The sequence below is a fragment of the Megalobrama amblycephala genome, linkage group LG2 (assembly GCF_018812025.1).
Source record: "Megalobrama amblycephala isolate DHTTF-2021 linkage group LG2, ASM1881202v1, whole genome shotgun sequence".
Classification (NCBI taxonomy): domain Eukaryota; kingdom Metazoa; phylum Chordata; class Actinopteri; order Cypriniformes; family Xenocyprididae; genus Megalobrama; species Megalobrama amblycephala.
Window position 1 is genome coordinate 29,420,071 of NC_063045.1, and position 144,179 is coordinate 29,564,249.

Consider the following 144,179-nt stretch of genomic DNA (forward strand, 5'->3'; position numbering starts at 1 on the left):
TTGGTGATCTGCAGAGTCTATCTGTGAAAACTAACTGCCTTGAATTCGGCCCTAATGATAGTAAAGTGGACCTTAGGTTGAAAAAATGCTATGTGCCAAAAGTACTGTTAGCTCTGCCGCTTGCAGAAAACAAGCAGGCACCCCATCCACTCTGTCCCGTAAGGGCATTAAGAGTGTATATTGAGCGCTCTGGCCAGTTTTGGCAATCAGAGCAGCTGTTTATTAGCTATGGAAACATAAATAATAAGCTTTAGCTCTTTATTTCAATCATGTGCATTTTATTGTCATTGTGTAAATAAAGTTAGAATTAATAAAGTTTTAATAACAATAAAGTATCTGAGCTTATGAGCTTAAAGATGTTTGACCCCCTAGAGCAGTGGTCTCAAACTCAATTCCTGGAGGGCTACAGCTCTGCACAGTTTAGCTCTAACCAACTCCAACTCACACCTGCTTGGAAGTTTCTAGTAATCCTGAAGACCTTGATTAGCTGGATCAGGTGTATTTGATAAGGGTTGTAGCAAAACTGTGCAGAGCTGTGGCCCTCTAGGAATTGAGTTTGAAACCATTGCCCTAGAGGGTCAAATCTGTGGAAGTTTTTATCTCACAATTAAGAGAATGAAAAGATGGAATTACAAGATATAAAATCACAATTGCAATAAAAAAGAAAGAACTGCTAGTTTATAAAATAATTCCCAATTCTTATTTTTATTTTTTTTTTAGAATTGTGAGATAAACTCGCAATTGCAAGAAAATGTCAGAATTGTGAGATAAAAAGTCAGTTACCAGTTAAAAAAAAAAAAAATCATACAAATCTTTCATACCTCAGCTTGAAAATGTTGTTTTATTACTATGATCAGCAGCTGGAGTGCCCTTGATTGCCACCAGAGGGCACTTCACACCAGACTATTACCAGAGATTGTATATTATAGGGAGTTGAGAGGGTATGTATCTCTTACCATTGGAGAAAGCATAACGGATAACTTAAAGGATTAGTTCACTTTCTAATTAAAATTTCCTGATAATTTACTCACCCCCATGTCATCCAAGATGTTCATGTCTTTCTTTCTACAGGCGAAAAGAAATTAAGGTTTTTGATGAAAACATTCCAGGATTTTTCTCCATATAGTGGACTTCAATGAAGCCCAAACAGTTGAAGGTCAAAATTACAGTTTACAGCGATCCCCGACGAGAAATAAGGGTCTCATCTAGAGAAACCATCCTCCAAACGGTTGAAGATCAAAATTACAGTTTCAGTGCAACTTCAAAGTGTCCTACACGATCCCAGACGAGAAATAAAGGTCTTATCTAGAGAAACCATCACTCATTTTCCTAATGAATAAATAAATAAATTCATTAATAATATAAGTTCTAACAATAAATGATCATCTTGAACTAGCTCTCTTCTTCTTCTTCTTCTCTATTTGAATTCCAGCAGTGTAGACGCTGCTAAGTGTATTACTGCCCTCCACAGGTCAAAGTTTGAACTAATTGTTATATACTTGCACTAGAATATTGTATATGACAATTAGTTCAAACTTTGACCTGAGAAGAGAGCTAGTTCAAGATGAGCATTTATGGTTAAAACTCTATATAAAGCCTGGTTTTTCAGTCACTCTTCCATAAGTCTTGTATGCGTCTGTACTGCATTCCTGAGCATTCTCCCTTGTTTTATGTCTCTTGGTTTTTTGGATTCTCTGCTTGTTCCCCTGGATTTCTGTTTTTGCCTGCTCCTTGGGCTTGATCATTGTTTAGACTGTTTTCTTGTGTAAGACCTGTGCCTGGTTTTGGATTACGATTGAGGATTACCCTTCTAATAAATGCTGCATTTGAATCGTCAACATTTGTGTCTCGGAGCAGTTCCATGATAGTTAGGCCTACGTTGTATAGACATGCAATAAAATTCCAATAATTCATTAAATAGCATATTTGAATATTCCTCTTGATTGCGAAATGAGACAACTGTGAATTATTGTAATCCACAAATAAATGAATGACACTTTATTCAAAACTCCATAAACACATAAGAATGTTAGTTGTATTTTATTTAATCCTTCCCTTCTTTTTATTTTAGATAATCATTTAACCACAGAGTGCATAGAGACAAACAAACAGGAGCTGCTCAGATTAAATCCAGATCGCTGAGAGCAGTGTCTTTTGTGGTTGGGTTTGGCCGTGTAGACTCTGTAGCGTTTGGAGCAGCAATGCTGTCAAGGATGGGCTTGAACTCTTTCCAGGGTTTGGTAGGACAGTTCAGTGGTCTGGGTTTGGTCGCACTAATGCTCTCCTTGGATTCCTCTGAGGATTCTTTGGCTTTGGGAGGTGAACTAAATGGATTCATCGGCATGATCCTAAGAGGAGACCAGCCTGGTGGCCGTTTAAATCTTGTGGACGTCTGAAAAGTTGGGCATAAACGGGTTCATTGAAAATCGATCGCAACAATTTATGCTGTGAAAATGAACTGTATAATTGAATATAAATAATTTATATGTAAAATAATTGATGGGTGGCTCACCGTAATGACAAGTGTCTGACATTCAACATGCGCTTCTGGCACCTCATGTCTCCAAGGAGCCACATCCACAGTGGAGTTACACTGCAAAACCTCCTAAACAACAACTTTATGTGTGAGGCTACAAGTACACATTACAAGTACACTTTCTTTAAATATGTTTCTATACATAATCTGTTTCCGCCACAGAATAAGAAAAATACAAAAGGTAATGGCGACTTTTTATCTCACAATTCTGATTTTTTCTTGTGATTGCGAGTTTACATCTCACGGATCTGACTTATTTTATTATAAAAGATATAAACTCACAATTGCAAACTATAAAGCCCAATATTGAGGAAAAAAATGGCAGAACACAATTCAGAATTTTTCTTGCAATTGGGAGTTTTTAATTACTCAATTCTGAATAAAGTGTCAAAATTGTGAGATACAAACTCACAATTGCAAGAAAAAAGTTAGAATTGTAAGATAAAAAGTTGTAATTATCTTTTTTATTTATTTTAAATTCAGTGGTGAAAACAAGATTCCGTAACTATATTTGAATTGAGTACATTTTCACATATTTTTTACATTGATTTTTTTTTAGCAGTTCGTAATAACATACATTTATGAATATAAAAATTTTCAACATTCTGTCAGACAAAGAACATCTATAAGTGTTACTAAAGTGTATTGTGCCATCATTGTGACTAAATTAATAAATATTAATATACACTACCCACTACCCATAACAGATTTTTATTTAAAATAAATAAAAATCGAAGAAACTTGAAAAAAAGTATCACGGTTTCCACAAAAATACAAAAAGTGGTTTGAATCTTACGGTGTTCTTCTGCATTGGGTGACACTCCTCAGTAACGGCTTTGAACTCTGACCTGGTGCAGTTGCTCTTCTCAATCTCAAACTGCAATTTATACCTGAATCCAGCGACCACCTATACATAGAGAATAACAGCATTAATACCGCAGCCCAATTTGACAATAAAATAGTTCAAAGGATTAAATGAGGTGATTTAATGTTCATTTTTTATACATTTGGCAGATAGCTCTATCTAAAGCCACACATTGGTACTTTGTGTTGCTATACTCTTAGAAGAAAAGGTTTTAAGTTAGAAAGTTCCATATAGAACCTCAAAGGGTTCTTTCTGGCACTTCATATATAGAACCTTTTAGGGGTTCCCATCATGGGATCTGTCACGAATACAGCTCCTGAGGCTCTTCCTCCCGGCCGCCGGAGGGAGACGTCACCTGAGTTTTGAGCTGCTCCCATCTGGACTACATTACCCATAGGCCCTCATTCCTGGGACTGATTGCACACACACCTGCACTGCATCACATTCACACTATTTAAGACGCACACACGCACCCATACACCGTGAAGTCTTGATTTGCCTTGGTGATCATTTCTGAGCGTTTTCTTGTGGACTGTTATTCTGTTACCGTTTGGACTGCCTTGCCTTCGTGAACCTTTGCCACCAGCCTTGACCCTTGCCTGTTTCCTGGACTGTGTTTGCCTGCTGCGTGCCACGACCTCTGCCTGTAGTAAGACCCTGGATCCTTGCTGCCTGCCTCGAATTAAGCCTGTCCCTGTTTGCGCTACTGTCTTGCCCCTGTTTGTACTGTGTTTTCATAATAAAGATGCTACAAATGGATCCTCATGCTGTTGATTCATCACTACAGGATCATTTTATGGATTTAGTTTTAATTAATTTAGTTTTAATTTTTTTTGTTTTTTTTGACAAATTTATGAATTAAACAGCTCTTAAACATACTTTATCACTCAGGAAAAAACAAACAAACCGTTATACATAAGTATTATGCAATCATTTAGGCTAATGAAAAGGGTTGGGAAAAAAAAAAACTGAGTCAAGAACTTTTTTTTTTTTTTTTTTTTTTTTTTTCTTTTCTACCAGCTGAGCTACAGAATCAAGGAAATAAATAAATTACCTGTTTTGTTGCTGATTTCAAGTCCTTAAAGATGAAGAAATGCTCGTGATTGACCATGCCGTTGGCTTTTTTCAGAGAATGAATGAGTGGTTCTCTCAGTTCTTCTTGATATATATCAATCTTTTCAGGGCAGCCCAGACATGGGGCAACTTTAGAGGAAATAGACGGCTCAGCTGTCAGAGAAATATAGGAAAGAGAGCGTTAATGTACTACACCATCCAGAGAGATTGCAACTTAATTTTGAAAATATTGTTTAATTCATGGTGAAAAACACAGATCCACCAATAATACAGATCCACAAATCAGAGCAGCCTGTGTGTTACCATTGAAATAGAAATTGCATTTTCAAACTACTGATATAAAGTTTGTAAATGTTGAAATGTTTTATGTGAAGTCAACACATAGTTTCATAGTAGGCTATGGCTTTTTTTATCCAATTGCGTAATCCACAATGCATGGGAAGAGTACACAGTCTTGTACCTTTGTCTCCTGATATTATACTGATTAAATACTTTTTTGCTTTGAATCAGATGTTGTGACGTAGTCAGAGCTGGATGGTGTACTTTTTATTAAAGGCATCTTTAAAAAAACTTACTTTATGCTGTTTGATGTCGCAAACAGGTAATTGTTACCATATTATTTTATTATCGTAATCATAAATACACTGGTTTTTGTATCGCCTTTTTTATATATAAGTTTACGCCATTTTATCATTCTTCTAGTTATTTACCCATAGCGGCTAATGAATTGGATGTCTCACACATTCACAGGATTATTTATGCTTGAAAATTAAGGTGGATAGAGAACAGGAATGGGGAAAATAATTCCAGGACCAAAACTGTTGAAAAAGTGACGGTCACTGCTGCTATGTTGCAAGAGGACAGCAGATCATGTGATCCCAACATGTACAACCTTATGTGATAAACTGAACAGTCAAGTCAAATTTATCTATGCACTTTCACAGCAGCTTTACAGGAAATCATGATGTTAATATTTATAGCATCTTAATAACTTCATGCCTTATATACCGCATAACCTGATATTGCGGAGTTCAACATGTTCCTGGGTCAACATTTTTGTTGATCCTGGAACAACATTCAAATCAACCAATCAGATTTGACGGACAAGTTTACAGATTATGTCAAGTTTAGGCTTAAAATCATGAATTGGTGCTTCTACATCAGTGTTATTCATCTATCATTTCCCTCTGATTTTTGGGATAACTTATGGGTAAGGTTAGGTTTAGGGGTAGGAATAGGGTTGTGGCGACCAGGGCGGGGCGAGAGCCGAGAGGGAATGGAACGAGGCTGGTGGCGCGAGAGTTAATGAGCTCCACCTGGGAGGCGCACCGGCCTTGAGTCTCTCACGGAGGAGCTCCGGAAGCATAAAAGGAGAAGCGACGACAGTGAAGGACGAGAGAGGACCAGGCCTGGACTTTACATTATGTTTTATTATGTTTGTGTGTATGGTAAGAAGGAGACGGGAACTGGCGAACATTTAACAAACTTTAATATATAAATAAACCAAAAACCAAAGGAAAGTAATGCCAACCAATTGCCTAACCCTAACCCCACACAAACATAATAAAACATAACGTAAAGTCCAGGCCTGGTCCTCTCTCGTCCTTCACTGTCGTCGCTTCTCCTTTTATGCTTCCGGAGCTCCTCCGTGAGAGACTCAAGGCCGGTGTGCCTCCCAGTTGGAGCTCATTAACTCTTGCGCCACCGGCCTCGCACCGTTCCCTCACGGCTCTCGCCCCGCCCTGGTCGCCACAAGGGTTAAGACTAAATTTTCAGACTAGAATGTTGTTCCAGGACCAACAAAATATGTTGATCCAGGAACGCATCTAACTCCGCAATATCAGGACGTGCCTTATATACCACGTACACACTGTAAGTTTCAGGAGTGACAACCGCATTTAAGGGTGGGAGTGAATCCCGTAAATTATCGTTATATGTGTGTACGGAACACGACTCACTCTCGGAAATGTGATTATTGAAGGCTTGGAAACCATAGCAACGCATCTCTCATGTTTGTTATCCATTATTGTGACCAAAGTAATATTACAGTGACAAAACACGCTAACACTAATTATTTTCAGCAATTTAACTAAACACACTAACACAGTTGATGGAGGCGCCCTGTTTTGTTTGTTTGTACAGCCTGTTTCACGCAGGGGGCGCTCTTTCTGTGTTGCCATGGTCACTCATAAGTGTTTTGGGCTTGTTGTTTAAAGGGATAGTTCATCCAAAAATGAAAATTCTGTCATCATTTACTCACCCTCAAGTAGTTACAAACCTATTTGAATTTCATTGTTCTTCTGAACACAAAGGAAGATATTTAGAAGAATGTCAGTAACCAAACAGATCTCGCCCCCCATTGACTACCATAGTAATTATTTTTCCTACTATGGAGTCAATGGGGGGCGAGATCTGTTTGGTTACTGACATTCTTCCAAATATCTTCCTTTGTGTTCAGAAGAACAATGAAATTCAAACAGGTTTGTAACTACTTGAGGGTGAGTAAATGATGACAGAATTTTCATTTTTTGGGTGAACTATCCCTTTAAGCTCAGCTCATTAAGCGAGCGGGTTTATGGAGTTATTAAAGTGAGCAGACATAAATCGCGATATTTTGGTCTTATTTTCAGCATAAAGCATTTTGATTTATTTCGGTTTATTATGGGCTTATTCTTGTTTGCTGATTTTTCTAGCAAGGTCTGGCAACTCGAATGAGGCAATGCTCATGCTTTCCCTGTGATTCACCCATAGACTGTAAAAAAAGATATAGATAAAGATATAGATAAGCATACAGAAGTTGAAAAACGTCATTAACAACTAGTTGTTCAGTTCGGTTACGTACACACTGCATATGTCTTTAAATGAACTGAACTGAACTGACTTTAGCTGACCGAATTTAGCTGCAGTGTGTACATGGCATAGTCACTTTTAGCAGATTAAAGCTTGGTGATAATATAGTTCTCATTTTGCAATGATATAAACAAATAAAGAAGTTGATATTTGCTACAGTACTATATAGTATATATCGCCCAACACTAGTACACTGACTGTATCTACGCTAAACTCTATATAAAGACCTGGCAAATAAAACAGTTTACATTTTGCAACTATATAAACAATCACACAGCTGAGATTTTTACTATGTATTATAAATTGCTTAACGCAAGTATTCTGTATGTATGCAGGTGAAGTAGGTTGTACTACATAACTTTTAATATATCACCAGGCGAAAATGCAGTTTATGTTTTGTGACAATTTTTTGCTACATAATACATCTTTTGCTATATTTGCTATATAAGACATACTGCTTAATGTGTTTGTTTGTGCTGTATGTATCCTGGTAAGGTAGTTTTATAATTCTTATTAATTCAAGTGGTGATATTGAGGATTTTGAATTCTCTGACATGACTAGTCTTCATCTCATGCCCTACAAAGGCAAAACACAATAACAACACTGACGCTGGAATTGACCCTTCGCAAAGACCCGCCCCACTTAGTTACTGTTGCTTTGTCCGACAAGCAATGGCGCTGTCACACCACACAGAGTGAAAAATACATTGCAGAGCAAAGAGGACACTGACAACACGTCGACAGACAAGACAGAGCAGGTTACTTATGATATTAAACAATGTCCCAGCTTTCAAATTGTGTATTTTTTTAAGAAATTCGAACAATAAAAAGCGTTTTGTGGCTCTTTAATGTGTCGTGACAGATCGCTGTAGCGCCTCAGCTCAAGCGGCTTGTGAATCGATCATCTCTTCCTACTAGTTAATTTATAGCATCAAATAAACATGAATGAACATGAGAATAAATGTTGTTTCAAATGTGGAAAGACGTCAATACACACCATTTTTCAAATTGAAGTCCACCGAGGTTAATCTTCTAACTCCTGACCGCTTTGTCAGACAAAATGGTGGATTCGGCGTTATGATTGGTTAGATCTCTTGTCAATCAAACTCCTGGCGAAGGGTCAATTGACAAAAAGGGCTTCAAAGCCTTGAATTATTTATCTGTTTTTTTTTTGTCAATCTGAGCATAGTCGAGCCAATCTTCTCTGTCACAGGACATTTTATAGGAGCCTCGATTTTTAGTTGCAGTTTATGTCGTAGTTACAGAGTTTTGCTTTTTTTTTAAGGCAGAAAAATGCTATTGATTCCTTTTAATATGGAAAAATGACTATATGATGTAAAACACTAAAGTAAAAAAGGGATGAAACATGAGTTATTATTATAACATTCAGCTGGCAGCCATATTACAACATACCTAAACAGTAATCCAATAGTAACTCTTGACCTGCTTCTGTAAACAGGACTTTTGCTTGACAGATTCTGAGTACCTGAGGAACCACAAAATGTACATGTTACCCCAAGACAAGAATGGCAATTATTTCAGTAATAAGAAGCCATGCTGTAATGTGACTATGAATAAAGGCTGTTGTCAGGCAAGACGATTGTGATTGGTCAATAGTGGCATTGTGCAATCAATTCATTCCAAACTGTATAACTGATATATTTTAGATTTCCTGCATAGCTGTTTCTAAATGTGAGGGCTTATTTTTCATTTACGTGATTCATTTACATGATTACGTAGATAATCTAGATCTTACCTTATCCACTTGCTGCAGGTAGTCGCACTGATGCCAAAGCTTGTCTCCTCCTGCAGGACAATCTGTCTCTCTGCTTGTGAAGCGCACAAACAGAATGTCCCCCGATTCATTCTGAGACTGTGAAAATGACAGCATTGTACTAAAGGAAGTTGCTTAGATCTGCAAAATATTGTTCAGTGCAAACAGCAAAACTACATCCTACCTTTGTAGCCTCCAGGATTTCATAGAGAGCCAGTTGAGCACCTTCAGTTAATTTCTCGTTATGTTTGGAAAGAGTTACATTTACAACATCTTCCACGCGTTTATCGTCACACGGAATTCTGGTGTCGGTTTGTCCATGTCCCGTAGCACAGTAAAGCCAAGCTAAAACAAAAACCGTCAAGATCTTGTCCCGCATCATTGTGTCATGAACGTCTCTGGTCTTCTGGAAACCCAACAGTGGTGGAGTGAAAGGGTTCAGAAACTTTCCCACTGGACTCTATCCACCCCTGTAATGATTTACTCGCTGTTATATCTCTCAATTCTGTCTCTATCTCCAACTGTCCAAATATGGTGTGACGGTATTCACCAGCTGTAATGCAAATGTTTACTCATTTGAGACACTCTCGACAACACGCAGAATTCTCTGAATCACTAGTCCAAACCAATGATAAGAGACCTTCACAGAGACCTTTACATGATGGAGCACAATTTGACTTGATATCCCAGTTTTAACATTTCATTATAGTGGACAATCTGTTCCAAAAAAAATCAATCCATGTGCTCTGGATGCAAACATTGGCTGTCAAGCCAAAAGAAAGTTGTTTGTTTGCAAGTCGTCCAGTTTACTTACAAAGAGATTACTGATTATATGTAGCTTTTTGGATTAATTTTACATATTTATCTCAAGTATTCATATTATTGAGAGTTATACAAAATATTTTTTAAAAAGAATGACAGAAAAGTCCATAACAGAGACAAACACACAGCATACCAGTGTTAGAAATTTGTGTTAAGCAAATTGACAAAAGCAGCTGTGTGTATTTAAGGGAATACTTTGTCCCCTCTACCTTTGACCTGTGCTGTGTGTTTTCCTCTCATGTAATTAAAGAAATGATCTTGCATCAAATTCACTCTCTAAAGAGCTTATTTTTAAAAAACAGGTAAAAATGCTACATTTAACAAAAAAAAAAAAAAAACTGTTAACCTTACCATAAATATTAAATACTTATATTACATTACATTATGCATTACGCAGTCATATTTTAATAGGTATATTTTTTAGTTATGTGCTCATTAATACAGAAACATATCTCATAGTGTCTGCTATATAGTTGTTTCTGTACATTTAACATTTAATTTTAAAGTGTTCATCTTTTGCTCATTTTACTTAAAATGGCAGCCAAGCAGAAATCAGCACTCAGTGAGGAATACCAAGCAAAATTCCCACAAGTTGACCTTTTCAGAGGAATTGTCATTGTGTGAGATGTACAGCAGAGCTGCACGATGTATCGTTTTAGCATGCGATGTCAAGTACAGGGACCGTAGTTGATCCGTACGGGCCAGCTGGCCCACAGTTTGAAACGCATGCGATCACTTTTGTAGCTTTAACAAAGATTAATGGGTAACACTTTACAATAAGGTTCATTAGTTAAACATTAGTTAATATATTAACTAACATGAACTAACCATGAGCAATACATTTGTCACTGTATTTACGAATCTTCGTTAACGTTAATTAATGAAAATACAGTTGTTCATTGTTTGTTCATGTTAGTTCACAGTGCATTAACTAATGTTGACAAGATTTTAATAAAGTATTAGTAAATGTTGAAATTAACATTAACAAAGATTAATAAATGCTGTAGAAGCGCAATTCATTATTAGTTCATGTTAACTAATGTAGTTAACTAATGAAGCTTATTGTAAAGTGTTACCGATTAATGATATTTAATTTATACTGTAAAGACTATGTGGTGTCATTTTACATTTGAATATTCAATTTCTGTACCTATATACTTTTAAACTAAACTGAAAAACATAAAGCATTTGTATCTTTGTTCTGTTGTATTTAACTATGCCTTTTTTTCTATGCAGATTCACTCCCCTACAAAATCACCCCAATCATTCTAGAATGATTCGTTCTTTCCAAATAGAGCTATTCAAGTCATCTGGTGAAATTGTTTTCATATTGTAAAATATATTGCGGAAAAACAAAATACAAACCCGATTCCAAAAAAGTTGGGACACTGTACAAATTGTGAATAAAAAAGGAATGCAATAATTTACAAGTCTCATAAACTTATATTTTATTCACAATAGAATATAGATAACATATCAAATGTTGAAAGTGAGACATTTTGAAATGTCATGCCAAATATTGGCTAATTTTGGATTTCATGAGAGCTACACATTCCAAAAAAGTTGGGACAGGTAGCAATAAGAGGCCGGAAAAGTTAAATGTACATATAAGGAACAGCTGGAGGACCAATTTGCAACTTATTAGGTCAATTGGCAACATGATTGGGGATAAAAAGAGCCTCTCAGAGTGGCAGTGTCTCTCAGAAGTCAAGATGGGCAGAGGATCACCAATTCCCCCAATGCTGCAGCGAAAAATAGTGGATCAATATCAGAAAGGAGTTTCTCAGAGAAAAATTGCAAAGAGTTTGAAGTTATCATCATCTACAGTGCATAATATCATCCAAAGATTCAGAGAATCTGCACTACTGCACTGTAAAACCCAATAAGTTCAGAATACTCAAAACATTTGAGGAAACTTATTACCTCAAAACATTTAAGTAAACTAGTCTTCAGATCTTGGTTAAATGTTACATAGCAAATAACACATGCTATTATAACTATCAGAGAGACTGTCATAACATACTTGCATATATCTAATCAAACAACATATGTGGTCTTATATGTTTTGCAGCTCATCCTCAACCTAACCACAGGCTCTACTCTTCACCACAGTGGTAACCCTACAAAACTAACATAACAGAACCCCCCTGAATCCCAACATAACACAACATTAAACATTAACTTATATCTACATATGTTAATCTTGTGCAAAAACACACAAAATAACACTAAATTTCAAGTTATTTATATGGTCTGACGCAAAGCATGCTGGGAATTAGAAATATGCTGCAGTTCAACTCAATCATATTAAGTTCAGCTTACTACAATGAAATTTTGAGTTCATGCAACTTTTTCCTATTAAGTACAATGAACTTTCATTATTATTTGAGTGAAACAAACTCATTTAATTTAATTAATTTCACTGTTCGGTTTTACAGTGTGTAATGGAAATCACAACATGGGCTCAATAATACTTCCAGAAAACATTGTCGGTAAACACAATCCACCGTGCCATTCGTCGTTGCCGGCTAAAACTCTATAGGTCAAAAAAGAAGCCATATCTAAACATGATCCAGAAGTGCAGGCCTTTTCTCTGGGCCAAGGCTCATTTAAAATGGACTGTGGCAAAGTGGAAAACTGTTCAGTGGTCAGACGAATCAAAATTTGAAGTTCTTTTTGGAAAACTGGGACGCCATGTCATCCGGACTAAAGAGGACAAGGACAACCCAAGTTGTTATCAGCGCTCAGTTCAGAAGCCTGCATCTCTGATGGTATGGGGTTGCATGAGTGCATGTGGCACGGGGCAGCTTACACATCTGGAAAGGCACCATCAATGCTGAAAGGTATATCCAAGATCTAGAACAACATATGCTCCCATCCAGACGTCGTCTCTTTTAGGGAAGACCTTGCATTTTCCAACACGACAATGCCAGACCACATACTGCATCAATTACAACATCATGGCTACGTAGAAGAAGGATCCAGGTACTGAAATGGCCAGCCTGCAGTCCATATCTTTCACCCATAGAAAACATTTGGCTCATCATAAAGAGGAAGATGCGACAAAGAAGACCTAAGACAGTTGAGCAACTAGAAGCCTGTATTAGACAAGAATGGGACAACATTCCTATTCCTAAACTTGAGCAACTTGTCTCCTCAGTCCCCAGACGTTTGCAGACTGTTATAAAAAGAAGAGGGGATGACACACAGTGGTAAACATGGCCTTGTCCCAATTTTTTTGAGATGTGTTTATGCCATGAAATTTAAAATCAACTTATTTTTCCCTTAAAATGATACATTTTCTCAGTTTAAACATTTGATATGTCATCTATGTTGTATTCTGAATAAAATATTGAAATTTGAAACTTCCACATCATTGCATTCTGTTTTTATTCACAATTTGTACAGTGTCCCAACTGTTTTGGAATCGGGTTTGTAGTATTTTTTTTTCTTTTACTTTAAGCACCACAAAACATATCTTTTAATTCAGAAATTGAAAACATGTCCATCATAAAGGTGTATTCAAGACATTTTTTTAATTATTTGCATTTGTAATATATATTTTTAGTAATAATCTTGACCAAGTAGTTTTACATCATCCATCCATTATTTTAGTGATTATTGGTACAAGAAACACAAGAAAACTTGAACACAAAAAAGGCCAAAAAATGAGCAACCAACCAAAGTGGGAAGGGAAGTAAAAAAAGTGAACAGAGCAAAGTGTGAACAGACGTGTCTCAACGATCTGCTAATCGTTCACACGTTAGAAAATTCAAAAAAACACAAAACAGTTGTATCTCCTGTTTCCATAATGTGCTGTGTTTAAGAAATGTTCTTATTTTGTCTGAGTTTTTTAATTAGTTGCAGATAAACATGTTTGAATACAGTTAATAAAGTTGTTGTTAGTTGTGATGACGATGCTGTTGAAGATTTGAAGTGCTCTCATATATTCAACTTGTTTGAATGAAAAAGTTTTTGGTAATTAAAAGACAAACTCCATTTTTAATTGCCTTAATGAAATGTGAGTGGTGCTTGCTGTTACATTGAACCTTTTGAGGCATTAAATGCATTTTGCTCCAACAAAAAAAGCATGAGTAACATGACCTAAATTTTGGGTCAGACTCCAAAACTGGCATCAGGAGTGTCCAGACCAACTCTGCTACTACTTTTCAATCACAGTTGTCTATAGGGTGCCTAAGAATTACATTTTAAAATAAAACTACTACCAATATAGAGTTATTACTCATTTCATTACTTGGTTTACTAATTGTGGGCTTGGCTAAAATGCTTCCTGATGTCAGACAATTGCTGACAGCATTGAAGCATAAGGGTCCTCCTTCACAAACACGCATGCATTAGTTTAACACTGATTCCATAACAGCAACTGCTCCGCTACCCAAGAACCACTTTCACAGAATGACTCACACACGCTACCCCATCACTCTGTTTCTTATGCTGTCTTCTCTGCATTGGCTAGGTGAGTAGATTTGCCTTTTCATTTGAATCAGAAATGAATTATTCTACAAACTTCTGATTTACAATGAGAAACTTCAACTTTTAGAAAGCAAGTTGTAGCCTAATTGTTCAGAAAGCAGCACAAAGCAACACAGAGTTCATTTAAAAGCATAGCTGCTTCTGATGCCTCTATGTTGGTTAACACTTTTTCACAAAGTGGTGCTTTTTCAATCCCCCCGTTGCTTTGTGCATACAGGAAGTTCTCTAGCCTCAAACCCTCTTGGCCTTTCAATTTCAGTAGCTTCCAAAGATGAAGTTCTTGCTATCAACAGTAAAGATGCTCCCATTACTAATCTGTCCAAGAGACCCGTCCTTCAGCCCAAAGAAACTTTACCACTTCAGTCCACGTACACCATCAAGAACCAAGGAAAAGTGTGTGCGCGGAGCACTTTGGGAGTGGAGTTTGAGGTGACAGAGAACAAAGTAAGCTTGTTATTTTCTCAGCACTTTTACTTGACTTCTCAGCATATTGTAACAAGGGGTGAGAACTCACTTGGTTTACCACCAACATTGGCAACGGCTCACTGCACTGTCAGAAAAAAAGGTGCAAAAAGTGTTTTGGGTGCAACAGCTTTGCACTGGTCAGTTTCCTTTAGAGTATACCTTTGTACCTTCAGATATGAATATGCACCATTTGGAAGTAGATAAAGCAACAAGCTAATGGTACCTTGTAACACTGTGAGGTTGAGCGCTAATATTACAAAACAAATCAAGTCCGTCTGATATATTTTACATTGTCAGTTTTACGTCAGGAGAAATTTCTAGCCCAATAAGCCTATAAAATGAAAAACTTATTCCTTCAGTGAGTAATCCCTTGTGAAATACTGTGGTTGTTGTACTTCAAAACTTAAAAATACATTTTAAAAAATAATATTGATAAAATAAAAGGCAACTTAAGTCTACTTAAGAAGACACACTTTCATGACTATGTTTCTGAACACAGTACACTTAAAAGTTCACTTTGTAACAATGTTAAATTAAATTTTTTTATTTTACACTTGATTTGATGTGTTGACTAACATACTAAAGCACATATAAAGTACTGGATTATAACTGATTATATTATACAGCTGATTATAAATTTAACTGTAGTGTGTTCAATCAATATTATAAATTATATAATAGGTATATTATATATTACAAGTTAATATATATTAAATGTACTAAATTGCAACATCATTACAAATTACAAGATTTGTAACTTTCAATTGCATTTAATATAAATTTAAGCTATAATACATTTTAACTTTACTTTCAGTTCACGCAAGAATATTCGGTATACTTTACAATAAGGTTCATTAGTTAAACATTAGTTAATGTCTTAACCAACATGAACTAACCATGAGCAATACATTTACTGTATTTACTAATCTTCGTTAACGTTAGTTAATGAAAATACACTTGTTCATTGTTTGTTCATGTTAGTTCACAGTGCATTAACTAATGTTGACAAGATTTTAATAATGTATTAGTAAATGTTGAAATTAACATTAACAAAGATTAATAAATGCTGTAGAAGTGCAGTTCATTATTAGTTCATGTTAACTAATGTAGTTATCTAATGTTAACTAATGAACCTTACTGTAAAGTGTTACCGTATATTCTTTTAAAGTATGTTATTTGTGTAATAATTACTGATTTTAAAAGTGTGCTAAAGTGGACTTCTTTTTCATGAGATATTCCTTTTGAATGAACAGAATTTTGGGATATTATTAATCAACTTAAAATTAATATTAATTTTAAAATTTTTACTACTCAGGACAAGAGCTTGAAAATGGTCATTGCTTACATTTATTTAATTCAGCGGTATATAGTGTTTGTTCATGTGAAAGTTCAACATGAAAATCTAAACTGCCAGTTTTGGGGTCACTCCTCATAATCTCTTCTCTAGCATAGCCAGTGGGTCAAATTTCACTATTTTCAACCAATATATTTTTCATTATGTCCATGCATTCAGTAAACTCAAGAGGTACAATGTCAAAAACATAACTGCATGTGAATTCCAGTCAGTCAAACCAAATTTGGGTTTCTTGATCTTTAGATCCCAATGGTTTTGATATTGTTCATTTTGTAGGATTTTGATTTACAGCTTCCAGTAATCATATTGCTTAACTTGTATTCCAGAAGAAATATTATTTCAACATGAATCCCAGCTCAACACGAACCACAGGATTCTGTGGGAAACAGAAGACTGTATTCTCATTGGAATTTGATGGTGGAAATCTGCAGTTCACTTTCATCAAGGTATCTACAGTATTATCTGTATACATTTATGACACGTTTCTCTAGAGGTAAAATATGCATTTAAAATTAACGTCGTTCAACATTTCACCACAATTCCAGGAAGGTGATCTCTCCTATGTGAGGACTATCAGAGGTTTTCTGCAACCTGCTCCCACTTGTAAAAATTGCCAGAGTAAGTATAAATTACACTGATAAAACATCAGGAAGAATATGACCCTGTGATTTACTGTAAAGACCCATTTACATGACACTGTTTTCCAATAAAAATGGAAAACTTTTTATTAGGGCTGTCAATATATGAAATTTTAAGTTATAAATCATGCACTTAATGTGAAATTAAACATACACCATTTATCTTTATAACACATAAGAGTACGTTTACATGACAATGATGTACTAAAAACGGGAAAGTTTTTCCTTTGAATTTTCTGCATATAGACGACAACATAGTCAAAACGATACCTGTTCACAAGGATCAGTGAAAACAACTAAAAATGCTGTATTATTCATGCTAGGCCAGTAGTTGGCGATGTCAGTTTGTAAAAAAACAAAAAACAAACAAAAAAAAACCACTATGTGCCTATTGATGTTTTTAGGCCCCCAAAACACCTTTGTCATGTAAACGAATGGCCAAAACACATAAAAAGTTTTACGTTTTTAGTTGAAAATGGTGTTTGTGTAAACGACCCCATGAGTGAATAATTACGTTTTACCTTACAGAAACAAGATTTTTCGCATTATGGTAATAAGAATTTGGTAAAAATTGTGCTTAATTTTCATGAAAATGTTACATTGTAAATAAATAATTTAGGCCAAAATTGGCCTCAGTTCTTTCCTTTGATTTTGGGGTGAAATGTGACTCAGGTACGTTTTCGTCTGTTACCATAAGATTAATCAATGTTGTTTTAGGAGAACTTGTGTTTTTTCTTTTAGCCATTTTCTGATTACCACTTTATGATAACCACTATTCTGATTAGCAGCATTTTCCAAATTTAATCCACAGACAAAACCTATGTTGGAGTTATGGATCATGAAAAGCTCTTCAAAGCAAAAAATGGCCTAAGCTTCCAATGCAACTCTGAGACGAAACTGATATTGGCAGATTACTTCAGAGTTAAACTGGTCCCACTGCAGATTCAAGCCTTTGGCCTGGTTAGTGGAGAGTTTGGAAAAGGTAAATATATTTCACATGGTATAGACTGATTGTAGACTATAGAGATGCTACTTTTAACTAAAACAAACAAACAAATGATTAAAATGTGATCTGTTTTACTGTATTAACTTGTTTACCCAAGAACAACATGATTTATCCTGACTTAATTTCAGAGGTTGAGTGCTGGGAGGATTACAACAAACGGATGATCCCGATTATTCTGGGCGCCGTGGCTGTAGCCATTTGCCTTGTAGCAATTTTGACGTATGTGCTTGTCCGAGAGCGCCGTGGCCGAGGCTATGAACAACTCTGAGACTCCAGATATGTACTGTGGAGATGAATCAAGAGATTTCATTGCTTTACATTGTGTGGATATTACTTTACAATTTTAAATGATTTCAGTAAACTAAATAAAATACAAGTAATATGAAATACTGTTGTTAATGTGTTCATTGTAATGCAAAAGTAACTTTTTATGGACTAACATCATTCTGATGTCTGAAGATTTTGGGCCATGACAAATTGAGTATATTAATGGGGAAGTGCATGTGAATATAAAACGGTCTTTGTAAAATGCTTTTTAATTTGTTACTGATCAAATTAGTGTTAGATTGCTGAGACGGAATATAGTGCAGATGTTAAACCATGTTTGAAACAGTAATGTTGCTTAATTATGAAGCCCACACGGCAAAATAATTGACTGAATTACAGAATGTATACCAGTAGCTATTTTCAACAACCCTTGTTGAAAGTGATAAGATTCTGAAAACACAACATGTCCTTCTGTGTGTTCTGCCAACTTTGTATTTGGCTTTTTCATAGGTAAGACTTCAAGGCTTGTGTCTATAGAATATTTAATATACTTTACCCAAACGTAGCCTGATATTTCATAGATGTCGGGACGGATTTCGCGGGAAACAGCACACTGGTCCACGCGTGTCACATCATTTCCGTACACAAAGAAAAGTAGCTCCGGCTCTGGATCCAGAAGTCAAGGACTTGGGTAAAGTTGGTTTTATATTCGCACATTCAGACTTCTGATAAATTCAGACTTTCCAATAAATGTGCAATAAATTAATGTTTGCGAATTTTAAGCAGCGACATGATATTGACAACCAACGATTGTCAACTTACAACATTTTTCACAGTCGATCAAAATAGGCAAGTATTGTTTTAATGGCATATTTACTTGTGAATGTCCACTGAATGTCCAATGTAGTGTGATTAACAAGGCTATTGAATACGGATGTCCGAATGTGCGAATATAAAACCAACTTTACCCAAGTAAAACAAGGTAAAAAGTAAAACTTATAAGTTAATAATAATTATAAGTAATTACCGTCACATAGGCCTACACCCTGAACTGACTGTAGCCTATAAGTTTATTTTTAGTTTAGCCATTTTAATTCTACATTTCACATGCGAGGTATGTATTTTAGCCTAATGTATTTTTTTTTTTTATTATAGAAATAAATGTGTGACTATATATATATATATATATATATATATATATATATATATATATATATATATATATAATAAAGTGAAAAAATTATAAAATTATATATTATATTAGTGCTTTATTGTATAGTATAGAAAGTAATCAATGTTTATTTTATTTTACTTTAATTGTATTATATATAATATTGTGCAAAGTCTGTCACGCTCACTGGAGATTCATTAGGGCAAGCAAGTTCAGAGAGTAAGTTGCTATGGCTACACTTACATACCCTGAAAGTTACCTCAGGTTTTGGAACTGAAAGTTAAGGCTATCCGCTCACTGTCTTTGAGTAAACTTACCACGGTACGTCGCATAACCTGCATTACCCTCTGGTGTAATTCTTCTTGTCTTGATTCACTTCATATCCCATAATACCTACACACATACGTCAGTCCCCGCCTCCAGTCTCTCTTTTCTGATTGGCTGCTGGAAGTACGGTAAGATAAAGAGGACAAACTTAATGGGTTCGCTATTGCAGCGGCTACACGTAGTAGCACTTATATGATCGTTTTAATGACATTTCACACGTATTAGTTAAACAGAGTATAATTGTTTGGCAATAATCTATAAATGTTATGAGAATGGAGCTGTAAAATCCATGAAATATATTAAATTAATGCGCTATTTTAGGGCAGGAGTCGAGTAGTTAGTTACACTTGTATGCTAACGCAGTGATCATGGCTGCAATGTTTCTGAAAACTCATGTCATCAGAGCTTTAAACAAACGTCTGCTGTAAGTTACAAGCTACTTTATTATATAATTTAAAGAACAAATATAGGTGTTCATCAAAGTTGGCTGTGTAAATCGTTTCAGAGCTGCATCAGTCGATCTGTCAGAAATGACATTCAAACTTTAAGTAGCACATTTCTCTTTTATTTAAACTAATGCATTTGAACATTTGAGTTACATGGTAAAATACATCTTTCTATATTCTGATGTGAAGTCGTAACTTGGGGCAGAAAACGTGTCTTTGTTCATAAATGTGTATTTTGTGCAAGGTGACTGAAGATGAGCTCAGCATAGTGAACACTGAACAGTTATTTATATATGTGTGCGAAGTTTTGCTGTTATTAAGCATCTTTCAGTGATACAGTCAAACCAAAATTTATTCAGACATCTTGAACATTTCATTCATTAATACAGTTTATTTACTATAGTTTTAAAAAAAAATGTAATAAAATATGACAAGATCTCAAGAGTTAAACTGTGTCAGAAAAAACAAAAATCTTATGTCAGATAACACTTAAGCAAAACATGGTCAGGTCAAAGTGTAATAATTTTTGGTTTCAAATTTTTGTCAATTTTACTGGTAGTCCACTTTATGAAGAATTTTTGGGTATAATATGTCACAGTTTACTTTATTTTGCTATCTTCGCTTACATAAATGAACTATAGTGTCCGGCACCCACTAGTAAAAATATATCAAAAATGTCTGAATAATTTTTGGTGTGACTGTATACATGGTTTTACATTACACGGAGAGGTCACCTCTGCAGATGTGTTTGCCCTTGACAGCAGCGCACTGACTCCATTCAGACTATTTACTAAACAAATCCAAATCCAGTGCTGCCCTGTGCTCAGATCTCATGCTCTCTTGACTGTAGGGCACTGATCTGGACCAAAGGATCCATCAGACATGCCTCTGTGGGTAAGACCTCTCATGACTTTTCATGCTCTTTTTTTAGGGGGATGTTATTATTATTTACAGCAGTGCTTATAATGTGTTGTTTCTCGCTGTACAGGCAGGATTGAGAAAGTTCTCATTGCTAACAGAGGAGAGATAGCGTGTCGGGTGATGCGGACAGCGAAGAAGATGGGAGTTCGCTCTGTCGCCGTGTACAGCGATCCAGACAGACATTCCATGCATGTGGCCATGGTGAGGGAAACACATTGACTTGAATACACCTGTTCTGCGATAAATATATGTTTTTAGTTTCTGAATTAAAATGTATTTTCCTGGGGGTCTTAAATGCAAAAATGTAAAAAAGAAGCACACTTCAGCATACTTGTCGAATATGTCAGTGACATTGTTTTGTCTCAAGATGCACACCAGTAATGTGTTTTTCTAAGGCACATTTATAAAAGCTAAGGCCTAATCCTGGCTTTATCTAAGCCGTGTCTGTGAAACCAGGCCATATTGTCTTTGAAATATGGTTAAAGTGTACTGCTGAATGTACTGACAAGCATTTATGATGAACTATATTTCCATTGAAACTTGTATACACATTCAATACAATTAAGTGCACTTCTTTTTCACAAGGGGCTACAGTTGTTCTGATATCAAAATGAATTGAAAATGAAAAAAAAAAAAAAAAAAAAAAAAAAATGTTAAAAGAATAAGGTTTTCTTTTCAAGAATTTTATTAATAAGTTTGGCTTATTATTTAAATTTCATAATTATTATTATTTCTTAGAAAAATATGGTATTACTTTTTACATTAGGGTTACACCACATGATATTTTTTAGTTGAAACATTTACTGAAAATTGTATATTTTTTTTCAAACCCATATTGAACCAGTTTGACTACAAACGTTACATTTCTAAGAAATTCACAGACAGTAGTGGCCAAAAGTGATGTCCAGTCTAGGAAAATTGACATCTTCACCCTTTATTCAAATATTATTAAAAATTTGTCAAAGATTTTTTAGTCATATTGTGTATTTGTGCTTGGAGTCGATTGTTTTATTTGAAACATGAAACATACAAATTATGCCAACATCATTTTTGGCCAGACTGTCATACAAAGAAATGATGAACACATGCAAAAACAAGGGAGAACCAACAAAATGTTAATAACTGATTATGTTGTAGTCAATTGTAGTGTTTTGTTTTTCTAGGCATTTTTATTGCATAGTAAAATAAAAACTGTAGCTGTAGTTTTTACCTTTTTTTGCCAAATAATTTTTGTCAGACAAAGACCTTAACCAAGTTTAATGTTTTGTTCTTCCCTCATATTTAAAATATATCAAATATTTTCCTCATATTTTCATGGTTTAATCCAAATTGTAGGGTCATTGAAAAAGAATATTCCCTCTGGAGATAATTTTTTGCCACTGCTGTATATGTTATTTAAACAGTATTTTAAAAAGATTTTTCTTTTTTTTTCTTTGATTTTTTTATTTTATTTTTGAATATATTGTAAAATGTAATTTTTCCTATGATCAAAGCTGAATTTTCACCATCATTACTCCACATGATCCTTCAGAAATCATTCAAAACATTAAAAACTTAAAATTTCCCAAACTTTTGACTGGTACTGTATATTACATTGTCAGTTGTCACATTCTGTCTGTAACACTAGGCGGATGAGGCGTATCATATTGGACCGGCAGCGTCTCAGCAGAGTTACCTGTGCATGGACAAGATTCTGGATGTGGCCAAGAAATCCTCTGCACAGGTGTGCTAACGTAAATGTTTTTTTTTTGTTTTTTTTAATAAACAAGGGTCTGATTTTGTACTATATATATATATATATATATATATATATATATATATATATATATATATATATATATATATATATATATATATATATATATATATATACACACACAGTACAGTCCAAAAGTTTGGAACCACTAAGATTTTTAATGTTTTTAAAAGAAGTTTCGTCTGCTCACCAAGGCTACATTTATTTAATTAAAAATACAGTAAAAAACAGTAATATTGTGAAATATTATTACAATTTAAAATAACTGTGTACTAATTAAATATATTTTACAAAGTAATTTATTCCTGTGATGCAAAGCTGAATTTTCAGCATCGTTACTCCAGTCTTCAGTGTCACATGATCCTTCAGAAATCATTCTAATATGCTGATTTCAACATTTATGATTATTTTCAATGTTGAAAACAGTTGTGTACTTTTTTTTTCAGGATTCCTTGATGAATAGAAAGTTCAAAAGAACAGCATTTATCTGAAATACAAAGCTACTGTAGCATTATACACTACCGTTCAAAAGTTTGGGGTCAGTAAGAATTTTTTTTTTTTTTTTTTTTTAAAGAAATGAATACTTTTATTCAGCAAGGATGCATTAAATCAATCAAAAGTGGCAGTAAAGACATTTATAATGTTACAAAAGATTATATTTCAGATAAACACTGTTCTTTTGAACTTTCTATTCATCAAATAATCCTGAAAAAAAATATTGTACACAAATATTTTGTACAATTGTACACATTAAATGTTTCTTGAGCAGCAGATCAGCATATTAGAATGATTTCTGAAGGATCATGTGACACTGAAGACTGGAGTAATGATGCTGAAAATTCAGCTTTGCATCACAGGAATAAATTACTTTGTGAAATATATTCAAATAGAAAACAGTTATTTTAAATTGTAATAATATTTCACAATATTACTGTTTTTACTGTATTTTTAATTAAATAAATGTAGCCTTGGTGAGCAGACGAAACTTCTTTTAAAAACATTAAAAATCTTAGTGGTTCCAAACTTTTGGACTGTACTGTATATATATAATTTTATTTATTTATTTATTTTTGGGATAATCTCTCTTTTTTTTTATTGATGTTTTGGTAAGGCGGTCCATCCTGGATATGGTTTCCTGTCAGAAAATACAGAGTTTGCTGAACTGTGCAAACGAGAAGGCATCATCTTCATCGGCCCACCTTCATCAGCCATTCGGGACATGGGAATCAAAAGGTACAATTATCTTGATCATAAATCATAAGAACATTTGCAAAAACATGTTTTTTGTCTGTTTAATAACTGTAGAATAATACCCTAGAAAAGCTTAAGAAACCACACTTGTGAAAAATAAGTGCACTTAATTATATTGAATGTGTACTTGTAATGAACTTCAAATCTTAAGTATATATTTTTTAAAAACTGTATTTGCAGATAATATAATATTAATGAAATAAAGGCTAATTAAGTATACTTAAAGTACACATGAAATCAAAATTGACCTTATTTATTTTGTTAGCTCAAATTGCTAGTTTTGTGGTGAACAATTCATCCGTGCAAGTCAATCCACACAAAAAATGGTTTGGCTTCGTAATATTTAATCAAAATCTGGAAATGCTCCTCCCCTCTGCAACGGTGCCCCTTCTCTGATGACATCAGTTTGACGGGTTGGGTTGAAATCGCTTAAACCACTCCCCTGTAACCGTTAGTCTGCTATGAGCGAGAGATGGAGAGGAGGAGCGCTGAAGTAAAACTCTGCCCTCTATTCAATATTCCATTTCACTTGGAAATACGTCACACTGGAGAAAATCGTTTGCAGCTTCCAGTTCACGCGGACTTTAAAGAGAGTACACTTTCACGACTGTTTCCAAACATATTAAGTACACTTTTAAAAAGTGCAATCCAAAGAAATGTTTTAGTGTAAGTACATTTCAAATAATTTAATATTAATTTAAACTATAATACTTTTTAATTTAATTGCAATTAAGTGTCTGAAAACATAACGTTCTATTCACACTTTAGTATGTTCTTTTAAGGTATATTATTTTTATGAGTACTGTTTTTAAAAGTATGCTATAAATATAAGTGTACTTATATTTCACAAGGGCAATTCCCTAGTATCTGTTTGTTTTTTTTGTTTTTTGTTTTTTAACTTTCAGCCAATCTTTTCTAAACAACATTAAAGTGTCTTCCTTTCTTCTTTATGTTGCGAAAATACGTATTTGTTTGTTTTTGTTTTAGCACATCTAAATACATTATGTCAGCTGCCGGCGTGCCTATCATTGAGGGTTACCATGGAGAGGACCAATCAGATGAGAGACTTCAGAGTGAGGCAGCAAGAATTGGCTACCCTGTGATGATCAAAGCAGTTCGTGGTGGTGGCGGAAAGGTCAGTTGTGTTTTCGTGGAATGATTCTGTAATATTATGCTTATTAGAAATCACTCTGCTTTATTTGCATCGACTCGCACAGGGAATGCGAATCGCGCTCTCAGAAGCAGAATTCCACGAACAGCTGGAATCCGCTCGGAGAGAAGCGCGCAAGTCCTTCAATGACGACGTGATGCTGATAGAGAAGTTTGTGGAAAACCCCAGGTCTGGTTGGTTTATCAGGTTCAGTACGCACACATTGTTTATGTAGATGATGTGATACATGAGTGTTTGTGTTGTTGCATTAGACACGTGGAGGTGCAGGTATTTGGAGACCAGTACGGTGATGCGGTCTATCTGTTTGAGAGAGACTGTAGTGTACAGAGACGACACCAGAAGATCATAGAGGAAGCTCCAGGGGTAAAAGTGACAACGATTCACTCATTCAGCATCTTTTGCTTTGTGATGAAGTTTGCTCCTATATGGTTATGATTTGTGCTTGTGTTAATGAAACTGACCTGGCTTGATTTGTGTGTGTGACTACAGCCAGGCATCAGTCCTGAGGTCAGGCGGAAACTCGGAGAGGCCGCAGTGCGGGCAGCTAAAGCAGTCAACTATGTTGGAGCAGGTGATGATAATGCCATGTGACCTCTGTGATGTGTTTCAGATGATGACAGAATTGGTATGATGACAATATATACACAACCATTCAAAAGTTTGGGGTCAATTTTTTTTTTTTTTTTTTTTTTTTTTAAGAAATTCATATTTTTATTCAGCAAGTACGCATTAAATTGATCAAAAGTGACAATAAAGACATTTATAATATTACAAAAGATTCTATTTTAAATGCTGTTTTATATTGACCATTATATTCATCAAAATATCCTGAAAAAAATCATGGTTTCCACAAAAATATGACGCATCTCAACTGTTTTCAACATTGATAATAATCAGAAATGTTTCTTGAGCATCAAATCAGCATATTAGAATGATTTCTGAAGGATCATGTGACACTGCAGACTGGAGTAATGATGCTGAAAATTCAGCTTTGATCACAGGAATAAATTACAGTTTACAATATATTCACATAGAAAACAGCTATAATATTTCACAACATTATGGTTTTTACTGTATTTTTGATCAAATAAATGCAGCCTTGGTGAACATATATTAATTTTTTTTTTAAAAAGTCTTATTGACCCCAAATGGTAGTTTATATTGTCAAATACATACAGTTTTTATATTGCCTATATTGCCTAACATATAATTATTTAAAGAGGACCTATTATGTTTTTTTTTCCATGTTGAACTTTCTTTAGTATGTAATGTTGCTGTTTGAGCATGAAAAAGCTCTGCAAAGATACAAAGTCACTCCAAAGGGAGTTATTCACTATATCAGTGTGCACAGTTTCTGAACTCCCTGAAATGCTCTTGAGTTTTCTTCCAGGAACAAAACACGTCACAATATCCCTCATTTAAATAATTCCCACCCAAGGCATACACAATATAAAGGGGCGTGCCTGGTTGAGTTAGTTATGAGTTCAAACTCGCGGTTATGGTAAGGCACGGCACATTTTCCAAACACACTCGAAGCTCTTGATCAATCACAACTCGCTGGTCTAGCCGACCAATCAGACCACATTGTGCTTTTCAAAAGGAGTGGCTTCATAGAGACAGAAACTAAACAGTGTTACTGACAGACCGAGAGGAGAGGAGCTGCAACAATGTCAAATATGGGAAAAATAACATTCAAGCATGAAAACCTATTCTAGTTAAACCAAGACTTTGTAAAAAGGTATAATACGGCCTCTTTAAAGGAAATAAATCCGATCAACAACAAACAGCGGATGAGTCAATGATGGCAGAATTTTCATTTCTGACTGAACAGGAACCGTGGAATTCATCATGGACGCGCAGCACAATTTCTACTTCATGGAGATGAACACGCGTCTGCAGGTGGAACATCCTGTCTCAGAGATGATCACAGGAACAGACCTGGTGGAGTGGCAACTGCGTGTAAGTCATGAGCATGTGGACTTTACTAATTTAGTACTGCCCCTCAGAAGCTAATTACAGTTTTTCTCAGTCGCTTTGGTGCATTTCTCACATCACTATTTACATTTGCACAACAGTTAATGCAGTTCTCAAAACAATTAGTACAAACTGCAAAACCTAGTTGATAACCTGCAAAAGCGTGTCACTTGCTCAAAATGGATAGGTCATTCCTCAAAAGCAAGTATTCGTGTCAATGAAAGTGTCAGTGTCATCAAGATGAAAAGTCCTGACACCATTGTTTATGAACAAGATAGTCAAATGGCTTTGTCATGTTTTCATTATGACAGTTTACTCTGTCAATGTTTTCCAATGCAAAAAAGTCAGATCTTGGTGACACTACCTGAAAATGCTCAAGACAGCACTATATACTATTTGCACAGCCATTTGAAAAATACAGTAAAGTTACACATTACTGTATTTAGTGAGGTAACTGAGTACAAGACACTGAATATGTATGTTTCACATTTTTACTGCATATGCTCTTTGCAATTCTAATTTGTTCACAGCATTGTGCAAAAGAAAAAATACACCCTTATTTGCAACAAACATAAACTCCCTTTGGGTAGAGCTGTGCACAACTGTAAACAATATTGCAGTACATATGGCAAATCTTTACTGTAACACTACTGTACACTACAATACACTAAATGTGTGATGCAGTAAAGCTGTACGTCTAAATGTAAAATGTACAGTGACAAGTTCTTGTCCCACTGCAAGCTTCATGTATGACACGATGACAGTAGAGCAGTGGAGATTGTTTAGTGCTGAATTACTGTCCATTTATACACACCTGTTCTCCCAACGAAATGTTTGAATAATTGAATTTACAGTGGTTCTCCCAACATTTGGCTGCACCCTTCGACCAGCCTCAGCCATTGTGAGGCCGTGATTGACAACATGATCCACAATTGTAGCCCTGATTTCATCAGGGATCTGCCTATGTACTTGGCCTCTTCTTCCTTTTCCCCTGTTTTGTCCCCTTCCCCTTCTTCCCCGCACCCTTACCCCTCTTCCATGAGGCTGACCTTCCATTTCTGTGTCACAGTATTGTAGAAATGGTACACACTATGTCCTGCTTGGTTCGTATATGCTTGTAAAGTGGGGGTTTATGGGATTCAGCTCTGACAGTGATTGTAGAGAAGTGGCTTATCATTGGTTGCAACTAAAGCTTCACACACCCCTTCTCATCAGTGAAAGTTGAGATTCACTTGAGAAAAATTGTTCAATTTAGGAGACATTTTGAGGAAAAAAAGATTTTTAAAAAATGTGTAAAATTTGCTTGACAGATTTTGACAACTAGTTCAACATTTTTGTATGTAATGACTCAAGCAATGAAATGAGGACTATTAGTTTTATATGGAATGACTATTCAGCATTCACAAGTATAGTTAATTTTGACTGACATGACATAAGCAAATGATAATGTTATAAAACAGCAGAGAGTTGTATGAAAGCAATTGATGCATGTCCAAAAGCATTTGCAATTTGTTCGAAGGAATGAGAAACTGCTACTATGATGTGCACAAATGACTAAATGTTGTGGAGGTTGAACTAACTGTTGTGCAAATGTAAATAGTGATGTGAGAAATGCACCAAAGCGACTGAGAAAAACTGTAAGAAATTGACATAATACAATACAGTCATTTGCAGATTTGTCCACAAGGGGTCACAATGACACCTAATTTCTTTACATGTTTGTGACTGCAAAGAACTTTTCACTTAAAGGGTTAGTTCACCCAAAAATGAAAATTCTGTCATTTATTACTCACTCTCATGCCGTTCCACACCCGTAAGACCTTCGTTAATCTTCGGAACGCAAATTAAGATATTTTTGTTGAAATCCGATGGCTCCGTGAGGCCTTCATAGGGAGCAATGACATTTCCTCTCTCGAGATCCATAAAGGTACTAAAAACATATTTAAATCGGTTCATGTGAGTACAGTGGTTTAATATTAATATTATAAAGCGACGAGAATATTTTTGGTGCGCCAAAAAACCAAAATAACGACTTTAGTTATGGTCGATTTCAAAGCCCTGCTCAGGAAGCTTCGGAACATCATGAATCAGTGTGTCAAATCATGATTCAGATTGCGTGTCAAACCGCCAAACTGCTGAAATCAAATGATTTTGGCGCTCCGAACTGCTGATTCGACACGCTGATTCATTATGCTCCGAAGCTTCCTGAAGCATTGTTTTGAAATCGGCCATCACTATACAAGTCGTTATTTTGTTTTTTTGGCGCACCAAAAATATTCTCGTCACTTTATAATATTAATTTTGAACCACTGTACTCACATGAACTGATTTAAATATGTTTTTAGTACATTAATGGATCTTGAGAGAGGAAATGTCATTGCTGGCTATGGAGGCCTCACGGAGCCATTGGATTTCAACAAAAATATCTTAATTTGCGCTCTGAAGATTAACGAAGGTCTTATGGATGTGGAACGGCATGAGGGTGAGTAATAAATGACAGAATTTTCATTTTTGGTTGAACTAACCCTTTAATTCAGATTGAGGATTTTTGTCATGCTGTGTTTTTGTCCATTAGGTAGCAGCGGGGGAGAAGTTGCCCCTCACGCAGGAGCAGATTGTGTTGCGGGGTCATTCTTTTGAAGCCAGAATATATGCTGAAGACCCCAATAATAACTTCCTACCTGGAGCAGGGCCACTGCTACACCTGTCCACTCCGCAGGGTGATCAGTCTACACGGATAGAGACGGGGGTTCGAGAAGGTGCTTTACATTTCATTTAATCTCATATTACATAGAGTCACAGTCTAAGTGTATTCAAATGTTTTTTGCCTTTGTAGTTTAAAGGGTTAGTTCACCCAAAAATGAAAATTCTGTCATGAATTATTTTAGACTTTCGATCTATTCTGTACACAAATAAAAATGAAAACAGAGAGCTTTCGGTCCCTCCATAGACAACTACGTAACTGACACTTTGATGCTTCAAAAATAGATAAAGAGATTGTAAAACGAATCCACACATTGGCAATCTGTCTAGAGAGCGAACACAAGCGCCTCGTCTATAATAAACCCATTCAATATATCTGCATCGGATGCATTTTTGACATGATGTGCCACAACTGTTTAAGGCACATCAAAGTAAATGATACAAACCGGTACATTTGTCTTTCTGAACGGGTGTATATGATGTTGTATTGAAGCATCCATTGTAGCATGTAGCATCCCAATGCCCCGTTCGCTTTGACGTGTTCATGTCCTGTTTAATCTTTGGAGGTCTAAATGCCGTGAACTCTTCTGTAACTGAAGTGCAAGCCTGAAGCTGAATGTCTTTTCCCTCGTGAGGCATCAGTCATGGTCCCACAGCAGCTAAACACCCTCTGGCTCCGCCTGCTACAGTAGCCACGCCCCCAACTCTCAGCCTGCTACAGCAGTAGTACATAATCCAGAATTACACTCCTGGACAATGATGTGTTGCACTTGATTAATACTTAAGTTCTTAATAAATGCTTAAGTAAATGATAAGTGCTCATATTTATTCTTTAATAAAGTTATTTTTAGATAAAGATTATTCATGAATTAGTATTGGTTGGTAACTTCTGTATGTCTGTTCATAATGTCTAAGGTGATGAAGTGTCTGCCCATTATGACCCCATGATCGCTAAACTGGTGGTTTGGGGAGAAGATCGCTCAGCCGCTCTGAAAAGACTCAGATACTGTCTACGACAATACAACGTAAGCACACATTCTCATCCACAAGCACTGATATTTTAGTACCTTTAAGTATCTATTTTATTTCAAGTAACGAATATGTTATTTAAAGCCGCCCACACACTTAACGATTGAAAGGCCGATTATGAATGTAAATTGATACTTATGACTGATCGCGCTCAAACGTGTCCAGTCAGAGCCAGTTGCGTTTAGTCTGCGATTACAGTCGGTGTTCAAATTCCATGTGTGAGTATTTAAATCGGCTCCAGTCGAAGGAAACAGTCGGTATGAGTGTTCAGTTCAGTCTTAGAATGTTTCAGCTAATCGTTAGGTGTGTCCCCGGCTTAACGGTTTTGGTTAACCCTGTTCAAAATTTTCACCAATTTAACCAAAACCAAGGCATTTAAAAACAACAGTACTGCGCAACTTAATTCGATTTCCTTCACCATATCTATATATATCATATATATCACGTTCCCCATGTGCAAAGTGTTTTTCATGTGTTCCAAATTTTTTGGCATGTGAAAATCATGTAACTTTTTTTTCTATAAAAGTTTAACAAGTGTACATTTTACAGATTGTGGGTCTCAACACCAACATCGACTTCTTACTGAGTCTTTCGGGGCATCCAGAGTTCGAGGCAGGAAACGTTCACACCAGTTTCATCCCACAGCACTACGATCAGCTGTTCCCAGCAGTTCAGAGGCCGTCTGGTGAGGTGCTTTGTCAGGCCGCTCTGGGTCTGCTGCTCCAAGAAAAACAGCATACAGAGAAATACAGGAACCAGTCCAGTGGTGAGAATGCAAATTTAATTTGCGGTATTTAAGATCATGACAAACAATTTCAATCAAATGTGTCCACATTTTAACTGCTGGTATGAGATAAGGTGTTCATTAATGTTGTTGGTACAGTATGTGTGAAGCTTGTTTGAGATGTTAACCTAAGCTTCCTCTTGCAGACATGTATTCACCGTTTGCCTCCAGTAACGGGAGACGACTCAATGTCCTGCACTGCAGGAATTTGACACTGCAGCTAGGGGACAACAGTGAGTGTTCACGCTCTAATAAACACACACATAACAACTGCAGAGCCGCGATGCTTGTCTGAACCAGTGAACGTTTGATTCTGAATGATCACTTCAGGAGAAGAGTCACACCTTACAAACCTACAGGAACAGCATCCTTAAATATTCTGCATTATAGAGCTGCTCTTGTAGATTTTTATAGGATGAACACATTCAGTAATTAAGATAAAATCTGTGCTGGACATTTTCACACTCCAAATAATTATTGCTAAATTAATTATGTAATTATTATGTACATTTTCAAATCTGCATATTTTAATAATTAGTGCATCTTGTCAGTCATTACCGCAAGTTAATGCATATCTTTATATAATGCAGGGTTTATACTGCAAGATTATTTTGAGATTTTTTCTTTTAACTTTATAAAATTGCTTTTACATATCCAAGATTTATTCAGAGGTTTGGTTATATATATTCTGATTAATGTTACACATTTTGGAAAGGTGTGCAAGCTCAAGCTCTTGCAAGTTAATCATGATTGACAAAGTCTTCCGGCAATCCATATTTTCGCTCTTTCACAGTAGGGGGCGCTATTATGCATCTTCTGAAAGAGTACAGAATTTCCAGATCCACAAACAAGCAAAGTAGAAGAAACAAGTGACAGAAGCATTGCTTATGCATATGTTAAATTAGGTGATCAACAAACAATACAATACAGCATATAAATCAAACCTGCCAAACTTTACCAAATGAAAGGGTTGGAAATGTAATCAGTCTCCTGATTTAATTCTTCATAGAGCCACCTTTTCCTTGAATTACAACCATTAAAGTCCCTGTAAAGTCATTTTAAAGTATGTGTTCTGAGTTTGTCACACCGCAGAAAAATGTGTTATTAACCACCCAGCCAAATTTAAATGATTAAAAAAATCTGCAAGTAAATTAAATAAGTTATCAAAATCTCGAAAAAATAGGCAGCGCTCTCTGCTCTCAAACGCTGGGGGCGTGTCCGCTGTCGGCGCTGAAACCACTCCCACTCGCGAGAGCTGTCGTCTCAACTTACTTGTCTAATGAGTCAAACATACTGATGCATATAAAAAGAATCATTTTTAGAGGGTTGCAAATTTTAGTAGAGTTACTGTGGACTACCTACTAATTATAACATAAGCAAACTCAGCAACTTACACTCATTGGTGGGCACGAACTGCCGACTGTTGTCGAGTCGACAAATGACGGCGCCGCGAGACGGGAGGATGAAGGCCGGGGCGGGAGAGACTCTGTCCGGCCCCATATATCATCGGTTATCGGTGGGACGGTAGGAAGGCCGAGGCGGGGTCTGTTCAGTCACATTCACCAAAAACAGCGGATTATCTGTGAATCCCAGCTGTCTGATGAAAGTTTGTAAAATTATCCGGTGTAGAACGATCACTTTAGAATCCTTCATATCATCGTTTTAGGAAATTTAAATAAGGAGACCGAGCATATTGTATATTAAAACAACCATGTAATATGCATTTGCGTGACGAAGGCATTACTAGCTAAATGTGCAAAGGGCTGTATAACTGTAATGACACTCGAGATTGAGCGAGTGAACCGCTGTAGAGGCGGCGCCACGCTCGGTGCGTCATCGACAGTTATATAGTGTTAGGGGAGGGGCTATGCTCGGGGGTCCAAGTGCGTCATCAGACCCCCGTTTTAGCTCCGCCCAAAAAATCCTGAGCAGAGACTTGGTGAAAAACTGTTTAACGCTCTAACTTCACAATTAAGCATTACACAATTCACAGACTTTGTAATGTGTTTCAGCAATACATTTGTAACATTTATAAAGTGTTTAGAAAGAATTCTCAGAATTGACTTTACAGGGACTTTAATCTTTTTGGATGTGTCTGTTCTAGCTTTGCACACCTAGATTGGGGAATATTTGCCTATTCTTCCTTGCAGAATTGCTCAAGTTCAGTCAAATTCTGTGGTGAGCGGCAATGGACTGCTCTCTTCAAGTTCATCCACAGATTTTCTATCGAATTTAAGTCAGGGCTCTGACTTGGTCACTCAAGGACATTCACCTTCCTATCCTTCAGCCATTGCGTTGTTCATTTGGTGGTATGTTTAGGATCATTGTCTTGTTGGAAGCTGAATGACCTGCCCATCTTCAGCTGTTTAGCAAAGGAATGCAGGTTTTCCTCACGAATTTGGATGCACTTTTCCCTCCAATCCTGCCCAATTGCTCCGCTGAAGAGAAACACCCCCACAACTAGTGATGGGCAGATCGAGGCTTCGTGAAACACTGAAACAGTTGAAGCAAATGTGCCGTAATGATTCGAGGCTTCGAAACAATCTGACACCCGTCTCCACAGTGACCCCTAGTGGTCAGAACAGTGGAAATGCAACAAAACTCAGGCCAAACATGCATTAAAAATACCCTTTAACAAATGCATTGCAAAAGTTTTATTGAAAGTAAAATCAATCAAATGGAATTAACTAATCATCTAATAAGATTAAATATAGAGTGTCTGTATAATATGTGTTCCTTTATCAATTTTAAAGGCTTGTTTCTTTGTTCCATGGCTCAAGCTAAACAGGCCAATAGTAGATTAATAACTACCATTATTAATTTTAATTATTCTAATGTATAATTGAAATATCTACAAATGTATAAATCATCACTGATTCGAAACAAAAGATTCATGAAGCTTCGGAGCTTCATAAAGCAGTGTTTCGAAATCGGCCATCACTACCCACAACATGCTGTCTACACCATGCTTCAGTAGTTATGGTGTGTTTTGGGTGGTGTGCTGTGTTTGCCTTTCACCAAATATAGCGCTTGGAGTTCAGTCCAAAAAGGTCATTTTTGGTCACATCAGACCATAGCACCTTTTGCCAGATGCCATTAGAGTTTTATATAGTGCAAGCGAGACTGAGTGTGACACTTTTCCAGGAAATGCTTCTTTCTTTCAGCACAATGTTTGGTGAAAAGCAAACTCAGCACACCACCCAAAACACACCATACCTACTGTGAAGCATGGCGGTGGCCGCATTATGTTGTGGGGGTGTTTCTCTTCAGTGGGGGTGGATGTGTTTGAGTGGCCAAGTCAGAGCCCTGACCTAAATCCAACAGAAAATTCTGCAAGGAAGAATGGGCAAATATTTAACAATCTAGGTGTGCACAGCTAGTACAGACACATCCAAAAAGATTAATGGCTGTAATTAAAGCAAAATGTGGCTCTACAAAGTATTAAGCCAGGAGACTGACAGGAGGTTGGAAAAGATTACTTTTTCCAACCCTGTTTTTATTTTTTTTTATTATTTTCAGAACTGCTGCTTTTTCTTTCATTATTTTGATGTAAAGAAAAAAAATCCCAAAACAATTGAGCATGCTTTTTTTTTTTTTTGCAGTCGCATTTTTCTGACAATTATACACTTTTCCCCTAAACATTATTTTTTATTGTAATGCAAAGAAAAACATCCAATTTTGATTTCTGTAATATGTTACTGATGATTCTTAATATCGTGAAAAAATAGTAATGTTTATAAAATATTAGATTCAGTATAAAGGCACTACAATAAATATTACTGTAATATATAGTAACACATACTTCACAGTTTAAAACTTTTGTGTGCGTGTTGCAGTTTTATGAATGACAATAATTAAAACCTGGAGAGAAAATATGCATAATTGTCATAAAATAAATCCACAATGCAAAAAATACTAATTACTGATACTAAAGTCTTGCTTTTCTTTAAGAAAAATATAATTTCTTTAGCGGTGAAATATGACCTGGACATTTCCTTTGTTTCTGTCAGATTCACCTGGATGAGATTTTACTAATTTTACTATTTCTTTTGCAGAAGTGCCATTATCTGTGACATACAATCCAGATGGGACATACAGTATGGAGGTAAATTATGTTTTTAGACTGTGAAATGTTGGATGCACCAACATAGATCAAAAGTTTAGTGGGGTTGTTTGAGAGATTTTAGTCTCAGTCAGAACAATGACTGTCATGCACTAAATATAACTTTTCACAAAGGTCTCTGGGTCATTTTTGGTTGTTAGACTGGAGGTCAGGTGTTCCATGTATCAGGGGAGCTGCAGCTGGAGGGTGACGTGACCAACTTGTGGTGCTCTGTGAATGGAGTTCTGTCCCGACCCAAACTAGTCATTCTGGACAACACTGTACACATCTTTTCTATGGTGGGTTTCTTTCACCCTTTAAATTACACTTCAGCATTCATGTCAAGACTATTAAGCATCTTTTATATTTTGTTTTTGTTTTTTAGGAGGGAAGTGCTCAGGTGGATGTGCCTGTGCCCAAGTTCCTGGTTGGTGTTAGTGGCTCCAGTGCACAGGGTGGTGCTGTTGCACCCATGACGGGTACTATTGAAAAGGTATTTAAGGCAGCTGTGGTTTGTGTACTATACATCCTCTATAGTATGCCAGACTAGATTAGTGTCAGGAATCACAGAATACTGAAAATTTGTTAAAAGGGTCACATTTACAGATAAAATATGAAGACCTCCGAAACAAAATTAGAAACCTTTAAAATACACTCTAAAAACTAATTCGTGGTACCTTTAGTCATTACTTAAATATATATATTGTTGTGAAAACAAAAAAAAACAAAAAAACTCAAGTTCTGAAATGCTGTTAGACTTTTTACTTGTAATTGTTATTTTATTGAGCTTGGATGACACACAAATTATGTCTATTGATTCGATATACTATCATGACTTGTCATAGTTTAACATTTTCAGTTAATCAAAAATGTATTTAATTTTAAGTTATGTTAATGTAAAATACAATCTGATGACGTGTAAACGTGTTTCATTGTTTTGAGTTGTATTTACACTTCTTTTAATTTAGACGAACTTAAGTTAAGTGAAACTGGGCTGGGATTTATATTTCCCATCATGCTTTGCCCATGGCACTTGAAAGGGAGAGTAAATGCTAAAATTAAGTGTTATATAATGTTTTTTGCACAAGATTAATGTTAAGGGAGATTTAGCAGTAATTAGTGTTTTGTTATGCTAATTTAGAAGAGTTTCTGTTAATGCGGGTTTTTGGAGATTTACCATCATGGTGACAAGCGGTGCTTGGTAAGATCATGTTACTTAGAAATGTGTTTTATTGTGTCCAAAAAGCGTCTATACCTTACTTAAAACATTATGTTGGATCAACTTAAATAGTTGCATTCATGTTGACAATTATTAAGTTCATGTTACTTAGAAATGTGTTTTTATTGTGTCCAAAAAGCATCTTCACCTTACTTAAAACATTATGTTGGATCAACTTAAATAGTTGCATTCATGTTGACAATTATTAAGTTCATGTTACTTAGAAATGTGTTTTTATTGTGGCAAAAAAATGTCTTCACCTTACTTAAAACATTATGTTGGATCAACTCAAAATTTTGCTTTGAATTAATGTAATTCTCCCAATTGGCTTAACTTAAAAATTCTAGTGGAAAACGTTAACATTTTTTTTTTGTTGAACCAATGTTTTATTTTTTAGAGTGAAGCATAATAGGGGCACTTTAGTCTGTTTGGAAGCCAAACTGTAACTCCGTCTGGTTTCAGTCAGATGTCAGAGTGTTTGTGTGCCCGTTACTGCATGTGAAACTTACTTTTGCTTTGTTTGTAGGTGCTAGTCAAGGCTGGAGACTCGGTCCAGAAAGGAGATCCCTTAATGGTGATGATTGCCATGAAAATGGAGGTGAGGCCCCGTCACTTTCTCCTTCAGTGCGCTTTGTAGTCCATATTTACAACGGTCCTTCTCTTTCTTGGCAGCATACCATCCGTGCACCTAAAGCAGGTGTCATCAAGAGGGTGTTCTTCAAAGAGGGCTCACAGGCGAACCGTCACGCAGCTTTGGTAGAGATGGAGGAAGAGGAAGGAGCTGAGGCAGAGTAAACCTAGAGCAATGTCACAGACAGATGGCTGGAAATTCTGAACTTGGACAAGTTGCTGCTCACTAAAAGATCTTGAAGCACTACAAATTAGTTTGGATCTTTATGAGATTTAAAAAGCAAAATAGAAACTTTCTTGCTTATCTAAAAACACAGAGATCTTGTTACCTGTAGCTTTCTTAGTGTGGAATTCAGTCCCTAATAACTTAGTGTTTCTGTGGTTCCTTGGTTCTATTTTTTAATGGATGAAGAACAGCTTTTGGATGACTGCGGACTGGCTTACCATCTCCCTATAAACATACAAGTATTTGCATTTCAACAAAACCAATCCACTCATGTTGCTGCCAGTCCCTTACTTATCGAATATTATAGCACACTTGTGAAGCATTATTTAACACTGATGTTTGTCATTTGTGGTGAATAAGGTGCCTTGATGTTGGTTTGATTACTGAAGGAAATGTCTAGAATCTGTATCTCAGAACCTTTTTAACCTTCATCATTAAAGGTTTTGTTTTCTCTTCTTCACTCCTAATTAACTTAAAGGGGGCATATGATACTATTTTAAAAGTTTATTTGGTGTATTAAAATGGGTTAATGTGCTTTAATGTTCAAAAAACATTTTTCACATACTGTACGTTATTGCAGCTCCTGAATTCCTAGTCTGTCTGAAACTCACTGATTTCTGCAAAGCCTCAAGCGTGTTGGAAATGTAACACCCCCTTACCATAATTGCAAGCATCAGATTCAAAGGAGACTAAAGTTTTTGTAAACACAAACGGTTAATAATGTTTTACCATATCAGTTTGAGGCAGAGTCAGATTCTGAAAATGCGGATAATCAAGCAGATCGTGATATAAATCAACATAAATCCATCTCCGTACTTGATCACTTTGTGTGAAGATTGTAAGAACGACCAATATGTGTTACTCTTTAAGTTTTAGGGAAAAAAAAAATCCCATAACTGAAAAAACAAACTCTAAACAATTTTAGCCATGGACCACAATGCAAATCTCAGCATTTGAACAGCTAATAGCAGATACTTCAACAAATAATCAAACATGCTTATAGGTTCTGATTCAGATCGACAACTCTACAGTTCACTGAAGCCGTGCCTTCTTTCTTTGCTGATCCTTTGGGCAGGAATTATAATAATATTTCACATTGTGACTGTTGTGGCAAAAATCAACACTGACTCTTACTGCATAAGAGACAAACATGTCCAATTGTCTTTTGAAAGTTTTATTTCTTGCAAGGAAGGTCAGACAGTCAAAGGAAACACAAGTAGCTGCAGAGTGCTTCCCCTCACTTTTATATCTCTAAACCTCCAAGGCTGAAGCCTCTGTCCTTTTACCATATTAGGAACATGTTTACCACTTCAGTGTTTTTCCACTTGTCACCCTAAGTAGGCATACTTAAGCACTTCTGAGAAAAACAAAATCATTTAACCATAAACATATAAGTAAAATCTTATGGAAATTATACAGAAACGCAAAATTTTCCCCACATGACGTAGATGTTTAAGGAAGTAATATCTGGACTTTGATCAAGATGTTTTAGGCAGGTCTAGATCAGTTTCCTCTGTTAGAATAAATCGCTTTCAAGATCATTTGCGATGTATAAATTTCACATCTGTGAGAGAGGCGTATGCATATTTTTAGTGTGCACATTTGTTCTCTGAATCACATGTACGAACATTTGAGAAATGATCCTAAGATCATAATTATTCAGGATGTATTCATGTGTATTATTTTCATGATTCTATTAATGGGAGTAAAACTCACAATTGCAAGTTATAAAGTCAGAATTGCATGATATAAACTCAGTTACATCTTTAAAAAAAATAAAATAAAAAATTGTGAGATAAAAAGTAGCAATTACCTTTTTAATTTATTTTTATTTAGTGGTAGGAAGAGGACAAACTTCCATAGAGGACAAACTCAGATGACTCTTGCACTTTTTTCAGTTTTATCCATTTCTTATTAAAGATGCCCACAAAACTATTATCTCAAGCCCATTAAATAAGTCAGAACTGGTCTACTTCCAATTTATTGAATAGTCTTAGTGGTTAGGTGGACATTTTAATTCAAAGACTCTGATGCCCTAAGCAATACGGAACGACACTCTCGAGGCTATTAAAGGGTTAGTTCCCCCAAAAATGAAAATTCTGTCATTTATTACTCACCCTCATGCCGTTCCACACCCGTAAGACCTTCGTTCATCTTCGGAACACAAATTAAGATATTTTAGTTGAAATCCGATGGCTCCGTGAGGCCTCCATAGGGAGCAATGGACACTTCCTCTCTCAAGATCCATAAAGGTACTAAAAACATATTTAAATCGGTTCATGTGAGTACAGTGGTTCAATATTAATATTATAAAGCAATGAGAATATTTTTGGAGCGGCAAAAAAACAAAATAATGACTTATTTAGTGATGGCCGATTTCAAAACACTGCTTCAGGAAGCTTCAGAGCGTTATGAATCAGTGTGTTGAATCATGATCAGATCGCGTGTCAAACTGCCAACGGCTGAATCACGTTACTTTAGCACTCTGAACCGCAGATTCGACACACTGATTCATCTGTGCTCCGAAGCTTCCTGAAGCAGTGTTTTGAAATTGGCCATCACTAAAGTCGTTATTTCGTTTTTTTTGGCGCTCCAAAAATATTCTTGTCGCTTTATAATATTAATATTGACCCACTGTACTCATATGAACTGATTTAAATATGTTTTTAGTACATTAATGGATCTTGAGAGAGGAAGTGTCCATTGCTCCCTATGGAGGCCTCACGGAGCCATCAGATTTCAACTAAAATATCTTAATTTGTGTTCTGAAGATGAACGAAGGTCTTACAGGTGTGGAACGGCATGAGGGTAAGTAATAAATGACAGAATTTTCATGTTTGGGTGAACTAACCCTTTAAGGGAAGTCAGTTATTATAGTTCATAAAGTTATAAATATTTTTTAAATAGAGCCAGAATATTTTTGTAATATATCTCCGATTGTGTTCGTCTGAATGAAGATTCATATACACCAAGGATGGCTTGAGGGTGAGTAATTTTGGGGTAATTTTGATTTTTGGGTGAACTATCCCTTTAATAACTTAACAGCTTTAACTAAAAAATAAACAAGCTTAACAGAAATTATTCTGACAATAGTGTTTTCCAGCATAAAGATGAAAACATTAACGTGTTTAAAGCTTAAAGGGTTAGTTCACCCAAAAATCAAAATTCTCTCATTACTCACCATCACGAGTCGTTCCAAACTCGCAAGACTTTCGTTCTTCTTCAGAACACAAATGAAGATTTTTTCTGATTTAATCTGAGCTTTCTGCCCCTTTAGACAACTATGCAACTAACACTTTGAGTCAATTTTTTTTGAGTCAACTTGAAATGTGCTGTTTTTGAAATCATGCTTAGTGTTCGTTGCCCCTGTGTTATCAGTGGCGGAACATTCTCATTTGGCTCATGCAGTCTTCTCACAGACGAGAGCTTTCCTACTTTCCTACTCTCATACATTACCTTTGTAATTCATATATGAAAACCATGCATCTTGTAAATATAGATTATATAGATAGTTTAGTTTCACTGAAGAACGAATGTAAAACCTGCTGCTGTAATGGAACACAGGACGCTCTTCATCTTCATGACCACCAGATGGCAGTAAAATGAACCACGCAGACAAGCTTCCAGTAATTAACCAGATGTCAATATGTCTGTATTAAAAAGCCTCATTGCTTCATTTTGCAATACTTATGCTTTAGTTATATATTCACATACAGGAATAGTTTGAAAGTTGTCATCATTTACTTACAAAAAAGAGATGTTTATCAGACAGTGAGACAGCCAATGGGGATGGACACTGTTGAGATAGAAACACAATGGAAAAGTTGCGCAGTAAAATGGAAAAAATGCTTTCTTGGTTTTCTCATGTAAACATGTACTGCACAGACATGTTTGACCATTGCACTCGTGTACTGCATCTTATGCACGACACTAGTGCTGCTTTCGAAATCAAATACTTACAGTATACTTGTTAATACTAACGCCAATAGTAGAATGTCTGAAAAACAGTAGGCAGAAAAAGTCCCCGGATGACCTACTACTTCTGGCAGAGATTCAGAAGTGCACATTCAATGGACACTTTACTATCTCATGAGGCCACAGGAGTGGATTTATGAATGGCAGTGAAGCGAAGCAACTGATCCTGGTAGGTCACTTGAAAGTAACAGCAGCGGATGTAATACATCCGAATTTCATTCACACTACCCATATGCATACTATATAGAGCGTATTTTTTTAATGGTCACAAAGTAACTTAAATTTCTGATGTAGTACCTATTCAGACAGTACACGATTTCGGACGCGGTGGGTTTTAAAAATGCTAAGCTCAACTTTTTTTCTCAAGATCTTTTTTTTTCTTTCTTCATTCCAATGCCTGCATGGAAAAACATGTTTTGTCTGAAATTCTCTACTATACAGTATGCGAAAAACAGTATCCAGAGTAGTATGTCCGAATTCATAGTATGGATGCAGCGCGACACGACGTGACAAATACTCAACAATAAACTGATGCTCTGTTCTAATTTCGACATACTTCAAGAGCTCATGCTTCTTCTCCTTTATATATAAATGACATTATATAGCGCTTTTCTAAGAACACAAAGCGCTTTACATATGGAATAGGGAATCACCAGTGTGCAGCATCCACCTGGATGATGCGACAGCAGCCATATTGCAGCAGAACGCCCACCATACACCAGCTTATTGGTCGATAGGAGAGAGTGATGAAGCCAATCAGCATATGGGGATGATTAGGAGGCCATGATGGACAAAGGCCTGGACAAATTTGGACAAATGATGGAAAAATTTGGCCAGGGTGCCGGGGTTACACCCCTACTCTGTTACGAAGGACATCCTGGGATTTTTTTTTATGACCACAGAGAGTCAAAGGAGTGAAAGTTAAAATAAGGTACAACTTTTACAGTACAGTCCAAAAGTTTGGAACCACTAAGATTTTTAATGTTTTTAAAAGAAGTTTCGTCTGCTCACCAAGGCTACATTTATTTAATTAAAAATACAGTAAAAACAGTAATATTGTGAAATATTATTACAATTTAAAATAACTGTGTACTATTTAAATATATTTGACAAAGTAATTTATTCCTGTGATGTAAAGCTGAATTTTCAGCATCATTACTCCAGTCTTCAGTGTCACATGAACCTTCAGAAATCATTCTAATATGCTGATCTGCTGCTCAAGAAACATTTAATGTGTACAATTGTACAAAATATTTGTGTACAATATTTTTTTTCAGGATTATTTGATGAATAGAAAGTTCAAAAGAACAGTGTTTATCTGAAATCTAATCTTTTGTAACATTATAAATGTCTTTACTGACACTTTTGATTGATTTAATGCATCCTTGCTGAATAAAAGTATTCATTTCTTTAATTTCTTTTCAAAAAAATAAAAATAAAAATTCTTACTGACCCCAAACTTTTGAACAGTAGTGTATAATGCTACAGAAGCTTTGTATTTCAGATGAATGCTGTTCTTTTGAACTTTCTATTCATCAAGGAATCCTGAAAAAAAAAAAGTACACAACTGTTTTCAACATTGAAAATAATCATAAATGTTTATTGAGCAGCAAATCAGCATATTAGAATGATTTCTGAAGGATCATGTGACACTGAAGACTGGAGTAATGATGCTGAAAATTCAGCTTTGCATCACAGGAATAAATTACTTTGTCAAATATATTTAAATAGAAAACAGTTATTTTAAATTGTAATAATATTTCACAATATTACTGTTTTTTACTGTATTTTTAATTAAATAAATGTAGCCTTGGTGAGCAGATGAAACTTCTTTTAAAAACATTAAAAATCTTAGTGGTTCCAAACTTTTGGACTATACTGTGTATATATATATATATATATATATATATATATATATATATATATATATATATATAAAAAAGAAAAAAAAAAAGTGCTAGATTGACGTCTTTGATTGTTGTGCTTGTGTATTTTGCAGCATTTTGTACATGACAGGGCATACTAAAAATATGGCATTAATTTTAATGTGGCCCTGTTGGCATTTTTAAACACAAAAATGCATTCTGTGAATCACCATAATATTTACATAAATGACTCATTTCCTCTCCTCCACAACAACTTAAATCTCAGAGTTAGAATAAAAACCCCTTCATATTGCTTTTACATTTTCAAGAATTATTCAGTGCTTTAGTAATATTCAAATAAATCGGTGGTTTTGTTTAGGTCAGGGGTCAAGATTGTGCAAATTAATCATGATTAAGTGACTGAAGTTGTTAGTATCCTGTAAAAAATTGCTTTGATCAGATTTACAATTTACATGAATAAGAATGCATGCATGATCAATGTGGTTCTTAATAGACGGTTCACACAATCCTTCTTCTACATATCAAAACTGAAAGATCATTTCTTGAAATAGAAACGGTTCGCCTGCATTATATATGAGCACTAATGAGATTCCATTGATCACAGTGAAGGATTTCAGCATAACAATCCTTAAATAGATTTTCAATGGCAAGGCCTGGAGAGTGGATGGGTGAATCTCACAGAGAAATGTCAACCAGATTAGATGCAATATTAAATTTAACATTTCTTTTGCAGAAGTGGCAAATGGGACGCACAGTATGGAGGTGTTTTTAGATTCAAATCAAAATATAAAGCAGGGATGTTTGAGAGATTTTAGCGTTTCAGTCAGTTTAAGGATCATTATAAATGGGCACAAATCTTATTTGATCACTTGCAATTAAGTGTGGACAGTCTGCCTGAAATTTGCCTGCAGTCTGAACATAGCCAAAGTCATCAAGGTACTTTTTACCACCTGGTTTTTTTTTAAATACTATGTATTCAGACAAACTGTACTACTCTTCTGGTTTTACTCCTTCTCCTACTATATAGGGATGTATTTGATTTCGTACGCAGCACCAATTGTATGCAAGATCAGGATTAAACGTGACTGGCACGGACTAGCATGCTCGCTTTTGGCCTGAGAGTGGAAACATGGCTATTGAGTCCCAAATAATAGGTCATTGAAAATATGTCAGAAGTGCCTGGATGGAGTACTATTTCTTGTTGGTTTTCAAATGATGCATCACAAATGACTTCACATTAGGTATTATATTGTAAGGCAGTTGGCAATATGCAGCCCTCATATACATTTTATGCAAATTAATGACACATTTAATGACACAGTACTGTGTCCTCATATTGTTATACTCTGTCTTAAAACTCTTTGGAAAGTATTTACTATTACATATCAGATTAAGAATGATAAGATGGTTTAAACCTGCAAATTTATCAGAAAATACTGCTCATTACAATATTTTATGGAAGCGCTACCAATTATTTCTGAGTTCTGATATTTCAGATTCAAATTTCTTCTAGTTTTACAGTTTGGTTTGGGAAGTTTCCTCTTAAATGAAGGTTATAAACTATTATCTAAGAAAACATTTATTTTTCAGACTGGTCTCTCTGAGTATGTGCTGTCACCTGTAATGTTTAATCCCTGTGGGGTTTTTTTGGAACCATGATGTCATTGTTTGGTAGATAAAGACGGGTTTGTTGACCCCAATTTCCTGGATATCCACCATCTGAAAAGCTTGGTTGACTGATGACTGTGGACTTGTGTGCCATATCCTATTCAACATATTTGCAAGTATTTGCATTTCAATAAAACCAAACCACTGAAGTATATGGAGAAAACTATGATCACTTTATGCTTGGTGTACAAGTTTAAAGAGTAGTTTCAAACATTTGTGTTGCCAGAGCCCTACTTGAAAATAATTGTAAAAACTGCTTAGCACAGAGATGTCTCTTGAGTGTTGCACCCTCTTGCCACTGTTAATAGGGTTCACACTTACACTGAACAAAAAATGGTGTAGGATTTAATTTGAAACAATTTGCAGTCAGAAATTTCATAATTACAAAGAAACGGCAAGTAACATTGAAGTAAATTCAATTTTGAAGTAGAAAGACTGAAATTGCATTTGCTTGTAAAACATACTCCAGTAATCTTTAAAACTTCGAAAAATATTTGAGTGTAATCTGGCCAAATAGGTTGGCAAAATTTCTTCATTGTCTTATAAAATAAAATAAATTTTCACAAATCTAAACAATCTAAAAGTCTACTGCATTGTGAAATTGCACAAAAACTGTAATGTGGAATAATAACAAAACACTAGATTTTACAAATGTATTTATTCTGTAAATAGAACTTTCATAAACATCGGCAAATAATCATATTCACTGTAAGGAGAGTACAATTAGAAGAACATATGTTTACACAAAAAAAAGATAAAACCGCAACATGGATGATTGACATCACAGCTAGAACAGGTATGTCCAGTCTAGATTGAGTCTTATTGCTAATGTCTCTAAGTAACAAATGGCATACTGCATTGCTATATAATTCATGAAAACACATTATATAGCAACACAATTCAGCCGCTGGATTTCAACGCAAGATTTGAAACAGTTATGATCAGCGGTCAGGATGCGGGTTTGAACATTGATGTGTGAAGTGATATACAAATAAAAACTAAAGAGAAGTACCAAAATAGAGTAATTCACAATTCAAAACGTAACTGTACTCCATCATAAAATCTGATTCTCCAACTGCCACCCGGGTCACGGCACCAGATTTCAAACTGTCTCGCCCTTTGCAGCAAAAATAAAGAGAAATCCCAAGACTAGACTCCTCAAAAATGGAGCATTTTTATCGTCCAGTTCACTTAGGCCTCTGTTACAGGGTTATTGAGACAGAATGACCAAAGTGTAGCATGCAGTCTGATATCATAAACTTCAATATAGTTGATCTAAGCAAGTTTAAAACGGTTGTCTCAATGCTCCGGCTTTACAATAACCCACGGTGCATGTAGGATGAATATCAGACTATGCCCTCTTATACGATTAAATACACACACGCATACACACAAAACAAAATAATTAAACAGCTTTGACAAGTGGTTAGCAACAAAAGCAGAAAAACAAGGAACACAGCAACAATGATAAATGAACTGATGACAATAGTTAGAAATGACAATTTAGCATGTGCAAGACAGAGGAAACGAGAAATAATATGCAGGCACATGACTGATGGAGGTTAAAGTGATTGAGTTCAAGAACGATATGCGAGGTTTCCATCAAAAACTCCGCAACATTCATGCATCAAGATAATCTGTACAAACCAAGACAGTCTGGGTGTACAGGTAGGCATCTTAGGGTAGGAGGCTACAGGTTTGTGAGCTAGAGCTACACTGCGCTCACATTTAATACCTTGAAAATCAGGCAATTAAAAGAGGAAATTATGGCTTCAAACAGACCCCCTCATTTTCCTCAGGAAAGATGGTGGCCCTTTTTGTACAGTTCCATGGTTTACGAGCAGCGGAAACTTTCAAGTCAGACACATCCTTTGGTTTTTGGAGGAACTGCTGCGTATCCTTTGTTGCTGAACACATATGACATGACACTCTGATTAACAGAGCTTTTAAAGTGTGACATCTGTGAAAGTCTGGCTGGTGATTGGACAAGGGCAGGGGGAAGGGGTAAAGGGTAGGCCGGCATTTTCCTTTTTGGGCTGGTGCATTAGCAATGAGAGACCTCCATGGGTGAGAGCGTCAGGATGCTCCGGTCATTGGAGAAGAAGGTGTCAGAGTCGCTCCAAGATCTGGAAGTATCAAGGAAATTGCGAACAATGAGGGGGACAGTGTGGATAGTTTGGAATTACTTGATTTGTCTCACTTAAAAAACTAAAAGAAAATCCATCCTGTTAGATTAAAATGTCCAAAATGCTTGTAAGATTAGTTTCAAAATGATGGTTTAAAAATTATTAAAATTTACTTCAAATTGACACCTTGTGTAACTCAAACAATCACTGAGGAATATCTAACTTTAGCTCTTTATTTGTATCCTGTTAGGATCCATGATTAAGTTTACTGTCTTGCTATTGTGTAAATGAGTTATTAATTATTAGGTTGCAAGAGTATATTTCTAAATCTCTCTTTAAATTAACTCTTAGTGCATGAAGATCAGTATGCAGCAGACAAGAGTCACAGCCAATGGAGAAATGGATGAGGACATGTTAGTGCAGGATGGGTTAATGTGCATGGTTAATAAGACAATAAACAAATATAAACACAACATCCTTCCACAGCCTTGACATTTACATAGATTACATTCTTATGAAAGTATTAACCTTTTCCTAGGCATTATATGTAGGGTATGATACCTATATATGAAACAAAGATTATTTACAGCATATAAGTAAATATAGAAACTAATTCATAACATAAATCTATTGCTTGTAGAAAAATATGTGTATATAGGTTTACTATAAAATTTATATTATATTTGTAAATAGAGCGGAATTAAGCAGCCCTTGAGGATCGAAGCCGCTCCAAAGCTGTATTCCTCCAACGCCATACCTGCTACTCTTGAACACCAGAGGGCATTGTCTTTATCAAAAGGACTAATCCCCTTAAAGAACAGCCATATTATATAGGTCCATGCTATATAAGATCAAGAATACACCGATAGCTACAGTAATGCAATTATCTTTGGATTACATGTAAGAAAGTAGTAGAGGGCAAATTAAATGTACCATCTTCATATGTTGCAGATGAAGACAACCGTTTTAAGATCTTGAAGAGGTAAAAAGTTTAAATTAGAGTGTGTGTTTGCATTTATTTGATTAAATGTATATTCACGGTAAATGTGGCTTACTGACTTCATACAATAGTAAACAATCTCTTTCATTGTCTAAAGCAGTGGTTCTCAACTGGTTTGACCCAAGTGTCATACAAAATCATACAAAAACACATTGAACAAAGCTGCGCAAGGGTAAAGAAACATTGCTTGTTTTGGTGGATGAGGGCATGCTGGCGTCTGCCTACTCTTGCGTAACCAGACCTTCAGGCTGACGGCAGAAGGTCTGGGCTTTCACTGGCCAAGGAATGCCCAAGAGGCCGTCTGACTGACATGTAAAGCAGCCAATCAAAATTTGTTTTGTTCCGCTTCATGTTTAGGGGCTTGAAAATGCTTGAAATGACGCCAATGTCCCTTCAATAACAGAACGGTGTGTAAAACACTTGGATGTATTTTAAAGAGTCTATGCCACAAACTTTATATACTTCACACAATTTCAAAAATCCAGCATTTAGATCCTGATAAGTGCTCATTGTCACAGTTGTAAACACAACAGCTTGTTTTTTCCATAAGGGGGTTTGGCATCACAGCATCTTTCAACCAACCAGATGACAACTTCGAAACTCCTGTGTTTTCAATTTGTGTGCCATAATGCATCAGACGTCATGCCCACAGACCGTTGGCTGAACATCCGATGCATTATGGCACACAAATTTGAAAACACTTCAGGAGTTTCGAAGTCCTCATCTGATTGGTTGACAAAAAAGAAATGTGAAGTGTGTTTTAAAATTTATTTTTGCCATTTTTGCCTGTATTGTGACATGGCTGTATAGAGAATTGGCAGGAAGCAAAGTGGGAGACGAGATCAGTAAATGTCTATGAACCGGGACTCAAACTCAGATTGTCTGAAGCGCAATTAGTGCTACATGGAGTGCGGCTCACAAAGCCATAAACTCCAACGATATGGGAAATGTTTATTGTTCCTATTACAAATTTACACAACATATGACCCAGTTTTGGACACACCGTGACCAACCAGTTGAGAACCGCTGGTCTGAAGACAAAAGTAAGAAAAGCAGTACAGATCATTGATAAATGCAACAATGTATAATTGTTTAGATGCTTCATTTGAGATAGACAAGACGGAGATGGAAAAATAGGGTAAACGACAAAGCAGAGTAAACTGTCTAGGTAGAACACACACTCTGGCATTCACCGACCACTTAACACACTGGATATGAAATGCTGCCTCCATGCAGTTAGACAGACGGATTTGACTTCCGTAAGGCTTCAAGTTTAAAATAACAAAAGCAATTCAAGAATCCTCTTGGAGACTACAGTTACCAGTGTCTCACTCAATCATGATATGGTCCCTTGTTGATTTTGTCTTTGCAATAAATGAGCCGATCACAACAGCGGTAGCTGTTGACCGTGGCTACCATCGGCCAGTCAGAGCAGAGGTCTTCACTAGTACCCTGCTCTTCAGTGGCAGTGTTCTAGCAGTAAAACTGGAACAGGAATCTTAAATTTAGTGAGACCAGGTCTCCGTGTACTCATTTCACCACTGTGGAGTAGCTTCAGAAGCGCCCTGCTTCTCAAAGTGCGGATACAGACAGTCAAAACGGTTACACTGAAAGCTGAGGCTTAGGAGTGCATTACAGTCGCATGCCATCACAAACCCCTCCACGGAGAGGAACACACGCAAGGCAAAGACTAAGACGCAGAATAAAACACTTGAACAGGGATGCAACGTCTCAGAACACGTAATGACATGGATCAAGTCATATAGTCCAACATTCGACAAGCACATACTTGCATAAATTGGCGCTATAAACGTTTGCCTTGCTAATAACTGGGTGTGATGTCTGAGAACAAGGATGACGAGATGGCTTCAGCGATTATGGACTCGTATGAGGCACAAAATTTATGGTGAATCTTCAGCAGAGAACATTTATCTGCTACATAGAGAAGACACGAAAAGCGACACCAGCAAAGAAGGACGCACCTCGAAAGAAGGTAAAGACGATGAAAGACGAAGACAATGGCAGAGCAGACTCAAAGTTACTCCATGACAATTTTCTATGTCTTCATGTATACGTACGTACCTGGAGCCTCCCAGGTGACAAAGCTCTCTTGAACTTCTAGCTAAACTTTGTTACATTAAAGGCAAATGAATGCACCCGTTTCTGTCTTAAATTCTATACTGTAATCATTAGGGAATGCTTTGAGTGCGGTGGCAGCCCTCACTCGTCCAGTGCTGATGGCTCATCGTGCTCCAGCTTGTAGGAGATGTGCTTACAGCAGAGACTAGAGAGAGAGAGGTCGCACCTTGTGGCCCGAGCGGGGTCGCATCGGCCCATTATTCGCTCCACCAGCCGGCCCAGCCGTGAGCAGGCGTTTTGCCCCTCTGAGAAACAGCACATGGAGTCCACGCATCCGATGCCCTGGTAGGCCTCAATAAACTGGAAAAAGAAAGAGAGAGGTGAGCCAGAACACGAAAGAGATGAAAAGCATGAAACCAAACAGTTTCTAACAAATATATCATTTGCTCATTGACATCCATAATGGGTAATGACTAGATGTCTTAATTTTGTCATATTGGAGACTCTGTCTTACATTTTACAACAGCACTTTCACAAACAGGGCACAAAATTGGGCTTGAAACTTAAGGTGTTTAAAATGGGCATCACTCTTTATTTTGTAATTGCTTGTGGTGATTTTCTTCATTGTATGTCTTTTTGTATGCATTAAACAGCTTTGTCCATAGTCCAAAGTATACTTCAGTACGCAGCAGATGCATACTGAAGAACACGTAGCCATTCAAAGTATACTTCACTTGATAGCTTGTTGGTGCTTTTCCAGTAGTTTGTTGTTCTGTCTTTCATTTCTTTTTCGACAGTGATACAACAAAACAGCTTAGTGTTGCCACCTTGTGGTCAACTAATTAAGCACAAAAAAAAAAAAAAAGAAAAGAGCACAAGCTAGTATGCACGGTTAAGAAAATCAAGTTGAGCATGTACAATATGCGCATACTAAAATGATGACGAAATATGTCACTCGCATTTTATACATAACTTAGCTTATGTGCTGCACACATCCTGAAAAGTGAAGACAAAACATTTCGATCACCCCTTGGTGGCTGGCTGCATTATAGGTCATAATAGGTCCCGCAGTCTCCATGTAATTGAATGGGATGTAAGCCAAACTAAAAAAATCTAATTACACTTACAAATTTTTTTTGTCAAAGATGGTTTCTGACAATTTAGGTAGTTCTTATGTATGTTCAAGTGGCCGTTTTTCTAATAAGTTTGGTATTAGTTATTTATTTGATGCTATAAAAACAGAGTAACATCATGATTGATAGCTGTGCTTGTGATTGGAGTCTGTGGGAGTATGGGTGGGACCTTGATACCGCGGCTCCACATCTGGATCACTACTGTGCAGGCTTGATGCTACGTCAAGATGCCAACAGCCATTCGTAGGATATTTTGGCTTCATTCACAACTTCCATCTTTTTTGTTTTACAGTCTATGGTAAAAACTGAAGCACACCTTGGGTGTAAAATGATGCGACTGAGAAGCAATATATAGACCTCAATTACAGATAATGAAATTTGTTGTGGATTATTTTCATTATTTTCATTTCATTATTTATTATTTTCAGCTAAATAAAGCCAAAGTTTGGTTTGTAGTTTGTAGGGGTGTAACGATATGCTCAGGTCACGATACGATACGGATGTTCACGATACGATACGTATCACGATATTTTGAAGAAAATGAAACTGAAATTCAAATAACATTTATTTAAAAAACATTAACAAATTTCAATAATTTTCCTTGTTGTACATACAAGATCACATTTCAAGGTTTAATAAAAACCTTCTGTATTCAAATTAACAGCTGAATAGGTCTGTCACTGAAAAAAAAAGTGTTAAAATGAACATGAACTTAGAATTAAGAATCCTAAGGGACAGTTCACATATCGCGGCCGCACCACTTCTCCTCCTTTACAAAGCGCTTGCGCTCCCGTGGCATCGGTCGTTTCTATGCAACCATGAACTGCGCTCTCCAAGAGGATAAAATGGATAAAATGATTTCTAGCCCTTGCATTAGCTTTACTACTAGATATATTTATGGAGAAAACCACCCTGTACAGCTTTGATCAGCTGTTCGCTGAGATTTTGATGTTTTGTTACGGAAAGTGCATAGCTGATCGGTTGGTTCTTGTCACATGACCTGCGGTGCGCTTGCGGCATTCTGAAAAGTTGAGAATTATGAGCGCACCTGCCGCATGACTACATTTGAAATAACTGACTTGCATGCGGAAAAGACGCATTAAGTGAACGGCCCAGCGGAACTTCTTAAAGTAAAGCATCGCAAGCATCTATTGCTTTTCTGTGAGCACAGCTGTTGCTGTGGCACTGCGGTGAAAGAACGCCACGACTTTTCTCATGTGACCAAGCAAGAGACTGATGCGAGAAATGTTTAAACCTGCTTACAAGATTCTATGTGCAAGATTCGATGTGTGCACAAAACACTTACTGAACTAGAGAGCTGATTGAGACACACCCTTAATATGCGGTGACAACCCGGCTTCTCTCACTGCCACTTCCATGTTGCGGAGTAGGTCACGTCGGCAGCTCAACCAATAAGATTAGACTGCCGTCATATCGTAAAAGTATCAACATCACTCTGCGATACATATCATAACATTTTTGCATCGCGAAATATCGTACTGCGATATATCGTTCCACCCCTAGTAGTTTGTAGTCATAACCTTATATCAACCTTTTTAAATTTTTCGGTAAATATTAGTTTGATCATATTTCTTACACTAACTTTTTGTTTTTTGAACAATGAATCAAATGTCAGTTCAATACATTATGTCAGAGAACTTGAGTAGGTCAAGACCATTAAGATCTTTGCGTCTTGTGTAATATAATAGTTGGCATTTGTGGTTTTATTACTTTAAATGAAAAAAAGTAATGGTGCACCAATTTGTACACTATTTGAGGAAAGTTAAAATGTTGCATGTTAAAATAATATTATCAGGTGTTATGTTTAAATAACACCTGAACAGAACCTCAAATACAGGACATCTGGTCATCCCAATAATAGGAGGCATAGCTTGAAACACTGAACTCAAAACATAAATGCAGTGTATGGTTATACATATACATGAGAGGTCTGAAATGAAACAATGAATGACCAAAAAAAAAAAAAAAAAAAAGAATGATGCAGTCTCTTCAGAAACACAGACATCCTTGGCCTCTGCCCTGGACAGAAATTACAGTTCCATTTAACTCCTTTACTCAATACTCAATTACTGAAGACGACGCTAAAGACCTGCATGTTAAATTACAGCCTGAGCACTCCAACAAGTCTTTATTCAAATCAGATTCCCAATCAGATGCACTCAAAAACCATCCAAGGAGGAAAAAGAGTGTATGCAGCCAGAATTGAGGAAGTCAATTCTTTGATCTCTCTCAGGCAACCTGACTAGGCATTATGCAAATTACAAATATTAACATTAAATCCCTCTTGACCCTCTTTAGCATGCCTTGCAGAATTAGCAGTCTTGAGACAAATGTGTTTGTTGACTAATGCATAAACGAGAAGCTTAGGTATATGCGCACTTATTTCTAGACGAAATGTTTGATGATTGACCTAGCTAACAAATATTGTGAACTATAATGGCCGACAAGTAATCAACACATTCAGCCATGGCAGAAATACAGTCCATGTTTCCCTGATGTTTCTTGTTAGCCTGTGTTTGACCATATTCTGGGTTAAAGATTTAGCTATTACGACATCGACCTTGGCAGTTCTGCTAAAAGTCAATATTAGCAGGAAGTTGCTGAAAGATTAAATGCAGTGTGACTTTAACCGTGTCCTGTAATTGTAAATAACAAGCAGTTCTAATCAAAAGCAGAACCTGTCCAATAATAGCTGGAGGGTATGACTAACCACCAAATTAAAAACGACGCTGCTGTCATTTCATTTCAGCTACAAATAAATTATTTTAATAAATCACATTAATCTGTTGAGTATCTGAGGCAAGAGGCAAGAGAGTCATATGAAACTGTACAAGGGCTCACTTACTGTATCAAATGGTTGAGTTCTTGGTCTCAACCATAGCTTAATTGAACACTACATACCTAAATCGAGAAAACTACTTTCAAATAGTCAAATCAAACTGATGTGAAACTTCGGTTTGAAGTAGAAGCTCAAGGTTTGAAAATGCGAGTGAATCGCCAAATCTTTTACTGTGTGTACTGAATAGAGTAGTCACTTCTGAACTGTAAACCAAAAAAGTTGGTAAAATAATTTGTTTTGGTGACCAAAATAAAAGGGGACACTTAAATAAAGCTGCAACAACTAATCAATAAAATCAATAATGAAAATAAATCAACAATTTGATTATTGATTTATCACATCTGTGCATGGAAAACATTTCTAGTCACGGGACTTTAAAGGAGCGAGTGATGCATTTATATGGACAAAGCACATCTGGAAAACAGTGGAGGATACAGAATGAGCTGTTGTGGGAAAAGTGCACAACCAAAAGTTGAACATGAGAATGCTTTTTATTAAGTGCTTTCAATGAACATTATTGTAACTATGAATATTAGTTATTATTTTGCCCTGTACGTTGCTTTGACAGAAATGTTTGTCTCAATTTTTTAAAAATTAAATATACATTTTTTTTGTTCCTTCTGATTAATGAAAGAAATAATCAACATATTAAATGATTATCAAAATACTTGTTAAATCACAGCCCTAACAATGCATTAAAAACCAGTTTGGTAAACTGCATATGCATTTAATTAAGTAGTTAAGTTTTAAAAAATAAGTTTAATTGTCACTACCACAATTTTTCAGGAGTAAATTACTAAAAACTCTAGAGTGACAACCATATTTGCCTGCAGTGTATACATGGCCATAATATGATAAAAACATGCTATTATAATTATAAAGAAATGCATAAGCATTACTAACAACCATTAGTGAATCACACATAGCGGTCAGTAACTGTTCATTTATGATGGAAAAAACAGCAGCTCATTCAATCAAAGTTGATGAAAATACAAAAGAGTGATGGCTTTTTAAAAAATACTGACGTCATACTAATACAAAAGCAATATCACAATGAGAGAGGGGAAAAATAAAGATGATTATGAAGACATGCATACATAAGGCACTTGAGACGAAGATTAGATTAGTCCAGCTGAGACTCCAGCGAATGGATGGTAATGTAACGGTCAAAGATCTAAGACTCATGCCAGCGTTAAGTGCCACCCAGAGCAACCCTCGCTCCTGGTTACATCACAGGTAGAACTAGTGTCACGTGACAGGATGATTGGGTCATGGCGGTCCCATTCTGTACACACACAGACGTAGGCCTGAAAGGGGGTAGAGAACTACCTAGGGGAAGGGTGGGGCTGCACCAGAGGTGGAGGAAAAGCAGCGATCAGTGGCCGATTGTCCTCCCCTCTGCTCCCGATTTCAGCAGTGTCATATTCTGAGCTGACTGAAACCTTATCCTCTTCCATCTGGAAGAACAAAACAACGCGGTAAGTCTCCCAAATGGATGAAAACAGAAGAAAGGTGAACGAGCATGAAACAGCTTCAGGTCTACCGCAAGAAAACACTTCTTCTGAAGTTGAAGGCTCTGTTGCAAAACCTAGTGATCTGCTTATGCAGATAACATTTTAAGGCATCCGGGCACTCTAACGATTGGACGGCTGTTCCAAAAGAAACTTTTGACCAAATTTTAAGGCAGCATCCCATATTCCTTGCAAAGAAAGCAATCCAAGAATGCATTGTGTTGAATACGGTGAATGATATGGGAATAAATGACAAAATATACATCCAAAGCTATTCTGCTGTCTAGCAAACAAACCAACCCTAAATAACTGCTTCCCAGTCTCCTTTTTATGGATCATTTTATAATTTTGAAGTGCAGGTTTATGCAAAAATGGTTGAGTAGACATCGCCAGAATCAGTACTTCATCCATTGTGGACCATCATTTTTGCTTTGTTCCTAAATTACGAATTTCCACCCACAAAAATATTACTGCCAAACCAAGAGTCTTGCTATTGGTTGGTTGTTGCAAATTTATGAGTCGAAGTTTACCAAACTTGCACCTGACATGAAATTCACAAAGGGAAATCTATTCAAGTCCATCAGGTGATATTCTTGCAATGGTAAATGTGGCCACAACTTTATGTATTAGCAACATGCTAACATTACACTGTACTGAAAACAGGGTTTATGCAGGTTTCAGTAAGTCAAATTTAAGACCTTTTTAAGACATTTTAAGACCATAAAGATTGAAATTTAAGACCTACACGACGCATTACCAAAAAATATTCAAATCAAAGAAATTCTGAAAAAATCATTTTATTTCAATGAATTCAGTCATTGAAAAAGCATTAATTTAATTTACAGATAAAGCAATCACATTAGTAACCTTCCACACACATCAATGTGCCAAATGCCCAAAACCTTAGGCCCAAAATGAAAATAGGCTAAAACAAACTTGCCCTCAAATAGAATAGATTTCATCTCATATTTATTTACATTACAAAACAGCATATTAATAGCCTAATAAAGATTGAACAGGCTACTCCAACCCATGTAACAACCAATGTAGCGCACACACACACACACACACACACACACACACACACACTCACACCAGATAATCCATTTTACATAGATAGATACTTACCTCGGGATAATTAGAGTATCTATCTAACATGGATTATCTGATATATGTATGTGTGTGTGTGTGTGTGTGTGTGTGTGTGTGTCCCGCACTGTCCCATGAACTGTGAGCCCAGGTACCTCGACTTAACAATTCCATTGTTCCAGAACAATGGTCCTGGTGGTCTGATTTTGGCTTTCATTGAACGTTACGACATACGGCCCGGTAAGAGTACGAATCAATTCCCTCTTTATAAACTCCCCCAATCCAAATCTCGCCATAAGCGATCTTGTTGGGCCCGCAAGAGAACGGCTTCGCGATTACTGAATCAGGGAACATCACTTGGAAGAGATCGCTAATCTCACTGTTGCTATTAAATGAGTAACGTTAGTGTTTGTTTAGTCACCGTGTGTAGTATACAAATCACCTCGGCTTTTGATGTGTCAGTCGCTCCAAAAGTACCCCGAAGGTTGTTCGACGGAGCTGTGATGATATTGCGCTGGAGACCGGAGGAACCAGGCATTGAGGAGGACGACGGCAGTGGTGAGGCTAATTGGCCGAGTCCGCTGAAGGGATTTTGCGGCTAGCTTGTGTTTCTCCGCTCTGGCGTGTGACTCCAGCGCCTTTACACCGCTTCACACCCAGACTCTCTAACTGATTTTTTTTTTGTTTTTGCAAAGTTTGCAGTGAGCCTCGTACCTGGAGCTGGGTACCGCTTGTAACCAACAGCAGAAATCGCTGTGATCTAGCCATGTCTCGTTGAAAGTACACTTTCCCATTTTCCACACGTAGCCGAACTTTAACAAACTCTGAGGAGACGCAGACGTATTTCGCGGGCAGGTATTGCATTTATCACGGGATTTGTAGTTGTATCACCGCGTATACCAACACCAATATACACCAGAAAGAACTACGACTCGCTACTTTTTTGCTACTTTGTAATAACTTTCAGCAGGTAGCGTTTCTGGAAATGGGTAAAAAAATTTAAGACCTGACTAAATGAAATTTAAGACCTCGGATGAAAATCTGGCCGTTTTTAAGACTTTTTAAGGCCTTAAATTTAAAGTTCAGAATTTTAGACTTTTTAAGACTTTTTAAGACCCCGCGGAAACCCTGTGAAAAGAATTGTGAGCCTACTTGCTTTTGTACTCTACATGAGACTATGTTCTGGAATATGTTCCAGATCAGTTACTTTGAAGCTTCCATTTCAGTTACACTCTTATTGACATAGTTGAATAAAGTTTCCTTACTGGCATCTGGTTCCATGAAGAACGTTTAAGGGTAGGGACACACCAAACAGACACCAAAGAACTAGCACTGATAAAAGCCGACTGTGTTGTCGCCTCGTGTCGGGGCAAAAAAAACTGCACGTGAACACACCAAGAGAAATATGGCCGACTCGTGTTAATATTAAACATTCACCCAGGAACACTCAGGTACATGACGTAAAATTAGAACAGCCTTCTGTCTGTACCGCCATGACTTGTTTGCTCACTCTTTTGCCATTATTCTCGTGCTTTGACTTGTTCACTAAACTGAACAGCCAATCAAGAGTTCTCTCTCTCTCCTGACTACATGCTGAATCGGCCCAAAAAACCCCAGACGGCTTAAAAATGGTTTGACGTTGCCCTACGGCCGATCATCAGCTTGATGTGTCCTGGGATTAACATCTATGGAACTTTTCTATTCCACAAAAAGTTCTTTAGATTATTAAAATGTTCTTCACACTACGTTTTTTTTTTAGAAATGTTCACTGAAAGGCTCTTTGGAACCCAAAATAGTTCTATATAGCCATATCGCTGCTTCTATATTGCGTCGAAAAGCCACTTTTGGAACATTTGTTTTTAAGAGTGTAGGATGCTGCCTTAGAATGAAGTAGACAGGAAGACAGGTCACTAGGTTTTGAAACAAAGTGTGGGTTTAGAAACCCAACAACAGAAGTTGGTGGGTTTTGTCTGGTCAATTTTAAGGTCTGAAAAATGTTTGCTGAATTTCCACACCGTCAAATTCAGATTTAAAGTAAGCATTTTTATTGATGTCTTGCTGTAGCCGGACTGGAGATCATTTCTCTGCTCGTTGGTAGAGACAAAAAAAAATAAAAATAAAATAATCGTTTTGGGAGCATGCAGTCCAGGTAAACAATTTTTTTTTTTAGAGAAAAAGATTTCATAAGCTGGTGTACAAAGAGCAGTGAGCTCAAGCCCATGCTGCACGAGGAAACATCTCCAAACACGGCCACGTCTGGTTTAAATCTGACCTACATGCACTTTCAGGTACGGGTTATACATGCAGAGTGAAAGCACATCTGTGGTTTATTTCACTCTCCTCTCTCGGTTATCTTTGAGTGCTTGTTAGTTTTTCCACCGCATGCAGTGTGAGAGTGTCTCTCCTACTCTACCTAATCTTGCCCAGCTGATTCTTGGCTCTGGACAGAGGCTGAAGTGCGATGAAGTCATCACCTATAGCCACACGGTTGGTGTACATCTACAGAACACACAGAGGGTCAGTAAAGAGAAAGAAAAGTCACATGTGCAGTTATACACACTCAGACACTACAGGCCACTCACAACACACATTCAGAAATGACAAAGACAGGAAACAGGAAACAAGCAGCAGACGCAGAGACAATGCACTTCAAAACTATCAGGTGTCATCCGCAGGGCAGCATGTGCTGACGGTACAGAACCGTACTGCAGCAATAGATGCTCAACTTCAGTTACTGTCTCACTTAAATAAACATTTTACCCCCTTTGAAAAAAGGCAGAGGGCGAGACACAAGGAAAAATCTTTCTCCCACTTCTTTTTTTTGTCACCTTTCAGACTATCCTATCCAAATAAAGGCAAAAAATAAATTGTAAAAAATGCAGGACAATACAAAAATTGTGTCAAATTTTTGGGCTTCTCTCTCTGTCATTTGGCACAAATCTAACTATTTCCATATTAATGATGTAACATTCGGTTGCTATGTGCATTATTTATTTTGTTAACAAAGCTTTAAACTTCACTGAACTTTCATTTTCGTAAAACCTGTTTGAAATACAACTTCCAGTGGTACTCCGACGTTGCAGTGAGATGGTCGTCATGCTGACCAGCACAGTCCTATGCAAAACAGTAACCTAAAAACAACTAGGTATTAGGACTCACCCTGAACCTAAAATTTATGAGCTTACAGTTTCACTTACAGTCATAGTTTCATTACAAAAATGTTTATTTTTAACTTTTAACCTAATATATTAGCTAATCTGCACTGCTTGCTTGGTTTATATGAGTAGCAGTGTTTTGTTCAGCTTTTGGAGTGTTTGCCATTTGAAATTTCTCATACACAACAGTTAGAGAGTTTAGTGCCTTTAAGTCCCCAATATACTTCCCCAATAATAAGCAAAATCGCAGAATGAAGGGGTGTGCTCTCATCTCAAACAAAATCAAAATTGGTATGGACTAGGGATGTGCGCAACGGCTAATTTCATAAAGGTTTAAAGGGAAATTTTGCAACCGACTAGTCTAAACTTCTGGGCCCCCAAGACAGTCTGTATATACGATCTATTTGAAATAGACTACTTAATCTATGAACAGCCAAATCCCATACCGAATACCACTAAAAAGTATGTCAGACACATGCGATGTGCTTGCCTTGCATTATCACTGTATATTAAACTTAAGCATTCACTTAAGCAATGTTAGACATTTATTTAAATCAAATGAATCAATAGGCAATGCAGGACCAATTAAACCTACTAGTCTATTATAGACAGATTTCCCCGGTCAGCACGCTAAGGTATTGTTCTTCGTTACCATGGCAGCAACAACTTGCATGTTCGGGTTTGAGAAGAGAAAGAAAAGCTTGAAGTAAGCCCTCATAACCAGTAGTATAACAAGCCTATAAGCAACCTTAAAGGGATAGTTCACCCAAAAATGCAAATTTGATGTTTATCTGCTTATCCCCAGGGCATCCAAGATTTAGGTGACTTTGTTTCTTCAGTAGAACATAAATGATGATTTTTAACTGCAACCGCTGCCGTCTGTCAGTCAAATAATGGGAGTGAATGGGAACTTCTACTATAAGAGTAAATAAAACTTGCTTAGACAAATCCAAATTAAACCCTGCGGCTCGTGAGGACACATTGATGTCCTAAGACACAAAACGATCGGTTTGTGCGAGAAACCGAACGGTATTTATATCATTTTTTACCTCTAATACACCACTACGTCCAACTGCGTTCAGCACTCGGTTAGTGAGGTCTGATCACGCTAGGGCTGGGCGATATATCGCATGCGATTCTCACGCGCATTTCGTCAGTAAAGCCGGTTCCCTGATTACCGCTAAATCGCCATCACCTGCTTTCAAATGAAGCGCCATTTAACAGACATAGCCGTAGTTCACTGATAAGCCACGCAATATCACGTTCATATCGCAGATGAATCGCCTTCGATAATGAACGCGATATTTGCGTGGCTTATCAGTGAACTACGGCTCTGTCTGTTAAATGGCGCTTCATTTGAAAGCAGGTGATGGCGATTTAGCGGTAATCAGGGAACCGGCTTTACTGACGAAATGCGCGTGAGAATCGCATGCGATATATCGCCCAGCCCTAGATCACGCTCTGACAACGGCAGTGATGTCTCGCACTCATTGAAGTATATGCGTGAGACATCACTGCTGTTGTCAGAGCGCGATGAGACCTCACTAAACGAATGCTGAACACAGTTGGACATAGTGGTGTATTAGAGGTAAAAAAATTATATACTGTTCGGTTTCTCGCACAAACCGATCGTTTTGTGTCTTAGTACATCAATGTGTTGTCACGAGCCGCAGGGTTTAATTTGGACTTGTCTAAGCAAGTTTTATTTACTCTTATAGTAGAAGTTCCCATTCACTCCCATTATTTGACTGACAGACGGCAGCGGTTGCAGTTAAAAATCATCATTTGTGTTCTACTGAAGAAACAAAGTCACCTACATCTTGGATGCCCTGGGGATAAGCAGATAAACATCAAATTTTCACTTTTGGGTGAACTATCCCTTTAATTGTTATATGCTAGTTTGACATGACATCGAAGAAAACAGAAAAGTTGTGTCTAGGCTTTCAAAATACTCCCTCAACCTGCTTATCTTCTGAGTGAACATTTCTCTGAAGCCGCCGCGAGTACCACAGAGAAAACCAACGCATGCAAAATCTGAGGTAAAATTAAATGATTTTGTTTTCCACTCCAGATATACACTTTTCAAAATAATATAATAATTTTAAAATGTAACATTAACATGACAAATCATTAAATGTGCAAAAAAAAAAAAAAAAAAGTTATTTCAAGTCGACTAGCAGCAGCAGTATCGTTTAATCAACTAGTCAAATAGTCTTGCACATTCCTAGTATGGACTACTAAAATTTTTAGTATTGTGACAAACATAGTCTCAATCAAATGAGGAATTAGTATGTAACTTAAATGAGGAACTTTAACATTCTGTCAGTGAGGAAGTTTTTTTTTCCCCAAAATGTTTACAGAAAGTAAGCTTGACGTTATAATCTGCCATTATTTATTCTCATAATTCAAACAGACAAGATGCATTGCACTTCCAGAGTCCAGACATAAGTGTCCGCTGCAGAAGTTTTTTAATATTAAAAGGCTGGTGCTGTACTGATGCAGTATGTTACAGTATGTCTGAGTGAGTTTGTGAGTGAGCTCAAGTGAAGGTGGGCTGCTGGTGAGAATTCATGCGGTGACATGAGCCACATGCTTTACTACTTCATCAGTGTCAACTTAGAAAGCATAAATATAGCACAATTACATGCGTGACAATACTCTGATCTCTCACTCCATCTCAGAGTGTTTGAAATCTGACACTCACCTGAGATTTCTGCGTGCTGGTTGGGTGCAGGTGCCTGTAAAAGACTTTCTTGATGACATCAGGAAACAGGCACGTGATGACGATGATAATGATGGCAAACCAGGCCGAGCCGCTGGACAGCAGCTGAACAAAGACGAAGTACATGTCCTGTGTGTGAAGGAATGGCCTAACAGAGTGGAATAAAATCAATTAAACTCCAGTTAGTTGAAATCAAAGAGGGTTTGATGATACTAGTGCTGTCAAATATCCAACTAATAAGCAAATGGGCAATTGTTTCAGAGGCAGAGCCAAATATTGAGCACAACATCTTGACTAAAATCCAGAGTACATTGCTGCTGGTCATGTGGGACCGGATACAATGTCAGAGCAAACGGTTATCTCCAGCAAATCAGTGCAATTCAATAAATTCAGCTTAGAAGGGAAAACGACCAATTTAGACATTGTTCTTGAATTCCATTTTCTCACACAGGACAAAAAACAGGAAAAAAACAAAAACAAATTTTATGACACTTCTTTTAAGCAGCAACTTAAGTCGTTCTAGATTCCTGTGCAAGGATTTTAAAAAAATGTAGCAAATGTAAGATATAATATAAAATATATCAGCCAATATTTGACATTTTTTAAATGATCAGCACCAGTACTTTTCTGTTTGGCCAATGTTTTGTAAGCGCACAGCGCTTCAATTCTCCCTCTATAACAGACCCATAATGCCTATGGCCCTGTTTACACATGGTATTAAGATGCATTTTGGTCAACTGGATCACAAGTGGATGATGCTAAATACCGGTGTAAAAAGTTTTGAGCTTGTCCACTTTCGGCCACTTCCAGAGGTAGTCAAAAACGTATTCGACTGGATTGCTTTCATAGTTGAAATGCTCATGTGGTCAAACGTGTTTTAACAGCCACAAAAGCCTACTGACCTAATGCATACACATTATGAGAAGAGCGCTAGCCAGACAGGATTTAAATTTTGTCAGATGAAGATTCAAGTTTGGTTTTTAAATACAATGTTCTCTCACCATTCCTGATTTCTAAGACGTACTCACCGTGTTCGTCATGGTCTTGCGGCTCAGAGCAAAACGAAAGCTGATGCTCTCTGTATGTTTTCCGGTCACCTCTGGAGCATTCATATGTAAATTGCGCAAGCTTACTTTGTCCATTAGATTGAAAGATCTGAAAAACCCCATACATAAACCCACCCATAGTCCATCCCCTTGAAGAAATCAGGACAGAAGGGGTTGAAAGTGGACAAAAGAGATCACCAGGTGTAAACAGGTATGTCTCCCTCATCCATTTGTGATCCAAAACGCATCTTAATACCAGGTGTAAACAGGGCCAGAAATGACATTTTGGATATGATATAGGGAAAACATGATTTCTTAAAAGTTCATTGATTAACTTTTTCAAATGAAATTTTAAAGCACAAAATTACAAATAAATGCCACCATTTCATGAGAAGAAACCCATATGCAGTGTTCTGCTTGTTTTTCTGTAGACATTATGGGAAAACACTGGCAATACAGTACCAAATGATGCCGCCATAAAACAAGGAGAAGATGAAGTAGAAGGCGATGGAGCCCCATGTGACAAAGTGATTCATCCACGTCCAGAAATGTGTCTCTAAGGCCAGCTGTGAAGAGAACGGTGCAAATGAAGCTCACATGTCATTTACAAACCCATCTATGAGGCATTTACGCATGACTTACCTTCAGCGTTACCGTAATAACCATCACAGTGAATACTAAAGTGCCAAAAGTCCAGTTTCCGAACATCTGCAAGAAAGAAACACATTTTAAAGATAGTATCAAAAGATTATGCCACTGGGTTGTTAATGCTGTATGGTGCGACTCTACGAACTAAATATCTGGAACGTTTCGATTCCATCAAGGATGTCATAAACACTGCTCGATTGCTTTATATCAGAGGGAGATTCCAGCTTGTCGGAAGCCATTTGCTATCATGCAAAAGGCGAGTGAGGGAGCGCTTCCAAATCTTTTCGCAACTCACCCCCGTAATTGAGGATGGCAGTATATCAAAAGAATACAGATCAGAGCCACTCGTGCAGCGAGTGCTAAACCAAACCACAGAGACAGCTGGTCATTAGAAAGGACACATGCATCAACTGGAATTCAGTCAACTCTTACCAGTTGCCTGTTAGCTCGCAAAATCTGAGAGCATGCACAGCAGGAAAGAGAAAAAGATAAGCAGAAAAAGAGAGAGAATATGGATAAGTAGTAAAAGCCAACATCCACTGACACCTAACAGTATGGTACAAATGTGCCAGATAACGGTGTAATTAGTTTGAGGATTGATGCTTAGTGTCTGTAAGCTGGAGTTAATCAATAGTCACTAAGGCTAAGTAACGGTTATTATCGTCTAAGTGCATTCATTATCTTAAGCGCTTCTAGCTAAATATTTCAGATAGCATCTCGGAGATCTATATATAATGCTTTGTGGAGGATTTCAAAGACTTTCATGCTAGCAAAATGATAGTACTGCCACAAACACACATGAGCTTGAATGACAGAACAGGAGACGAGGCGGAGATACAGACGGAGAGATGCCGACCTGTCCGTTTCCCATTAGCGTGGTGTCTTCTCCCATCAGGATGTAGGACCCAAAGAAGAAGACGAAGGCGTGGCAGAAGCCCAAGAAGGTCCAATACAAAAAGGTTTTGAAGGACAGCTGGGAATTTTTACTGATGTCTCTGATGAAGGGAAAGAATATTACATGTATAGAATATTACATATTGATTTGTGGTGGTGGTGGAAAAAAAAAAAAAAAAAAAAAAAAAACAGGCTCAAATTACACTCAACATTCAATTAAAACCAACCCTATTTACTTCACAAAAAGAGCAGGTACATTTTCTAAGTGCTATTATTGCCAAATTTAAAGTAAAAACTTAGTTTTCGTTAATTGAAATAAAGAACAAACTGAAATAAAATGTAAGTTTAAATTGAACTAACTAAATATTACTATTGAACTACTAAATATTATTTTAGTATCATTGATTAACCTTTTTTGTTAATATTTTGAATTCAGTTTTATTTTTCATTTTAATTTAAGATTTGCTGTGTAATTGTTTTTTCATATATTTTTTAAAATAAGTATATAGTTTTTATTAAGTTTTAGATTTTAGTTATTTCAGTGCTTCAACTTAAAGGGGTCATGAAGTGGATTTTTTTTAAATTATTTTATAATGTTTCCTGAGGTGCACTTATAATGTTAGTATGATTTTTACATCATAAAATGTCATAATTTAAAAATAAAAGGCATTTTTCTGTCCTGATTTAGCCCTCTGGCTTGAACGCTCTGTTTGAAGGGGCATATGTCGTATGCAAATGTTTGTGCCCCTGTGATGTCACATGCCACCTCGGATTTAAACAAAGTATTTTTACAGCGTAATTATATAAATCCTTTTGGTAACACTTTAGTATAGGGAACACATATAAACTATAAACTACAACCTTTCCCTCAATAAACTCTTAATTTACTGCTCATTAATAGTTAGTAAGGTAGTTGTTAAGTTTAGGTATTGGGTAGGATTAAGAATGTAGAATAAGGTCATGCAGAATAAGGCATCAATATGTGCTTTATAAGTACTAATAAACAGCCAATATACTATTAATATGCACGCTAATAAGCAACTAGTTAAAAGACCCTAAAATAAAGTGTTACCATCCTTTTTTATTAGTGATACAAAGACCCCTTACGTGCCAAAAGATCAAGGAAAATTTGATTTCTCATGTCATGACCCCTTAAACTGAACGAAAATGTTGCCTATATGTGTGTGTGCATGTTAAAGATTTTGTAAACATATTGCATAGTTTAGAGTCAATTGTTTTATTTGTGATTATAACGCAATGAAATGCCAAATTGTGCAACATAATTTTTGTCCAGGCTGTCATACAAAGAAATCATGAACATGCAAAAACAATAGAGAACCAATGAAATATAATAACTGATTATGTTGTAGTTTCTCTATGCTTTTTTCTTTTTTTTTTTTTTTTGCATATTATAAAATAAAACCTGTAGCTTTAGTTTTTGCCTTTTTTAATAAAATAATTTTGTCAAATAAATACCTTAACCAAATTTTTTTTTTTCCCCCTCATATTTAAAATATTTAAAATATATATAATATATTTTCCTCATATTTTGATGGTTTATTCGGTTTATTTTAGGGTCATTGAAAACAAATATCTCCTCCGAACATCATTTTGGCCCACTACTGTAAACTGATCAAAGTCAGATTACAATTGACTAGAATATGACAATGAAATATTGACAAAAATTTCAAATCTATCGCTTGAGCAAAACTGTAACAATTAACACTGGAAGTGCCCTGAAAGCTTAGGTTTAATCTAATTGATTTTATATTTTTATGCACTTTACTTTAAAACCATTTTTGTTAAGAGCAATTTTTTTTTGTAATAAACAATACAAGACAGTGCTGTTTGGTTAAAATTTACTTATTGCACCATTTTATGGACTAATGATTTAAAAATCGAGTGTTCACTAATCGTTTCCCATAAATGAAAAAAAAAAAAAAAAAAAAAAAAAAGTGTTTTGGTATTATTTTTGGTAATATTTAAGCTAAAGAAACCTGATTAATTTTCTCAGTCCTACTGACAGCTCTAGTCTAGTGTCAGAGACATCTGTAATGTGTGCTGTTGAGTTCTGATGTTGTACCTGTAAAGTGCTGGTTTGCTCTGCAGAACATGTGGATGCACCAGCTGTTCAAACAGACTGTATACCAGTATGGGCAGAGAGGTGAAGCAAATATTATACAGCGTCAGATAAACGCTGTCATAAAGAGTCTGCGAGAACAAGAGAGCATGTCAGACATGATGTGTATTATAAAGAGGAACCATTCAAAGTATAATTTCACATTTTTAGAAAAAAACTGTGATTGGTGTTTGCCAATGCAAACCCTGTGCTAAGCTGTTGTGGGTGGATGCTAGGGTGTATCTACATGTCTGCATGTTCTGAGTTGTCTTTTAATGTTATGTATTTGACAGAGCAACATTTATTCATTAGAAAAAATTCACACACAACAAGAGTCACACAGAGAATCCACATGAGCAACTTGAACCTGTTGTGAAATCTGCATGGGAAAACTTTTCATCATCAAACAAAATTCACATTACCATGTATTCCTATTGAAATTACTGGATTTTGCTCACGAAAATTTGCTGAACAACAGCAAATGTGACTGCACCCTAAGTGATATTGTGTGCAGTTATTGATTTAATATGGTAACCTAGGTAGTTCCTAGGGAGCTGCTATGTGGTCTCTACGGTGTTCTGGGAGGATCCCAATTCTTTTATATTTTAGTCTCTACATATGGCATATGTCCTTTCTACAATGCAAATCCATGGGATTTTTTTTTCTCCGTTTAAATTGAGACTGCTTTAGACCTTTCTTAAGTAAAGTAGACCACAGTGCTTGCAACAACAACGTGTTGATTACCAAGGAATGCATGCTTTGAATAAAACCCTACTTATTAGCAGTAGTAACTAGCTATGATGCTTGCCTTAGTAAAGATGTAATCACATTTACTATTGTTCTGCACATTTTCCTAAGCGAAATCCAGTCATTTTAACAGAAAACTATACGATCTGGAATTTCGCAAGAGGGTGAAAGATTCCCCAACACAGGTTTCACAACGAGTGTAAATTGATCACATGGATTTGCAGTTTTCACCATCTGAAAGATTGAAAGTGACTTCTGTGTGAGCTGTGCTTCATACATAATTTGGCCACAAATGTGACCACAACTTAAGGAATGTACTACAATGATATATGACATAACATCAAGAGACACTTACTTGCTGTGAGAACAAACAGAAGAACTGGTATAAAAACTGGGGAGTGATAAAGCACACATTCTACAAGATAACAAAACAAAGAGCGTTATAAGAACACAAATCTCCAAAGAAACACAAAAGGCTATACCACTATGAGAAAACGTACCTTGTAGAAAAAGTATTGCACAAGGGTTGCTATTCTAACGTAGTAGAAATGGCCATGTACAAGCAGCAATTTGGCGAGGAATTTGAACCTCGCGATTGCATAGTCGCTGTTTCTTACGGCTTGTCTTCCTTCTTTGCCCATGATTCCTGTATAGAGTTTAATTCAGTTAGCTTGATTGAAATTCTTGTAATAACATCTGAATTGCAAGTGGTCAAGCCGCATCTTTGACTTCCTGTTCGGGCACCTACCAATACCAACGTGAGCCTCTTGGATCATGCTGACATCATTGGCTCCATCTCCGATGGCTAATGTAATGGGCTTCTCTGGGGAAGTCTTCAACAGTCTCACCACCTGACAAACACACAGGAGCCATTAACACCAGCGCTATGAAAACAACAGGGCAGTGTGGGGCAATTTAGCGTATTAGTGTGTGAGACCTCTGGCCTGAAACCTGAACAGACATACACAAGAAGGGGTAAGGTAACTCACCTTGGCTTTTTGGAGAGGTGCCATTCTGCAGCAGAGCACCGCCGAGCAGTTCTTACACACCTCCATGAAGAGTTTCTCATGTTCCCGCAGAGCCAGAGAAAGACTTGCCCCGTCTACCACTAACCCATGCTGGATCACATGATCCTCTTTGATCCTGTACAAACATAGGCACACCATCACATCCATCTTAAACACCCCAGCTAAACAATTCTCCATCAACAACACATTAGTCCTATTTTTTTTTCTAACTCTTAAAATGTTTACATTTTTACTTGCCCTGCCAAATTTTTCACTTGCCCAATCCTAAAAAGTAATTTATAAATAAATCAAATAGTATAATTTCCATTGTTTTTCAGAGTACAGTCCTTACTGTCGAGCCCTGTAGTCCTACATATTTAGTCCTTTTTTCCCACCAGCTCAAAATGGAAGGTGTTTTACTCTGAAATGGCATCACTATCATGTCAAGCATGAGTGAAATGACTAGGGCTGTCACTAATGATTATTTTAGTAATCAAGTAACCAGTCGATTATTTTGAATATTAATCGAGTAATCAGATCATTTTTTGTGGTAATAAAACTAGACCTAAGCAAACAATAGCCTTTAAAATTACTTAAAATACATATGTAGTTTGAGACACGGTCCACGCATGTAAATGATAACGGTTCATGTGGAGCAGCATTTACTGTGAACGGAGCCGCTCTAAGACGCATGTAACCTACAAGTAGGTAAATAATTAAAGAGCATATATATTAAACCTGCAGTGCATATAGTTATTTAATTGAATCGCAGCCTTTGTGAATTCACAATAGCACTATGCTACAATATGATTTTTAAATGGTTTTAATATATCGTGCAGCCTTAGAAAACTAATTATGCTGTTCATGAATTCTCGTCCCTGGAATGCGCCACTTCCGGTTTAGGGCTGGTTACTCGACAGGGGTAAACTGCAATCAAGGATTTTTTAAAAATGGAGTACTCAAATTTAATCGAGAAATCGTGACAGCCCTAGAAATGACACTCTGCATGAGAAAGGTACAAAAGAAACGCTTGGAAATCTCAAAGAAAGGGTAACGTTGATGTGTTCTACCTCCTGGCTAGTCTGCGGAGCTGCTCGGCACACTCGTTGTCTGTTTTTTGCTGCACGAGCTCCAGGATGTTCATTGTGCGGTGGAAATGACCACAGGAGAGGCTCACGCTAACCGCTGTCTCATGCTTGTCGCCTGTCAACACCCATACCTTGATCCCAGCCAATCGCAGAGCTTCAATCGTCTCCTGAACCTTGTCCTGCAGCCTAGATGCACACGCACACACACACAGAGAGAGCAGGTCAGAGCTTAACCAGGGGAAAAAAAATGACTAATAAATAAAAGTCATATGAGGGGTACACCAAATATTCCTCTTTCAGGCATCTGCTCAATTGCAATCGATCAATCTGTCTGTTTGTGTCTATATGTTGCTGTCAAACGATTACTCGCATCCAAAATAAAAGTTTGTGTTTACATAATGTGTGTACTGTGTATATTTATCTATATATAAATACACACACATACATCTATATATTTAATAAAAATATATTTGGCATAAGACATTTTTTATGTTACTTAATAGACTATTATAGAATGATTCTTTTAACATGGGGTTTCTTAAAAAGTCAATGAACATGTTTGACACCATATTTATAGAATAATTCTATAAGATAATTGCATTGTACAAAACACGACAAGCGCATGTCTGGGTCATGTTTCATGCCAAAAATATATACTTACATCTTTTGGACTGCCATTGCAATGTACACAAAACACCAAATTTAGGTTTAATCTAAATAAGTTCGAGTCTCAAAGAAGCCCACTTCCTTGTCAAGTTTAGTAATATGTTCCCTAGAACTCAATTAGAAAACATTTCCTAAATTCATTTTTTACCCTTCACTTTACACACTAATAAATTAAGTACAAATGTTGGCTCTACTCTGTTGGCTTTACTCTAGAGACAGCAGCAATATGCTGTAGAGGATGTCAAACACATAAGTGCATATGTAGTCATGGCTTGTTTTTTTCCCCGAGGCCTGATTAAATGTGCAGATTAACAAGCAGCTATTCACACTTGACACAAAGAAACAACTCACCCCTGTCAAAAGCAAAACTCAAACCAACTCAACAGTCATAATGTGTGAAAGTGCCTGGCTGATGACGTCTTTATCAGGTTTTCTTGTTGTCATTATTTTGAGCAGAGAATTTGCATGACCAACTGAACCCATGGCAAAATCTGTGTGGGGAAATCTTTCGAATTTTGATTCCTATTGAAAGTGGATTTTGCCCGCAAAAATTCACCAAACAATGCAACTGTGACCGTACATTCAGAATGTACAGAAAGGTGTTGGGGCAAAACTTGTTTATGATATCTGTCAGAAATACCTTATGGATATCAGAGCATTTTATAGGATATACAGTTATAAAGTCCATTTTGGATACATAAGAAAGAAATTATCTCACAGCTATAGCTGTAAATTATACAGGGAAAATGTTCAGAAAAATTGGCACTGTTGTATATACAAAAAGTAATACTATGCATTTTGCTAAGCAAAGATTCACACTACTGAATACTATAGCTCTATACAGTTCCTCTGTGATACAGTGAAGCTGTTCACATGACCTGTCAGACATATCTGAGGATGTCTGAAGATGCTCATTGAGTAGACATGGGAGGATGTTTATGTGCCTCTGTGGCGTAATAGTTTTAATGGCTTGTCAAAAGGCTCGGGAATTCACAACGACAGTCACTTCAGCACGATTTCAAACATGTTCCCGTGTCCCTGTATGCCTTTAACAGTTTGAATTGTGATGTTGTTCGCATTTGGACAGAGATTGATGGCTGGCCTTAAGTCCACAGAGAGCTGTGTGAGTCATTGCGACACGTCAAATTGCATTAACAGCAGCCACACACTGACTCACTGCTGACTTCTTGTTCTCGAGGCAGAAGGCCATCCAATAATCATGAGCGAGTAGCAGAAGGTGTAAACTCATCACACTGCTGTCACTATCAGTACTGATTGTTGACGATTAATTGTCACACAGAGTACATGGATTTTTATGCAGGCTACAATGCTCACTTTCAGCACTATCAAAATAAAAGTCCTGCTTCTGACACTTAAATGGGAAACAGGAAAACTTATCAGCTGATGCTGACAATTAAAAAAGAAAAAGAAAAAAAAAAAGCCAAATATTGGCTGATGTTGTTCAACCACTAACATTATAGTGTATCTACATCAGATGTGAAGTTGCGCCTTAACAGCTTAAAGCTGCCTACACTGAACTTGACAAATCCATTTATATTGTTGTCAGAAGCAGCACAAGCACATGGAGCATGTCAGAAATAGAACAGGTTATCTGAAGGGTTTATAAATTGAAATTTAAGGCTTTTTAGGACATTTAAGACCTACACAAATAAAATTAATACCATATTGGTGGGGTAACACAAGATCTATAGTAACATCCAAACCATAAAACTTTACAGTTTAAATAATACAGGTCTTGATAAAAACAAAGTTTTATAAAATGATCAACCTCACATTTTAGCATTTAAACATTTTTTTTTAAAGAAAAGGTATTAGTCAAAAGTATAAATGATTATATTGATATTCATTTATAATGTGATTTAATTTATCAACAGTAGATCAATAAGCAATCGTTTGGCATAATTGCATGGTATTCATTGAATACGAACTGCTCTGAAAGAGCGAGCCTGTAGAAAGCGCAACAGCGCCAGGTTTTTTACTTTGAAATATGCAGCGCTTAATTAAATCATCATCTTTTGAAGTTAGGATTAGTTAATAATCACATTAAGCCATATCGCGATTCCTGTTTTTCAGTTTCCGAATTTAAGACCTCATGAAATGACAAAGATTTTTATGGCCATAAATTAGATAAAACTGAATTTAAGACTTTTTTAAAACGTAAGAACCTGTTGGGACCCTGTAGAATGGAGCATCTGTTTACTGTAGGGGTTTCATCATTGCATCATGCTCATGCCAGGTTCAGACTACACAATATCAGCCCAATTTTGGCACGATTCATTTGACGTAGTGTGTTGTGATTGTAAACGACAATGGCCGTCAGGATGCAAGCACTGATCCTTCACATAGAGTTCCGTCACATTTGTGACGTTGACCAAAAGGAGTACAGAAGCTCTTCCATACACAGCTTTCAAACATGGCGAAACGAAAGAGAGACAATGAATTGAATTAGCATTAAAGCAAACACACCACTTTGGTAGCCATAGTTTTCTATATAGTACTATACTGACATCATCTGAAAATGTATAAGAACAGTTCAAACAGTTCCAAACTCAGTTCAACTGCAGCTGTCAAAGGAACCTTATCTGACCAGAATAAATTTACTTATGAGTATGCGACTTCAGTCTCCACCTCAACATCACATTAGCATTCTTGTGTGTTTGTGACTCACTTGTCCTCCACCCCAGTTGCTCCCAGCAGCTCCAGGTCTTTCTCAATGAAGTTGAAGACCTCAACTAGTCGTTCCTCTCTCTGTTGCAGAGCCGTCCTGGCTGCATGGAGCCGCCGGTCCACTTCCTGATACTCATCTGCACTGAAGTGTCTGCAGGCCACCACTAATGTCCGCAAACCCTTCTACAAAAGTGAGATAGGAAACCCAATATGAACATAATTTGGTGCGCTGGCACAAGTTTCACAAAAACTAATCCATTTTACTGATTTGTGTCCAAATGGAGGATAGAATCTGCTAAATTATACACAAAATAATGTAATACAAAAGTTGATGCAAAGGAGAACAGACAGTGAACTGCTGGCCAAGAAGTGGCTTGAAAGCCACAATCTTGAGATCCACATCCATAATTAAGTTAATGCTTTCAAGCACAGACATAGGGAGCATTCAGTGCATGGAGGAGCATTTCAATGTGGCTGTTGTGTCTAAAACATCCCATGAGTCTCAATACAATCCTATGAGACTGCCCAGTGTGTGTGTCAGTGTGTGTGCTACCATGTGACAGACACTAGTGATGTGGGTCTGAAGACACTCTCATGGGTTTAGGTTTCAGCACAGCTAATAATGAGGACACCAAACTAAACAATGATTAACTGCACCGCTCTCATCAACATAATTTAAATTAGAAAAGCTGAACTCAGGCCAGACCTCGAAACTCCAAATAAACTTTTAAATGTTGCGAAGAGAATGTGAGTGCTAGTGCATGCTAGTGAGAGGCTGCTAGGGTATTTTGAGATGATTGCTTTTGCGCTTCTAGGTAGTTGTTTTCAGCCCAAATCTCTATGATATTCTGGGGACGGAATCACTACACATTCTTATGATTGACATTTTTCTTAAAGGAACAGTATGTAAGTTTCATCGCTAGAGGGTGCTAATTCTAAACAATGACAAAGACGTAGTTTGATAAGCATGGAATCATGGGAGTTGTCGACTTCACCTCCACAGCCCATGGAAAGCAATTCAACGGGACTCAGAAATCATGCTCATGGATGAGCTAATGAGCACGTTTTATTAACGTTACTGTTGTATGAAGCCGGATGGGGCAGAGAGATGTAGGAGCGGACCAAGGCCGGTGAAGCGAATGCAAATGAGAGACAGATAACTACACGGCTAGGGCTGCCCCTAATCGTCGACTAACAGTCGACCTAAATTTTAGAAGTTGCCGGAAGAAAAAAAAATTATATACACAAAGTGACAAAGTCACGCAGTCTGTGTCGGACAGATCGTTAACAGCTGGTCTATGTGGTAATTACAGTACAACTTTACAGTGCGCTAACTGCATAACAGCTAATATATGGAGGTGTCGGTGCAATCACTTGCATTTAAAATACTGTCAGTTTTGGTAATACAGATAAGAGTAATACATCTTTTGAATCTGTGAAGAGTCTACTTTTATTTGTGCGCACTCACAATAACAACAAAACGTTGCGCTTTTGTAAAATGATGAAAGCAAACAGGGTGCGCTTTCTGCCATCTCTCTGTGAACTTGAGCGCAACCAAAAAAAGAAAAGAACCGAAACCCCATGAAAACTTGCCTCACAGACCTGAAAAATATCTCTATAGAAATCAAAATTTCTACTTTTAAATGAACCAATGGAAAACACATATTCTTCTCAGGTTATGTAATCTGTATGAAATGTGCATATAGGCACCTCTACTACTGCGGAGATGACGAGTCAGAACGACTACTAGTCGACCAGAAAAATCTTTAGTCAAGGGCAGTCTTATACGCGACACACTGGTCTCGAGTCCCATGGAGCTTTTATTATGCTTATATGCCACATTTGGCCACTGCCACTCCTTTTGTTTTGATTAAAGTTATGTTTAATGTTTGCCATTTCCTACCTTCTTCCCTGAACTTAAACTTTTTTAGTTATGTTTGACCACTTAAAAATCACATTATTTTATTTCATTGTAATGAAATAGCCACAAGTGCTGAATTACTAAAGGTTACTTTATTTGACAAATTAAAACTGGGAGGTAATGCAGCGCTGTTTTATTTGGCCAAAACAATCATACTGTTGTTATGATGTTATTCTGAGCATTTGCTTGGTGGCTAGAATATCATATCAATAAAAGCTGAATGACTTGTGTCATCCAGAATATATTGTATGGTGGAGAAAACGCTGTATTACTGTTACTACAAATAAAGTTCTTTCTGATTTTGCTATGTTGGCCACTTGGCAGAAAAGCATTGTCTCTGAGGCATGGTACAAGCATGTTACTCACAGTAAATAAAGAAAACAAGAGATTCAAACGATAAGACCTTGTGTATTGAGCTATAAAACAATGATACATTTTCTATCAAAGATGTATCCAATCAGTTGCTCACCTGTCCAATAAAACATAATATACTGAAGCAGAAAATCAAGGGTAACGCAGATCTGACGTCACTGACAGGCGACACAGTGTCACGGGCAGTTACACTGGTTAAAATAGCTGATTTCTCTGGATTTAAACATTGTTGGAAACGTTTGGTAAGTACATTAATTAAGGTATACAAGCCATTAAAAATTGTAACATTGTTCTAGTGGTTTTAGGATATTTTATTACAAAAATCTTACCTTTTCTGCCTTTAACTATTTATTTTCTGACTTAAGAATAAAGTTAAGAATATTTTGTATTGCCAAAAACATTTCTTAAGAATGTTCTTTTCTTTTTTTCTTGATGAAAAATTAAGAAGAATTTAATTTCCTGAAATTAATCTTAAAAACAAATCAACTCTAAAAGTTTAACAAATCAATCAATTGATAATCAACTTTTCTTAAACCCCCAAATGTAACTCCCATATTTTATGAATGTTACAAATATTAAGCATTACAACATAACACTAGCTACTAAATCTATGGAAGTAAAATAATGAAACAAACAAATAAAAAATGTTGAATTGCACCCATTTAAAAAACATTGTATATGTTGCTGTATATTTAAGCTGTGAAAGCTATAATATTTGACGGGCAATTTTCAATCCATTTTATTTTGCTTTACATATTCACTTCACAAACTCTGGTTTAAATTAGGTAAAAACAAAATTACTAAAACTTTATTTGATAAAGTTAATGATAAATGATAACAGGAAATATAAAAATAAAATCTAATTCAAAATATTAAAACTAATAAAAATATCAAAATAATAGTAGTATATCAATGATACTAAAATAACACTGTTCTAGAGAGTAGGGCTGGACTATTAATCGAAAAGTAATCGAAACCGAAATTCAGAACCTCTAACCGACGTAATTTTCCCATGTCGGTTATTTCGCTTTTTTTAATCATGTTAATACTTCCACCTTAAAAACATACTACTGCGTGTGTAGCCACGTGACTCTGCCCCGTCCAGTCAGTGGCATAAAAGCAACGGAGATGAACGCCGGTTGTGATGGCGCATGAGTTGTGAGCCTTGCATCTTTACTAAACTTTGTCAGTTATATTTGTTTTAAGGTTTGACAGTTTTGACATTCAAGCGATTTTAGATGATTGGATGTATACTATTTCGAGCTACCGTGCTCGCGCAGCTGCATTGTGGCACGAACACTCATACAAATAGTAGCTGCGCAAAACGTGAAGATTGCATGCACAGAGAGGAACGCAGAAACTAGTTGTCAGCGCTGTCCTGTGATTTATCACTAAAGTAGCTTAGAAACTCAACTTATTATAGCATACATTTTTCTACTTTTGAAGGAACTATTTACAACCCAGTTTCACAATTAATAGAGAGACGGTATGACTAATTCACACACGCAATCACTCATACTGGTACTGTACTCCTTTATCTTTATATGATTTATCTGATAGTGAGCTGTTATGTCAGATCACTCTTTCAATATGAAAAAATATCCCACCTTTAATAGTCAAGCATATTTACAGTACAAACCTTGTCAGTGAACTATGAGGGCAAAAAAAAAAAAAAGAAAAATCGTTCATTAACCGCAATCAAAGTAAAATGTTCAATTAATCGAGGTTTTGATTTTAGGCCATAATCGTCCAGCCCTACTAGAGAGAGTGCAAGAAAATGCAATTGAATGAAACAGACAGGCTCTTTAAAATAACTCCAGTCAAGCCAATCTCGATGAAAATAGTGTGCATACTTATGATTATGACCAATCTGCAGGCAGAACAAAAAGACGGTCTTTAGGAGTTTTTCACCAAGTTTACCAGCGAGTCTTCGGCAAGAAATTCCAAACAATCAGATCCCAAGGCCTGTCATTTTCTTCTAAAAATATCACAACGCCACAAGTCGCAAAATCTGTTGACGAGGACAAGCTGTACACTGAAGTTCAATACTTTAGGGTTAGACGTTTGTCCATTTCACCACTTAGTGACACTTTGCAAGCTCAACTAACTAGAATGAACTAGAAAGCAAGAATGAGAGCATGATCTAGAGCGCTCACCAGAGCAAACTCATCCACATGGACTCTGGTTTTATCGATCTCGCCGCTCTTGGTGTAGGGGAGGATGGCTGATTCAGCTCCTTTTGTAAATAGCACCTTTTCACCTAATGAGAGACGGCACATCATTAGGTAACTACGCTGTTCAATGATAAACAGCACATGAGTGTTCAGAGACACATGCCTGAGGGCGTCTGCAGTATCACGCTCATTCTCCTGCGGTCTGCGTCAAACTCGAGAACATGAAGGAGTTTGTACCTGCGTGCAGAATGACAGCTGTTAAAAAGGCAACTCCAAAATCTGTCAAGATATTCTAAACAACCTTAGAAATTTGGCTCCCACTTAGTGACCTAAAATAAATGGTATAGATAGACGTACTTCTCTGCTTTTCCAAATGTTTTAATCTTCATGTTTTCTCCATGGCTTCCTATGAATGTAACACCCATCCTGCAGTCAAAACATAATTTAAAGGAATAGTTCACCAAAAAAAAAAAAGAAAGAAAAAAAAAAAGAGAAAGAAAAAAAAAAAGTGATAAAATATTTCAACATTTAGGGTCAAAAGTATGGAAACAAAAGCAACAGTTGTGATCTCACCTCTTGGTGGCTTCCACTAGTGCTTTCTCATCAGGAGAGGAGGCATAATACTCCATCTGAGGCGAGAAGCCATTGGCATGTGAGAACGGGTCTCCCGGCCCATCTGTTTGATCATAACTGATCTGCACCGTGTGACACAGTGAGACGGCTTTCAGGAACAACTCCTCTTCCCTGTTCTAAAATAGGTACACACAGTTTGATTTAAAACATGACTGGTAGAAGAATGTGACCACTGCAATGTTTAACATTTATCATTAAAACACATTTTAGCTTAAAAAAAAATCTAAATAAAATATAATTTGCACAAGCAAACTAAGCCAATTAAGCCAATTTTTAGATGTTCTGCCATTTTAAATAATTATGCACACTTTTCTCCTTCTATAATAATTCTTATTATTGTAATACAAAAAAATTAGCCACACATTTTTGTTGCACCTATAGGAGGTGCTACAACTGAAAATCTTTAATTACATTGTAACTGTATGATCTGTGAAGTTGAAAATTGGTATGCATCTTTGATGGATATCCCAACATATCTTCTAATATGATCCAGCTACATTATAAAAAAAAAAAAACATGGCCACCAGCAGCCAATGAAATTTCAGCAGCTAATAAAGGCAAATCTGAATGGCCGTTTTTTCGTTAACAAAATTAACAATGATCCACAGGACCAGTTCTGTCGAAATTTGCTATTTTGTTCATCTTTGTTATTTTGTTCATCTTCCAATTGTGCTTGGACCCTGATAATTGTCACTTATGGCTATATTTATTACAATGTTCATTTTTACTATACTACAGTGAAAATTAAATGGAATGTCTTTAAAATGAGCTTATCTTAAATTAAAGGTGAAGTGTGAAATTTCTGCAGCACTATCCTCACAAACAAAATTGTAAAAATTAACATTACCAAACAAGGCACCGATCCGTCTGGTGAATCTTCTGTCATTCCTTCAGGCACAAGCTTCCCATTGATCTCCTGGTATTTGATACCGTTGATGGAACACTCCCTAAACTGCATCTCATTCTCAGTGAGGGTTCCCGTTTTGTCCGTGAAAACATATTCCACCTGCGGGCACAACATTAGCATAGTTTTACTCATCTTAGGCAGAATTATAGCTGGCCAAACAGTTAACAGTTTTCACACACAGACACACACACAAACCTGGCCCAGCTCTTCATTGAGGTCTGATGTGTTGACTTGAGCCTTCTGGTCACTCTCTTCATGGTACAGATCCAAGTCCCAACAAATGAAAAAAGAGCCCAGAAACTTCTGCAGCTCAACAGTCACATATAGCGAGATGGGGATTATGAAGTTGTACAAGACCAGGAAAGCCAGGAAGTCAGATATAAACTTCAAAATCTGTGAGGAGAAAATCACCACCAAACTTGATTAATACCTTCTAGTTTTGGGGCCATCAAAGAGCTGCCAAGTGTCACATATATTAAAGTGTGAATGTTCAATTTTAATATAAAATGTAATAATATAACCATCATAAGCTAACTGTAAATGCTTTATAGTGACCTGGCTGCTGTTTCTCTCTTGATCAGTCTTCTGATTGTAAAATGGCTCGTTCCACTTGTCCTCTGCCTGCCAAGCATACTTCAAAATCGTGCTGAGGATGGCTTCAAACAGCAGAATGCCCAAGTAGATGATGAGAAATGTATTCATGGATCTGCACAAAAGAGACAAGAGAGATGATGTAGTCATAATGGAGCATTAATGAACTGCTGAGGGAAATCAAAATAACGAAACATACTTCTCTACTGCAGACCGTTTCTGGGATTTGCACTTGTAGTTCAGAGCCATCTTGGACTCCATGCCCGTGTACACCGCCACACCTGCATGATACAATAATGCTAAATGCTAATAAAACGTACAAACACAAACTCTCCCTATCTTAACTCCTTTAAAATGTTTACCCACTCAATTGACAGTTCATAGAGTGGGACAGGTGGTTGAAAAGCTGTGACGAAAGCTGACTGTTTTCGCCTCTCATCAGCTGCGTCTCGGCCAAAAAGCTATGCTTGAACACACCAAAAGGACTAAAGACGACTGTGAACTAGCACGTGCGTTCTGCACCTTGTGCAAGTAAATATCTGTCTATATCAGCAGTTGTCAATACTCTATTTTTATCATTCAAAAAGGGAAACTGAAACTGGGATTACAGATATACAAACCATAAACAAAGCAGAGCTTGCTTACCATTTTAAATATGAATCACGCTGATTACTTTCTTCATTCCAGTTGGCTCACTTTATTATGAAAATATTTGTGCATTCGAATCTAGTAGAATCTAGAATCTAGTAAAATGATGTAAAATTATTATTCTTTGCTTGCTTTCATCACTTTCACTTTTATTCTTGTGCACTGACTCGTTCACTAAGCTGAACAGCCAATAAGAGTTCTCTCTCTCTCACTGACGACCCAATGGCTATTCTACATGCTGAATCGGCCCAAAAAACCCAGATGGCGTCTGACTAGAGCCAATGCTGCAGAACACACTAAAAAACTAAGACGACTTATGCTCAAAAATGGCCCGACATTGTCCGATTGCCGACAGTCGGCTCGGTATGTCCCAGCCTTAAGACGAATTCACAATGTCAGCAGAAAATAAATGCTTCAGAAATTTTGATGAAAGATTACAAACACATTTTTTTTGTGGTGTATCATGCAGTAATGATTCACAAACATATATTATTAGAGTAAATAAGGTTCATTTTAAATCCATGTTGACTATAAATGACCTAAGTTAGAAAAAACAAGGGTGTGAATGCTGTACCAAATATTTCTTTGGTGTTTTTTAATCTTGCTCCTCGAAGCAGAAGGTTCTCTGGTCCTAAAGGTCTGAAAAGAGTAACAAAATAAATAAATAAACCTAATACTTAAATCACAAACTATACAAATAATAAATATAAATTAAACTTTTAAAAAACAAATTAAATAAATATTTTTAATGTAATTATACTTTTTTTTTTTTTTTTACATTTAATACATTTACATTTTATAAACATTTAAATACATTTGTGTTTAGCCTGTTTATCTGATAAATGTTTTATCATTATTTATCTCAGATGTCTTACCTGACTATCTCCTCTCCTTGTTGGGTTACTGTTATTCTCCCGACAAACCTGATAAGTAAGAATGTGCTGTGTCATGACTTATAAAATCGAATGTGGATGAGTAGCACTGCAAAGATGTGTGTGATGAGGTTTTCAGTGGTTCTAATTCTGCAGTTTACCTGTATAAATCTGCTTCCGGCTGCTGACACTCCACCACTGCCTGCAGAGACTCCAGCCGCGACACAGACTGAGACACAGCCGTTTCTGGCACCGCATAGTGGGTCTGCACATCAGCAGAGAGAACAGATCCAGTATTAGAGTCTGATAGATAGCACTCCTTCCTTAACAGCACATAAATCAGGGCTTAAAAACGATTCTGCTCCACTCCGAGCAGAATCGGTATTTTAACGTTTCTGTTCCAGCGTTCCTTCTGTATTATAAACGTTCCGAAACCGGTTTGATTAGAAAAAATAACAGTTACCGTTATTTTTATTTTATTTATTTTTTTGTGTGTAGCCAACTTAGGCCTACAATTATCTATTATAACAAGATTCTGTCCAAATGTAAACCTATTAAATGAAAGGAAAAAAAAAAATATTTTTCAAGATATTTTAATGTTTGATGCATGGTTAAAAATACTGATGCTATTCCTGAGAGGAAAAAAAGTCGCATAGGCCTATACGTCGCATTTTGTTATTACATTACATTATTACATACATATCTTTGTTTATAATGTTTGTAAACATAAATTATGAACAAAACTGCCCTATATTATTTATACAACAAAACCTCTAAAATTAACAGTTGGACTATTCAGGCTATATAAACATCAAGCCAAAACAAATAAAGAAAAAACATATATCTTTTATTTTTTAATGCCATTCCAGCTTCTTTTCCAGCTTCTATATTCAAGGCGAGAAACAGGTTTATTTATTGGAAATAAAACTAAATAAGATGCAAAACAAATTAATTTAAAGTGAATCTGTAGCCTACCTTTCTCATTCGGCACGAATCCAACTGTTTTCATTTTTGAGACAAATGCTAAACTATTATTTATTATGATATGAGCTTTGTACTTCACTCGCATTATCGACGTAAAACATCATCCTTCATAACAGCACAGTAAGGCGGTGGTCACGGGTGGTAAACGGCAGAATGTATTACAGAATTGAATTGAGCAGTGTAACGTTTGGTTGATTGTATTTTATTTTAATATTTAACAGGCTGCGATATCAAGAAAGCAATGCAAGAATTTGTGTGCAGGCGCTTGAGGCGCCGGCGCGACCACTGGATTTGTTTTCCTTCTCTAAGACAGTAAACTGTATTCTGTAATTTATGGTCATACAGGTAAAAACAAGACATTCATACATTTACAAAAGACACAAATAACGTAAACAATCAGAATGTCTGTTTCCTTTCCGTGATCTTTGGAGTGCGCCACATATAACCACTTTCATTTTGTTAATCTGTAGACCTAATTATTTAAGTGAAATATTTTATATAGCCTAGGCCTAAATATTCCCTTTTATTTTATGTGTTAGGCCTATGTAGATAGGCCTAGTTTTCTCCGTTCACAAGAGCTGCAGATGCGTGATGTGATGTTGAAAATTGTACTATCCTGCAATTTTCACTGGTTTCAAAATGTACAACAAGCTGCATATTACTTGACATTCATTTTCACTTAAATGTACGCCTAATACTTGACGGTTGGTGACATATATCAACGGTATAACTAATGCCAGGGCATTGCCATTGTGACTTACCTAACCTATGATGACTTGACAGTTGGGCTGAGCACGGCAGCGTGGGCATTTCACACACTTTGGATGCATCAGGGTGACATTTGCATAGGGTGTACTATTTGAATTCGTGATTGGTTGACTGCCAAATCAAAATATTAAACCAAACGATAAAATAACGTTATTAACAGGTTAATGGCCATTTCAAATTAGCGTTTCTGTTCAGAACGATTAAATTTGATTTCGTTTTTCATTTCTGGTTACGTTCCGGTCAAAATTTCGGTCGTTTCTGGTTTTCGTTTTCGTTCCTTGAACCGGTTCAGAGCCCTGACATAAATTCTATTTTATAACAGTGCCACTGTATAACACTGCAGACACTTAAGACACATAAGTTACAATCATCTTAAGAATAATTTTATAATGATTTTACTTAACATGTTAAGTAAAATATAATGAATATGTAATATAGCGCATATATTTATCAAAATGCTCCTCTCTAGAGTAATTCTTTCTAGCCAAGTATCAATTTTTTAAGCACTGAATGACTTTCCTGAGGTAAATGTAACATTGCGTTGTTTACAAACTGTTTTATTGATGTCTTTCTGCACTTGAAACACTGGATGAGCGAGTACATGAGACATGATTCTGATGTTCATTCATGTTTATTTGGTGCTATAACTAGTAGTAACAAGAAAGAGATTATCAGTTCACGTGCCGCTTGAGCTGAAGAACTACAGCGATCTGTCACGCCACATTAAAGAGCAACAAAACAGTATTTATTGCTTGCATTTCAAGATAAAATAGATAGAATTTGAAAGCTGAGATGTTTCATATTAACAGTAACAAAGCTTACTGCATTTATTCGATGTCAGGTGCGTTACAATTAATGTTTAGTGTTCTGTTTGGTTTTATGTATAAACAGAAAATAGTATAGACAAAGATCTATCTTGAGATTTAAGAATCCATATCAGTATTGATTAAAATCAAGAACTTGATATTTTTCACACAGCTCACACTTTTAACCTGTAGTTGTTTATCCACGATGTTTGCATGAAACAGACACCGACACCATGTCCATAGGAGAAACGCTAATTAAACATCACTATTTTGGTCAATGATTTCAGCCCTCCAAAACCATTTTTGCCGAAACCGAAAAATTGCTGTTTGGGCAGAAAATGTCCAGTTCACCAAAATTTCAGTGTATTGCTAACTCACTGAGCTAACACAAAAACTGCTTTGTTTCGATATGGATATAGCTGAAAGTGACAGCAACTTGGGGTTCAGTAAGTGAGTTACATATTGATTCATTAACTGCTCTGAAGGATTCAGTGAGCAGAAAACAGACCTTCAGGTTAGTCTCTCCGTCCAGGCTGGCAGTGGTAATGTGGCACGTCCCCTCGGCCCGGTCTGATGATAAGAGAACCAGATCTGCAGGAAACGTCTCATCTTTGGCTACTCTCACAATATCACCTACCTACAAGAACACAGTGGATTTAAATATGAGGAATATCAACCAACATGACATCATTAAATGGATCCTAAACTCATTGTGTTTATTAACGCAACTGTAAGTATATGGAGTTTTTTTCTTTTTCTTTTTTTTTGTCTGTTGTTGATGGTCTGGCATAATTAGCAATGAGATTAGCAATGTTGTTGGCTGAAACTCACTCGGATATTCTTGGATCGGGTCTGGACCAGACTGCCGCTGCGCACAACAAATACGGGTGCTCCGTTCACTTCATTGTCAGCTTTGTGCCGCAGCCAATCTTCAAATCCCTGTATGTGTGAGCAGGATTATGAAAAAAGACAACTAAATAATTATCCTCCATTCATACTGGCACAACGCTGTCTAAACGTCATGATCTGTGAACATGAGCTGTCAAAGCACGACATTTGGAGTACGCTCATACGCTCACCTGTTTGATGGCAGTTACTGTGATGACAAAAAACAGGGGAAGTCCACTGGTTATAGGGGAAGTGGGTGTGTCTATCATTAACTGTAAAGGAGAAAGAGCATCTGGTTAGAAACAGGGCTGAACTTCAGTGTTATTTGCCATATACTGCAAACCCACTGCAGACATTTCCTTTGGTAGAACAAGGAAACATGTTTAAAGAAGAAAAATATACTTTCATTTTTAATATTAGAAGGTCTGTGTGATATATTAAACATTTATGCAATTTTTGTACTATTACTACATCGGCAAAATAAAACATTGATTATACTGCAATGACTCTGAAGGTGTGGCCACGTATATTGTTGATCTGTGAATTTTCACAGAAGAAATTCCAGTCATTTTAATAGGAATCCACACAATCAGAAATTTCACATTCATATGTTGATTTAGGGCTGGGCGATATATCGCATGCTATTCTCACGCGCATTTCTCCAAACCGGCTTTACTGACGAAATGCGCGTGAGAATCGCATGCGATATATCGCCCAGCCCTATGTTGATTTTGCAACAGGTTTAAGTTGGTCACATGGATTCGTCACATTGACCAACAGAAAGCTGTTTGGTTTGAAAGGGACATCTGTGTGAGCTGTGCTTCAAATATCACTACACTATTGACAATGGACATTTATTGCTCGTGAAATTTAGACTGAAATTTAGACTTCCTGCCCCTAATACTCGACGAGCTTAATAACTTAATAGTTGACTAGAAAAGGCTTGGTCGATGAAATTTTAATTGGTTTGCTGGTCGCAGAAAAAATTGTGTAATTATGCCTGGCAGGAAATCCAAAGTGTGGGATCACTGAGAGGGTAAAGGAGGACCCCAAAAAGATCATTCATTGACCTCAAACATGGCATATCATTTGAAACATGCAAGTAGTAGCCTAACGTTGGCCATATTACATCGCCAATCTAAGTATTTTTACTTTGTTTCTATACTTAAGTAAATTTTTCAAGTATCTGTACTTTACCAGAGTATTTTTATTTTGAGAAAATTTTACTTTTACTTCACTACATTCTAAAGCATAATATCATACCTTTTACTCCACTACTTTTCCTAAAAACATGCCGTTCCACGTTATTTTGAAATGAAGAAATCATCACATGCTCCAAGACGTGACAGTGCTGTCCAATTTGTGAACGAGCTGATTTTTTTTTTAATGAACCCGTTAAATCTGTTTGCAAATCACACCAAACGATTCATTCGCAATTTAGACTCATCTGATTGCAGCTGTTCTCGAGTCAACAACTCACTGATTCAATGATCCATTCAAAGCGAGTCTCCAGTTAACTGAAGTCTGACTAAAAATGAGCCTAGAACCAGGAGACCACGTGAAAAATAAGTTACAAATGCAGAATTTTAGGATTGATTATTGTTATAGTTGTCTTAAGGCGCGGGTATAGGCCTTATTTCATTTTCCGTGTCCTGCTCCATCTCGTGCACAGTTGAGCGTGTGAGCCTTTCAAAGTAGCCTATACTCCTTTGTCCTTGAGTGCGAAAAGAGTCTGTGCGCACTATATAGTGGACTGCTGTTTTCAAGATCAGAGACTGATTCAAATTTGATTCGACTATGTAAATCCATAGTCAGGGACACCCCTAATATTATACTACAATTTTAAGTCAAATAACACAATTTTAGAGCATAATATTATGTTATTTCAGGCGAGAGTGATTTCATGCTTATGGCTTTCAGTTGGGATGACACAGCGAGAATGATCAGTGCTTGTTGTCATATTGTACTTTAACATACAGTACGACCAGGGTGTTTGTAGTGAACATAATCTTTACTTACTGAACAACACCCAACACTGATGATGCTGAACTCGCAATTATATAATTTAATTATTTACACAACATGAGTGCCAAATCCACAAGCTAATTCACATTCACAAGAAAGCTCATATTTGCAAACAACAATTTAGTCAAACTAAGTCATATTCAAAAAATAAGATTAACAATTGCAGAATTCAGATGCACAAGTCATACCTGTGTAATTTGCTTTTGCAAATCATATCTAGTGAATATGAATTAGATTATGAGTGAATTGCTGTTTGCAAATAAAGTCAAACCAAAAATTATTCAGACATTTTTTTATATATTTTTACTAGTGGGTGCAGGACACTATACTTCATTTATGTAAGTGAGGATAGCAAAATAAAGTAAACTGACATATCATACCCAAAATTTCTTCATACAGTGGACTACTAGTAGAATTGATAAAAATTTGGAACCAAAAATTATTCAGACACTTTGACCTGACCATGTTTTGCTTAAGTGTTATCTGACATAATTAAGATTTTTAATTTTTTTCTGACACAGTTTAACTCTGAGATCCTGTCATATTTTATTACCTTTTTTAAACTATAGTGAATAAACTGTAATAATGAATGAAATGTTCAAGGTGTTTGAATAAATTTTGGTTTGACACATACATACAGGGCTTGACATTAACTTTTTTGCTCACCAGCCACTGTGGCTAGTGGTTTTCCAAAGTTACTAGCCACTGAGCATTTTCACTGGCCTCAATTTTGATGTTGGTAAATTACATTTTATATGATTAAAGTTGACTTTGTTATGCTTAAATTACTTTATTTTGAGTCATTTTACTTGATTTAGAAGATTTAAAACCCTTTCAAACTTTTAAATGCAGATTGACCACCCAAATCAAGACTACATTGTATATCAGCTGGTATGTACAGGTGGGCAAGAGGTGGATAATATGAGCATGGGCTAATATGAGAAATTGTGTAAGTTATTTGTGTTAGGCTATATAAAAGAACAAAGAAGCAAATTACAAAAACAACAGTAAATTAAAAATAATCTTTTTTCAGATTATTTAACATCTTTTGTTGTTTGATTAACATTAATGACAGACAGGTATTTAATTGGGCTGCTGAATGCATGGATGTAACTGACGCATATTCAGTTATTACCCACCTGTTTACGTCCACTAAGCCATAACCGACTGTATTCACGCGAGATACTCCACACGATGGACATTTAGATATCTGTGTGCACTGTTTAACTATTCAGGCGCGAGGAGAACTGATCGCGCGCGACAGAGCGCTTCTGTTGTGTCATTCAGCGCAATTCCGCCTATCCCTCATTCACTAACTGCACGTAGCCTAAATAACAAATTGTGTGATTGGATTGTAATTTTGTGCTACGACGATCTTCGACGATCATTTGGCTGTAAACTGAAATTATATTCAACCCGCCAAAGTGGCTAGTGGGAGTGGCTGTCTTACCCGCCACAGCTGAAATCTACCCGCATTTGGCGGGTTGGCGGGTGTTAATGTCAAGCCCTGCATACATATATATATATATATATATATATATATATATATACACACCTTTTTTTGTGAATGTGAATTAACTTATGCATTTGTGAATCATATTTGTTAATCACAGCAACTCCGAACTAAGCTTACCTGAACCAAGAAGATGATGAGAAAATAAAAATTGGCAATTCTTCTGAACTGCTCAAACAAATTCTTGGGGACAAAGTTCCATATGGTGTACTACAAAGAGAAAACAACAAGAGTTTGGATTTTACTGTCAAATTTTCAAGAGTAGGGAAACACATGCACAAATGAGGCAAATGACTGTAGATCGTTTCTATGCTGAAGGTCTTTTCACGCTTTCAGAAGAATCATGCTGTCTGCTCTTACCTTGGAGGAAATGATCCTGTTGTCTGCAAACCTCTGAGGAATATAATGGCCATGCTGTGGGAACTTGTTTGCTATGTAAACTGTGCGTGTGTCACTCTGATGGGGAGGGTCAAAGCCCTGAAAGAGATGAGGAGAGACAGGTCAGGCAGAGACACAGACAGACAGGCCAGAGAAATCAACAACTGCCTGTTAAAAATTTCACCTAGGGCTATAGATAATGTAATATCTGTTGGTGAAACAAGCGATATACTCTTACAGCTTATGGAAAAATACTAAGCTGAAGCTGAGAGCCTGATGGGCGTGCATAACACTCTGCCAAAGTCATTATTAATTCAGTTAGTGTGCAGCAAACAATTCATTATGGGAAGCACTTTCACAGCACATGAGAGTTAAATCACTTACTATTGAAGTCCTATTGCTTTCAGACTTTATTTTAGGTCTGCAGGCCAGACACACATATGTGACTCTCAGACTTGTTCTGTGTGTGGAAATCAGGGGCCAGATTCATAAAATCTTATTTTAAAGAAAGAACTTGAGAAGTTTCAGATAAATTCCTAAGAACTTCTAAAATCTTTTCTTAAGTTTTTTTTTTTTTTTTTTTTTTTAAAGAAAATAACAGGCTTTGGTATAATCTGATTGTATGGAGGTTCTTGTAAAAGATTCACTGATCAACTCAAAGCCCATCTTTTTTTAATTGCTTGTAGATTACCATAATAATCATAGTAAGCACAAGCAATATTTTTTAATTTCAAATAGTCCAACGAATGTAGGGCTGTGCCAGTCAACTTGATAACCGCCCAACCGCGGTAGTACGCCAATGAATGAGAGGTTACATGAGCCCATAGCCATTTGTCAGCTTTGTATTCTGTTTTACGATCTGGTCACCTGATTTTCCATGAATTTAACAGTAATCCATGAGTTATTCCACTGGACATAGAATCTCTTGTTTCTCTTCCCAAATCTTCACTCACGTCTCACCAGTTTACGCAGGGGATTACAAACGTTTATCCCTTTCGTTAACTTTTAATTACTACATTCACATCCTTTACTGTGGTAAAGTAGAAAAACACTGTAGGACAGATATCTTTTTACTTGCACATCAAATTCTATTTAACACAGTTTGTTCTTGTTAGTCTTGGTAAGGTGCGTCAAGTTTATTTATATATAACGCATTTCACACATGCCGGTGATTTTAATTTCAGGTTTTAGACACACGCTGCATATCCTGTCATTTAGATATTTTTAATATTATTTCTTTTTTTTGTCCATCCATTGAAAGTGTAGGCAATCAATAATTTCTTCTGAAGAGATCACTTTATATGATGACAACTTTTAAGCTTTTATTCATATATAAATGCTGATCAATTACCATTACAATTATCTCACACAAATATTTGCTAACTCAATGTATTTGTTTTTACAAAGGGCTAATTTTGTTGTAATAGCTTACACACAGCACAACGAAGCTTGATTTTCAAACAGTAAACTGAATTAAAAAAGACAAGTAAACAGTAATAAAATAAGAACAAAAACATTACCAAAAATAGGACAAATAAATACAATAGAATAAAGATACAAATGAAAAGTCTAGAAGTCTAACAGTAGTATTTAGGTAAGAAATTGAATAAAGAAACAAAGTAATTTTTTTCCATTGGATAATCTTCATTGTAAAAATTTAATAGAGATTAATCAATTAAAGTTAAACACGTTAATCAGTCAAGAGCATTAAGTGATTTTCTCTTTGACTTTTGTTGTTTGATTAACATTAACTGATTTATACCTGGTCGAAACTATGCCATAGCTATGTCGTAGGCTGTGCTGTTACTGCTGTAGCACGTCGTAGGCCGTGTGTAGGTCGCTGTTCCTTTAAGCCCTGACACACACATGAATCCAAAATATTGTTACACATGCGCTTTCCTGAACTGTTTACGACTGTGTTTACGTTAATACCGATATGGGCATTGTGACATTATTTGTGTGTATTTGACCATTAATAAGCTGCGAAAATGATTTTGGCACTCGTGTGCTATAGGTCAGAGGTGGCTTTATTATGCGAGTGCACTTCGGATGAGAGCGCGAAATCTGTGGGAAAGAGTAGAATTATGCACAATAATGCACCGAAATTTGGACCTGGTATACCGGTGGACCTCGAAATATTGTTATTTTTGACAACACTACTTTATACATCGCTACACTATTGACGAGACAACTGACCTATTTTTGCACATAAAATTTTACTGAAATTTTGCTTATATGACCTCACTTTTGAGAAAAAATGATGAGAACATTCTTAGGATTTTTTTGGGGGGTGGGGGGGAATTCAAAATATTTATTACTTTATTAAGTTAAAAAATTAAAAGAAGCAGTTCAGAATGAAGGAATGTTTAACAAATCTGGCCTCAGATTCCCTGAACTGTCGAATTTCCTCAGAAATAATAACATATAATGGCTTTGGTTTGTGCGATATTTGACGGCTCTTTGCATAGACACAAACTCTCAGTCCACCTGGCGCTTTATGCAAAACCTTCTCTGGTAGCATGCTGCATGTTCTCCTAAAGTCTGAACAGCTGGTGTCTGTACTGAGTGTCTTCTATTGAATCATGCCCAGAGAAGGCAGGGAAATCTCCACTTGTATGTTAGAATGCCACGTCATCCAACCCCATTGGCAACACATGCATTCAATTAAAGTCTGAATCTTTTGACTCATCCTTTGTGTGTTTCCATCCCATTTCCCCTCAACACTTTCCAAGAGTAAGATGCTGAAACTCATTCTGTGTGCCAACATGAACATCTTGAGCTCCTTTTTTCACAACTGTGCTGTGATTACCAATCCATGTTAACTGATTCATAGATTTGTTAGGAGAGTGAACTAATAATTTTTAAGATCACAATTAAAAAAAAAAAGAAAAAAAGTTTGAGGAAGGAAAACCAAATCCAAGTAAACCACCTTGCATAGCACATATTTTGTCGCAATGAAACAAAAATAACAAAGGTATATAACATTTTCTGATAGCATGAATTTTCATTTTGTTTCATTATGTCATGCCCATCTCAAGCAACTTTTTTGTGGTGAATCTTCAGTTTAATGGAGATTCCATTCAGTTGAATAACATTTTAATCAAATTTTTTTGTGTGTGTTTGTGTGTTGCATTGGCTGAGTTTACACTGGCAAAAAAAAATTCGACTGGAATTCCCAGCCACCACAAGGCGACACGTTTGCTCACTAAAAGGTAGCTTTTACTTTATGTTGTATTATGAAGCAGACGTGCCTGTATGGACTCACACTAAATATTAACAGCTTTATTATTGAGGTGGAAACTTTGTGTCTATCTATTTTTAGGCATGCGCACACACACACACATTCAGCAGCTGAATTTCAACCTCTGCCCGGTTAATTTAAAAGAAACCGCAGTGGGTTTTTTTTTTTTTTTTTTTTTAATAAACCAAAAGCTTCAATGGGTAGGCTACTCTCTCTCCCTCGCTTGCTCGCTCTCTTGTTATCATTATATTCGAATTCATTCAAATAAATGTAATCTTATCTGCTACTTTATTTCACTTCAGATTTCTAGATCTAACGACTGTAGATAAAATAAATGCAAATTTTCTAGTTTACATTCGTATATTCGTCTATATTCGTTCAGTCAGATTTTGCGCTGTTAACATACATTCTGGCAGGTAATCATGGCCACCCAAAATGAAATATATAAATAATTTTAAAAGCATGGCCATTCAAATCCCGAGGGCCTACCAGTCGCATCTAAAGTGAATGTAAACAGACTGGCCAAAAAATCGGATCTGTGCATTAAGACTTGCAGTGTAAATGCAGCCTTTTTTACCCCCAGAAACAATGTTTTGTATAAATTAGGGGATATTATAATTGACCCTTCGCTAAGCCACGCCCGAAAACCTTCACAAGCCAATCGTGGCTTAGCAACCGTTACTAGGCACGGGAGGTCTGTCAAGCTTTTGAGCGAGGGAAACATGCCAAAGTGTTGTGCGTATGGATTGTGTAAATCTGATACCCGGTATCCTAAAAGTTTGGACGGGGTGGTGGAATTTTTTCCCTTCCCGATACCTAAAACCCAAGAGGAGAAATGCCGGTGTTCTGAGAATTTGTGCTACCCTGTCAGATTTTGCTACCTCCCATTGAAACAGTAGACAGCAAAATCTGACAGCAAAAAATGCTAACGTTACCTATCAGATTGTGCTTCCAGCGTGATATTAACGTGGTTTATGGCTTTATTAACATCTACACCTACACCTACCCCAACCCTAAACCTACCCTTATAATAATGCAAGTACAGTAGTGGTAGCATGATATGATATAGCATTAATTGTTAGAACAAGTATAAATCGATAGCAAAAAAAAAATGCTACTAATCAGATTGTGCTTTATTAATGTCTACACCTACCCCACTATTAAACCTACCCTTACAATAATACAGTACAAATACAGTAATTTTGTGTTATTTATCATGACAACAATGATGTAATATTGATGTGCGCACATGCAGTAGGCCCGGGTAGGTCAGTAATCTGATGGGTAGGTTAGCTAGCTAGCTTACTCAGCACATCATTGCTTGGAAATAATGACGTGATTTTCACAAATTTCACCTAACCTGCTGTGGATGAACAAAGCTGTTCCTCAATTTGTGCGTTTCCCATTTGAATGGTCAGCGTATGAGGCAGCTGCTGCTTGAGCTGGGACCTATAGGCTTTAGCTTCAATTTTGATCAAATTATTTTCTAATCGGTTACATATTATGTTGTACATATTTCCCTTGAATGCATACTGCAGTCCCTTTTGTCTTGCTCTCTCAGATATTTCACCTGTTCACCAAAAATGGCTAATTATCTCCTTGGAAATGTCTGACACCGGTGCATAAATACTGTAATAGACTTGCCAGGCGCAAAAGCTTGACAGGCGTAGCAACAGTAACTAAAGAGGGCGGGGCTTAGCGAAGGGTCCATTGTTTGAAATAGGCATTTTGCATATAATTTCTTTGAGGTAAGGTGACATTCTGAATAAGCAGAAGCCTTCCATGTAGTGTTAATTTTGTGAAAACTATGATGAAAAATCTATATGTGAGTGATCTATGAGTGATCTATAAAACATTAACAATTTGGAGTCCCCATGAAATCAAAATGGAAGTTATTTGGTTTTTAGTATGAATGTTAGTCTTACTTTTATCTATAATCTAGTGTTCTCCAAAACAATGGGGGAAAAAAATCAATTAGAAGATAAAAGCATTCAAATCTTAGAGTGTACTCACACTAGGCACTCTGAACCGTGCCCAAGCGCATTTGACCCCCAAAGCTCGGTTCGTTTGACTAGTGTGATCGCTTCAAACTGTGCCCTGGTGCGGTTCATTTAACCGGCCCTGGCCCGCTTGGAAGAGGTGGCGGAAATGGCGGAAGGCGGACGTGAGGCTGAGGAGGAGTTTGTTGTTAAGTGAGGAGCTACCTCCACAATTTGGAACTGGTTTAGTTATAGGAAATCAGATGCGGAGCAAACTACCGTAATCACTATAAACAAATGTTCAATACAAGAGACGTAAGCTCTATGAGCAGTCATTGACGCCGTCATCACCCGGGTGTTGATAGCGCGCCAGAACATCTCACGTTGCTATCTGTGTTTAAATTAAACTTATTTAAACCTTGCCAATTTAAACATTCAACCGTAAGATGCAAAAGAGAATTTGCGCGCGCTGTGAGATTTGTGTGTACTCATCCGAAGCGCGTACACGGAGAGCTGCGTCACAGCTGTATTTTGTAAACTATCTGAAGACATAGTTGGGATCGTTACTTTTTGATACAGTGTTTGCACTATTTTAACAATTTGTTCCATGGGACAAGAGTGTTGAAAATTGAACTACCTAATTGGTAGTAGCATGTTCCACATATGTATTATATTTACATTCTAAGAGTGTGTTATTGACTATTTCACACTGAACTTCTTTACTTTATCAGGTTACTTTAACATGTTTGTTACTTTATCAGGATTTATTTGCAGTTATTCTCTGTTGTAATTTTGAAACACAACTGAAGACATGGTTGGTGATTGTTACTTTTGCTGTTTGCACTAATTTTGACACTGTTTGCACCATGAGAGTATAATACAGAATCTGTGTTTACATTTTAAACTTGTAATTGATTTTAATTTATTGTGTAATTGTTGTTGTGTGATGTTTTTCAGCACAGTCACTGGAACACAATTTAAACATAACATAATCTGCTATTTCACCAAAGAAAATAATTTATAATAAATAAAAAATAAATAAAATGTTTATATATATATATATATACATATACATACACACACACACACACACACACACTCATTGGTATCGTTATTGCAATAAATACCTGAAATTATCATGATAAATTTTAGACCATATCGCCCATCCCTAGTCACAAAGAAAAATAACTATAAAGATATCTATATTAGTGTCCACACCAGCAGGCAATATCATTCTGTTTATTCTAAGCGCATGCTGCGGTTTTCTCATCTGCCACTTTAAATGCTCGAGCTCTTTAAAGCAGAATGGATTCTGATTGGCTGTCAAAATTTTTATTGTTCAGCAGTTGGAAAAAATCGTTCTGAATGTGATTCCAGTGATATTGTTCCTCTGTGTCGTTATCATTATAGCTGTGGTGTGAACTCTGCTATTCTTTTACATTTATAATGAATTTTAGATCTTTATCATCATCGTTATAGTTATCGTCCTCAGTGTGAATGGGCCTCAAGTCTTCACTGACTTAAACTAGACTAAAATTCCCAAACTAAAACTTCTCAAAACAAAAACTGGATAGGTTGACTGAATGTGATAAAAACTAAAAAAGGACATTTGACACAGACTACATCAAAAATAGCTGACCAAATGAACATTACTTCTAAAGTGGTTGGGAAACTTCCAAAGGGCCTCAAAATGACTTAAATATATATAAAATAAAACAAAAGCATTAAAATAAGCTAAAACAACTTAACCCTCTACTGCACACATTTTGATAGCACATGATAAAAATTATGCCACATCATTTATTGGTTCATTTGGGAACATTTCATCAATAAAAACTTTTACTCCGTACGAAACTTCAAAAAGCAGTTCTTCTCTGCTGTGAAACAGAGGTGTATGTTACACTTTTTGCACATAACTTTGGGTGTTCCTGCGCACCCAGAATCCTTGCATCTTCCCTTCTTGTCACACATTATTTGCCAATGTGAGGTATTGCCAAGAAATACCCATAAAAAGTACCCCTTATCGCACAACGTTGCCCTGAGGTAATGAAAGAAAAACTGAATTTCTGAACATGCAAAATAAAAAATAAAAACTTCATAAAACCTGACAAAAGGCTTCTTTACACCTTCATACACACACATATTTTTTATGTACAGTTCATGTCATTTTAAATAAGATTACTAAAGCAAATAATCTTGCTTTCTCACACACACACAACCAGGAGGGATTGAGTTAGCCTAATAGCTAAATGTTTTTTTTTTTTTTCTTTTTTTTTTTTCCCCTCATACACGCTAATAATCCCCATTATAGAGATAATGAAGCACAGGCTGCAATAAACCAGCACAACAGCAGAACAAGGCAGCTAATCAAGTATATCAAGAGAACAGAGAACAAGTTCTTGGAAAGCAAGTGATTCCATATCTCTTCTCACAATCAATCCTTACACAGAAAAGCTTGTAAATATACACTGAGCTGACCAACGCAGACAGACAAATAAATCCGAGGCACAGCTGTGATGACTTCAGTTTGCTGCTCCACATCTAAATTTACAATTAATTCCAAGTTACTTAAAGACAGTTTGAGAGAGCGCTCATCTGCCCTGCGCATTGCGTAACAGTCTGTGACTTTCATTATGAAGAACGAGTCTGCCGCTCCAGTAAAGCACCTTTAATTAATCATTCATTTGGGAAGTGGCAGCAAATGAGATGAGCAGTCAGGAAGGCCATCGCAGACTCATCCTGCAATGACCTGTCTGGAACCTGAAAGCCGACGAGTACCTGCACATAAGCATTTCAGACACTTACAGCAGCTTGTTTTGTGAGAAACATTTTTTTCTTACTTGCACTAAGCACAAGCATATTTCAAACACGATTACAAATTTAGTTAGTATGTGTCTTAGGTTGTTCACAGTTGTAGTTTGGTTCTCTTGATTCTTTTGGTCTGGACCAAAAAAGAAAATTACACATTTAATCCTGGTTTGCTTAAAGGTCCCATGACATGCTACTTTTTGGATGCTTTTAAATAGGCCTAAGTGGTCCCCGGTACTGAAGTCTCTTTCCCGAAATTCAGCCTTGGTGCAGAATTTCAGCCACTATGAGTCAATCCAACAATGAGCTTTCCTCAGGACGTGCCGTTTCTGGGTCTGTAGCTTTAAATGCTAATGAGGAGGAGAGAGGCGGGGCAAGGTGGAGGGTGGGTGTGGCCTTAACCAGCTCACGGCCACGGGACCATGCGCTAATGTTGACAGTGGATGTATCGCAATGGCTCGCAGACACGCGGATCAGTTTGACCCAGAATCTGATCCGGATGGAGAAGCACTGGATGAAGAAGTTGCAACTCAGCGGCTACAGCAGGACGTCTCCGAATGGTTTAAAAACAGTTGTGTCTGTAGTTTAAAACATTGTGTCTGGATAGAGTAATTTAGTTGGTTTATGTTGCTCTGATTTGCTATCGTATATATATTATATAATTATCAGCTACAGACACTAACCAGCACAACTAAATTAGTCAGACCTCTGCCATTATTACAAATACCTTTTCGGATAGGTGCCATTGTGGAAAATGTGCTACTATGCTAACATAATTTATTTGTTTACATATTTTAATAAAGGCTTTCTGAAGCGAAGCGATGCGTGTGTGTAAAAAAAAATCCATATTTAAACAAGTTATGAAGTAAAATATCTAGCTTCTGCCAGACCACCTTCCATATTCAACAGTTTAAAACTCTTGCAGTTCAAAAAGCTAATGCTATGTCCTACACCTTCCCTATTCAACTTACGGAAAAAGTGTAACTGACGTGACGCCAGTTTACACTTTCTTCGTAACTTCAATACGGAAGGTGGTCTGGCAGAAGCTAGATATTTTACTTCCTAACTTGTTAAATATGGATTTTTTTTTTTTTCACAAACACGTCGCTTCGCTTCAGAAGGCCTTTTTTAACCCCATGGAGCCGTGTGGAGTTCACATTTTGATGGATGGATGTGGATGGAAGCACTTTCTTCAGCTCGTACTCGTGAACCCTGTTCACTGCCATTATAAAGCACGGATGCGTCAGGATATTTATTAATATTCCTCAGATTATGTTCATCAGAAAGAAGAAAGTCATATACACCTATGATGGCTTGAGAGTGAGTAAAGCTTGGGCTAAATTTCATTTCAAAGTGATCTAATCCTTTAAACACAAGTTCCATCTGCTCAAGTGTAAATATTAATGATTGCATCAATTTTGCCATACAAATTCGAGCCTGATTCAGAGCTTGTGAATGTCTACAAACAAGAGGATTGTGCAGAAACTTTTGCAAGCACAGATTTTACAGGATGTTTCAGAGTGGTAAGTTCCTAAGTATCAGTGAACAGTCTTACAAAGCGAGAGCCCTGTAGCTAAACACTACATCAACACTGTAATTTTAGCTAGCAGACTAGTGGAGTCAAACAGTTTTGCCCTTTGTTTGAATCATAACAACATAATAAATTAATAGAATTAATAGAAAACACAACAACAAATAATAAATACCCACAGGTCGTGATCCATAAACAACTGAATGTACCGAGAAAATGGGAACTGCTCCGTCTCTCACTAGAAGCTTTTGAGTATAGCCGGCACTGTATTATCTTAGGTTCTGGAAGCTGTCCTCCGTGAAATGTGCAGCACACAGATAAAATAATAAATTTTAACCACTGTTTTCTAAGTTCGTCCACCTTAGGAAGGCCAAACAAAATGGTTTTGGAACTGGGGTGGAAAAAACAACACGCTTTAAAAAGCAGGTATTCTCTAGCACAGCTCAAGGCCTCACTCCTTTTTTGCGTATTCCATGGGCGGGGATTATTTAAATGAGTGACATTGTGACTTCAAAAGATCCGGGAAAAGTGCATTGTAGTTCTCTTGAAAAGTGTTTTCTGTTAAAGAGAGTATCTCCCTTTGGAGTGGACTTTGAGCTTTGTAACCTTGCAGATATTTTTATGCTCAAACAGCAACTAACTAAGTTGAAAAAGCATAACAGGACCCCTTTAACACTGAACCTAATACAAAAAAAAAAGGGGGAAAAAAGCCTTGTCTTCATATATTTTGTGATGGAACTTACCGGACATCTAAAACAACGCTATGTGTTGGACTAAATGCACTCGTGCATACATATTAGGGCTGCACGATTAATTGCAATTAACCTAAAACCACGCATAAACTGATTTGGCTTATTTGGTTAATGAAATCACAAATGCTGCAATTATTTATGCGCAGCTTGTCAGTGAAACACGGCTCAATGATCAGTAGTAAATACTGCTCCATCTGAAAGCACTGCGGGTTTGAGTCGCTTATAACGTGCATTTAAAAAAAAGCAACACGCATCATCTTTCCAAACATGAGAAGCGTTTATGAACCTCTTATCCAACAAAAGACTAAATTTAATAGCATGTTTTTATTCCAAACTCACTTCATAACATCAGTTGAGCGTTTGAAAACATCCTTCTGAGATGATATGGTTTCTTAGACAGAATAAGGCACACAACATATTTCATAGTATTCTATACAGTGATAAAGGCTATGTTGATTAGCATTGAAATATAAATATACTTTATTATCATGAAAATAGCCAAGAAGGCTTGAAGAACTCAGAAAAACCATATATTGTCATAGTTGTGTGTTTATTAGTCATCATGTTTAATCAAAGATTTTCAATCTTCTGTTTATTCAGCTTTCAGATGGAGCAGCTTTTACTGCTGATCACACAGCTGCTCCAGGGTTCGGATGGCAGCATTCACACTTAGCAATTGTATCAGAGTTCGTTTTAATCAAACCAAACATGCCAAGTGTGATCACACCCTGAAGCAAACACATTCTTGGTCATTACAGTTTGGATATAAACACTGATGTCTACGGAAATGTATATTGCGTTATTCACCAGAGCTTGAATTTCAGCACAGAACTGTGGGTATTGTGCAAAATTTTACTCATTTTTGAAAACCCAATTGTTGAACTCTGTTTGTCCGTCATTAAAGGCAGGCGTACACGGTGCGAATTCTGATGGTCGGAAGATCGTATGTCCACGCACACGTCATGAGTGAGTTTATCTGAAAATCGTTCGCACGAGTTGATATACGACACAATTTTTTTCGACCTGCCGATTTCCGAAGCAATCGCACAAAGTTCAGTGTGTGTGTGTGTTAATGTAAAATAAGTTTTATTTTTTCCTCATCGACTAGTTGTTCAAGCCATTAGTTGACTAATCACATTGAATAGTTGATTATTCACATTCAATTTCTTAAATACTGGAGAGAATAAACTATTATAATTAGCATTTATATAGCACTCAAGTGCACGCATAAAGCTTGCCATAAAGAACCGGCAAAAGAAATGATTATGAATTTGACAAAAAAAACAGCAAGGAGACATTTTAATTGTTTTTTAATAATCTAATGTTTTCTAAATCAGCGTCGGCTGCAAAGATGAAGTTGACATTGCTGACTCTCATCGTCTTCGCAGTGGATGTGCAAAATGCACTTTTCATTCAGATTACATAATCAGAGAGTAGCCCATTTCTTTTCATTTTGAATTATTTAGTTTAAAAGAAGACATGTCAAGCTTTCTATAGATATATTTCTCATGTCTGTGAGGCAAGCAGCCTATACGCTGAGTTTCGGTTCATTTTGCCCGCTCCAGATCAAGTGCAAGTGATCGTGCCTGCGCATCCATGAATATATTTGCTGCTTATTTATTAAATCAAGGCAGTTGGTTGATGAAACATTGATTAAAATTAAGATACAATTTTTACAAAACGAAATTCACTTTAAAGAAAGGCTTTCTACAAAACATAACTTAATGAAGTGATCAAAATCATGACCCACTTCATGTCTCCAGATGTATTGCGCATCTTATGATGTATTCTATCTTACTCATGCTGTTCACTTGTCTTAATCAAATAGATTAAATTAAAAAAATAAATAACATTATAATAGGCATATTTAAACAAATATGAAACTAAATATGTTTTATTTAATGGCTACCAACACATATAGCACAGAGAAATTTCATGTCGTGATCAAGAGCGGATCATGAGTCGAGTCGTATCAAACATAATTTATTTTTTAATTGTATAAATCGTATAATTCTGCACAATTCTGCACATTGTATAAATGAAAACAGACGCATAGCCTACGGCGCAGAGGCTCCGCCGTAGGTCCGACGCAGAAGTATAAATCAGCCTTTACACTACAGGATCTAATGCACAGATCCATTATTATGATGCAGACCAGATGTACCGCCTCTTTATATATAAATACCTACATTGTTTACATGAATACCTCACTAGACAAGCACTGACCAAGAAGAGCATTTGACCATTCTCTCACATTAACTGAATATCTAGCCATATTCACATAAAATATATTCAATGCAATAACATTAAATAAATGTAATATTTAAAAACTACATATAAAATTTATTTACCATTTATTATGAGTTATTATGTGACTGTGAGCTGGAAACAGCTGGTATGGCAGCAGATGAGCTTGTGTAAGATGACGTTGGCACCAGAAAAGCAAACAGAGTGCAGATCACATTAGGCTTTAGTGCTCTGAGTGACTCTAAGCTCTGCCATAGTCAGACACTTCCCATGACTCACACAAACATGAAGAAACATAAGCAGCAGCCTTGTGTAAATGAGGGTGGATGTTTTCCAATTCTTAAGAAAATCTGAGTGGTTGCATATGCAAAACTCACAACAACAATGTTGTGGGTGGTTAGTAGGTGTTTACTGACTCATTTATAGGCCAAAGTCAAGAACCCGGCTCAAGCATCTATGACATCCTGGTCTTTAGATATGACTCAAGTCCCTCCTTCCAGTCTTTGTCTATGGGATTTTAACTTTCTGTTTGTTTGCCACAATCACAAATCTGAATCCTTGGAAAAGTAACAGCCAACCTTTCTTCAATGTTTAATACCTCAAACTGTGCACAATTTTAGCAACAGTAGCCTTGAATCAATAATGCATACATGACAATAAACAAAAATAAGCACCAGAACACACATCAAACAAAAGACTTCACTATAAAAACCACACATTTGCTGTAATCATACTGATGTATACTAAAGTTCAAAAGTTTGGGGTTTTTAATATTTTGAGAAGTCTCTTCTGCTCGCCAAGTCTGCATTTATCTAATTAAAAAAAACACATACAGTAACATTGCGAAATATTATTACAATTTAAACTAGGGCTGTCACAAGCGATTATTTTAGTAATCGAGTAATCAGTTGATTATTTAGACCAGTGGTTCTCAACCGGTGGGGCGCGCCCCCCCCGGGGGGGCGCGGACACTCTCCAGGGGGGGGGCGCGAGTGGCTACAGGATGGGAGGAAAAAAAACTGAAAAAAAAAAAAAAAAAAAATTGCAAAATTTTTTATCACTAAACTACTGTCATAAAACGTTATAGTTTTGTATATACATAACTCCTGAATAAAAATTAAAATGTGTTTGGACTGATTTAAAAAAAAAAGTTTTGAACAAATTTGATTGGTTTGTTGATAGTGAGCGCAAATCGGCGCAAATGCAGGTGATAAGCGGTTTTATTAAGCGAGTCACTGAGTCGTTCATTCACGATTCGTTCAAACGGCCGATTCATCAAGAATGAGACAGATGTTTGTGAATGGGTCATTGAATCTTTGACTCAAACGATTTGTTCAAAACACTGAATCATTCAAAACACGGTTGAGTGTTGCTGTGAGATGCGCTATGTTGTGATCTTTGTTTGGATTCATCGGATCTATTTTCGCTGCTAAAATAGACAGTCATTATTTTGTCTAAAATGTAAGTGACTTAATATTATTAACTTGTTTGTTGAACTGTCATATCAGTGTCACATTTTCAATCGCGAGGTGATGGTCAATTAAGTGATGGTCAATTGTCAGCTCTCTTGATCGTCAGGTCGTGTGATGTATGTTGCTGAACTGTATTCAAATGTTATAAATATAAAAACACCACATTTTGAAATTTAACTGCAGTATGTCAATTTTGTTTATTTGTGTGTGCTGCGCTCATAGACTTTAGAAAACGGCGCTCATTTGTTTGATTTCTCCTCGAGAAACTGCACAAGCCTCAAAAGTTTAAGGTCCTTGCACCCTGACTCAGTCCGAAACTGTCGTATTCGTTTTTTCATATTCGTCATTTGGTGGATCAATTGTCAAAAACCCCTCAAAATATTTGCTACGGATGCGAAAAATGTAGAAGATCGAACCATCCGAATTAATTTTTATGACGGACGGAAGTTTCAGAGGCTGCAAACGTATAAAACGTGAGGTCGTATTTAGACACTTTTCAGACGCGCATTCCGACTTCGTCTCAGTGCCAGGCTCAAGTCAAACGAGAGCGGAAAAGGTGCAGGTGATGACGAGGGAGCTTCAGTTGAACAACAGTGAATTGCGGTCAGATGAGATTTTGTCAGGCTATGTCTGTAAAACTCAGAAAAATGAACATGACTGTCCTATCAGCCGCTATACTGTGCTTGTGGAGCGCACTCAAGAATTGCATGCGCAAATGCGCCGGCGCGCGCTGCATAATGACTTTATTATAGCTTAAATAAAGCGCAAAAGAAACTACGAGCAATGATGGTCGTTGTTCTGTTGTAAGTGAAGTCATGAAATTGCCAAACATGCGATTAAAGCTGCCTCAAAACTGTGCATGCATGTAAACATGGTTTTAAAGCTATTGTTATCCATTTTGTTGGCCTTGAAACGTCTTAAAATGCACATATGTACACCAGGGAAATCAAAATTTTCTCGGGGGAGCATGCCCCCGTACCCCCCTAGCAAACAACATTTTCTGACCTCGGGAATTATGAAACCCTGCGTACGGCCCGGCTTATTCTATATAAAAAAATCTGAGGTAAACGTGTATGCACTGTGATCAAAAATAAATGGGGCCAAACGCGATTGAATGTAAAGGTTTGTGTCTCGTTATTCTATTAATAACTACCGATTGATTTTGCATTTCTATCAGAAATTAAGAATTATTAAATGTCATTTTAGTGGTGCAAATATCTATATATATATATATATATATATATATATATATATTTTTAAATGTTTCTGTAACAGCTGCCAAAAAAATAGTATATAGCACTGTGGTTTTTAACAAAAAAAAAAAAAAAAAAAAAATTCAAAACATCCTCCCCTCTGTTTTTTCACAAATCGCACCCTGTATATATATAAACGAATAAACTAGTCAGAATATAGGCTACAGTTAAAGCTTTCCTTTAGTTTTTGTGAAATGCTCACACGCACTGGGGCCCCAACTGCAATGAACCAGCTTTGGGGGGGCCCAGCTTGCAAAAGGTTGAGAACCCCTGATTTAGACGATTAATTGAGTTATCAGATTTTTTTTTTTGTGGTAATAAAAATAGACGTGACAAGTGAACAATAGCCTGTAAAATGACTTAAAACATTATTTAATTGAATGACAGCCTTTGTGTTTTCATAATAACTCTACACTATATTTTGATTTTTAAATGGTTTAACTTTTAATAAATTGTGCAGCCTTAGAAAATGGTCTAATAATGCAGTTCATGGATAGCTAATATGGCAGCACCAGTTGCATTCATACAGTGGTTTACTTTTTACAAGTGTGACAACCGCATTTTTGGGGCCTGAAAACGGGTTTTAAAGTGCAAGTTTTTGAAAATCTCTGTGTAAACTACTATCATCTCTGTGTAAACTACAAAAATGCAAATCTGTGAAAACGGTGACGGCATGCACATACGTATTACATGTTCAGTCTATAGGCATGCGAATTTGGCTTGAGTGCTCTGTACAAGAATGCGTATGTGCGCAGGTGCGTAGTGTTTCTTTACAAAGTGACATCAACTACTGACCTGGCATACATAATACAGCGTCTTTAATCATTTTTGCAGATTCATGTCAACAGGGATTGCTTTGGACAGCATTGTCACACTGAAATGTATTATGATGGGTTTAGTTTACTCAGAGACGGAGAAATGATTTGCGTTCATCTGAACCGAAGCTGACATGGGTGCAAGCTGCGAAGCGCTCGGCTCAAACGTACTTTCTGCGCTCGGTTACAAAGCATTTAAAGTCCTTGTTGGATAAAATATCTGATGGATGAACTTGCTCCTCGATTGGACTTGTTTATTTAATATCACCCTGTCAATTGTGATAAAACTTCACGGTGTTAATAAAACATTAAAAGATTATTTTAAGATATTATTCTTGGGTAGGTTAACTAAAGGATTAATCAGCTGATCAGAAAATAATAAGATTAATTTTGAAAAAATAATCTATAGATTAATCGATAATCAAAATTATTGTTAGTTACAGCCCTAATCACAATTACACTAACACTACTTGCCTTGGTGCTCTGGAGGTGTTTTTAGGATGTGCAATAATGTGTGTAAAAGACAGAGGCACTGAATACACAAGGTTGTGACAGGAAAATTACAATACACACTCTGGGCAGTCTGTTCTTTCAATGCTGTCAAATGAGGGAAGTTCTGAAAACTCTTTAATTTCAACATTGCCCTGCAGGCATCCATTTCAGCTATGCAGGAACATTTCACTGTTTCAAAATATACCAATTACTCAGTACAAACCCAATTACACAGATAAGAAAAAGGCACCTGAAGCATGTGAAAAACAGAGATGTGGTTCTGTACCACCAACTGTTTCCATCTCCCCTCAACATTTAATGTCAAAAGCAAGTTTGCAGCCACAGGGTAGCAGTGTCTAACAACACCACTGAAATCACCAGATCTAAACACTTCCTGAGTCAAGCAAACAGCATCAGGGCACAACCTTTCAGACAGACAAACCAGATAAGATTAATCAGTTGTTTACATTTTATATCCAAGATTTCTATTCTTCTGAAAGTATTTGTAAATTACTGTAAGCCATCTGAGAAGTGCAGAAATAAACAAGATAAGGAAATGTTACACTGTAACTATACACCATATTGAAACCATTTTCTTCAACTGAGGAAATGCTCCATTTACAAATAAAAGCTATTTACTTTTGTTTTAACATTAACACAACACGCTCACACACTGGGTGCAGATGCTATGACATCATTCTCATATTAGCCTGTATTTCAATATCAAATGAAAGATGTTTTATTTTATTCTTCTTCACTGGGCTTTTTCTGGAGATTTTTCTTCCCAAACTGTTACTTTACTTAATAACAACCACCTTAATGAAAAGTGTGGGCCTATTTTCTAAAGTATTTTTGCTTATATTAGGGCACTTTATGGTCATGAAAACACAAAGAATGGCCTTCAAATACTTTGCAAGCAAAAGCAAAGTTTCTTGGGAGAACAAATGAAATTTTGCTTTGTGAGCAAATGAAATTTCTTAGTGGAACGCATTAGTTTTTGAAGAGAACTCAAAAGCATGGAAATATAATTTCCCCTCCCATCTCATTTTTTCCATGTCCCTTTAGGGGCTCTGCAGCTATCTGACAGACACAGATTGTAAATTTATCGAAAGACAGATGAACAACAGTGCAATTCACTACAGGGATATTTTTTCCTGCATATTTTAGATATCTAAAGCATTTTGTCATTTGTGGTTTGTCCAAACAAACCAAAGTATGTAAAGTCAACAAGTCAACCTCAACATATTACAGTCTACAAGTGAAACTTTTTGCAATATTATTAAAGCGCAAGAGAAACATCACTAGTGGCATTTGTTGCAGAAAAAAGTCCATAGTTTTATGAAATATACCTCTCATCAACTGAATCAAATCACCAACAGTCAAAACAATTAAACACAAGCCGCAATCACGAGGGGCTGCACGCGAGCTTTGCTGCAAACCCCTCGCGCTTCCCTCCAAAACAATTTTAAAAAACAAAACCGTTGATTTTTCTCTTTATTCATGCTCTCAGTAACGTCATATCTGACACACCTGCTTCAAAATAAAAACGGATAACATAATACAATATATAAATCGTTTCATTTAAGCAAAACATTGAGTTGTGTCTAATTAAATGTAATTTAATTCGTTGTGAAATGATTTAATTAGCCAGACATTACACGCTAGCCTGGAGCTAAAGCAACGATAAAAACTTAGCATAAGATCTCAACATCAAAGCAACGAAGAAGCGTACAGATAGTGTAATAATAAACTAGTTTAAATGGATCGTACCAGCTGTTGTCGGATCCAACGAATCATCCTGTCTCGAGCTAGCGCAGTGAGCTAGCCCGCTTCACCGACACAAATCCCCGCAACATCAATAAAACTGCTTCCCCTGACGAGTCTTTCTCCCTGCATTACAGTGAAAACAAGTGTACATCACGAACACAAAGATCCCGGCCCATTCTGCTACTCGAACCCAGTGCGGTGAAGTGGAAACACGAACACAAACACACACCGACTGCGCTTGACGGTGATGACTTCTGACTGACAACATCCCGGAAGTGACGTCACCACCCGATCATATCAACGGCTGAAAGTTGCGTCTCACGTGCTACATAAATTCATACTTCTATAACTAATACAGTGAAATATTGACGAAAGTGTTTCAGTGTTAACATTCAAAGAATGTCGTTTTTACCGACTTAAATAGAGACACTGATATTTCTAGCACAGTCATCATCACATAATCTTCACTTTAAAGGAATATTTAAACCAAAAATTAACATTATGTCATCATTCACTCCCTCACGTCGTTCCACACCCAAAAATGAGTTTCTTCTCTTCCAGTATCATGGGAAGTAGGTGTAGGGAAATTAAATCATACAGGTTTGGTTTGGTTTGGTTTGGTTTAAAGTAAATAATGACATCATTTTCAAGTTTTAGCGACATATTCAATTGAAGGATTATTGATAGTCTTAAACTTTAAGTCACCATGAAATCAAAATGAACAGTTCTTGTTGTTTATGTATGCTAATATAATATTGCAGTGTTTATTATAAATGATTTATCTGTGCAAATTGTTATTAACTATGTGACTCATAATCCATAATCAGAATAACTTCCCCTCCCTCTTGCAGTGACATTTTCTTCTCTTCTCTGATGACGTGTTTACTGGCGCGAGGGCGGAGCAACCTGTCACTCACATGGGATCCACCAATAGCAAACCAAACCACCCAATCAGTTTCCCATGAACAAAATCAAGCCCCGCCCTACATTTTGTTCTACTTTAAGAAGTCTTTTCACTACATCACAATGGACTGTATGCATGGAGCATGCATAAGCCAGCTCGAAAACTTCTGGTGAGATGTCATTTGCTGATGTGTTGAGCATCAGTAGTGTAATACTTAGTTTATAATCAGAATACTATAGTCACTTAGCATTATAACAGACTTAACAGACATAGCATTATTTATAGCAATTCAATTTAGTTATTCAAATATAAGACAGCATTAAAAAAATTTAAAAAAAAATAAAGACGTAGGCTGCCTCATTGTTCCTCCTCGGCTAAATTAAATTCGACCATCAGTCTTCACACTTTTATGTGAAAAAAAAAGCTTCAAAAATTAAATATTTATTGTGCACTTTAGTTAGATTAATTGAATAAAATGTGTGTTTTTACAAGTGTGCTGAAATCATTGATCTTGCGCTGCACTGACTGACAGCTGCTGTAATTACAAAGGGAAAGCATGGTGCTTGCTTTCTGAGTCATTCATTCACAAGAAAAGTTATTGTTTTTCTTAAGATTTTTTGAGTATTTCCGAATTCACATTGACAAAATGTATTTTTAAACCTAGTTATTTTATAATGTTTAATATTTAGTCAAAAACGATTAGAGGAAAAGGCTGATATATGCGCAATTAAATGCTACTTTGCCGCCACCTGCTGGTTAAAGTGGTAATTATTGTCTTTTTTATTTTTAAATAAGTGTTCTCTATCAAATTCCTACATTTTTAAACGTTCGGTTTTACAATGGGGGCAATCTCAGAAGGATGAACAAGTAATGTTTGTGATCATCACATTAAAATAACATTTGAAGTGCTGGGGAAAACATGTGTGTGCGTGTGTGTCTAATTACAGACACGGCATTTCTTAAACGTCCCAATAGCTTCGTCTTTATTGCAATCAGTAAAACTGGTTTATTGGCAAATTAGGTAAATGTGATAACTGCATTAAAATATAAATACAACATTAAAAAGTCAACCATTGACGGTTTTGTGTCGATGTACAGCGACTACAGAATGAACAGCTGACAGTTCACCGGAAATGCCCGAGCTGGCTTAACGACAACCAGGAAGTAACCGTGCATAATAGCAGAAAGATGTCTATCGCAACTTCTGTTTCATGCCGAGTTTAAAATAAGGTCAATAGAATATACAACATCTATAAAGCAATAAACTGCTATTATTGGTTAATTTCTCACTTCTTTATCACTGAAAAAGCAGATAAAAAGTACCCAATCACTGTCAATAAGTTATATTAATAAAAGTAATGAAAATGGATAATGTTTGATTATTAAAATAATATAAACATTTCTCACAAATTTAACCAACAGTGTAAAACACAGCAGAAAAAGTGAAGCCTTATATTTATTACTTTAGGTTTTGCACTTAAGAGTCCTAGATCCTGATATTTCCAAAATAATAATAAAAATTTTCAGTCATAACATTGTGACTCAGAGCCATTATGAGGAACAGATGCAGAGATTACTCGTCTCATTGGAGCCTGAATACAGCATTAATCTGTCAGAGAGCAATGCATTACACTCATCCAGTGAGAGTCTCTGGATTAGTTTAAGAACACCAAAGCTGTCAGAGTATCTGCTGTCACATCACTGCCTAATATTTAAATCAAAACAATGATTATGGATGTTCAGTTTTTTGCATTAATAATTTTTGCCTGTCCAGTTGATTTATGATTTATGACGGACAGACAGACAGATAGATAGATAGATAGATAGATAGATAGATAGATAGATAGATAGATAGATAGATAGATAGATAGATAGATAGATAGATAGATAGATAGATAGTATTGTCATTTTTCACACAATTAATGTCCAAAAAAACCAACAACAACAACAACCCATTAATCTGTGTTTCTCTGAACAGAGTTGTAAATCATAGGCCTATAAATGACTAATTTGCTCTCTACATATACCTTTTCTTTGATTAATGTGTAACTCGGCATGTTTATCACTCAATTCACTGAAGGCCGCTTCCTTTCAAGTGTCTTTTTTAACACAATAGCGCCCCTCTCAGGATAAAAAGAAAAATAGGCTACATGACGGCATTTTTATATAGGAAAGTTGTTCAACAAATCATCAATTTATTGGTCAGATTACTGTTCTGGATGGATGAACGTCTAATAATTCCTGTGAGTAGCTTTTGTGAGGAAAATGAGAGAAAAGTAAGAGTTAGCCAAGTAATGTATGAAATAATGTTAAATTCCCTTGCAAGTGTCACTATCTTTCTCAGCCAATTAAAGAAATGTCATTTTGAAACCAAACAAGGTGTAAGCAACCATAGTTAACTAATTACATTTAAAGAGATAGTTCACCTAAAAAAGTAAATACTCACCCTCATGTCGTTCCAAACCCGTAAGACTTTCGTTCATCTTCAGAACACAAATTATGATCTTTTTGATGAAATCTGAGAGCTTTCTGCCCCTAGACAACTAACACTTTGATGCTTCAAAAAGTTCATTAAAAAAATCATAAAAATATAAAATGAATGGTTTAGTCCAAATTTTCTGATGAGACTTGATTGCTTTATATGATGAATATTTAATTTAGGCTTTATGCATATAAACATTGATCAGTGAACATAAACAGACGCTCAACCAAACCTGGTTGATGCACGAGTACAAACCTCTTCCAGAAGCTCAAATGTGCTGCGTAATACACAATCTCACACGTTCTCATGTGTCAAGAAAACATGCTCGAGTTTACTACAACTGATGTGTGAGTTGATGAATGTTTATATGTGAATAAAAACCTAAATTAAATCTGTCCATCATTAAGTGATAGTTTCTCTTCAGAAAATTTGGACTAAACCGCTCAGTTCATATGATAGTTTTACGAACTTTTTTAAGCATCAAAGTGTCAGTTGCGTAGCTATCTGGAGGGACAGAAAGCTCTCTGATTTCATCAAAAAGGTCATTTGTGTTCTGAAGATGAAAGAAAGTCGTACGGGTTTGAAATGACATGAAGGTGAGTAATTAACCCTTTCGAGCGTGAGTTTAAAATATTCTAACCACTGTTGCCAACTATTTTCAAAGGAAAGTAGCTAAAGCCTGCCCAAAAAGTCGCTAAATGTCGCTAGATGACGTCATGGGTAAATTAGCATATTCGTGACGTCATCACGTCGGTTGCATTCTGCCTGTCCAATGTGTTTTCTCTCCTAATCCGTGCTCACATAGCCTACTGTATTTTAATACAATATAATATAATATAGCCGAATGTCAAATAAAGCTGTTCTCATATATATATAATTTATTTTTTTGTCCGGCAACAAAACGCGTATGATATAATGAATGACATTTTTATACATTTGTAAATTACATGAATTCAGAGAGCTCGGAAACTGGATGAACTAAAGCTCTGTGATAGTGAGTAAAATAAGTGATAATAAGCACACGAGAAAAATGGAAATCAAAACCATCAAACTAAATTCTTTAAATATAAAACAAAGGAGAATCAGAAATAGTGTTTGGTCCGTGGCAACACTGTGTGCTCGTACTCGCTCATTCACGTCTGTCAGATGCCGTGCACTCAACGGTGCTGCTGCTCTTCTCAGCCACTCAATGACGGCAACGGGAAAGCAAGACCTCGCGCTCACAGGACAGTGCTGGTGACATTTGAAAAGTTACTGAAGTTTGTCCAAAAAGTCGCTAGATTTGTCGCTAGGCGCTTTTTTGAAAAATTGTCGCTAAAGGGGTCTGAAAAGTCGCTAAATCTAGCGACAAAGTCGCTAAGTTGGCAACACTGATTCTAACTGTACCCCCAGAGTGAGTTTTTTTTTAAGGCGACCATTATTTTCGTTATTTTAGAACGTTTGCCTTTAATGTTTCCATAGCGACGCGTCTTGAGTGTCACGAGCGCTGAGCGCAGCCACAATAACACTGTATGACAGGTGGATCGCTATTATTTTGTTTTTCCTTTTTTATTTAAAATATTCACAAACTTGCTTACCATGTCATCAACTATCTGATATTCCGATCCTCAAATATGTGTAAGTGAGTGTGTTTTGTCGTTTAAAAGCCTTTATAAATGATCTTTATCTTGATCTATAATGCGAGATGGGCGCCGCCATCTTAGTTTGCCCCTCAGTTCGCAGAGTCCTGTCAGTCGGATTTACAGCAGGTGAATTCATTTCTCCCGAAATATATGCAAGTAAGTGGCTGGTGAACTGGAAGAATAATAGAGTAAACTTTGTAGTTACTTGGGCCCATTATGTGTGTCTGATATGAATAAATGTCGGCAAATTGTTTATGAATGGATTGTTATTGCTCCTTCCACTGATGTCTGACATCAGTGTGTATTTTATAAACTCTAAATATATTGTTTTATTTAAATGTCTGAAACCTTAAAAGAAACGTTATGTGGCTGAAAACACTGCATAGCTGTGATATGACAAGAGCAGTGTTGCCAGATCTCGCGAGACAAATAAGCAACCAGGCCTGTGAAAACAAGCCCAAAACAAGCGACTTTTTCTACGGAGCTGGGACTTTGTTTAATATCGTAAGTAACCTGCTCTGTCTTGTCTGTCGACGTGTTGCCAGTATCCTCTTTGCTCCACTATTTTTCACTGCGCCGTGTGACGTGACAGCGCCACGGCTTGTCGGACAAAGCAACAGTAACTAAGGGGGGCGGGTCTTTGCAAAGGGCCAATTAGAAGCAGGATGTGGGTGAGGAAAAACTCTCATGTGTGTATGGGGAAAGGGGAGGACAGAGAGAACAGGCTAGACAAACTCCTACATTTAAATAACATATAGAAAATATCTGCTTGACAACTTATTATGGAGCTGGGATCAAGCCCAAAATAAGCAACTACACTTTAGAAACAATCCCAAAAAAACGCGACCCGCGACTACCAATATTTGTAAGCGACTTTACAGAAAAACAAGCCCAAAGTCGCTTATAATAAGCGGACTTGGCAACACTGGACAAGAGCTGCGCGTCCGTCTCTCAGCCAGAGCGCGAAAGCACAGTTTGAATCTGGCAGTTATGTGACGTCGCTGAACGTTCGAAATCCCATATGTGGGACCGTACGCCCAGGGGCACTGAAATAAAAATCCCACATGTGGGACCGTACCGCTCAAAGGGTTAATGACAGAATTTTCATTTTTGGGTGAACTATCCCTTCAATAATTTGGATACATAATAGTTTAGTCACTTTGTATTTAATTTTTCCTGTAATTTAAACAACCATTTACTTATTTAGCTAGCTTATCTTGCTACCTTGCTAATGTTATCTGTTGCAGTTAGCAACTAACTTTAAGCTCACAACGAGGTAACAAAAGAATAAAAAGAGCAAATCACAAACAATATTTTAATAATAATATAGAAGAACAAACATGGAAACGCATGGTTGCTATGTAATAGTGAGGTGATAGAGATGTAAATGATTGAGATTATGAAGGAAGTGTAAATTAAAAAACGCTAATGATAGTGTTGAGACATGCACAAAAGCAGGCATCTGGGCAGCTGTTTCTGCACACAGTCCTATATTGCCATTGCTGTCCTCCTGTCTGAAAATTGCTCTCCAGCCGGTATGCTTGTTCAATGACACAGCTTGTCCTGAATATCCTACATAATATTTATAAATTGCACATCTATAGGCAGCCTATTATTATCTCTTAGCTAACTGACATACTGAATTATAGAGAGTGTGATCGCCCCCTATCGATGTAAAATTGATCTAGCAACACCGATTAAGCACTGATTATACATAGGCTACATCACATGCTAACATTTCTTTTGCTTTACAATCACATACTGAGGCTTACGAATCATTAGTTGAAACCAATTTACATTTAAAAGTGTTTTCCATCAATTTCTCTTATAAAAATCCTGTTGTTGCCTGCGCGCAATAAATTCTGGGATAAACCACAAAGGATTAGGACAGCCTTCGTTACACCACTGTGATGCAATCGACCTTCGAATGCGGTCTTTATATGTTGCAGCCTTTGAATTGGGACACAGCTTTAGTTTTGCAACAGAGTGTTATATTCTCCTAGCACAGCTAGGGAAAGGTTAAGCAATGCAACTTTGATAGCTATCTAGCAAGTTTCACCATCATGTACTTAAAACTAAGATCTTAAGTTACCGATCACTAAATATAAGCTGGTGTAGTTCTGAATTTAGCTGTAGCTTTAAAACTTGAAAATACTGCTTCTGCTTTTCTATAAGCTTAACCAAACCCCATCACTGCCATTGTCTGTTTATTCTCAACTTCCCTCCAGTCTGATGCTATAGGGTGACTCAGGTCAGGAGGTTTGACATACAGTATTTTAGTTAATTTGTACTATTCTATTCTTGTACTATTCTATTCTAAGCAATTCTCTATTTCTAATTTTATATGAAAGATTATGAAACACTATCTCAAAGGACACCCTGTTGCCTCAATGTAAAACAGTTGTTTCACACTGGTTTCATGAACTTGCAGTTTGTTTAGACACAAAATCCTTACTTGTCACACAATTTCTGAAACCTGACACTCAAACACCTGAACCACACACCAAATCTGCAAAACCATACACTAATTCTCGGCCTTTGACTCGGTTTTTAATTTCATAAACCACTTTTTGCAAAACACAACACACAATTCTCTATGTAACACACCAAAATCTAACAGGAAGTATCTTGATTTCCTTTTTCAACTATTGTTTCTGTCCAACTACACATGGTTGATGCATTTATTTTCTTTCGTACTGTGTAATACTATATTCAACCACAAATGCTTACAGTAAAAAAATAAATAGTTTGGTTTCAATCTTGCTTTCGTGTTAGAAGAGATTTAGGTTTTGAATAACTGTGTGTATATGATATATTTAAAAAAAATAGAATATTATGGCAAATGTGTTTGCAACGTAAGACAAATGTTTGCTTTTGAGATGTTTTTGTGATATTTTGAATGCAGTGCCTCATTTTGCAAGAGATGTGAGGCATTTTGCATTTGGTGTGTGCAATTCTTGGATTTGTGTGTAAAGTTTTGAAAAAAAAAAGAGGCAAAGTTTTGAAAATGCATGTAAGCAGTTGAAAAAAACTGTAATGTACACTTGCTGTCTTTCAGATTTGCAATGGCCAACATGTTTACTTAAAGGAATAGTTCACAATAGATCCAAAAATGAAAATTCTGTCATCATTTACTCACCTACAAGTTGAATGAATTTCTTGTCAGTAACCAAACAGTTAATCGACCCCATTGACTTCTATAGTAAGTCATTGGGGCCCATCAACTGTTCAGTTACCAATTTTCTTCAAAATATCTTCTCTTGTGTCAGCAGAAGAAAGAAATTCATACAGGTTTGGAACAACTTGAGGGTGAGTAAATAATGACAGAATTTAAATTTTGGGGTGAACTATCCCTTTAAACACGAGTATCCAATCCTGCTCCTGGTGGGACAATGTCCTGAGAATTTCTAGTAATCCTCCTGAAGAACACAGGGGCATCAAAAATCGCATGCTGTCTGTTACTACATTTCACAAAGAACAAACTTTGCGACCATTAAAAAGTATGTTCTATAGTATCAATGTAATTCGGATGCACTACATAGCCTACGCCATGTTGTCACTATCATGTGACTTGCGGCATCAGTTTCGTCGCTTCACTGCCATTCATAACTGTGTAGCCACATGGGATAGTAAAGTGTCCACTGGATGTGCACTTCAGAATCTCAGCTAAAGTAAAAGGTCAGTACTGTGAATTCAGATATACTACTCATTTCACATACATTTTTTCACATACTATATTGAATGGAAATAGGCATAAATGGATGCAGGGCTTGATAAGGTTCAGGGGCCAGTTGCATAAACTTAGTCACTATATTAAGACTGTGTCTTAAGAACTAGTTTGACCAACCTGCAGTTAACCAAGGTGTAATCAATGTTATTTTTCCAATTCCAATTCCATCAATCTACCTTTTTATGTAACAGACTTTAAAAAATTAGGACCACTCTTCAAAAAATAAAAAAATAAATAAATAAATAAAATAATGTGTGTCTTAACTTTTAAGAATAGTCTACGTTTATGCAACCAGCCCCAGGTGTGTCAGATTAGGATTGGAGCTAAACTCTGCAGGACAGTGGGGCTCTGTTGGAAAGCTGAGGCAGCTGACTTGTTGCCTCGCTGCTTTATCAAGCAATGACTTTGCAGGCAGTGTTTGCACACAAAGGTATCTCACGAAACTGATTTAGGACAGACTGAGTAATGGTTTAATGATCTACAGCAAAAGAGAGAGCTCTGGTGATAACTAAGTGAATATTTCATTACTACTTTAGTAATTTATCAATAGAAATGACATAAAAAGTGGAAAAAGCTAGTCAAAAAATGTAGATTTAAACACAAACTGAGCACCAACCACAACTTTCAGATGCCATCTTTATTTTTTAGCTCAGTTGTCATGAAATGGACCTTTTCTCTCACCAGGGCTGGATGTTTGTTTGTTTGTTTTTTAAATAACAAAACAATAAAAGTTCTATTTTTTGGCAAATGTAGGCCTAAAAGCCCTTTCACACCAAAAGTGAAATGACGCAGGAGAAGAAAGATCAAAAGTCAAAAGTTCAACACTCTTATTTAAGCAATAAATTAAAAAACAAAACAAAATGCTGTGTGTTCAAAATTTACAAAAATAATATAATGAAAATGTACAACATGAATCCATTTTCCAAAACGTGTTTTTGTCTTACCCTAAATCATTTTGGTACACTTATAATAAGTGTTTATATTCGGACTATTTTAGATTGGTTTGTTATGAACCGCTGCGGAGTAGCCCAGTACCTGCGTGAATCGCCATAAACATACACGGAGAGAAGTAGCTCCAGCTACAATGTTCTTCCGCAAGACGCGTGCACGTTCTGTTTATTATCCGCTAGAGCGCCAAAAAGGACGGACAGCAGCTTTAAATAGTGAAATAAAAAATTCCTTACTTGATGTTCGTTGTTCACTCTCTTGACTTGCTATTTGAAGGAAAAACATGATCGCGGAAGTTTTGATCATGCAGATGTGTACTAAACAATAAATAAAATTCAGATCAGAGATAAATCATTATTGTGTTTGTTTGATAAAGACACAACTCTCATTTCATGGTAAAATGCAACGAACATGCATTACTTTTTTACTTTCATTTGCAATTCTTCAGAGAAAATCAATCAAGGAAAACATTAACACCTCCTAGTGGTCTAATAAAACACAAAGGAAGTCAAATTAAATATTGTTACAGTTTTTTTTACAATTGCTTACATACATTGCTTAAAATTAAAAATAACACACAGTTACTGAAACTCTACACTCAAGGAGCAAAACCTTAGCCCAGATCTGCACAACTATAAGCACATTCTCAGCCTCACACTTTTTGCAAAACACCTCACACATTGTTTTGCACAACACTAAACACTTCTCTACATTAGACACAGAAATCTAACATAATGTCACTTCTTTGCCATTTCAAGACACTGCTTTCCAAAATACCACCCCTATAAACCAGTTTATCAAACATGGCTGTCAGGTCTGCAGACACTTAGGTGCTTAACTGTAAACTCAACAATCAGGTGCAAGTACTATAAAAAGGCAAAAGGTGAGTTTATGTGTTTTCAACAAAATGGAAGGCAATGTTGCAGTAAGAAGGAGAAACATCATTGGCCACAGAGCTATTATGAATGTCCCGGGACAATGTGGTGGTAACATCACAATGTATGTTGCAATCACGCAGAATGTGGTCCTCCACCAGCTTGCCAACTTAGGCCCTTACAACATGGCCCACATATTCACATTTTAGAAAGAATACACAAAATCGTCACAGCAGAAGACCAAATGGATGCAGAGCAGATGAGATACATTGTAATATGGGACAATGTAAATTTCCACCTATCTGCTCTGGTCCAAAACTGGTTTTCATTAGCGTCCACCAATACATCCCACCATACTGTCCCATACTGACCCATTGAGGAGGTTTTTGTTTGTTTGTTTTTTGGCATGGAAGGTTTACAATCTCCAGCCCTATGTCAGGATATGCCTCATTCAAGCCATGGAGAAGGCCTGACCTAATTGATGCAGGGTCTGTGCAAGGATGAATTCGCCATTCAAGAAGATTCTTTCCTCGCTGTCTTGCGTGAGAGGACATCGCCTGTGATGTGGATGAAGTGCTATGGCCAGATCCAGCTAGGCCAAGAGATGATGCTTTGGTGTTTTTCTATTTATTTATTTATTTTTTTTTTCCATTTAAAATCATGCTTTTGTTTTGTCTCCACAAATGTTTTTGTTTGTGTAATATATTATATTTAGAATATGTTCTGATTTTCAGTGCAAAATGTAACCTTTGGAAAGGCATGGATGTATTGAATGGTTTTACAATGTGGTGAGAAATAAATATTTTATCAATGTGCAGGACTGATCTTGTGTGTTTTTTTGTTTGTTTGTTTGTTTGTTTTTCGTCAATATATTCATGTACTTTACTCTAACAATCTCTCTGAAAAAAAAAAATCAAACCCAGACTATATCATTAGAAAAGTTACAAGTGTTTAAGTTTGAGCACAGCAGTGTATAAATGAATCAAACAGAATCAGAATGTATGAACCATGTGTGTTCCATACGGTGTCAAAGTTGGGTTTTGTTAAATGAATGTAAAGTTTTGAATGAAGTGTTTCATTTTGCAAAAGAACTGAGGTGTTGAACTGTGTGTGGATCTGTGAATTGTGTGTAGTGTTTTGACAAAATGAGCCTTGTTTTTAAAATTGTGCTTAAGCAATCATAAAAAACTGTAAATAACATATGCAACTCTGTGAAACACGTTGTGTATATGACAGTAAAGCCTATCTATATCCATTTGTAACTTGGGTTGAACATATATAGTGTTGTGTGTTTGTGTTGTAAGCTGCAATAATGGAAACAGCGACAATTTAAGATTGTTTAGACTATAAAGGAAATGTAATTTTGCCAAAGAACTTTTGTTGCTCATCTTTTGTTGCTGAATGAAAGAGATTTCATGCACAGTGGAAAAAATTGTGAAAATCGATGATGTGTGTGTGTGTGTTTGTGAAAATGTTAAGAGGCACATGGATTTATGGTATTTATGGTATTTCAGTTCTGCTAATCCAAAAAAAGATTCAGATTTGAAAATTTCAGATTTTCAAATTCATATTTTAAAAATTTTCAAATTCATAATTTCAGTTCAGTTAGAACCAAATACATATGTGTTTTTGTTTGTGTTTTTGTTTTTGAATGATATTTCGACTCCAGTCCAAATTTCTACATAAAAAACCTTTTTAAAATTCTGGGTAGTTAAATTCTTTTTGGGCTACCAAAATCTCAAAAGTGCCCGCCCAAAGGGCTACTATAGGGATTTTGAACTTTTGCGAGGCCTGGTGTTGTTTAGCTAAAGTAATTTTTGCTTATTAGTATGGTTAAACTGGATCATCAAAGGTCAGCAGCACAGAAATTGGTTAATAAAGTGAGATTAAATACATAAAGTCTAATTGTGTTATTTAACATATTTAATTATTGCAGGTTTGCTTAATGGTTTGCATTTCTCTGTTTTTATTCATTTTGAGGAATACTGAATCTGTTTTTGTGCAAGTGAGATGAGTAAATGCTCACATTTAGCCTAGATCTACAGTAGGTATGCTCTGATCGATCAGCTGCAGGTCAGTATTGGCTTATAATCACATTTTATGTTTCGATAAGAGTAACTAAAACAGGCTCACCTTACCACCGATCATAAATCGATGACGTCAGACTTTAGCGCCGCAGTCATGTCATCACCAGTGTGGAGCTATTACGCATATTGTGTTTTTAAGCCTTGTTTTTTTAGAACAAGTGATTTGAAACCACTCATGCGCAGTAAGCAGCGAAACGGTGCTCATTCGATATGTGTGCGCACTGTCTGAGAGGTGTATTTTGTGCAACTAAGCTAACTAAGCAGCCAATTATAGCGGGTAGATAGTGCCACGGATTACCTACCGAAGGAGACAGTTGTGTACTTTTACGTGAGAGAAGGGTACGTCACCACCACAGATATGTGAGTCTAACGTCAAATTATACATTGTCAGCAGAACTGTAATTTAAGTTATAACACCCTGACTATCCTAGCAACCACCCTTAGTACCTTAGCAACCACATAGCAACCACATAGCAACACCCTAGCAAACACCCAGATTACACGTACTAACAACAGAATAGCAACACAGTAGCAACCACCTGAGTACCCTAGCAACTGCATAGCAACATCCAGCAACCACCCCAAATATCTTTGCAACCACATAGTAAGTGAGTAAATAAGTGAAGTGACATGTGGCCAAGTATGGTGACCCATACTCGGAATTTGTGCTCTGCATTTAACCCATCCAAGTGCGCATATTCCGACAATCCCTGCCGGACCTGAGACTCGAACCCATGACCTTTGGGTTACAAGTCCGGCTCTCTATCCATTAGGCCACAACTGCCCCTAGCAGTAACACCCTAGCAATGACCCTGACTACCCTAGCGACCACATAGTTGCAAATCACATGGTTTCTGTAAAGACAAGTGTAGTACACTTTAAGTTCGTAGTTGAGGGAAGGAAGAGGTCAGGGTCGACGAACAACTGCTGACTGAGCCTTTATTAACTTTCAAAAAGGTTCAACAGAAAGTCTGTGCAACGCACAACAACAAAAATAAACAATCCACAAAGGGCTTCACTCCAGGTTCGGTATACACCATCCACAAGGGCTTCTCTCCAAGTTTGGTATACACAATCTACAAGGGCTTCACTCCACTCACACCCGGCTTGTGGACCACCTTGAACTTAAAAGGCTGTAGAGCCAGATACCAACAAGTGATCCGCGCGTTGGTATCCTTCATGCGGTGGAGCCACTGCAGGGGAGCGTGGTCCGAACAGAGAGTGAATTCCCGTCCCAGGAGATAATAGCGGAGGGTGAGGACGGCCCACCTGATAGCCAAACACTCTTTTTCTACGGTACTGTACTTAGCTTCTCTCTTAGAGAGCTTACGGCTAATGTACAGTACCGGCCGCTCCTCACCCTCTATCTCCTGGGACAGGACAGCACCCAGCCCCCTGTCCGACGCGTCAGTCTGCAACAGAAAAGGGAGAGAAAAGTCAGGAGAGTGAAGCAATGGCCCGCCACATAGAGCAGCCTTCACTTGGGTGAAGGCCTGCTGGCACAGCTCCGTCCACTGGACCGTATCTGGAGCATCCTTTTTAGTTAGATCAGTCAACGAGCTGGTGAGGGCCGAATAATTAGGTACAAACCTTCTATAATATCCCGCCAGCCCGAGGAACTGTCTAACCTCCTTTTTGGTCTTGGGGTGCGGACAGGTCGCAATCGCTGCTGTCTTATCAATTTGGGGACGCACCTGCCCATGTCCCAAGTGGAAGCCCAGATACTTTACTTCCACGCGCCCAATTGCACACTTCTTCGGGTTGGCCGTGAGCCCAGCCCCTCTCAGCGATCTCAGGACGGCTCTCACATGCTGCATATGCCGCTGCCAGTCATTGCTATAGATAATAATATCATCTAGATAGGCAGCTGCATACGCAGCATGGGGCCGGAGAATCTTATCCATGAGTCGCTGAAAGGTAGCCGGTGCCCCGAACAGCCCGAACGGAAGCGTAACAAATTGGTGTAATCCGAACGGCGTCGTGAAAGCTGTCTTTTCTTTGGATAAAGGCGACAAGGGGATCTGCCAGTACCCTTTCGTTAAGTCCAGTGTCGAATAAAATCGAGCCGCATCTAGCCGGTCAAGCAATTCGTCCACCCGTGGCATTGGATACGCGTCGAATTTCGACACTGCATTCACCCTGCGATAGTCCACGCAGAAACGAACCGAGCCGTCGGTCTTGGGAACCAAAACTATCGGGCTCGCCCAGTTACTGCTGGACTCTTCTATTACTCCCATTTTCAGCATTGCCTCTAATTCGTCCTGAACTACTTTTTTTTTATGTTCAGGTAACCTATACGGCCGGCTGCGAATAACCACGCCCGGCTCCATCTCGACATGGTGCTGAATGAGGTTGGTACGGCCCGGCAGGGGAGAGAACACGTCTGCAAATTCTGTTTGCAATTTAGATAAATCAGTGAGCTGGGAGGGCGAGAGATGATCTCCTCCCGGGATCAGAGCGAGGGATTGAGTTTTTAAATTCGCCTCTGGCCCGAGATCATCCTCTCCGCTAATTACCGTCGCCAGCATCACTGATTCTGCCTCATTCCATTTTTTCAATAGGTTGAGGTGATAGATTTGACGGGCCCCCCTCCTGTCGGACCGTACCACCTCATAATCGAGCTCGCCCACTTGCCGTGTGACCTCAAAGGGTCCTTGCCACTTTGCAAGTAATTTCGAATTTGAAGTAGGGAGTAATACAAGCACTTTCTCTCCTGGTGCAAATTTACGTAAATTAGACCGTCTGTTATACAGCTGGCTCTGTCTGTGCTGGGCTTGTAGCAAATTCTCCATTGATAGCCGCCCCAAAGTGTGGAGTTTTGCTCTCAAGTCCAGCACATACTGAATTTCGTTTTTGGCCTGAGATGGTCCGTCCTCCCAAGCCTCCCTGAGGACATCCAGGACCCCACGGGGCTGGCGTCCAAAGAGAAGCTCGAAGGGGGAAAACCCCGTGGAGGCTTGCGGGACCTCTCGCACTGCGAATAACAGAGGTTCTAACCACTTATCCCAATTTTTGGCGTCCTCTTGAACGAACTTACGAATCATGGATTTAAGTGTGCGATTAAAACGTTCGACCAGCCCGTCCGTTTGTGGGTGAAAGACGCTGGTACGAACCGATTTAATGCCCAATAATTTGTACAGTTCGCGTAACGTGCGTGACATAAACGCCGTGCCTTGATCAGTGAGGATTTCTTTTGGAATCCCCACCCGGGAGATTAAGCGAAACAGTGCATCCGCAACACTTTTAGCAGAAATGTTGCGGAGAGCCACTGCTTCAGGATACCGCGTCGCATAATCAACAATGACTAATGCAAAGCGATGTCCCCTTGCTGATCGTTCTAATGGCCCGATGAGGTCCATACCAATTCTCTCGAAGGGGACCTGCATTAATGGAAGTGGGCGCAATGGCGCTTTTGGGGTGGCCGGTGGGTTCACCAACTGGCATTCACGACAAGACGCGCACCACCTGCGTACATTCTCGTGAATGCCCGGCCAAAAAAACGGGTCATGAGACGATTTAGTGTCGCTGCCTGTCCCAAATGCCCCGCCATCGGATTAGAATGAGCCGCGTGGAAAAGCATTTCCCTGCGGCTCTTTGGCACTAATAACTGGGTTGTATCTTCTTTTGTTTGAGTGTCTTGGGTCACTCGATACAACCTATCTTTTATAATCGCGAAATATGGGTAAGCAAGTGGACGTCCAGGCTGGAGAGGCTGACCATCAATCATACAGACCCTATCAAATGCATGTTTTAACGTCTCATCCCGAGACTGCTCCAGGGGAAAATCATCGCGTTCCGGAAGAATTAGTCTTCCGGCTTCACTCAGATCCCCTGCAGCAGAACTCTCTGGTCTCTGATCAGTCTCTCCCACCTGAACTCGCGCTTGCTCACCCCGCGTACTTTTCCCCCAAGAGGCATCCGAGCATAAACATCCCAATAATTGCTTGAACGCAGGGCAGAGAGTGGGCTGAATAGATGGCGCGGAGAAAGGGGAGAAGCAGGAGTGGGGTCCGTCCCGGCAGCAGGGAGTCCCGCCCCCGCCAGTTGGATGGCTGAGTCCAGCGACGTGGGGCGGTGGCACTGGACCCACTCGGCAGTTTTCTTCGGGAGCCGAGTGATGAACTGCTCCAGTACCACGCGATCGATGACCAGGTCCACGTCGCTTCCCTCAGCCAGCAACCATTTGCGGCACGAGTCCCGGAGCTGCTGGGCCATCGTGAAGGGCCGGCCGGACTCACCCAGGTCGAGGGAGCGGAAGCGCTGTCGGTGCTGCTCTGGGGTCCGACCAACCCGCTGGACGATGGCCCGCCGTAGGTCGTCATAGACCAGGAGGTTCTGGACCGGGAGCTGCTGTGCCGCCACCTGTGCTTCTCCTGAGAGGAGCGGGACCAGCCTCATCGACCACTGGTCCCGCGGCCATTTACACGCCTCCGTGGATCTCTCGAAGAGCTCTAAGAAAACTTCTGGATCATCCAGTGGGCCCATCTTGTTTAGGGGCAGGTGGACAGGCACAGCGGGCTGTTCGGTGGGACCTCCGGGGAACCTCCCGGTCAATCCAGCTCCGGAACGCCTCGCGGTCCTCCTGCTGGGTCTGTAGAATGGCTTGAAAGCACCGCTCCTGATCGCCTCTTAGCTCCAGCAGGGCCTGTTGTTGTTCGCGGTGCAGGACCGCGAGGGACGCGATGATGTCCGCAAATGTGGCGGAGGACGAAGCTTGCATGGCGACGTGCTCCCGTCTTCCTTCCCGGGTTTCGGCACCAGTGTAGTACACTTTAAGTTCGTAGTTGAGGGAAGGAAGAGGTCAGGGTCGACGAACAACTGCTGACTGAGCCTTTATTAACTTTCAAAAAGGTTCAACAGAAAGTCTGTGCAACGCACAACAACAAAAATAAACAATCCACAAAGGGCTTCACTCCAGGTTCGGTATACACCATCCACAAGGGCTTCTCTCCAAGTTTGGTTTACACAATCTACAAGGGCTTCACTCCAAGAACATCGACTCGACTCAGTCAGCAGTTCCCCTCTCTCTCACACACTCCTGCTTCTCACGGCGTTTTGTCCTGTCTCCGCGCCAATCACTGGAATGAGAAACAGGTGTTCGTGATTTGTATTCAACCCACTCACTTACCAAGCGTCTCCCGCTATTCTCTCCGGTTGCAGACCTCGCTGAACCACGCCCCCCTCGCCACAACAAGACGTTAAAAATGCTATGTTTATTTGCAAAGAACAGCACATTTAACCACTAACCATTCAGAAAAGTCCAGTTGCATTCTAAAAGTTGTAACTTCTTCCTGAGTCTCTCCATCAGGATCCGACTCCGGTTAATGTAAAGCTGAACACTGCTACTGCAATCGTCATTTTGGCTGCATGAGATTCTCCAGCTTTGTTGTTGAGCAACCGAAGCATGAGCTGTTAAAGCTCCACCCTCTTCTGGAAAGGGGGCCGGGAGCAGCAGCTCATTTGCATTTAAAGAGACACACACAAAAACAGCGTGTTTTTGCTCACACCCAAATAGGGGCAAATTTGACAAGCTAGATAATAAATTATCTGTGGGGTATTTTGAACTGAAACTTCACAGACACCAGAGGGACACCAGAGACTTATATTACATCTTGTGAAAATGGGCATAATAGGTGCCCTTTAATATTTGTTGTGCTTATTTATTTATTTGAATCGTAATTAAAACAGTCTATTGCATTACTATAGCATAATATGAACTAACAATGAATGAACAATACTTCTACAGGATTTATCAATCTTAGTTATAATCTCAACATTTTCTAAGACATTTTAAGATCCAAAGTTGTATCTGTTAACATCAGTTAATGCACTGTGAACTAACATGAACACAAATATTATATTAACTAACATTCACAAAGGTAATTGCTCTGTTAGTTAATGCATTAACAAATGAGACCTTATTGTAGAGTGTTACCAAAAAAAATCTATTGCCTATCAAAAAAATACAAATAAAATAAAATACCTAAATAATGCAATCAAGTCATTGGACAACATTACTTAGGCTATAAAGAAACAAAATGCATGTGCCATGGATAAATAAATTGAAATAGCCTCCACACAGACAACAAAGAAATGTTAATAATAATGAAAATAATACGAGAACAATAAAAGTGCTAGTTATTAATAATAACAACGCAAACATGTTTTTTTTAAATAAACATTTTTAATATTACAGTAATAGTAAACATCTTTATTTCAAATACCATCATTGCTGTTTGAGCTGCACGCGCTGAAGCTGAAGAGAATGTACACCCGTAAACTGAAGCACTTTGCTAGACGGTTAATTAACAGAACACATCTTATATAAGATAAATCAGATATTTATACAAAATAAACATAATATTACAACTTATATTTGCACAAAATCATACACAAAGAATTCACAACATTCTTTTACAGTCATCTGTCAGAAAAAAAGGTACAGTGCTGTCACTGGGGTGGTACCCTAAGGTACAAAGGTAAAAAGGTACATCTTTGTACCTTACTTACCCCTAAATGGTGCATATTAGTACCTTAAAGGTACAAATTAGTACCTTTAAAGTGCATATTTGTACCTTAAAGGTACATATAAGTACCTTTTTACCTTTGTACCTTAGGGTACCGCCCCAGTGACAGCACTGTACCTTTTTCTTTCTGACAGTTATAGCTTATATGACAAATTTGTGCTGCACATATTGCACTTAACTTCCTATTCGAAGTGATTCCAATCAATTCAAAACCATCATGGTGAACAGCACGCATCTGAAATGTCTCTGAAGGAAATAATCCATTATGTCGGCTTTTTATCGGATCGATAACGATAACATGACCATTTAAAATGACCATTTATCGGCTGATATGATATGTTGGCCGATATATTGTGCATCTCTAGAAGTAACAAGGAAAACTATGTCATTGGATGGGAAATCGGATGTTTATATGGATATATGTACACTACCGCTCAAAAGTTTGGGATCGGTAAGATTTTTAAAAGAAGTTTCATCTGCTCGCCAAGGGTGCATTTACTTAATTAAAAATACAGTAAAAACACTAATATTGTGAAATATTATTACAATTTAAAATGACTGTTTTCTATTTGAAAATATTTGAAAATGTAATTTATTCCTGTGATGGCAAAGCTGAATTTTCAGCATCGTTAATCCAGTCTTCAGTGTCACATGATCCTTCACAAATCATTCTAATATGCTGATCTGCTGCTCAAGAAACATTTTAATGTGTACAATTGTACAAAATATTTGTGTACAATATTTTTTTTCAGGATTCTTTGATGAATAGAAAGTTCAAAAGAACAGTGATTATTTGAAATCTAATCTTTTGTAACATTATAAATGTTATTACTGCCACTTTTGATTGATTTAATGCATCCTTGCTGAATAAAAGTATTAATTTCTTTAATTTCTTTTCAAAAATCCTTACTGACCCCAAACATTTGAACGGTAGTGTATAATGCTACAGAAGCTTTGTATTTTAGATGAATGCTGTTCTTTTGAACTTTCTATTCATCAAGGAATCCTGAAAAAAAAGTACACAACTGTTTTCAACATTGATAATAATGAAAAATATTTCTTGAGGAACTAATCATCATATTAGAATGATTTCTGAAGGATCATGTGACACTGAAGACTGGAGTAATGATGCTGTAAATTCAGCTTTGCATCACAGGAATAAATTACTTTGTAAAATATATTCAAATAGAAAACAGTTATTTTAAATTGTAATAATTTTTCACAATATTAATGTTTTTACTGTATTTTTAATTAAATAAATTAAGCCTTGGTGAGCAGACAAAACTTCTATTAAAAACACTAAAAATCTTAGCGATCCCAAACTTTTGAGCGGTAGTGTGTATATATATATATATATATATATATATATATATATATATATATATATATATATATATATATATATATATATATATATATATATATATATATATATATATATGAAAAGTCTAAATTATTTAAATTAACTAATGATAGTAACTCTTAATAGTTCTTAAGCATTTTTTTTTTTCAGATATTTCTCATTATGGTAGTCTGTAGCTCCACCTGCTGGAATGACTGGGAATATGTATGTGATATATAGGGTAATCAGGGTTTGAAGAACCCAGGAATTTATACAGTATGATGTGAAAAACCAGTCGGTTGCCAAGTTTGAATACATGAACAGAAGCCAGCGCTTCTCTTTAAATACACAGACAGTTCTGGTTTCTGTTTGTTGTTGTCGATAATCCTATTTAATGGAAGATACTTGTAATTGCCCACTTAGGATCCTTAAAGCTGGGTTCCTGTTGGTCTTGCTTGGTTGCACCTGGCAAGCTCTCTGCACTTTAAGAGTATGTTGGATTGGGTTTCGTGAGGAACTAATCCTTCCTGCCTCCATCTCTGACAGCCAATGACCCACAGCGAGACGCAATGTGCCTTTAAATACAGCCACATATTTTCCATGGCTGACCAAACAGAATTCGTTGTAGGTCTCTAAGTGCATGCATTCGCAAAGTAACTTACAAAGTGTGTATGCAAGGTGCTTAATAAATTTAGTCCTGTTAAGTTAGTTATGAACTTATGATGCATATATATTACATAGCCTTGTGAAAAAGAAGTGCACTTGATTGTATTGAATGTGCACTTGTAGTGTACTTCAAATCTTAAAACCATATTTTTTTAAAAACTGCACTTGCAGATAATATAATATTACTTAAATAAAACACACTTTAGTGTACTTAAAGTACACTTTCATGACTATGTTTCTGAACACACTTAAGTGCACTTCTAAAAATTGCACTTTTCAGATTTTGCTTTACAGCACATTTTAAATTATTGTTTTAATAATCTTTTGTCGTGCTTCAAAGAAGTACAATTATTTAGATGTGCTGACATACTAAAGAACATAAAAAGTAGTCTACTAATTTTAACTGAAGTGTGTTTTTCAATATTACACTTTAATCTTAAATGTACTAAATTGCAACTTCATTACAAATGTGCAGAGTTAAAAATAAGGGCTGTGACACAAAAATCAATAATTTCTATCTATGCACTACCTCACCGTGAAACTGAAGTTTAAATTAATTAAATGAAATTAGTTCAGTGCAGTCAAATATTACTGAAAGTTTATTGTACTTAATAGAAAAAAGTTATGTGAACACAAAATCTAATTGTATTAAGCTGAACTTGAAGTTGCAGCAAATTTCTAGTTCTCAGCCTTTGTGTCAGACTGTATATAAGGAGAATAAATGTTGAAATTAAGTGTTTGGGGTGTTTTTGCACAAGATTATATAGGGAGAGATGTGTTAGTTAGTGTTTAATGTTCAGTTGGGTTACCACTGTGGTGAAGACTGTAGTCTGCGATGAGGTTGAGGATGGGCTGCAAAACTTTATAAACGTTTGTTTAGATATTTATGCACACAAACTTTGAGTTAGTTTATTCATTTAAATTGTAATTAACATGTTTGTGTGGGACAAAATAAAATTTTGTGTGTTCTAATAATCTTTGCGTTAGTTAACTTAAAAAAATGAGTTAGTTTACTTAAATGCTTTGAGGTAATCGGTTTACACAAATGTTTTAAGTATTATTGGGTTTTTACAACTGTCCTGAGACCATAATAATAAAACTGCATCGATTATTGATGTCAGGTGTGGCTGTGCTATATAAAACGAAGGAGTATCAAACACAAACTGACTTTATTAAATCCACGCAGGAGAAGCAATTCAATTCACATTTATCTAGTGCTTTTCACAATGCATATCATTTCAAAGCAGCTTTACAGAAAATGCATGTGTCTACAATACAATTTATAGTGATCTGTTATCAGAGGTGACTTTGTCTAAGTAATGGATTTCAGCTATGAACATACACAAATCATGCAGTTAGCTAACAATGTATTAATTTAAAGGTGCTAAAGAGGATCTTTTCGTCGACTGAGAAACAAAAGACTGTTAGTGAGTTTTTGAAATGAGCGCATGCGTAAGAACAACCCCCCTCCTTCACAGCTCATTTCGAGGGAACGCCTCCCAAAACTTGTGCACGAGTATTGGAACACGAGTGTTTACCACCGGCATTTGCTGTGTCGTGTTCCAATGGATTCATTATGTCGGACTCACCGCAGGTAACTCATAATCTGCAGTTGTTACTCCTGTCTCCTGACAGAAACATTGCATGCGGCGCCTGTAGAGTGTGGAAAGTTAGTGGAGAGTGCAGCCGCGCTCGTCTCGCACAAGGAACGTCATGACAATGATTGACAAGCCAGAGGGCCAATCGTTTACGCGATTGGCTGATGTTTTTAAGGCCCTACCTCGTGCACAGATGATGTATATTAATATTATTCCTTTCAGTGCACCTAATAAATAGTCTTTTATCAGTTAGTAAAGACAGTTGCAAGTAATATTGCAAAAATGTATAAAACAAAACATCCTCTTTAGCACCTTTAAAGGGATAGTTCACCCAAAAATGAAAATTTGATGTTTATCTGCTTACCCCCAGGGCATCCAAGATGTAGGTGACTTTATTTCTTCAGTAGATGTCCAACTGCCCTGCGCATCCGGTTAGTGAGGTCAGAAAACGCGTTCCGATGACGGAAGTGATATCTAGTGCTTTGCTTTAATGAGTGTGAAAGATCACTTTCGTTGTCAGAGCGCGTTCAGACCTCAATAACCGGATGTGCAGGGCAGTTGGACATGGTGTTTTAGAGGTTAAAAATTATATAAACACTGTTCAGTTTCTCACACAAACCGATCGTTTCGTGTCTTAGGACATCAATGTGTCGTCACGAGCCGCAGGGTTTAATTTGGATTTGTCTGTGCAGTTTTTTTTTACTCTTATAGATGGAATTCCCACTGACAAGCCTTATATGGCTGACAGATGGCAACAGTTGGAGTTAAAAATCATCATTTGTGTTCTACTGAAGAAACAAAGTCACCTACATTTTGGACGCCCTGGGGGTAAGCAGATCAACATCAAATTTTCATTTTTGGGTGAACTATCCCTTTAAGGAAGAAACAATGAGCTCATTGAAGTAATTATTACGAATTCTGAACATAATGATTACAATACAATATATGAAAAATTGAACAATTTAGCAGAGTTGGCATCATCTGAAGTCGTCACAGGAGTTGGGAGTCATCTCTTCACAGTTGTCACAGGTGTTGGGGCATCTGAAGACTTTATAAGAGGCTGGATCCAAACTGGAGCTGACGTATATACTCTAGTTACCCCAGAATGGGTATCCCAAGATAAAACATAAAAGCAAATGGAAAATAGCTGCTGTTCATAATATTGCAGTGTCGTTGCACTATTCTTTGAAATTACAGGGGGTGACTCGGAGTAATTGTTCTCTAAACCATCAGGAAGCAGCGGTGACTATGGCTGAATCCCAAATGGCACCCTAAACCCTCACGGTCTTCCTCTGAGTCCGCATTTTCCTGACGTAATGCCACTTTGACTGCTGGGTAAAGTCCTTTGCGTAGCTCTCAGATTTGTGGGCTCAGCTGAAGTGCGCATGGAAGGCGCGTAGTGGCCGCAAAGGGGGCGCTCGCGAGCACCCTTCTGAAACCTAAAATAATGAATGGGACACCCTACGGATTCGTGGACTTAACGGACACAAGACCGAAAGCGTATAGAAGTGTGCCATTAGGGATTCAACCATTATACACTTCAAGCCCACGCTACAAAAGAACCAAAGAATCACGTAAAATCCAGTAAACCTTGAGATAATTACTTGTGGCATTAGATAAAAAATTACGGGATATGATAATATACTTAGCCTGTAAAACCAAATTAAACAATCACTTAAATATTTTCTATTTTTCTTTTTTTTTTAAGATTTATTTTTGGCATTTTTGCTTTTATTATGATAGGACAGTGATTAGACAGGAAGCGAAGTGGGAGAGAGAGAGAGAGAGGGGGATGGGATCGGGAAAGGACCACAAGCCGGGACTCAAACACGGGTCGCCTGAAGCGCATTGACGTGAGGCCATGAGGCCATTGGCGCCGACAATATTTTCTAATTTTATTAGAAACTAGATACATTTTTAATGAATTTCATGAACATTTTTATTAAACATGGACATTTATTTTTTAATTAAAAATGCTTAATTCTGCTATTGTAGGCTCAAAAGTATGCAATTAATTTTGACAAGCGCAAACTCGTCATTCATCTTCGGACGCGGAGCCGCACGCAAAGTGCACACCACCAGGCAAAATGAGGTCTTGCGCATTCAACGTGCACGACCGCGCACACCACGATTACGTCATTTTTGCCCCTTCGCGCTTGTGCGGCTGCAGTGAGTATAAACGGTGCGTATCCACTACAGCAACAAAACTTAACTCAGTGCCGCTGGCAACCCTATAAAGCTCCAGTTATACTTTCCGTGTGCGCGAAGGACAGCGTGGTGTAAAAATGGTCATTGGAGGGTGTACACGCGGAGGCTCTTTGCGCACATCTGCATGCATCCCATTTTTTTTTCACTAGACAAAAGAGGCTGTGTAAAGAAGTCCCTCGCTACCTGCAGCTCTACAATGCGTAGTTAAAACAACATAGCCAGATGTGCAATAATAATGATGTGCAGTAATCCGTTTGTTTACTGTTCAAGCCGATTTACTGCACATGTGTGGAACATGTCCGCTGAGCGGACCCCAGCATAGACTTTAGCCCTGTCCCAAATGGCACACTCTGGACTTGTCGACTTCCTCAGAGTCCACACTTTGGTGACGTCATGTAGTGCAGACCTATAGCGCAGTGCAGGAAATAATGGTCTGGTCTGTGCGTGAGTTTCAGATGAATTTACAGGTTTAAATATAAATACTAGGTTTACATATGACTCAGTAAAGCCCTGACATTCGGTTCTATTTATTTAATGAATCATAATGCGATCGTGTTATTCAACACGCTATTATTATGTTTGAGATATCAGCCACTGGTCGATGACCATAATGTTTGTATAAACTGTAGGTAACAACTGGTAAAATGTACACCTAGGTCATAAAAACCATAATGAAACCTACACTTAAATATTTTCTTCTCAGCCATGTCATCAATTGCTCTTGAGCGAAATCTCCTCCCATGCGTTGTCTGATTGGCATTTCGCAAGGATTCCTGGGAAATTAAAGCGTGCGGAGCCTGCATCTATGCGGGCTTCGCGGAAGACCGCTTCAAGGGTACAAAGGGGGCGCTGCCAAGCACACTTCAGAGCGTTAAAATGATGAATGGGATGGCCTACGGACTCGTAGACTCGGCGAGCACGCGCAATTTAAGTCCACGAGACCGAAAGTCCACATGAAGTGCGCCATTTGGGACAGGGCCTTTGAGTAGTATAAATGCAAGTAGTCTGCATCCGTGCTGTCCGCAGCTGTCTATGTGCGCATCTGAACTGAAGTATAACTAGGCCTTGACGCCTCTGCTATGGGGTGTGTCTGTAATGAGTGTGTTTAGTCTGTTTTTTCAATGCACCCGCAATATAATCAGAGATGCACTGGATTACATTTGGAAATAGACAAGCTTTGTTTCCAAATGCCCCAAGTAAAGATATGCGGTCAGTTTCATAGACTTTTGCAAACCCAGCCAGTATAATCACAGTGAAAGCATCCAAACTGCAATATTTAACATAACAACTGCAAAGCGTCCAATGTAAACAATATGATTTACGCCCTAAATCCAGCATAAACTCCAGCACTACTACTTGCATAAATTCGAGAACTGCCCAACCTTTTTGACACTCTCAATGCATTCTCTGGTCCGCTGTCAATCCTTTCATAGGAATTAACTGAAAACACTCCCTCTACACGGCTCACTCCGCACCAGTGGACATGCAACATTACTCAGCACTGAACAAACTTCAGTGTTTTGAGTGGTGAGTGGATTTTAACTTGAACACCTCTGATTGGCCATTGTGTCTCAAGAAATCAACAGATATGTCTGTGATTGGCTACATTGCTCAACGCTGCAAAAACAGCGTTTTCTCTCCATGCTCTCCAGAGTGCAAACACAAATACGCACTGGCGTGTTTGCAAAATCTTTTTGGCCAATATGCTGTTATTAGTTTCAACTGAGGATAAACCCTCCCTCTAGCAACCCCGTATAAACTTGCCTGATCGGGTCAGTCGCACTGGTGCTCCTAAATATTTTTTCACAGTCATACACAGTCATTTTTCAGTTGCAAATTTCAGTCGCATCAGTATTATAAGAGTTCATCTTATCTGTCTGAAATCAGTTCTGGAGAGGGTCCTCCCAGTGTCTCCTGCCTTTGCGCTGGTCATGTCCTAACACAGGCAAACACTATACAACGACAAGAATGGACAAAGAAACAGATAAAACTCAGGGTTTTTACAACTGTCCTGATACCATAATAATAATAATAATAAAACTGCATCACAAAAAAGAAAAGAAAGCCTTATTAATGTCAGGTGTGGCTGTACTATATAAAACGAAAGGGTATCAAACACAAACTGACTTTATTAAATCCACGCAGGAGAAGCAATTCAATTCACATTTATTTGTATAGTGCCTATAAATATAATTTTTTGTTTTGTTTTCGCACACAAAACATATTCTCGTCGCTTCATAAAATTAAGCTTTGAACCACTGCAGTCACGTGGACTATTTTAATGATGTCTTTAGTACCTTTCTGGACCTTGAAAGTGGTTGTCTAAATTGCTGTCTATGGAGGAGTTAGATACCTCTTGGATTTCATCAAAAATATCTTGATGGTCCGAAGATGAACGAAATTCTTATGGGTTTGGAATGACATAAGGGTAAGTAATTAATGACAGAATTTTCATTTTTGGGTGAACTAACCCTTTAAGCCTCGTCGGTAACACTTTACAATAAGGTTTATTAGTTAACATTAGTTAAGTATAAGTTAACATGAACTAATAATGAACTGCACTTAAACAGAATTTATTAATCTTTGTTAATGTTAATTTCAACATTTACTCATACTTTATTAAAATCTTGTTAACATTAGTTAAAGCACTGTGAACTAACATGAACAAACAATGAACAACTGTATTTTCATTAACTAATGTTAACGAAGATTAGTAAATACAGTAACAAATGTATCGCTCATGGTTAGTTCATGTTAGTTAATACATGAACTAATGTTTAACTAATGAACCTTATTGTAAAGTGTTACCGCCTCGTCTGTGAAACTTGTATAGAAAATGGTATCAATTAGAAAAAAAATATCTTCTCATCAAATAGGTCTACCACATTTCAAGGTTTACTGTAAATGGTTTACAGAAATTGTTCTTTGCCTTAGCAAACACCACTAATAATTGTGTGATTTTCCTCTTGCAAACCATTTAAGAGCAAACCCTGCCTTGCAGTTCATTCTAAAGATGTTACTGGCCATGTCAATAACAAGGCCTACAGTGCAAACTTTCTTGACATGTGATTGTGTGATTGAGTTGACCAGTGAAATCAACTCCGTGACAGGGTTTGCAGATAATTTTCCCAGTCGTACTTTTCTTTCAAAACAGGTTGGAATTATTGGAGGTGTATTTTGATGTATTTGTTTAAAAGGAGGCCAGGTGTAGAATGCGCTGTTAAAGGAAGTCTTCTGTGATTTAACCGGCTGCAGCTTTGGACGTGCTTCATTTCCAGAAGGACCTGTTGTAGCTTGAGGGGATACCAAGCTGACAGCCCTCAAAACGCTGTGTGGCTATCACAACACACTAATGGTGATAAAGAGAGAGGACTGATTACAGGGTTTGGCAGGCAGTCTGTCATACATGCTCTCACGTAATGGACAAAAATGGAGCGTGGTCCCCTCAGACAGTGACGGTTTTGGAGTGATCATCATGCTGGTATTGAACAGTCCTTTCCCTCCTATATCTGTATAGTTGTTTACCCTAAACTTCTCTGTTACATTAGACTACTGAATGTGGATTCTTACCAGTATTTTTCATAATTTCTACTATTATACAGGTCAAAGCGAATGTTTTTTTGTCAGTGTGGTTAAGTAGATTTGTACAGTTTCTGTAAAACAAAGTGGGGTGTTTTTTTCTCTACAATGGATCGCTAGATGTTGTAAGGTTTTAATTTTACTTTTTAGACAACTCACGTTTATTGGAAAACATGCCTGTGGAGACATTTTGGCAAAAAGATATTACGCTGTTTCTTTACATTTTGTGACACTTTCAGAGTGAAATTTCCAGTAAGTGGTGCTAAAAGCATGTTCAGTTTTATCCAATGCAGATGAACGTGAATCTGGCAAATGTGTAATTACGTTAAGTCTCGGCAGTTTGGAAATGAAACGTCTGGTGGGTAGTGCTTAAAAAGTTAATTCTCTGTCAGGTTTGAAAAAAACATAACTACCCCCAGTAAACCCTAGACATGTCCATAATAATAATCCATGTTAATAAAAGCAAATGCGAGATAAAAACACATTTTACTGGATCAACAATGCTATTTAAGCTTCCTTGATTTTATTGTAACTCGTGTTTTACTGGAATCGTACCCAAGTGCTGCTTTGCAAATGCATCATGGTACCAGGTGAGCTACCGAGCAAGTTTACTGTCAGAAAAGACACAAAGCTGGTTATGTGATGGAAATGTCAAAATGTAGTACAAATCATGCACTATGGTAAAAGTGTTTTGAGGTTGTAACATAGTATTGTGCAAGAATAAAGCATGTAAATCTTAATATTTATCAATAATCTGCCCCTGTAATTAAAAAATAAGTCTTTATTCATTGATAATCTGCCCCTGCAATTATAATTTGTGTGAAAAGGAATAAAAGTTGTTTTACTGGCATCAGTGTTCATTTCAAATGGAAACTGCAGTGAATTGTATGCATATGCTTTTGGTATAATTGGTATAGGTAAATTTTTTCAATGAGCCCAGGTAGTTTTTAGCATATTGCTATGCAGTAGCCACTAGCCAGGGGTGTGTTTCCCGATCAACGATGTAACTCGCTGCTGAACTACCATAGTACGATGCATCGTTGAACAAATCAACTAGCTAGTCACGAGTCACGACTGTTTCCCAAAACCGTATTGTCGCAAACCTGTCGTTCAACCATGTTGGTGAATGACGTCACGCAGATGGTGGAGTAATGACTTCTTTAAATGAATCAGTTTGAGATCAAATTAATGCTAGAATTTCTGCTAGAAATTACGGACATGGCATTAGAGGACTAATTCTCATTTCCGGTTATTTTGCTTTATTTCCAGATTAAATCAAATGCTTGTTCTTACGTACTAGAGCACGTATGCACATGCGCACTCACCAAAAACGGTGCTTTAAATCTCTTGACAAACTAAAATATATAAATGACATTTGTATATATTCGAAATAAAAGATATACATTGTACTTGATGTCAGCTTGCTTATTTTGCTCAAGATTACAATTTATCAAGTTCACATGTCATAAAAACAGGAAACTATGCTTTTAACCACAGCTGGAGAGCTGTCGTTCCAACCACACAAGTTTGCGATGTAGTTTGCGAATGCTCATTTGAACGATGATTTTGGGAAACACCAAATCGTTGAACTATGTAGCTAAGTAACAAGGGAACTTGCGATGTTAGTTGGCTAACGATGCTTTTGGGAAACACACCCCAGGGTGTTGCTGTCTTCTTGTCAGGATCCTGCCCTGACAGTCTTGTCTGTCTCATCTCTGTTCAGTGTTTCTTTGTTTGTCTTGTGTCTGAGCACATGGCTCTGTCTCTGTTTGTGTTGGCCATGTGCTCCTCTTGTCCCGTCTCCTCATTTCCAGTTACCACACCCCCTTGTTTAGTCCTTGTCTAGCCCTCATTTGCTTGAGTGTGTTCACCTGTTCCTCATGTGCTCTGCTCCCTTTATATTGTGATCCTTCCATCATGTTTTTGTTGGTTTGTTGTGTTCATTGTAGGTGTGAACATTACTTGCCTGTCAGTCAGTACCACATTTAGTTTTCTCTGTCAGGTGTAACGTTGTATTTATTTACTTTTGATTTTTATGTCTTTTTTTTTTCTTTGTTCCTCTTTTTATTCTAGTCAAGTCCTTATTTTGCTCTAGTTCTCCTGAACCTTATTTTGGTTTCTGTCTTGTTTTGATTTAAGTACTAACTAATTTTTTTATTTCTTTTCTCTCTAGTTCCCTGTAAGGTTGCAGTCTTGTTTTATTTCTTTTATTTTTCTAGCTCCAGTTATTTTGTTTCTTAATATTGTTTTCTCTAGTCTTAGTTGTCAGTTATTACAGTATTTTGCCTTTATCTTTTGTTGTCTCTGCTGTTGTCTTGTCTTGTTGAGTTTTATTGTGCATGCGCCTCGTGTTGGTTCCTGCCCTGCCCTGCTTCCTGTGTCTTCCCTGGTTGCTTACTTTCCTGACCTGGGGTGCGTTTCCCGAAGCGAACTATGGTCGCAAGTTCCGTCGTTACCATTAGAGTTCAATGGGACTTACGACCATGGTTCACCAACGATGCTTTTGGGAAACGCACCCCTGGCTGTTACTGAGTTACTTTTCCAAGTGTTTTGCCTCTGGTTCCCTGAGCTGCTACCCTACTGCTGTAAAGTCTGGAGCTGTCTCCAGTTGTGTGCCCTGCCATATTGTTTGGATTGTGTTCTCACCTATCTTGTGGTGAGACTTTGGCAATAAATAACACCCCTCACTCATTCTGCATCTGGGTTCTCCCTCTCAGAATTCCTGACACTTCTTGCTAATGTGTTCTTGGTATTTTCTTGCTAGGTGACAGTAGACAGTATTTTAGTACTAATTATAGAATGTAAAATTAATTTCATTTTAGCTTTAACTTATTTTTATAAAAATTCTGAATTCATTTGGCATGTCCAGACCCAGTCCTTGAGTATTTTCTAGTGTCTAGCCACTGATTGTGCAGGTACAGTATATTGGTTGTATACTTGTTATTGTGGTGCATTATGGGATTGAATGAGTGCACTCAATGTCCACTATGGTTTTGAAATGCCACTACAAATGGCTGGTGCTGTCCCCTCAAATAGTGGACTATATAAAGGTATAGTGGGCGGTTTCAGAAACAGCCTTAGTTTTAGTTAACAGTCACAGGTGGGTTGATAGGATGTTGTTAGGAGGTTGATATGTTGTTCTGGGTGGTTTCTAGGTGCTTGCTAGGGTGATCTGGGGTGCGTTTCCCAAAGCGAACTATGGTCGCAAGTTCCGTCGTTACCAATAGAGTTCAATGGGACTTGCGACCATGGTTCACCAACGATGCTTTCGGGAAACTCACCCCTGGGTGGTTTTTAGCACTTTGCAATGTGGCTGCTAGAGTGTTTTTGACAAGAGTATCTAAATACTACAAACCACGCCCACTACAAGTTATGCCCCATACAAAGAAATAGCCAATTAGGTAATATCATTATCCACCACCTAGTGATATCATCACCACCTAGTGTTAAGGCATACCGATCATATTACATAGCTCATAGACGGTGAAACTCGTTTTAATTATAAAACTTTACAGTTACGTTCAAATTAATTGAAGTGGTATGGTTATATTTAGGTGTAGGTTGGGTGTCGGTTTGCTAGCTATAATTACCATTCAATAGTCAAGTATTTCATTGTAAAATCGATTGTATGTTCGCTAATAGGTGTTTCAATTCATCCAATATTTCATATATAACATACTAAATCAATATAAATTTTACCTTGCAAACAATACGCAAAATATAAAATAAGTCTATAATGTACTTGAAACTTAATGTACTTGTTTTAGTGGCTGTATCGATGACATCTACTGAGCCATTTTTTTTTGCAGAAGGTGTAACTTGTAGTGGGTGTAGTTTTTAGTCCTGGATTTTCTGATTAAGGATTTAGATTGCTATGTGGTTGCTAGGATATCCTTGGTGTTAACTTTAGTGTTGGGAGAAGCATCAATCCAACTTATATTTTAATAGTTGCAATTGCAATGTACTTTTGTCTTTTTGTTTTTTGATGCCAGAGTTTGTCAAAAAAAAAAAAAAAAAAAAAAAAAAAAAAAGGGAGAAGATGGTTGCAGATCTCAGACCAGCATTTATTTTTAAAACTATTTGAACCTGACTAGCTTTGAGTAGCTGCTTTTTTTTTTTTTTTTTTTTTTACACAATCAGTATGTGGGCATCTGATGCCTTGAAGTGTCCAGGTGTTGCCGTGACTGTTATCACAAGACCTGGAACTGAACTCCACTCAAAGAGAGCATGTCAGGAACAAGCTGCTTGAAGTGTTTTGTTTCTCCTCTTGTGCTGATAAACCTGACCTGATGAAAGTTCACTGCTTTAAATCATATATGGTGAAGACTGGCTTTGCATGTATGAAATAAGGTAATACCGTAGTTAAGTGAAAATATGGTTTTTGAATGGATTGGTTATGATCAAATATGGATACGTCTTGCTCTCAGCTTTAAATCAATCACTATTTTTTTATCACATTTATTTATTCAAAAATATCGTCTGTGAAAGCCTAAAATGTTCATCCAGTCTTTAAAAACTATTCTCGTGAACTATTTTAAAGATGTCTTTACTACTTTTCTGGACCTTGAATGTGGTAATTATGTTGCTTTCTCTTGGGGATCAAAAACCTCTGGGATTTCATCAAAAATATCTTAATTTTTTGTTCCGAAGATGAACGAAGGTCTTACGGGTTTGGAACGACATGAGGGTGAGTAATTAAAGGAATAGTTCACTTTCAAATTAAAATTTCCTGATAATTTACTCACCCCCATGTCATCCAAGATGTCCATGTCCTTCTTTCTTCAGTCGAAAAGAAATTAAGGTTTTTGATGAAAACATTCCAGGATTTTTCTCCATATAGTGGACTTCAATGGATCCCAAATGGTTGAAGGTCAAAATTACAGTTTCAGTGCAGCTTTAAAGCGTTCTACACGATCCCAGATGAGGAATAAGGGTCTTATCTAGAGAAACCATCGCTCATTTTCTAAAAAAAAATAAAAATTATATAAGGTTTAACCATAAATGCTCATCTTGAACTAGCTCTCTTCTTCTTCTTCTTAGCAGTGTAGACGCTGCTAAGTGTATTACTGCCCTCCACAGGTGAAAGTTTGAACTAATTGTTATATACTTGCACTAACATATTGTATATGACAATTTAGTTCAAACTTTGTTGTGTCTACACTACTGGAATTCTAATAGAGAAGAAGAAGAGAGCTAGTTCAAGATGAGCATGTATGGTTAAAACGTATAAAAATTAACCTTTTTTTAGAAAATGAGTGATGGTTTCTTTAGATAAGACCCTTATTTCTCGTCTGGGATGGCGTAGAACGCTTTGAAGCTGCACTGAAACTATAATTTTGACCTTCAACCATTTGGGATCCATTGAAGTCCATTATATGGAGAAAAATCCTGGAATATTTTCTTCAAAAACCTTAATTTCTTTTCGACTGAAGAAAGAAGGACAAGGACATCTTGGATGACATGGGGGTGAGTAAATTATCAGGAATTTTTTATTTGAAAGTGAACTAATCCTTTAATGACAGAAATTACATTTTTGCTTGAACTAACCCTTTAAGGCAGGGATGGACAACTCCGGTCCTGGAGGGCCAGTGTCCAGCAGAGTTTAGCTCCAACCCTAATCAAACACACCTGAACCAGCTAATCAAGGTCTTCAGGATTAGTAGAAAGTTATAGGCAAGTGAGTTTTTATCAGGGATGGAGATAAACTCTGCAGCACACTGGCCCTCCAGGACCGGAGTTGTCCATCCCTGCTTTAAGGTGTCAGACAATAAAACTGCAGCATGCCTTTATAAACAGAGTGTTATTGTGCGTCAATGTGAACACTAATTTAGTTATTTTTATAGTTACAGTATCTTTACAGTTATCATTCTTGGTGTAAACGGACCATAATCCTGAAATATTTTAGCAAATTCCCTAACAATGCCCTAATAACATTCCATAGCCACTTAAAATACCCTAGTAACACCCTGACAACCACCAACCAACACCTTAAGCGACACCTTAGCAACCTCCCTGATCATCCTAGCAACCACAAATCAGATCTCTGTGTGGGCCATACCATCTGTTGTAGGACTCCTTGTATATACAAAAATCTCATTGTATTATATGCAAAAGAATGTTTGTAAATCTAAAATTGCTATTTACTCCTTGCACACTAAAGGAAATGATATAAATAACTTTTTGCACAGTACAGTAGTTTTATATTCACTGCTATTTTCTTGTATATCATTGATGTATTCTTGAATGTTTATACTTTTAGCATTAGTCATAGCAAAGGACATAAACCACAGGGGGAATTTGCCTCTAATATATGTGTCAGATCTTTCATCTGTCTTGTCCTTGTTCACTTAAATGTCTTGAAAGTGCCATGACATCATGCGGCTGCTGCTCCCGTCTTGAGTTAGCGTGAAGTGCCCTGTCAAATATCTTCTTGGGGCTGTTAGTACCTGCATGTGTCTTAATCCACTCAATTTCGCTTGTTTTTTCTGCTTAAATGGCAGAGAAGAATGCCTGAGGACTGTCAGCAAACACCTGCAGTCTGCTCCCCAGGCAGATCTCTTGGCCTCCAACGACGCTGGCGCAACACGAGAAAGATATTAGCGACTATGAGAAATGTAACAAACAGTAACAGAGCAGCTCTCACACTTTCGGTTGGCCGGGGGCCAGGAAGGATAACAAGCCAGGGCAGTGAGAAACTCACAAAACAGGGCCTAAGTCTTCCAGACGTTGTTGGCACAATGAAAGGCAGCTTCTCGTTGGCTCATCTCACCGCAGCCTCAAGAGCTGTACTTTTTTCAGAAAGCTGCAATAATTACATGTAAGCAAGGGTTAAACTTTGACTTTTACACCTGTAAAGTGAACAGCTGCAGATTTCTTGAGCGACAGCGATTCATAGCCGTCAGTCGACGGTTAATCCGGGGGTTTGTGCCGCTCAAGTGCACAGAGTTGCTTGCTGCTTAAGACCACCATGTCTGAAGTCCCATGACAATATTTGTTTGAGAAAAATTGTTTTTTAATCAAGTAAAACAGTTTTAAATTACAATACTTTTTACATTGTCCCAAGAATCAGACTGTACCAGCAACATTCTTTCAGGCTATATTCAATCAATCAATCAATCAATCAATCAATCAATCAATCAATCAATCAATCAATCAATCAATCTATCTATCTATCTATCTATCTATCTATCTATCTATCTATCTATCTATCTATCTATCTATCTATCTATCTATCTATCTATCTATCTATCTATCTATCTATCTATCTATCTATCTATCTAATTCTCATAAACAGTGAATCGCACTTAGGCCCTGTTTCCACCTGGTATTAAGATGTGTTTTGGTCGATCTGATCACAAGTAGACAAAGGAGACACATACCCATTTACACCTGGTATTTTAATCTGTCTCTTTTGTCCACTTTCAACCACTTCTGTCCTGATTTCTTTGAGGCGAGGGCCTATGGGTGGGTGGGTAAATGTATGGGTTTTTTCACATCTTTCGATATAATGGAAAAAATAAGCTCAAGCAATTTACATGAACGAGCCCAGAGGCAACAGAAAAAAGTACGGAGAGCAGCAGCTTTCGTTTCTGCTCTGACAACCGCAAGACTGAACGCTGTGAGTGTGTGTTAGAAATCAGGAATGGTGAGAGAACATTGTGCTTGGTACATTTTTCATCATCAAACCAAACTTGGGTCTTCAGTCAGGTCAGTAGGCAGTCTTTTGTGGCTGTTCGAACACATTCGACCACATGAATGCGTTTTCAACTACCTCTGGAAGTGGTCAAAAGTGGACAAGCTCAAAATGTTTTA

General features: G+C 37.1%; 4 protein-coding genes and 1 long non-coding RNA gene across 13 annotated transcripts; 2 read left to right on the top strand and 3 right to left on the bottom strand.

Annotated features, from left to right (window-relative positions):
• Positions 1-2,024: 2,024 nt before the first annotated feature.
• Positions 2,025-9,555, bottom strand: kng1 (kininogen 1). Its single transcript, XM_048169638.1, has 7 exons — positions 9,284-9,555; positions 9,082-9,198; positions 8,739-8,811; positions 4,456-4,628; positions 3,333-3,443; positions 2,513-2,605; positions 2,025-2,392 (listed from the first exon to the last, which is right to left on the bottom strand). The coding sequence occupies exons 1-7, from the start codon at positions 9,479-9,481 to the stop codon at positions 2,120-2,122; spliced, it is 1,038 nt and encodes a 345-aa protein (XP_048025595.1). The 5' UTR covers positions 9,482-9,555; the 3' UTR covers positions 2,025-2,119.
• A 4,684-nt stretch (positions 9,556-14,239) lies between these two features.
• Positions 14,240-18,265, top strand: LOC125254815 (lysosome-associated membrane glycoprotein 3). Of its 3 annotated transcripts, none has more exons than XM_048169659.1 (6): positions 14,240-14,398; positions 14,678-14,859; positions 16,561-16,680; positions 16,780-16,852; positions 17,684-17,854; positions 18,007-18,265. In XM_048169659.1, the coding sequence occupies exons 1-6, from the start codon at positions 14,338-14,340 to the stop codon at positions 18,144-18,146; spliced, it is 747 nt and encodes a 248-aa protein (XP_048025616.1). In that variant the 5' UTR covers positions 14,240-14,337; the 3' UTR covers positions 18,147-18,265. The 3 variants fall into 3 exon arrangements, with proteins under 3 accessions (XP_048025616.1, XP_048025608.1, XP_048025601.1); XM_048169651.1 differs by having other exon boundaries at positions 14,244-14,398; positions 14,675-14,859; XM_048169644.1 differs by having other exon boundaries at positions 14,265-14,398; positions 14,633-14,859.
• On the bottom strand, positions 17,933-19,778 carry LOC125254832. The gene is made up of 3 exons (XR_007181761.1): positions 19,634-19,778; positions 18,702-18,811; positions 17,933-18,161 (listed from the first exon to the last, which is right to left on the bottom strand). It is a non-coding gene; the product is annotated as an uncharacterized LOC125254832 (long non-coding RNA).
• Positions 19,779-19,802: 24 nt separating this feature from the next.
• On the top strand, positions 19,803-38,311 carry mccc1 (methylcrotonyl-CoA carboxylase subunit). The gene is made up of 19 exons (XM_048169627.1): positions 19,803-20,067; positions 20,940-20,983; positions 21,078-21,211; positions 22,638-22,733; positions 23,878-23,999; positions 25,005-25,152; positions 25,235-25,356; positions 25,440-25,551; positions 25,678-25,759; positions 27,020-27,147; positions 29,738-29,921; positions 30,781-30,890; positions 31,444-31,660; positions 31,825-31,911; positions 35,734-35,783; positions 35,942-36,079; positions 36,166-36,273; positions 37,526-37,597; positions 37,672-38,311. The coding sequence occupies exons 1-19, from the start codon at positions 20,012-20,014 to the stop codon at positions 37,792-37,794; spliced, it is 2,133 nt and encodes a 710-aa protein (XP_048025584.1). The 5' UTR covers positions 19,803-20,011; the 3' UTR covers positions 37,795-38,311.
• Positions 38,312-46,023: 7,712 nt separating this feature from the next.
• On the bottom strand, positions 46,024-108,085 carry LOC125254838 (phospholipid-transporting ATPase IF-like). Of its 7 annotated transcripts, none has more exons than XM_048169676.1 (32): positions 107,803-108,085; positions 89,425-89,541; positions 89,185-89,274; positions 85,718-85,798; positions 85,470-85,577; positions 85,147-85,275; positions 82,242-82,345; positions 82,084-82,131; positions 81,783-81,847; positions 80,760-80,841; positions 80,525-80,675; positions 80,165-80,362; positions 79,910-80,068; positions 79,003-79,178; positions 78,787-78,855; positions 78,593-78,666; positions 78,412-78,515; positions 73,964-74,145; positions 70,591-70,794; positions 69,503-69,656; positions 69,262-69,364; positions 69,014-69,159; positions 68,869-68,928; positions 67,731-67,858; positions 65,610-65,748; positions 65,186-65,209; positions 64,748-64,813; positions 64,568-64,671; positions 63,042-63,207; positions 55,912-56,039; positions 50,816-50,949; positions 46,024-47,510 (listed from the first exon to the last, which is right to left on the bottom strand). In XM_048169676.1, the coding sequence occupies exons 1-31, from the start codon at positions 107,827-107,829 to the stop codon at positions 50,847-50,849; spliced, it is 3,489 nt and encodes a 1,162-aa protein (XP_048025633.1). In that variant the 5' UTR covers positions 107,830-108,085; the 3' UTR covers positions 46,024-47,510; positions 50,816-50,846. The 7 variants fall into 7 exon arrangements, with proteins under 7 accessions (XP_048025633.1, XP_048025664.1, XP_048025653.1 ...); XM_048169707.1 differs by lacking the exon at positions 55,912-56,039 and adding an exon at positions 59,596-59,681; XM_048169710.1 differs by lacking the exon at positions 46,024-47,510 and adding an exon at positions 59,596-59,681.
• Between the last annotated feature and the right edge of the window lie 36,094 nt (positions 108,086-144,179).

Excerpts from the sequence above, each read along its gene's own strand:
- kng1 (XM_048169638.1), bottom strand. The coding sequence starts at position 9,481 with ATGATGCGGGACAAGATCTTGACGGTTTTTGTTTTAGCTTGGCTTTAC. Across the intron at positions 3,444-4,455 it reads TGAAATCAGCAACAAAACAG|GTGGTCGCTGGATTCAGGTA; the intron begins GTAATTTATTTA and ends CTCTATGTATAG. Across the intron at positions 2,393-2,512 it reads GTCAGACACTTGTCATTACG|ACGTCCACAAGATTTAAACG; the intron begins GTGAGCCACCCA and ends CCAACTTTTCAG.
- LOC125254815 (XM_048169644.1), top strand. The coding sequence starts at position 14,338 with ATGACTCACACACGCTACCCCATCACTCTGTTTCTTATGCTGTCTTCT. Across the intron at positions 14,399-14,632 it reads GTCTTCTCTGCATTGGCTAG|GAAGTTCTCTAGCCTCAAAC; the intron begins GTGAGTAGATTT and ends TTGTGCATACAG. Across the intron at positions 16,853-17,683 it reads CACTTGTAAAAATTGCCAGA|ACAAAACCTATGTTGGAGTT; the intron begins GTAAGTATAAAT and ends TTTAATCCACAG.
- mccc1 (XM_048169627.1), top strand. The coding sequence starts at position 20,012 with ATGGCTGCAATGTTTCTGAAAACTCATGTCATCAGAGCTTTAAACAAA. Across the intron at positions 35,784-35,941 it reads ATGGGACATACAGTATGGAG|ACTGGAGGTCAGGTGTTCCA; the intron begins GTAAATTATGTT and ends TTTGGTTGTTAG. Across the intron at positions 36,274-37,525 it reads TGACGGGTACTATTGAAAAG|GTGCTAGTCAAGGCTGGAGA; the intron begins GTATTTAAGGCA and ends CTTTGTTTGTAG.
- LOC125254838 (XM_048169676.1), bottom strand. The coding sequence starts at position 107,829 with ATGATTCGTTGGATCCGACAACAGCTG. Across the intron at positions 85,276-85,469 it reads CCCGATCCAAGAATATCCGA|GTAGGTGATATTGTGAGAGT; the intron begins GTGAGTTTCAGC and ends GTGTTCTTGTAG. Across the intron at positions 80,363-80,524 it reads AAGAGAGAAACAGCAGCCAG|ATTTTGAAGTTTATATCTGA; the intron begins GTCACTATAAAG and ends TTCTCCTCACAG.